The following is a 144,179-nucleotide window of genomic DNA, read 5'->3' as shown; positions in this document are numbered from 1 at the left end:
TTTTCTAGTTCTCATGGAAGCACTATAAGGATGAGAAGCCCTGCTTGGGCTGAGATTCTAAGAAACCCTGAGTGAAGCCCAGTGCTCAGCATTGATCCTAGAACCTTGCTTTCCTGAAGCACTGGAACCAGGGCACCCATGGGGGACACTGGTCTGAGGCCACAAGCTTCCCAGGAGATAAGTCAGTCCCATGTTTGTACCACCTTGCTTTATGCTCTGGGCCTTTGTCTTCTCACCTGTGAGATGTGTGGAGGTGTTGTCTAAAGTGTTTTGGTTTATAGGTTGGTGCAAACCAAGATAGAATTTCTACCACAGGGCACCCTGTCAGTGCTTATTGTCATGGTGACCAACAAGAATGGGGCAGGTGTGAATGCAAAAACAAGCTGGGCTGGGGTGGGCCAGAGTGATACCCATGACCGAAGCAGAAGGACAGTAGTAGACTGGGCCATCTTGCCTCAACCATCCTCTATCTTTTGGATATGACAACGAGATTCCTAGCTCCAGCATGCCTGTGGGCCTGGGAACAAGGCACTGTGTAGAACTCAGTTTCTTTACACATATAATGGAGAAAGACCAAATGGTCCTTCCTCTGCTCATGTGCTTCCCCCTGTATTGTCTCTAACGTAGTGTTCATCAGATATCTCACCTGTTTCCAGGAAGGGTCAACTGTGCCACCTACATGTCCTGCCTTCATAGCTTACCAGTCCCTCTGCATAAAGGATGCACAATAACCAGCATTCACCCAAATCAAAGTTTGTCTCAGCACCATTTGTGAGAAAGAACATCCTGAGTCCTGATTTTGGGTGGGGACTGAGGCTCACTATGACCTGTCCAAGGGCTCTCTGCTAATGACATACAGTCTAGTGGCAACGCCAATGAGTCTGTGCACTCCCTACCTCACCATGACACAGAGACAAACAAAAACTCTCTTGGACCACATGCCCTGCTGTCCCCCAAGGCCAGAGGACTGCCTTGGGGGACAACATTCATACCTTCTGGAGGCCCCAGCCTCTGTTGGATCTCTGTGCCCTCAGCCATGGGATCTTACAGGACCTGAAAGTTTCACCTCAGCCTGACCTTCCTGTGATCACTCCAGGGTCAGCTTTCCCACAGCAGAAATTTCTAAGCCTGGGGCCATAAGCCTTGGCAAGAGGGATGTTCTATGTACCAGGCCCCTCAATGTCAGGGCAGACTTTCAGCTGGGCCAGATGTCAGTGCCAGAGGAATAGAACCTTCCGAGAAACATCCAGCAGGCGGGGCCTTGCTGTTCCGTCTGGTGGGAGTCTGACTTTGGTGAACAGCCACCTTCCTCTGCAGCTTCCACTGTTGGCACTTGCCAGGGAGGGCAAGTCTAGGCTTTGACCGTATTTCTCCTAGAGAGTGTTCTCCCTCCTCCTCTGCCCTCAAAAGATGAGTGCTGGCTGCTGGTCACACAAAGATAGCAACAACCTCACTCCAGAAACTTGTCTGACTAGGAACTGTTGCCTAAAGGGAAGCCTTGCTTATGAGAAATTTATTTTTTCATGAGCAGGAGCCTGAGTGTGGCCTCTCTGAGACCATTGGATGGGGCCATGGAAAGAACTGGGGTGTGACCTCAGGCAGCTCTGGTAGTACTGTAGAACTTTTTGGTTCACCCCTGTATCCAGGGTCCTGGGTCCCAGGAGGCTGACCCACCCACTGGTGGGCACCTGGGCAGTGGCCCACAGGCCCCTGCTGGCAGCCATGGACAGGTAGTTCCACTTCTGCCCAGAGATCTCTGTGCAGGGGCTCTGGTCCATGCTCTGCTCACCTCTACCAGCCCATACTGGTAGGGGACCAGTATGAAGGGGCAGCAGGACTCCAGGAAAGCATGCTCAGGGAGAGGTACTGCTAGGAACTTCCCCTCACCTCCTCTCTGGGACAACAAGACCCAGGAGTGCTCAGCCCAGACTTGCCTCCTTTCCTCCCTCCCTCTACAGCTTGTGTTCCTGTATTCTATCTAGATAGAGACCTTATCTGGATAAAGGACTCTCCTCTTGTCTGCATCTTCTCCCAGGAACACAAACACAGAGAGATTTTCTCTCCTTACACACCCCCAACTCCCTTTGCAAAAGGCTGTTCTCTAACAGTCTAGCACCTCCTGGTGTCCTTTGCAGTACCAGTGTTCCTTCTTGAGCACTAGGACCTGTGTGTCCTCTCAGCTCTGCCTCCCAGGCACTTCCCCAGCTCCCAAGAACTCTCTGGGTCTGACCAGGCCCCCTCAGAAATTGTTGCCCTGTTGGCAGAGACCCAGGATACCTGTAGAGTGGACAGAGAAGGTAAGTGAGAGCCTGGCTGAGTGGAGGGAGGGCATACTGAGACATCTGGTCTGTTTGGATCTTTTAACAGCCATGGGCTCTCCAGGCCTTCCAGGTAAACATCCTCCTTTCCTGAGGTGGGTACTGAGGCACAAAAGTGAGGTGGCCCTTAGGACCTCAGCATCATGACCAAGACAGCCCCATTGGTGAGCAAGGAGTTCAGGTTGCATGAGACCTAGAGGAAGGGCTTCTCCTTACCAGGCTCTGCCATATATTTTCTTTGCAGGATGGCTAAGTTCCCTTCCAGGCACAGTAGGACACAGTGCTATGTGTCAGGGTGGCTACCAGCTGGCAGAGTGAAGGCATGCCTCTCTCCAGTCAGCTTCATCACCCTGCCAGCACTCTTCATGTCCCTGCCTGGCTTACCTTGTCCCTCAGTACTGCTGCCACTGTGTGCACAGCAGGTGGGGTAGGCCTTTGGAAGTCTAGGCTGAGGACAGGGATCTGTGCTCATATACCTGGCAATCCTGTGCTCAGCTGAGATTCTTCTCCACCTGACCTATTAGTGGGGCAGCACTGACAGGATCTAGGGGCAATGAGCAGCCACATCCCAAACAGTCTGTTACAGTTAGTCACAAACTTGGTGACACACATGCACTTAGCTACACACCCGGAGTGGGTGGACAGCTTGTCCCTTAATCTGTTACCACATCAGCAAAAAGGGGAGGCCACAGTTGAAGGACAAGTGAAGGCTGTGAGGAGAGTCCTGGGCAGGTTTGTGCCATATTGGGGGCTGTTTATTTGGACAGAGCAGTAACTTCTGCAATATGTAGGGTTAGCTATCCCCACTCTCCACCCCACACACATACCTTTACTGCAGTGATTCCTAGAATATTAGTAACTCATTTGCTTAGAATACTATTTTACAGAGTGGGGGGCTTATGAGACAGTGCTAGGGAAAGGCTCTGTATAGGTTCTCCAGTGGACATCAAGTCATGCCCAGCTCTTCCAGGTCCCTTGGGGACAAGGTCAGCAGCTGAGAGAATTTGGCACTTCCCGCCTCTCCCATGGGTGCTGGGCATAACTTCCATGGAGCTTCTGGGTGTGCTGGAGTGTGAGCACCACAGGGAGACCAGTGACCACTCTAAGAGTACTGACTGGCCCATAGGCTACCTACCTCATGTCCCAGCAGGTTCCTGACTATCACTGAGTGCAGGCAGCCCAACAACACAAACTCTGGGAATCTCAGTAAAAGAGGTAGATGTCCATGATTCAGGCTCCCAGCACCATCAGCTGTGTTACCGCCATGATCTCCAGTTAATCCAAAGCCATGTGGCACCTTCTTATGGCCCACCAGCAAGAGTCCTTTCACCCCTTTTCTTCCAGGCAAAGTCTCTCCTGCTTCCTAAGCCATGTGGCAAAAGGGACCACCCCAAAGCCACAGGGTCCCCACTCTGCCAAAGCCACGTGGTTCTCTCTTATAGGGCTGCTGCGCCTGGGTTTAAATCCCCGTGCCAATCTTCCTCTGCAGCCCTATTTCTGACTCCTCCTACAATCAGTTACACCTGCCAGCATTCCTGCATTCTTCCAGCTTTACTGGGCTTCCATTGTAAGTCTTGGAAGGTGTGTCCCCATGGCATGGAACCAGTCTTCTCCAAGCTCTCATGCAGGTGCTATAACCAGGGGGAGCTGCCTCTATTACATCTTGGGTGGAAGTCACTTCCATCCCCCTAGCTCAAAGCATGGCCACAGTTATTTAACATATCCATGAAACCAGTTATAGATATGTTAAATGACCATGCCAGAGGTTAGCTGCAAAGCTGTTGCTATACGACACAGCTCCCAATAGCCCTGCTCCATGTGTCCCATCCCCTAGCTCTGCCTTGTGGGGGAGGTGGGGTGAGGACATCGCATATATTTTTCTAATATTTCCTGGATGCCTTGAATTCTGGATCCCATTACAAATCCCTATTTGAGGCCCCTCTCTTGGCTGCACCCTGTTACATTTTGGTAGGAGTGAATAAGCACTTCTGGTGGGTCTGCACATGCTCAGCTTCCACAGGCACTGTGGGATCATCTTCCCATGAGGTTTGACCAGCTTATGTTCCCACTGTTGGCCAGGGGTTTACATTGGGTAACATTGAATGCTTTTTCTTATGTTTATCACCCTTTTGTGTATCTTTATATATACACACTTCCTTAAGTCTTTTGCCCATTTTTAAAAAATTGGATCTTTTAAATTTTGACTTGTATGAGTTCTTTGTATTCTGGCTATAAGGCCTGTGTTACATTTTTACAACTGTATCTACATCTGCACAGATATACACAGACACACATTTATTCAATAGATAGGTGTCAAGTGCTTCATGTGCAAACATGTCACAGTCACTTGTGTATAGCATGGAACAAAATGAAGGCCTTGCCTGCATGGAGCTCAGATTCTCCCTAAGGGAGATAAATAATTAAGTAGAAGGAATATGTTGACTGCAGTAACTATGCAGAGAAAAGGTCAGTGGAAGAGAAAGTGCAAGACTAGAGAGAGACACTATAAATATGTCAACTGAGAGGGTACATGTCAGTAAAGACCTAATGGGTAGAGTCTGCATACACCTGGGGAGCAGCACTGCATGTAGAGGGAGAATGGGCAGGGCCTGGGGAGGCTGGCACAGAGAGCTGGTGAGGGGGAATGAGATGGTAAGTCTCATGAGGTCAGGTCAGCAGGGCCTGGGTGGCCACTAGGACTCTGGTTTGTATTCCACTGGGGGTTCTGAGCAGAGGAACAGGACCTGACTCAGCTTTTTTTTTTTTTAATTTATTTTTATTTTTAGAGAGGGAAGGGAAGGAGAAAGAGAGAGAGAGAGAGAGAGAGAGAGAGAGAGAGAGAGAGAGAAACATCAATGTGTAGTTGCTGGGGGCTGTGGCCTGCAACCCAGGTATGTGCCCAGACTGGGAATGTGATGCTTTGGTTCATAGCCTGTGCTCAATCCACTGAGCTACGCCAGCCAGGCTGACTCAGGTTTTAAGAGGGCGCCTCTGGCTTCTGTTTTGAGGCAGCAAGGGTAGAAGCAGAGACACTAATTAGGAGCCTGTTTTAATAGGTCCTGTTATAATAGTGTCTCAGTTTCCCATCTGTCCCAGGTGTGTCCACTTGTGAGGATATCCAGGGTCACTGAATTCCTGGAATCAGGCTTCCCTGCTCTTTACTCTGCTATCCTCAGAGAGTCCTCTCATGGTCATGGCAGACATACTGTTCCTGGGCTTATCTTCAGTTCTCATCATCTGGGGCCTCCCTTCTTATGTGCCTCTTCTTTCCAGAAGTCCCCAACAGATATCCACTGGCAACACCAATGCAGCTCTATTTCCACTTTCTTTTTTTTGTCCTGCTCTGTTTTATTTTTTCCAGTTTTTAAGTTTTATTCTTGTTAACTACAGTTGTCTGCCTTTTCTCCCCTCCTCTAACTCCCACTCTAGCCATCCCCACCTCCCTCCCACGATCCCACCCCTACCTTGGTTTCGACCATGTGTCATTTATAGTTGTTCCTGAAAACCCTTCACCCTATCCCCCTCATTATCCCCTCCCATCTCCCCCTGGTTACTGTACATTTGTTCTTCATTTCAATGCCTCTGGTTATATTTTGCTTGCTTGTTTGTTTTGTTGATTAGGTTCCACTTAAAGGTGATCATATGGCATTTGTCCCTCACCACCTGGTGAATTTCACTCAGCATAATGCTCTTCAGTTCCATCCATGCTGTTGCAAAGGGTAGGAGCTCCTTTCTTTCTGCTGCATAGAATTCCATTGTGTAAATGTACCACAATTTTTTGATCCATTCGTTTACTGATGGACTCTTAGGTTGCTTCCAGCACTTGGATATTATAAATTGTGCTGCTATGAACATTGGGGTGTATAGTTCTTTTGGATTGGTGTTTCAGGGTTCTTCGGATATAATCCCAGCAGTGGAATTGCTGGGTCAAAAGGCAGATCCATTTTTAGTCTTCTGAGGAAATTCCATACTACTTTTCATAATGGCTGCACCAGTGTGCAATCCCACCAACAGTGCACTAGGGTTCCCTTTTCTCCACATCCTCTCCAACACTTGTTTTTTTTTTAGCTTTGTTTATGATGGCCGTTCTCACTGGTGTGAAGTGGTATCTCACTGTGGTTCCAATTTGCATCTCCCTGATGGCTAGTGATGCTGAGCATCTTTTCATATATCTCTGGACCCTCTGTATGTCCTTCTTGGAGAAGTGTCTGTTCAAGTCCTTTGCCCATTTTTTAATTGGGTTGCTTGTCTTCTTAGAGTGGTGTCATATGAGTTCTTTATATATTTTAGACATCAAACCCTTGTCTGAGGTATCATTGGCAAATATATTTTCCCATACAGTTGGTTCTCTTTTTATTTTAATACTGTTTTCTTTAGCTGCGTAGAAGCTTTTAATTTTGATGAGATCCCATTTGTTTATCCCTTCCTTTATGTCCCTTGCTCTGGGGGACATATCAGTGAAAATACTGCTGCATGAAATATGTGAGATTTTCCTGCCTGTGTTCTCCTCTAGAACTTTAATGGTGTCACCACTTATATTTAAGTCTTTTCTCCACCTTGAATTTATTTTTGTGGATGGTGTAAGTTGGTGCTCAAGTTTCATTTTTTTTTTTTTGCATGTAGCTGTCCAGTTCTTCCAACACCATTTGTTGAAGAGCCTATTTTTACTCCATTTTATGCTTCTTACCCCTTCATTGAAAATTAATTGACCATAGAGACTTTGAGTTTATTTCTGGGCTCTCTGTTCTGTTCCATTGGTCTATGTGTCTGTTTTTATGCCTGTACCAGGTGTTTTGATTTCAGTGGCCTTGTAATACAGTTTTATATCAGGTATTGTGAACCCTCCAACTTTGTTCTCCTTTCTCAAAATTGCAGCAGCTATTCAGAGTCATTTATGGTTCCAAATACATTTTTGAAATGTTTGTTCTATATCTGTGAAATATGCCATTGGTACTTTAATAGGTATTGTATTGCATTGAATTGGGTAGTATGGACATTTTGATGCTGTTAATTCTTCCAATTCATGAACATGGTATATGCATCCATTTGTTTGTGTCTTCCTTAATTCCTTTCTTCAGTGTTGTGTAGTTTTCTTGAGTACAGGTATTTTACCTCCTTGGTTAGGTTTTATTCCCAGTTATTTTATTTGTCTTGTTGCTATATCAAATGGGATTTTTTTTTCTGATTTCTGTTTCTGGTATTTCATTGTTGGCATACAAAAATGCCTTTGATTTTGGAATATCGACTTTGTATCCCAGTGTTTTGCTAAATTCATTTAATAGGTTGAGCAGTTTTTTGGTGGAGTCTTTGGGATTTTCTGTGTACACTATCATGTCATCTGCAAATAATGAGTTTTGTTTCCTCTTTTCCAATTTAGATGCCTTTTATTTCCTTTTCTTGTCTGATTGCTATGGCTAGGACTTCTGATACTATGTTGTATAGAAGTGGTAAAAGTGGATAACCTTGTCTTGTCCCTGATCATAGTGGAAAATATTTTAGTTTTTCCCTTTTGAGTATGATGTTGGCTGTAGTCTCTCTTATATGGCCTCTATTAGGTTAAGCAATACTCCCTCTATTCCCACTTCACTGAGTGTTTTGATCATAATAGGTGCTTACCTTATCAAATGCTTTTTCTGCATCTATTCATATAATCATGTGATTTTTGTCTTTCCTTTTGTTTATGTGATATATTACATGTGTCGATTGTGAATATTGTACTATCATTGCATCACTGGGATGAATCCCACTTGATCATTCTGTATGATATTTTTAATGTATTGCTGTATGCAGTTTGCCAATATTTTGTTAAGGATTTTAGTGTCTATGTTCATCAACGATACTGGCCTAAAGTTGTCTTTCTTTCTTGTGTCTTTATCTGGTTTTGGGATTAGGATGATTATGGCTTCATAAAGAGAGTTTGGGAGTGTTCTGCCTTCTTGGTATTTCTGGAACAGTCTGTGATGGGTAGGGGGTTAGCTCTATCTTAAACTCTTTGTAAAATTCTCCTGTGAAACTCTCTGGTCCAGGGCTTTTGTGTGTCAGAAATTTTTTGATTACTGCTGCAATTTCATCTGTTGTTATTGGTCTATTCAGGCTTTTTGTTTCTTCTTCTTCAGAAATTTGTCCACTTCACCTAGGTTTTAAAATTTCTTGACATATAGTTCTTTATATTAATTTCTTACAGTCCATTGTATTTCTGTGGTATCAGTTGTAATCTCTCCTCTTTTATTTCTGATTGTGTTTATTTGGGTCCTCTCTCTTTTTTCTCTTGATGAGTCTACTTAAAGGCTTGTCAATTGTATTTATTTTTCAAAGAACCAGCTGCTGGATTTATTGATCCTTAGAACTGTGATTTTAGTCTTTATGACATTTAATTCTACTCTGATATTAGTTATTTCCTTGCTTCTACTTGCTCTGGGCTGTCTTTGTTATTGTTCCTCCAGATTTTGTAGATGTAGGCTTTATTTGAAATGTTACTATCTTTTTTATGTAGGCCTGTATCACTAAACTTCTCTCAGGACTGCTTTCACATAAGTTTTGGGTTGTCGTGAGTTCACTTTCATTTGTTTCCAGGAACTTTTTGATTTCTTTCTTGATCTCATTATTGACTCATTCATTGTTTAATAGCACACTATTCAGTCTCTATGATTTTGATTGTTTTTGAGTTTTTTCTTTGAGGTTGGTTTCTAGTTTCAGAACCTTGTGGTTAGTGAAAATTCTTGATATAATTTCAACTTTCTTGAACTTGTTGAGGTTTTTTTCATGTCCTATCGTGTGGTCTATCTTTGAAAATGTTCCATGTGCATTTGAAAAGAATGTGTTTTTAGCTTCTTTGGGATGAAAGGCTCTCTATATATCCATTAAGTCTATTTGATCTAGGACATTATTCAACGCTGCAATATCTTTGTTTATATTTTGTTTGGATGATCTATCCATTTTTGACAGTGGGGTTAAAATCCCCTACTATAATAGTGTTTCTGTCAATATCTTTCTTGAAGTCTTCCAAGATTTTTAAAATGTATTTGTGTGCTCCTATGTTGGATGCATATATGTTTATAATGTTTATGTCTTCTTGATGAATTCTTCCCTTGAGTATTATGAAGTGTCCTTCTGGGTCTCTTTTTATGGCCCTTCTTTTGAAGTCTATTTTGTCTGATATGAGTATTGCTGTCCCAGCTTTTGTTTCCTGTCCGTTTGTTTGGAATATTTTTCCCACCCTTCACTCTCAGTCTGTGTAGGTCTTTAGTTCCGAGATGGGTCTCTTGTAGGCAGGTATATATGTGGGTCATGTTTTCTTATCCATTCAGCTACTTTATGTCTTTTGATTGGAGCATTTCATCTGTTAACATTTAAGGTTATTATTGATAGGTATTTGCTCATTTTCCCCCTTTGTACCTGTGTTACTCTCTCTTTCACTTCTTTCCTTTCTCTTCTTATAGTAGTCCCTTTAGAAAATCTTGTAGGGCTAGTTTGGTGGAGATGTATTCTTTCAACCTTATTTTGTCTGGGAAAATCCATATTTCACCTTCCATTGTAATTTAGAGCCTCGTTGGCTAGAGTAATCTTGGTTGCAGGTTTTTGTTTTTCATTAGTTGATATATCTCTTGCCATTCTCTCCTGGACTGGAGTGTTTCTGTTGGGAATTCAGCTGCTAGCCTTATCAGAGCCCCTTTGTATATTACTTCTTGTTTCTCCCTTGCTGCTTTTAAGATTCTCTCTTTGTCCTTAATACTTGGCATTTTAATTATGGTATGTCCTGGAGTTGGCCTTTGTGGGTTCATCTTGATTGAGACGCTCTGTGCTTCCTGAACTTGCATGGCATTTTTCCTCTCTAAGTTCTGAAAATTTTCTGTCATTTTTCAAACAGGTTTCTATCCCTTGTTCCTTTTCTTCTCCTTCTGGTATTCCTATGATTTGAATGTTGTTGCATTTCATGTTATCTTGGAGTTCCCTTTAAGCAATCTTCATATTTTTTTAGTATTTTTTTATGAGCAGCTGCTCTGACGGGGTGCTTTTTTTTCATCTTGTCTTCCAGCTCACTAATTCAGGTCCTCTGCTTCATCCAGCTGTTTGTAATTCCTTCTAGTGTGTTTTGGTATTTCTGAAATTTTATTGCTCATTTCTTCCTGGATTTGTTTACAGTTTCTTTTTTAAATATATTTTATTGATTATGTTATTACAGCTGTCCCATATTTCCCTGTATTCTCTCTGCCCTGCATCCCACCCTGCCACCTTAGTTCATGTCCATGGGTCCATACATAAAAGTTCTGGGCTTCAACATTTCCTATATTATTCTTAACCTCCCTCTGTCTGTTTTGTACCTACCAATTATGCTTTTTATTCCCTGTACTCGGTTTCCCCCATTTCTCCCTCCCCCTTCCCACTGATAACTCTCCATGTGAACTCCACTACTGTGCTTCTGATCCTGTCCTCCCTTGTTTTGTTTTTGTTTTTTAGGTTCAGTGTTGATAGTTGTGAGTTTGTCATCATTTTACTGTTCATAGTTGTGATCTTCTTTTTCTTAGGTAATCCCTTTAAACATTTCATATAATACAGGCTGGGTGATGATGAACTCCTTTAACTTGCTTCATCTGAGAAATATTTTATCTGCCCTTTCTTTCTAAATGATAGCTTTGCTGGATAGAGTAATCTTGGATGTAGGTCCTTGCCTTAGTGACTTCGAATACTTCTTTCTAGCTCCTTTTTCCCCGTAAGGTTTCTTTTGAGAAATCAGCTGATAGTCTAATGGGCACTCCTTTGTAGGTAACTGTCTCCTCTTCTTTTGCTGCTTTTAAGATTCTCTCCTTATCTTTCATCTTGGGTAATGTAGTTATGTGCCCTGGTGTGTGCTTCCTTGTATACAGCTTCTTTGGGACTCTTTGAGCTTCCTGGAATTCCTAGAAGTCTATTTCATTTGCCAGATTGGGGAAGTTCTCCTTCATTATTTGTTCAAATGAGTTTTCAATGTCTTTCTGTTCCTCTTCTTCTTCTGGCACCCCTACAATTCAGATGTTGGGATGTTTAAAGTTTTAGTAAGTTCCTAAGCAACTCCTCATTTTTTTTTGAATTCTTGTTTCTTCATTCTGTTCTGGTTGAATGTTTCTTTCTTCCTTGTGCTCCAAGTTATTGTTTTGAGTCCCAGTTTACTTCTTTTAATTGTTGGTTCCCTGTATATTTTCTTTTATTTCACTTTGTATAGCCTTCATTTCTTCCTTCATTTTGCACCTGAGCTCAATCAGTTCTGTGAGCATTGTAATTACCAGTGTTTTGAACTCTGCATCTGATAGGTTGGGTATCTCGTTGTCTCTTAGTTATGTTTTTTCTGGAGCTTTGATCCTTTCTTTCATATGGGCATTTTTTTGTGTGTGTCAGCATGCCTGTTAGTAGTAAGGGGCAGAGCCTTACGTATTCACCAGGGCAGGGCAACCCGGGGCACTGTGTTGTGTTGCTGTATGTGAGGGAGCAGTCCAAGAGGGAACAATGCTGCTTACTCTGCTCTTGGTCAACTTTTAGTCACTTCCTCCACTACCCACAAGCAAATTGGACCCTTCTGGTGCTGATTCCCAGATGGGTGGGTTTGTGTACATTCTAGGACCCTGCGGGTCTCGCCAATGAACTGCCCTAAAAGGCTAAGAGTTTATCCCACTGCCTTAGCCCCCACAGGTTTTTTCAGTCAGAGGTTCCGAGGCTTTATTTCCCTGCACTGGAACCCTGGGTTGCACCATCTGTCTCACTCCCCAGTTGTTCCTCCTGGTTTACCAACAGGTGAATGTGGGACCATCCACTCTGCCAGCCACTGCCTTGCCTGCCCCGGTCCTCCAGCTGTTGACTTACCGTGAGTCCTCTCCACCTGGCTGCCCATCTCTGCCCTTTCACCAGTCTGGGTGAATGTTTCTTCTTTAACTCCTTGGTTGTCAGACTTCCATACAGTTCAATTTTGTATCAGTTCTAGTTATTTTTTCTTTTTAAATTTGTTGTTGTCCTTCTTTTGGTTGTGTGAGGAGGCACAATGTGTCTACCTATGCCTCCATTTTGGCTGGAAGTCTGTTTATAGTTTCTATTTCCTTTTTCATAGTGTTATAGTTCTCGCTCAGTTCCTTGTAGTTGTCTGTGAGGCCCTTGAGCATCTTTATAACCATTATGTTGAATTTTATGTCTGATAGTTTTCTTACCTCCATTTCATTTAGCTCTTTTAGTGGGTAGGCTTCCATTTCTTTTGATTACAGGTTCTTGTTTGTCTCCTCATTTTAGGTGATAATTTTTATTTGTTTCTGATGTTTACCTAGCTGGCTGCCTTTTTGTAGGGTGAACTTCTATGGTAGGAATTCTATGGGATTCAGTGGTGTGGTCTCTTCGATCTCTTTGTCTGGATGCTTTAGGTTTGCCCTTTCTTCTGTTTGTGTGGTCTCTCCTGTTGTACTTGGATTTTTACCTTTTGTGGTTCCTTTGTTGGTGGGTTTTCTCCTGCAGGAGATATACTGATCTTCACAGCTCCCACCTATTCTTGTATGTGATCAGTGGCAGGGGGATAGGCAAAGTGGATTAAGACAGCAGGAGAGTATTGTATGGGATTTAAAGTAGCAACAAGTAGAGAAGAGATAGGAGAGTCTTTGGATAAGTATGGTAATGACTGATATTTCACCCAAATAGCCACTTTTTATAAAAGGTGAGAGATAAGACTCTTGTTAGAGGGGAGAAGGATTGTGAGCTGAATCCAGAAAATAGTGCACTTGTGCAAGGTTAGATGATGTGGTATAGTGAGAGTAAAGGATAGAATGTAGGCATAGTGTGAGAGAGAATAGAATTAACCACAATAATAATAATGCTCAGTATTCGAAGTGAAGTGGGCTAAGATGAGGGAGGGTTGCTGTGTAGTATGCACAATTATATGGAACAACAATTATTTTACAGTAGTACTGGAACAACAATAGTATGACAAGAAATATATGATTTGGATAATAAGAATGAAAGTACATGATCAAGAATAGTATATTATTACAACACAAGTGAAGTGAAAGAAGGAAAACTAAAATACAACATGAGAGAATAAGGAAAGCCAGTCAAACAATTCAATTAAACAGAGAAATAAAACAAAGAAAACCTAACAGAAATAAGAGAAATAAAAAATACCAATAAAATAAAAGAACTAAAAAAATAATAATACAAATAAACAATAAAATGCCAGTTCTATGGGATAGCAAAGTGAAATCTGTCTCAGTTTGTCAGTTTTGGGGGTTAGCCTTGTGCTCCCCCTTTGGATCTGTCTCTGGACCTTTCACAACTCCAGGTTTTATTGTCTCACTTGAGGGAAGAAAGAAAAAGAGAAAGGAAAGAAAAAAAAGCCTCCTGATGGCTTTAAACCTTTTGAGAGAGTCTGTTTGTCTTCCTAGATGCCGCAGGAACAGGAGGACCAGCTTCACTTTTCTCCCTTCCTATGGTTTTGGGAGGAGGGGGGACCAGGTCTGGGTCACAATATTCACAGTTGCCCAGCCTCTAGCCCAGGCCCTCCATGAGCTGCTGGGCCCCCACTGTCCATCTGCACCAGGTCTGCACCTTTAATCCACCAGTAGCATGGAGGTCCGTGTGGTATGCCTCCTCCTTGATCTTTGCAAGCCCACCATGGCCAGAGCCCACTGCCAGGCAAGCAGTACCTGTCAGCATCTGGGTGAGCAGTGAGAGTCAAGCTCCATTGCGCAGCTCAAATCAGCCTCAGGGTGAGTGGTACCAAGAGCAGCCAGAATCAGCCACAGGGCAGGTGGCTCCAGTCAGCCTCCAGGCAAGTTGCAGGACTCAGATGTGAGGCTGCACAGGCAAGCAGCTGGAATTAGCCTCAGGGCAAGACAGGCAAATCAGCTGCCCAGCAAGCTTCCTGAGTTGAGCACAGGTGTGCAGCTCAAATCACCCTTGGGGTGAGCCAGCCACTGCGAGTTCCTTAAAAAGTAGCTGCGAGACTTTTTTTTTTTTTAGTAAAAGCCTTTTGTTTAAGCCTGTCATTCTTAACAAGCACCCAGCTTTTGATACAGCCCAACTTTCTAACCAGTGCAAAGACTATCTGGGTCAGGGTCCAACATGACCCAACTCTTCTCCCTTCTCCAGGTGTTGCCTGGCTCCCCAATTGCTCTGGTAATGAATGACCTAGCCATAGTCCACAGTCCCAGTGGGTGTATACCGCCTCTGTCTGTTTCCCGCTTCATCTCTATTCCACCCCACCCCCGGCAACTTCAAGCATCCAGGTCCCTCCTGGTGCCAGGCTGCCCTCCCTGCTCTGGTAGGGGAGGGAGCTGGTGATCTATCCTCCAAGTATCCTACAGCAGGCACCCAGCGGGGAGCCACAGCAGCCTTGGTCCCCACGCAGATTCCAGGGACCTTATTGTCTCAGTGCAATCTCCTCACCATCTATTTTTCAATGTCCTCTACAATTTTTGGCCTCCAAACTTCATATAAGCTGGGATTCAGTTGGCTGTTCACTCTGTTCCTCAGAAGATCAGCTAGGTGTTCCAGCTTGGCACAGAGAGAACTAGGCTCCGCTCCTACCTATCTCACCACCATCTTCTGTCTCTTTATTCTCCACTTTCTAAAGCTGATTCAGGCAAGGTAATGGGTTCATTTGTGGGTCCCCACGCCCCTCCCCACAGGACCTTGCTTCTCGTACCCACCCCCACTCATAGCTTCAAGCAGGGGAACAACCCAGAAGGGGTCAGCCCTAGCACTCCTGTTTCTCTTTCTCACTGGGCACCACAGAGGATGTGTAGTCCAGGTATACACATAAATGCTGAGCTTACACCTGTGAATGAAGGATAGGGCACTATCATGGCTGCAAGGTTGCTCCTGGAAGAGACAAGGGGCAGAGGGGTCCTCCTTCCTCCTGGGGAAGTCCTTGGGGTTGCTGGTGAATTCTGTGGGTGAGCACACATAGGAAACCACTCTGTGACTATATAGAAAGACACCTTGGGGCTTCATGTCAGCCCAGTCACCTCATCTGGCTATGTGTAACATCCAGAGAGGCAGAGGAGAAGGCTTGCTCTCAGTGAAGGTGGCAGCAAGGGGTTTAACTGCCCACATGGATTCTCTGAGACAATAATGTGGACACCGTAGGTCCCAGATGTTCTGCGAGACTGTTGGACAGGGCTAAGGACAGGAGATATGTGCCTGGCAGGCTTCTCCAAGACAGGATCCTAGGGCTTATTCTTTTTGGAGCCATCTCAAGGGCTGGGGTGGCCATGCAGGCCCAGGGCCCAAGTGTTACAGAAACAATGCCCCTCCCCACTGGGTCTTTTTATTCTATGGTTCTTTTCCCACCACCATGATAGGAACTGTGGCTCTGTTAGGAACTGTGGTTCTCAAAGCCAGAGTTTGGTAAAAAGGAAAGGAACTGTTTAACTCAATGTTATGCAGGTTCAGAAAAATGGCAGAATTCTACCATTAAATCTCACTCCCTTTAGAAATGAAGATACACCCGCAAACACACAGTTGCCCTCCCCGCTTTGCCCAATCAGGCCAGTCTCAGAACATGCCCCTCCAGAAGAAAAAAAAAGCAGAAGTCTGAAGCTCACCTCTGGTTCCTGCCAGTAATCTGTGCTCAGCTGTGCAGGTCTCCTGAGGTTCCCAGCACCATCAGCTGTGTTGCCTCAATCTCTAGTCCTTAATCCAAAACAAGGTGGCACCTCCTCTGAGCCTGCCAGGGAGAGTCATTTCACCCCTTTTCTTGCCCCATGGTGTCACATTCTCCCTGTCCCACCTGGAAGCCACCTTTTTGTTTAAATCCCAACCTGGAACTTCCTCCATAACCCCATTTCTGACTCCTCCCACAATCGGCTACACCTACTAGCACTCCTGTATTCTCTGCCTTTCTTGGCTGCCATAGTTAGTTTGGGCAGGTGTGGCCCGATGGTGTGGAACAAACCATCTCCAGGCTGTCTCATAGCACTGTAATGGGAAAGCTGCTTCTCAGCTATATCACAGGTCAAAGTCATGAATATTTCCCTGGCTCCAAGCAGGCTGTGAAGCTAGCCTGCTGTTATCAATATGCAAAATAACTTTCAATCCTGGTGCTGCTGCTTTCCCCAACCCCCAAGCTAGGCTTGTGGGGGGACCCTGGGGCCTCTCAGCCTTGTCTCTTTAAGTCTATACCCCATTAAGCCTGTACTCCCTTACACAAGTACCCAGACTGGTCCTGGTGGTGTCACAAGTCATTTGCAGAGGCTGCTTGAGCTTTGTATCATCCAGCTAGCCTGAAATCAGAAGCATATGCAGCAGAAGAGAAGGACAGTTTGAAAATTTAAGGGCTGACAAGTGCTGGAAGCAACCAAAGTGCCTGTCAGTAAGTGAATGGATCAAAAAACTGTGGTACATTTACACAATGGAATACTATGCAGCAGAAAGAATGGAGGAGCTCCTACCCTTCGCAATGGCATGGGTGGAACTAGAGAGCATTATGCCAAGTGAAACAAGCCAGGCAGTGAAAGACAAATACCGTATGATTTCACCTGTAAGTGTAACCTAATCAACAAATCAAACAAGCAAGTAAAATACATCAGAGACATTGAAATAAAGAACAAACTGGCAGTAACCAGAGTGGAGGGAGGAGAGGAATAATAGGGGATGATATGGAGGGGGGCATCAAGGAACAAGTGTGAAGGACACATGGACAAAGCCAAAGGGGATGGGAGGCAGAGATGGGTGGGGCAGGGGGGCATTGTGGAGTAAAATGGAGACAATTATACTTGAAAAACAATTAAAAAAAAGAACTGAAGTGCTGATGTGCCAGCGATCTGCAGCCTGGCTGTTTCTGCCTGGTGCCTTTCTCCTCCCCCATTGCTCACCCATAGGAGCCATAAAAGGCCATGGTTAATGGTACAGGCATTGAAGCAGTGAGAGGTGAATTTCAGTTCTAGTAGAGAAAGTAGGGATGGGGACAGAGCTCCAAGAAAAAGACAGCTGTCTCCAAGCTGTCCAGCCAATGGACCCAGCAAAGCCACTAATTTGTCAAGACAGAAATACTGTCCATCAAGATTCAGCCTGGTAGTCAATCTTGTAAGTGGTAAGACAGTAGGTAAACAAGAAGAGGTAGGCAGGAGGAGAGACAGCTTTCTTATAACCTCCTGGGCAAAAGGTAAGACACTTGAAGTGTCTCCTGTGTCCCCCGGCCCTGCATTTCACTTGCCAGGCCCCAGTTGAGCAGCTCACCACCCCCAATCCTTCTTTCTTGCATCCACCTGAGGCCCTTCCTGCAGTACCTGACCCCATCCCAACTTCTTGGACCATGACCTGCCTCTACCTGGTTCCCTGACAGGCTTTACCTCCTCCCTGCTCCTACCCCCACCCTGCCCTGTTCAGCGTTTCTGGGTGTGAGCAGGCTTGGGGAAGTGGATAGTGCAAAGATCAGGCAACCAGGATGTTTCTGGAGCCTCAGGTAGGGCTGCAGTGTGTGATATGCGGGTGGCGGGTACTGGAGGTGGCAATTTGGACAATCTCCAGGGCAACCCCTTGATTATAGCAGGACCACACTGTGGGGGATTTCTGTGTCTCTGAGCTGGAGAAAGGGTGCTGACCTCCTGGGAAAGAGTGTGACCATCCCGACCATCCCGAATACCTCTGTCTGACCCAGAGGGAGCCTGCCTTTGGGAATCACTTCTGCATCGTCTCCACAGGGGCATCTGCTGGCAGATGGGCAGCTCCTAGGGCTCATAACAGTGGGGTGGCCCAGGTTGCTACTGCCCTTCCAACAGGTACTGCTGATGCCAGTGATTAGCTATGGCTAAGTGCACTAGCAAATCTGTTAGGGACACCTGTAGGTGAACATGGCTAGGGGAGACAGGAGACAGGGTGCTCAAGTGGGTGGCACCCCTGGGACTGTCAGGCTTATAAAAGCCAAGATGACTCTGGATCATTTCTCAGACTTGAAGGGCCCAGAACCACTTGTTTGCCCTGGATATGTTGCTGGGAGATGGGGGAGTCTTTGATGAAGTAGGCACTTGGGTGAGAGTGAGAGTATGTGAAACTTACAGCATGCTTATATATGGGGTATGTGTGAAATAAAGGAAGAGGCATGTATAGGGGCAGGATTCTGCCTTACAGACTCACATATGCTTGTGTATTTCAGGAGAGTGGATCTCCAGGGTAGAGTTTCAAGGAGTATGGGCTCCAGGATGAGGGGTAGCTTCCTCTGTACTGGAGGTGAGCTAAGAAACTGTCCTAGAATTAATCCTAAACATGAAGCAGTATTGCATTTTCATGACTGTTTATTAAAACCCCCCCTTTGAGATGTCCCCAGCAGTGTGATCCAGGTGCAGTGTGCTCCCACTGTTCCAATCTCCCCTAGCATGAAGCTGATATCCCAGTGCAGATGGGGACACCAGAGACCAGAGGAGTGCCTCACCAGGACTGGTAATGTCAATCCTGCTTAGCCTGGCAAGCAGGGGTCCTACAATTTGTTGCCCAGAGTACTGATTACCAATGTGGGTGAGTCATCTGTACCTTGGTTAGGGTGGTCAAGGAAGGCTTTAGCATGTGTAACCTGTGCATGAAGACCTGATGAAGGGGAGTGAGGGAAATGTGTAACAGTAGGAGCACAGGAGTACACCAAAAAAAGACTTGGCATGACTTTGAAGAGGAAGCCACCTGTGTGTCTAGAGGCCAGACTAGAGGCAGGGTGTCAAGAGCGGAGCAGGTGAGAGGACATTGGGACCAATGTAGTGACCTAGAGGCTCAGGCCAGGGAGGTAGCAGTGGAGGAGGAGAGAAGGGCCAGTTTGGAAACACTCTGAAGGTAAAGCATAAGGCCTTGCTGATAGCAGAACTGTGGTGCTACAGATGGAGAGAAGACAGGCCACTCCAGGAAGGATAGCATCTCCATCAGCAGAAGTGACAAAGAATGCAGGTGGGCAGGTGAGGGGTGGGTTGCAGGCAGTGGACAGCAAGGGGGAGCAGGCAGCCAGGATGTGTCTGGAGCCTCAGGTTGGGCTTCTGTGTGTGACATGCAGGGTGGCAGGTTCTGGAGGCAGGGATGTGGGCAAGACTACCCACCCTACTGCCAGGTGACATCACCCTGGAGAGAGTCTAAAGTTCTGGGAAAGATCTGACCTGGAATGCTAATTCAGAGCCTGAGCTTGCTCCTCCCTTCAGGCCCCTTGCCACTTCCTGACCACACTGCCTATACTTCTATAGGCTGGCTAAGGACAGACTGGCCCTGGACCCAGTTTGCCCAAGTGCTATGTCCCCATCTTGCTAGGCCTCCTGCAGTGGGAGCTCTACCTGGAGAGGGAAGGTGAACTGAAGGAGCCCCGGTATCTGGAATGACTTGGCTATTATGTGCCTTGGGCACAGAGGACAGCACCACCTGCAGGTCGCATACCCACCAAGCACAGGGACCACAATGGTGTAGTCTTCAAGGCTGAGCACTCTGGGAAGGCCCCCCACCTTGGGGGAGAGATCATACATTGGTTTTGTGATGGGTACAGATTGACTTGGACCCAAGATGAAGCTGGGGTACCTGGGGAAGCTGCCTGTACCCTCCTCCATACCTGTGGGATCCTTGGGCTTCACACTTGAGGAGAGCTGCTGAGTGACCACAGGAGGGCTGAGACAGTTTGGACTGGGGTGTCAGCTGGACCTGTGATACTGCCCTGCTTTTTCTTCTCCTAACTCACCGGAAAACTCCTGGTTGTTGTCAGCCCATCTCAAAAAATCACCTCCTCCAGAAAGCCCTCCCTCATTTCTCCTTTCAATGTTAGTTCTCCCATGTTTATGTCTCCTCAGTACCTAGCAAAACCCCTAATCACAAGTTTCTCATACTTCACTATGGTGTTACATCTGTCTCTCCTGGCCCCAAGGTCCATGAGTTCTTCTATTTCCAAGTGTGAGGCACAGGTCAGCAGGGCCTCATGGATGTTTGTTGACTGAGTAAGTGAGGGAAGGAAGGAAGAAACAATCCCATGGTCAGGAAACAGCCTGTGTAGACTGCCAAGTTCTGCTTCCTTGTTTTACACATGGGAAAACCAAGGCCCACAAGGGTCTCAGCTTGCCTGAGTTCATCTAGGAGGTCAGGGTTCAGAACTCTCTCCCAGACCAGGATGCCTCCACTGTGCCAGCTTCTATGCTGGCTGGGTGCCTGTGGGTTCCAGGACTAGGGGAAGCCCAGAGACAGACATACAGAGGGGCCCTGGGGTGAGTGGTCAGGTGAAAGCATATAATGACAGCCAGAGCCTCCACTGTGGGCCTTTGCTTCTCTGCCCTCTGCAACACCGCAGCTTCCAAGAGCTCTGGCCCTGTGGCCTCACAGTCACCAGTAGGTTTTCTCTAGACAACCCACTGTACTGTGTCTCAGCCTGTAGCAGAATAACCCCACTCTCAATGACCTGCTCACACCCACCTGCCACCTACCTGCTGGGCTGGGACCAACCCAAGGCTTTTCCAAAAGTCAGTGTAGCTGTCCTAGCAGCTGCCCCCTGCCTTTCAGTGTGAGTTAGAGGATCTGGGAGACAGATCACCTTCATGAGGTTGCTTTCCTAGGACACAAGTGGAAGCCAAGGCTTTGAGATCTAGGCTTGCAGCAGCACCAGGAGTAGAGGGAGCCCACATTCATTCTGGGACTGGCTGAGTAGCATCCTTAGAAGATGGACAGCAAGTTCTTAGAGGAGACTGGAAACCAGCAGTGTCTAGCCCAGAGGACAGAGTGGTGCAGTGTCATGGGCCAGGAGAGAGGGCTGTGGGCCAGAGGCAGGCCTGGGTGATGGAGCAGGCTCACTGGGGAAAACGTGTTTCTGGCCAATGACTGGGAGATGTGCAGAGTCAGGAGGCCCCAGGGCCCCTTGACCATGCAGGCACCTGCTCACATGTACCCCTTCCTCACTGCCACTGGACTGAGCATTTCAGTGTCTGCTCCCCATGGACAGAATGGGGTTGTCTTTGGGGATGGGGACACCTGTACTTAGGGAGATAGATAGGTAAGCTATTGATTTCTTTTTTTAAAAAATGTGTGTCAGGTCATTGACAATTGAACTCTCTTAGTATTAATAGATTTTCGGTTTGGCTTCCTGGAAAACTGAAGAAATTAATCATATTACCACATATATGTTACATTCTACCTCTCCATTTCTAATGCATCTTTTATTTATTTTCTTATACTGTGTTTCTAAAGGGTGCAAAGCCACATTTGTGGGGGAGCTTTGCCCTCAGAGTCCCCTGTCTGCCACAGATGAGAATAAGTCTACCAAGACATGACCTGCTTGGAGAGAAAAGGTAGCCATTCTCTCAAAGGAGAAAGACCAAGAGCCTTTTCATCAGTGGGCTTTTATTAGGTTCATTTTGCACAGGAATACAGGTAAAGCTCATTAATCATTGTCAGGCAGTAAGGATCAAACAATAGATAGCATACAAAGAACTATGAGGGCTTATTCTGAGTCATGCTCTGTTAGCTAAAGGGCTACAAAACTTTGGGAACAAACTCATTTCTTGCTTGGACCCTTATGATTTAATTGAGAGCATTCTTAGCAAAGCAGGTTTCACAGGATTTTATATATTCTTTCTTAGGCTTGATCACCTGGGAACCCACCCTTTGAAGCACAGGGCTACACCACCCTCTGTCATTGTTTCAGGCCTAAGTCAGGCAGGGGAAGTAAGGCAGCCAAGAGATTAGGAGACTTCTCACAGACAGAATGAGGACTCAGGCTATGTCAAAGCTGAGAGGCAAGGGTCCATCACTGCCTTTGCTATAGCCCCCCAAGTCCTTCCCTAGGGCCTCCCCACAATCGTGCCTGTCTTAGATCGTTCCTCCCTGGAGGAATCTTACCCATCGTTGGCTAATCGATCCAGCATTGGGAGCCAGGCAGGGTGAAGTAAAAGGAGCAGAAGTGGTGCGCCCTGCCAGGGAGATAAGCTTTGTCTCCTTAGTGGTTTATGGTCCAATGGTCACTCACTCAGCCGTAGCCATGGGGGGTGGGGGTTACAGCTTCTGAAACCAAGTGGTCTCCAACACACATTAAATAATAACAAATCTTGGCTTTCTTTTTCATTTTAATGGGAAAGCTTCTAATGTTTTACTGTTAAGTCTGAATTTGGCCTTAAATTTCAAGTAGATATTCTTCTTTATGAACAATACACTCCATTCCTATGTTAACTGCCAATAATATACACCAAGAATGGATATTCAGTTTCATTGAATGTTTTCCTATATTCAGCAAAATCACCAACTTTCTTTCCTCCATGGACCTATTAATGTGTTGACTTACTAGGTTTTCTGAGAGAAATAATCTCATGTTCCAGTGACTAAATCCCAGGGGTCAGACTTGATTATGTTTTAAAGTGCTGCCAGTTCATTCTAATGATATGATGCTTAGAGTATTTTTCATCTATATTCAAAGGTAAAATTTATATGTACTTTTCTTTTTATTATTATTATGATGTATTGGTTTTGGGAGTAGAGCTTAGTAGTTAGGCAATCATATACTTTACCCTCAATATTTCCAGCACCCTAATTGGCTCCACACATAGTTATCACAACAGTATTGACCATATTTCCTATGCTTTGCTTACTTCCCTGTATATATGTACTTTTCTATTAGGGGACATATTTATAATATTTATAAATCAGAGTTATGATTAGTTATGAATAGGAATTCTGTAGTTGAACTAGTTTAAATATCATATAAAATTATTATGTCTCCAAGGCTTGAAATAATTTAGTTTAGAAATTGTATCAGCTATGGCTTGCTTTTATTTTTCCTTGAGGTTTAGTTTGCTGTCAACTTACTTAATTTGTAGTATGGTTACTGGGATGTTTGGGTTCTAAACACTTTTAGTCTATTTTGGTTATTTATATTTTCTAGATAATATCACAGTTCAAAATGCTTTCAGAGCTTTCAGCACAGAGTTACATAATGTATTCTTTTAAAGTTTCTTCTCCATATCTGTGTCTACATTCCCTTTTTCATTCCTAATAATTGTATCTTTGCATTTTCTCCCCCTCTCAGCCTCCACTGTGGGGCACACTGGCCAGCAGTATCCATCCCTGCTGCGGATGCTCATCGAAACATGAGAAAAACATACACAGGGACAACCGAGTCCTGTGGGGAAATAGGGAAAAAACGGCGACTCTCTCTAGTGGAGAGCATGCCTAGTCCCTGCCTCAGTACATTTTTATTAAGAATACAGACACAGTTTGTGGATTCCAGTCTGGCAGGAAAGATCAAACAAGTAGGTAATTTTCAAAGGTACTGACAGAACTCCCGCTGGGATTCTTGGCAGAGTTTGGGGTTTTATCACTACAAGACCTAAAAGGCTAGTCTTGTTTCCTGCCTGTGTCTTCATATTCTAATTCAATAACATCCTCCAGCAAGCAGATCTCACAGGATCTTGCATAGTCTATGTCTCAGGCCTGATTACCCCGGGGGTCCACCGAGTCTGGTCAGGACTGCACCACCCCTTCATTTCCACAGCCCCGAGTCTCTTCCCTGAGGCCTCCTCATGATCATGCCTGTCTTAGGCGATCCCCCCCGCCCAACCCATGGGAAATCATACCCGTCATTGGCTAACTGACCAAGCATAGGAGGCCAAGCACTGAACAGGTAGCATTCATGCCAGGAAAATAAGTTTTGTCTCCTTAGTGGCTCCTGATTCAGAGGTCTCTCACTCAGCCTAAGTCACGGGGGGTTACAGCTTCTTGAGACCAGGCAGGGAGGGCCCCAACACTCCATCCTTCCTCCTTCCTTCCCTCTTTGCCAGTCTCCTTCCTTTCTTCCATCTTTTTGTTGATTAGAATCACCAGAGGTCTATTTTTTAATTTGCATCTTCAAACAAAATCAGTTCTTGAATTTAATTAGCAAGTTCTACTCTCTTTCTTGAATTAATTTCACTAATTTATCTCTTAGTAATTCCTTCCTCCAGTTTGCTGTACATCTGTTTTGTTTAGAAGCACTTTTTAGCTTTTTCAATCAAGAATTTAATTCATTTGTTTTTATTTTTCTTCTTTATTGAAAATATATTGAATTATATGAACTTTTCTGAGTACAGCTTTGGCCATATCAAATTTCACAAGGAGTTATAAGGGTGATTTTTCTGATGTTTCTGTAGTGGGAGTTTTGATTGCTTTCAACATGAACATAACTTGGGGAAATTTTTATCAAGTAGTGAATTTTTTTGGTTTACCATTTGTTTATTACTGTTCAGCTGTGTGGCCATATTATTCTGTCACCTGTACATTTGGTCTAGGGACTCTTTGGGGGGTTTCATTGGTGCTGTGGTATATGAATAATGTGGATGAATGCTCTGATGGAAAAGCATGCCATCCTGTGCTTAGGATTTGGTATTTATGCACCTGTCTCTCTATGTCTCTATCCCCCTTGGAGAGACACACTGCAGAATTCCATTCCTTCCCACCACTTGTCTCTTGGGTATCTCTTGGGTATCACTTGTCAAGAAATGCAGAAAGTTCTAGTTGTTCTTCTGCTGTCTCTCTGGCCCATACAGGACAGCTTCATCACCAGGCCCACCTTCTGAACACAGCAGGCACATGTTTTCAGAATGTTCCTTTTACTTTCAGTCCTTGACAAAAAGAACTAGCCTATAGGCAGGAGAACAGGGCTGGTTCCTTGGATCCCTCTGCCTGACCAATTGTGTGGCCTCAGGTTGTCCTTAGCCTCCTGGGCTGCACTTTATCTGGAAAATAGACAAGAATACTTTGGAGGATGCTGTGGGGATGTGTAAGATGGTCATGAATGTCACTCATTGGCAGTGAGAGTGCTGGGCTGTTTCAGGAAGGACCCGAATCTGCCTGCCCAGCACAGGGCCCCTCAGGGCACATGCATGGCTGGCCCTCTGACCCTGGCCAGGCATCATCCCCTTGCAGGGGTGCTATCTAGCTCCCACAAGTCTTCACCTTGCTCCTCTGCTGTTCTCCGGAGCCTGCACAGATGGTCCTGGGTTCAGATCAGGGCATGATGGTTATACTCACCAGTGTTCAGACCTAGCTACCCTGCTTTGGAGCCCTAACACCAAGGGTTGATGGCCAAAGCCCTTTGGGCCTTGTTCCTTCATCTTCCATGCCAGCAGCATGCTGTACTGTGTGAGGGTCCACTGCCCAGGAAGGGATGGAGATGGCTGTACCACTGGTACTTTTGGGGGCTGGTCAGGTTCTGGCCTCCTGGCTATAAACTTCCAGGACCAGGGGACACAGGGAGTGTATGCAGGGAGTGACACAAGAGGTGAGATATGTTTTTGTTGGAGAGTTAAGACACATGTTCTGGTCCTTTTTCTGAGAGAATCTGGCCTCTGGATAAGGCCCTGCCTCTCTTGGTCCAGCAGACAGCTTGGTGTCCCTCCCTCAACCCCTTGCTTGGGACCCAGATACTTCTGCTCCTGAAGCACAGTGGGTCCCTGGTGTACCACTCTGGGCATTTGCAAAAGGATGAAAATCATAGGAAGGAAACTGATTTTTATTTGTTTTTAATCACAAAGGAAAAATTATTACTGAGTCTAATTAGATGTTATTTAAAAGAAGAATTTGTTCTTTTTTCCATATCCCAGCACCCCCAGTCAGCCTTGGGGCAGTAGAGGCTGCCACTTACTCCTGGAAAGACCTGAGCCATGGCTATAACCTGTCCCACCTGTTCATCCAGAGGGACCCAGCCTCCCTGCCTTTCAAGAACACTCAGCTCTGACACGGTTCCTTCATGCCTTGCTTGCTCATGGCCATGCATGTCATGCCACTTCTCAGACAAAGAACTGGGAAGGTGCTCCCTCCTGGAACCTGGGGTCCTTTTACCTCACAGGTCAAGATTTCTGCGTTAGCAGCAGTCCTTAAGTGGTTGCTCCTAAAACAAAGGGGATAGTAAAGAGGAGCAGTTTACCGCTGAGGTGGGGAATACTGCATCCACGCCCCCACCACCGCCCCACTCTACCTCACACAGGTACCTCGAGGGGATCTACTACAATGACAGGAGTAGTGACTCCAAAGTTGATCTCAGTTTTTCACAACTTCTTTGTCCAAGCCCGGCCCCAGCCTCAGAGCCTCCAGAGTGTTGAGTCACCACCCCACATGGGAGTGAGGGTGACTCCTGTGGAACAGCCGATGGAATTTGGCTCCAGAAGCAAGGAAAGGCCAGAGGTGAAGAGGGATATGGAGACCCCAGGCATACCTCTCACAGGCCCTGAGGGGCCTTGAGTGGCCTGAGGGGAAGCCAGGCCTGCCAGCACTCCTGCCCTCAGGAAAGAGCAGGGATTCTCTGAAATCATACCTGCTCATATCCTCTGGCCTCCCCAGTCTCATAATGGAGTGGTTATTGGTGGACAATGACATTTTGTCCCTGAGTAGCCACAGAAGCTGACTGGACAAAAAGGGAGGAGAAGAAGAAGAAAACCCCAGACTTGGCAGAATTTGTTTACTCCACAGTGTGAAGAGGAGATGGCAAGATTCCTTTCAATAATGAAAAATAATATTTGGAAATAGGAAGGCATTCAGAAGGAAAAACATAAATCATTGTGTCAGTAATAAAGCCATAATTATTAGCATCTGTGCCTGTCCCTGGGCCAGGGCCTTTGCAGAGGAAGTGCTGCACAAGGTGTTTGCCTAGCTCCTGGTTACCATGGCAGCGGCCTCCTGGCAGAAGAAGCCTCCTAGCAGGGTCTGGCTTGCAGCCGAGAGGGCACACGGGGATAAATATGGCCATCTTCATGGCATCTGTGAACATGATTTCTTGAAGCCTGGTTTATATGAAAATTTCACCCCTTGCTCTGTAGCCCCACTGGGCTGGAAGGATGCCAAGATGGGAGCTGCAAGGAAGGGGCCAGCTGTATCTGTATCTTCCTAAGGGTGCAGAGGGAGGAGGGTAGGGACTAAAGAGGCCTCTGTACAGAGTTGTGTCATCCCTGCCATTGCCCACCTCAGGCATTGTCCAAGCAGCCACCCTTGGCCAGAGCCCACATGCCAGGACAGGGCAGTGCAACCAGGCCATGGACCTTCCTGCCTGGAAACAGGAGGCAGCTTCTCTCCATGTTTTCCCTGTTTGCAGAGGGGCACATTGGTTGTGCTAGGCATGAGAAGATGAGTGGGGCCCAGAGATGGGATCAGGAAGGGGAGCAGCTCCAAGTCTCCATAATCGGTGTCTAGTAAGGGAGTGACTAACCTTGAGGAAAAGTGCCCATCAATGTTCTATAGCTCTGGTGAACACCCACATCAGCAGGTACTAAGCATGTCCTAAGCACGGTAGCCTCATGCCTTACTCACTGCCACCTGTGAAATAGGTGCTGGAGTTGCAGAGGAAGGTACTGGCTCCCTGCTCATGGGGTTCCCAGGCCTTACTCCCAGCCTGCTGGACCCCTAGCTTATGGTTGCAGCCAGTATCTGTGTTGTGTGACCCCAGCAAGCATCACCAAGGATTCTGGAGATTAAGGGGGATACATTTCACCTCAAAGTTAGGAAGAACTGAGCTGGGTTTTGTGGAGGGGAAGGACAGTCCCCAGCAGGGAGCTTCCTGCTTATACGCTTCTGTTGTTGGGGATTGTTGATGTTCCGCCCTTCCATCCCTGTAGGTGGAGGAGCCACATGTGGACAGGTAGCAGAGCTGGGGGAAGTGGGCCCCTGTTCTAGGATCCAACCACCTGAACCGGGGGGCAGACAGGCTTGGGGCTACCCTGGGAGCAGATGCAAGGTCCAGTTTGCAGGCTCCTGGCTTCCAGAACATTTTACACCATCTAGAATCTCTGGAAATGTTGGTGAGCTAAGCAAGAAGACTCTTAAGTAGGTGTTACTTGCCTGTGCTCTGTGTGGATAACACCCAGAGGGCCTGGCCACTGGCGGGTCACTGGGCAAGTATTGCCTGGCCTCAGGTGGGGATTGGAGGCCAGCCAGGGACCGCAGTCCTAATAGTTCCAAGGAGCTTTGGGTTCCAGAGTGGGAATGGGAGGGAGGAACACTGAACTTTCAAGAACAGGGGAATTAGAGAAGTGAGTTGAGGAAAGAGGACCTGAGAAGGGAGGCAGGTTGTACTTGGAGCAGGCAGCCCTGGGCTTCTCCAGGCAGCAGATCCAATACCTGCTGCCCTTAGCAACCCTGGGGTCTTTCACAAATGGAAGTGCCCTCCCATCTCCCCCACAACATCCTTCATTGCAGGCAGGACCCCAAGAGGCCATGATGAAGTGACCCCTCTACTGCTTATCTGCCAGCTTTTGTTGCATTTTCTGGTCTGCGAACCCAGTTGGGGAATACCAGTGTTACAGAACAAATGGGCCAAGGCAGGTACACCGATACACTACTACCAAAAGGACCCCCTACTGGGTTCGTTATGTCTGCCGCCTTATAGGAAAAGTATCTCTCAATGCCAGAGATTTGTGAAAAGGAAAGGAAATGTTTATTTAATGCTATACAGACCTAAAATAGTGACCTATTGTCTTCATTAAAATATCAAAGTCCTTTAGGATACCCTCAGACACCCACAGTGCTACCTTCTCCCCCTGCCCTAATTCAGGGTACCGTAACTCAGGAAGAAGCAAATGTCCGGGATCCAGGCTCTTGATACTGTCAGCTGTGTTGCCATCCAGGCAGGATCTCTAATCCAAAGCCATGTGACACCTTCTCATGGCCTACTGGCAAGAATTCTTTCACCCTTCTTCCAGGCAAAGTCTCTCCTGCTTCCCAAGCCACGCAGTCAAAGGGAGTACCCCAAAGCCGTGTGGTCCTCTTCTACCAAAGCTGCAGGGGTCTGCACTCTGGCAAAACTGCGTGGCTCTCTCTGCAAAGCTGCAGGGGGCCGGAGGGAGCGGTTGCCACTCTGCTATGCCACATGGTGGTTCCCTCTACTAAAGCTGTGGGGATCCCCACTCTGGCAAAAACCTCATGACTCCCTCTTCAATGACTGCCGAGTCTGTGTTTAAATCCCTGCACCAATCTTCCTCTGTACCCCCATTTCCGACTTCTCCTACAATCAGTTACACCTGCCAGCATTCCTGTATTATTCCAAGTTCACTGAGCTGCCATCGTGAGTCTGGGCAGGTGTGGCCCCATGTCATGGAGCCAATCTTCTCCAAGCTCCCACACAGGTGCTGTAACTTGGGGGACCTGCCCTCCAGTTACATCTTGAGGGGAAGTTCCTTCCATCCCCCTGGCTCAGAGCATGGTCACAGTTATTTAACATATCTATGCAGCCAGTTAAAGGTTATAGATATGTTAAATGACCATGCCATGGATTAGCTTCAAAGCTGTGGCTGCACAAAACAGCTCTCCAGGTTCCTGCTCCATGTGCCCCTTCCCCCAACTCACACCTGTTGGGGGGGGGAGGGGTAAGGACATCTTATATGTCTTTCTAATATTTCCTAGACAACTTGAGCTCTGGACCCCATTCCAAATCCCTACATGGGGACCCCTTCTTGGTAGCACCCTGTTATCACCAGGATTGGAGGACAGAAGGTTAAGTGAGATGATGGGGAAACTAAGGTGGTGCAGCTGCCTCTGCTATCTGACCTGTCCTGCTGGGGTGGTGGGGGAGGGTGGTGAAGCCTGATTCTTGCCATGTGCAGTGGGAGGGAGGAGGCTCAAGACATAAGCCCATGCCTCACAGCACAGAAAATAGAGGCACAATGCACTCCAACCTTTCCCCTTTGTGTTTCTGAGCCTCTGTCCAAACTAGGTGGCCTCCCACAAACCTAACCTTTCACTCCTTCACCATGGATGGCTGAGCCAATAAGTGCTGTGGGCCCCTAGGCTCATCAGCTGAACATCGGCTTTCTATTCTCCTTCTCCCAGGCAGGCAGATTCTTAGTTATAATTTAGAGACACAGGTTCCAGAGTGTAGAGGCCACCTTTAGTATCCTGATGACTTTAACCTGGCAGGGGTAGCCCTCACCCACTCTCCCTCCTCAGGTGGTGTGACAAGAGAGGATCCAAAGGGTAGGCCCAAATCCTCACTAATGCAGAGGACCCCCTAAAGATTACTAGAAACTTTAGCATTGGCTCAAAGAATCCTGAAAATGTGGTAAGGGTGGGGACCATGCATATAAACAAGCACTTCATGTACAAATTTGCTTTGACTTGCAACTTTAGACTTAGAATTCCCTACTGTTGTAAAGTGAAGGCCCCCTCTGCTAATCCCTCTCCCTAGACTGCCCCGCTAGGGGGTCACCTGTCAGATCCTGAGGCACTTCATTTTCTGGCCTGAGGAGCCAACCTGGAGACCTCTTGCAGGCCTGGGTTGGGCTGTGCTGGAGGAGGGCAGGAAGGGCGCCCTCCATACCTCCCTGCCCAGAGTCCTGGGAGGGGACTCCATGTGACCTGACTCCAGGGGCTAGGGTAGGTTAGGGGACAGCCTGGCACAGATCCACATTTAGCAGGGATGACGCAGATAATGAGGAAATACTTATTTTGGAGTGAGTTAGCAAGTAGAAAGTATTCAACAGAGACTGCTTCCAGAAAGCAAATGAGATAAAGGATTCGTAGGTCTTGGGGACTGAGTGCTTAGGCTCCTAAGGAGCTTAGGCTCCTTAGGCCCCTGCTTCTGCTTACAGCACTCCTCCTTTTCCAGAAATGTCCTTCAAGTCTGCTCAGACCTCACCTCAGGAAGGCCAGTATCTTTTTCCTCCTCCAGAGCACTGATCCTCTTCCATCCCATAAAATCAGGGCCTTGTCTGTGTGGTCATTGTGCATGCTAGCCACAGCCTGCTCCTGTGGGGTCTCAGCAGGACAGGGGACCCTGCTTCCTTCATTGCTGTATCTGCAGTGTCTAGGTGGCCTCTTGTTAACCTTTGTGAATGAATGAATAAATGAATGAATGGGCAAGGAGTAAGTGCTCTGTGGAGCACTCTACCTCCTGCCACACACTAGTGCACATGACTTCAGAGAACCAGACAATCAATCTCTAAAAATGTGATGGAGTCCGTTTTGCAGATGGGACAGTAGGCCCAGCCTCAGCTGGCACAGGGTCCCTGGCAGAGCTGGGCTCACATGTTGCTGTCCTGGTCCAAGTATTCAGCATGGTTCTCTCCCCATTTGTGTCTTCTAACTGCCAGTGGGGCTCCTGCCCAGCTCCCATCAAGGCTGAATATTTTTTGGAACCAGGATGAAATTCAAGACAGCTCCACTGAAGCATCCATTCTGAAATCTCTGCCAAAATCTGCCCCCTTGATTAAGTGGCCCACCAGGGTCAGGGCACAAGGCTGGCACCCTGTTCTCTACAGTACTTTCTCTGTCTCTCTCTGTCCCAGCCAAGAGAAGGGAGGCTAGCAGTATGTGTAATCTTCAGTTGCTAATTGTGATGCTTTGCAGCTTGCTGAGCTTAAAAATAGTCTCCATTTTCATGTGTGTTTTTTTGAGTAAGTTAAAAAATAGAAGCCTACATGTGTGCTGCCTCAGAAAGAAGAACCCCGTGCAAAGACTGGTAGAGACAGGGGCTACTGGCACCCCTCCTTCCCCTTTGGGAAGATTCCTGGGGTCTCATGTAGGATAGACCCTATGGGCCATTTTTGCCCATTTTTCAGGAAGCTGGGATTCTTAACTTGGTGACATGGATGAGGTTCTGGGAGCCCATCCATCCCTGGAATCATATGCAGAATGCCCAGGAATGAGTGTTTTTCCATAGGTATAGGGTGAGGGCCTCTGCCTTTACCTGATGCTTAGAGGGTCATGCCAGGCCAAGGACAATGACAAGGAGAAATGACAGTCCTGAGAAGGAGCAGGGCTGTAAGATAGGCAGTTCTGGGCAGATGTATCACCACTGCTGCCTGAACAAACTTAGGCCTTCTTCATCTGAGAAATGGGCATCTCTGTACTGCCTCCTGGGCTAGAGGGATTGCATCAAGTGAGATGATATGTGTAAGACCCAGCACATACTGGGCTCCAACTTCTGATGATAAACATGTAAAAGTTAGTCAAAAGAAAGCTTGTCTCTGCTTCTATGTGTCTCAGAAATTTCCAGAATTGCAGACTGTAGGATCTGGAAGGGATCCTAAAATTCTGGCTGTGTACTAGGAGCTTGCCCCAGCCAGCTCCTCTTTTTCACAGTTGACTGGAGGCCTGGTACTGTTCCTGATCAGCTATGCAGGAGAATGTCCCCTTCCCAGGCTGTTATTCCTACTATCAGCTGGGGCAGAGTTGACTGCATCAGAAGCCATCTACTTATCACTGGTGACACCTTCCAATGTTTCCCCTTTAGTCCTCTGGGCTGGGAAATATGTTTTGTGCAGGTACTGTGGGGAAGTGGGGGGAATGCTCATTGACTCCTGCCTCCCTGCCTTCAGAATGTGCCCTAGAGGGCAAAACAGTTGTTGGGAGCAGGTAGCTAGGCATCAGAGGCCTTGAGAGCCCACTGGTGGGCAGACAGTGACCCCTCCCATGTGGCTCCTAAAGGATGGGGCCCCTGTCCCACCTGGCCACCCTGAGTCTCTTTCTGCTTTCTCCCCTCCCTACCATCCTGTTTGAGTGGGATTAAGCAGCAAATGAGAGGCCCACAGGCCTTGCTTCTGGACAGGGACCCTCACCCTTGAGGGCTGGGAGAGAAGAGATGAGGACTCCCTGTGAGAGGAGACCCTGGATGTGGGGACACTTCCAAAGACATGTGCAGGGCTGCCCCAAACAGTTGTGAACATGACAACTCTGCACACAGATACTGTAGTAACTAGATGTTTCTTTGGAGTCACCATCATTTGCATTCCTTACCCAGGTACTGTTTGTGACTTCAGTTGTAGGAGTCTTACAAGACCATTGGGCAGTGTCAGGCCTCCTTGGAGCTTATTGGGTCTTCTGGTACAGGATGCAAGAAAAGCACTAGGGAAAAGATGTAACCCTTACTCAAGCTGGACAAGTGTGAGTGCATATAAAAAGTTGTGAAGGTGTAATGACGAGTGCAGTTGATGCCCTCAGCTGTCTCTGACTGTGCACATGCTGTCATATTGAGGCCTGCAGCCTGGCCCAGAAGAATCTGGGCCTCTGCCACAGCTGTTGCTTCCTGAGACCAGGGGGTTTGTGGGATGATGGAGTGAGGTGAAGGATCTCTATAGGCCATCTCAGGCACAAACTGAGTTTGTGAGTAGGAGGACTGTGTCCCAGGTCACAAAAAGTGTACACATGTGCATGCACAGGACTACCCCTCCTAGGGCATGTGTCCAGCTTTGATATCCTCCTCTCTATTTTTCTGCCTGATGGATGAGCATGGATTCCTCCTGGCCCTAGTTTGCTGGGACCACTTTAGAAAGCACTGTAGCAGAGAGTGGCCCTCAAATCTCTAGTTAAAGTCTCCTGAGGAGGCTGCAAAAGGGAATTTTACTCATACTCTACAAAAAGTTCCTAAAACTCTTTTTTCCCCATCTCTCCCAGAATCTCTCACAGCACTGGAGCTGTCTAAGATCTCTCTTGTACTCTCCCAAAAGGCTCAGAAGTCTCTCATACTCAGACTGTCCTCATGGAGCTTCCCTCTTCTTCCCATGAACCCTCAGTCCAGGCAGCTTCCATTCTCTCAATGCTTTGTGTAATGTGTTCCTTAGCAAGTGTACATGTGTGCATTGTGTATCCAAGCATGCACTGTGTGCAGTTTGTGTGCTGTGCATGCATGTGCATTTCACAGAGAGACAAGAGATGTCTCTTGTGTGTGCTGTGTATATACTCTGTGCCTATGTGCACACACTGTGTATCCACTGCATGTGTACTGTGTGTATATATGCCATGCCACATGTTTTGTGTGTGTTCCCTGTGTGTGCATACTGTGTGGGAACACTATGTGTGTGCTGTGTATTTGTGCATTCTCTGTGCATACACTGTGAGTAGCATGTATATGTGCTATGTATATTGTTTGTGTGCATGCAATATGTTTGTGCATGCTGTATGAATATGCCATTATGCTTTGTATGTGTGTGAACTGTGAATCACACTGTTTGTCCACTTTATTTGTGTGCACTATGTGTGCATTGCATGTGCATGCCATTGTGTCTGCTGTATGTGTACTGTGTATGTATGTGCCTATGTGTGCTGTGCATGTGTTCATGTGTGTATAGTGTGGGGTAGTTGCAAATGCTCAGAAGCTAAAGTTTTTGTCTGAGTCCCCACAAAGAGCTTCTGACCTGAGCTACATTGACCCAGAGCTCCAGACTATACCCTGTGGAAAGGACCCAGAGACTGAGGACCATGTTGAAGTAGTCCCTTAGCCAGGTTGAGCAGAGCTTAGAGAATGGTGTTTCCATCTGTACTGACATGACACTGTATATACTGATGTGTAAACACTTGTTCTGGGCTGGAAGTCATACTCCTTGCCTTTTCCCCTCATGCACTCCCACGCCTGCATCATGAAGTTCAGGAGCCATTGTCCCTGTCTGACAGATGTGGCCATCAGCATGTGCCTGTTCTAGATGTGGGAAGGCATATGGAAACAAGACAATGGCCATTTTTCTCTGAGCTAGCTTTTCTAGAGATCAGAGCTTTAGGCAAATCTCATGTGTGAGCACTTTGTCAAGGAGTGTGGTCCAGGGAGGGAAGAGGGAGAGTACATAGATACAGAGGAGGTCTTCTCATAGGACTTGGGACTGTGGACTCTGTGAAGCTTTTGTCCACTGAGGATGAGGAAGCAGAATTTACTTTCCGGGTCCAGTGTCCCATAGACCCACATTTGCTCCAGATGTTACCTGGCCCTGCCCTGGCTTCAGGGTTGTGCATATGAACTGGATGGATCCATAGGGTGAGAACCTGTAGTCCAGAACAGCAGACATGTGGCCTGCTGGCAGCTGTAAGGTCTAGGTCAGAGGCCATTGGAAGCTTCCTGCTTCCAACTTCACCTGGAAAACCCTGAAAAAATGGCAATTCCCAGGCTATACCCCAATCCAGTTAAATTAGTATTATGGAGGTGGGTGCTGGCCAAAGTTGTTTTTTAAAACTCCCCAGGAGATTCTGGTGTGCAGCCACAGCTGAGAGGCACTGACAGCTGAAAGGAGAGGTCAGAAGTGGTAGCAGTGTGACTTCGCTGAGTGGTGACACTGAAGCACAGATGTGGGTGGCACAGTATAGCATCTGGTATGGCTCCCAGGAAATGGAAGCTCCTTAGCTTCCATTTTCTCATCTAATCACCACCACGGCCCTGCAAGAAAGGAGAAGCAAGAAACAGTACAGGTGAGAAAACTGAAGCTCCATAGCTCAGAGCCTTCCCCACTGTGGTCAAGACTGTGTGTGTCTCCTGACTCAACCTGGACTGTCACTGAAATCCCAGACCCAGAGCTAACAGCACAGGAAAGGTCTTGGTGGTACAGATGGATGGTCACAGGTAGAAGGGCAGAGTGTGAAAGAAATGGAGTTGTGAGAGCCCAGGGGCATCCCCTGTGCTGGACAATGGTGAGGGGAGCAGGTATGAGCCCTGAAGCAGAGGCAGATGTAGAACCCTACTGCAGCCACTTTCTTCTCTGGGGAGCAGCAGGAGATATGCCAGATGGAGTACCTTGGCTAAGTCTGGTGGGCCAGGACTGCCTGTGGTCAGGAAGAGTGGTAGGGGAGCCCAAGAAGTGGGTGAGAAGATGGAAAGGGCAAAAATGTAGCCACAAGAAGCCCCTATGCCTTATTGCTTTGACTACCTGGCCCACCCATCTGCTAGTGGCAGTTGGACACTGCTGATGGGAGCTCATCCAGAGAGGTGGCAAAGGGCTCATTAGACAGAGCCTTTGCCCAAGCAGCCCTTGCTCTGCCTATGCAGGGGCAAAAGATGTGGCTTTCTCATCTGGCACCTAGGTACCCCTTGAGGTTTGGCCAGGAGGATACAGGGAGGACTCCCTTTTCTTGGTGGTGCCCTCAGAGAGTCAGGTAAACCCAGGTATGAAACAAGCATGTGGCCACTGCCTCTGAACTCAGAGCCTGCTCTCCCCCAAGGTGACAGAAGGACCCCTCCCTCCTGCTTCTGGGTGTGTGGGTCTGACCTTGTATCCCCCTGACCCTGTGTGGGAGACGGGAAGCTTGCAAACCCTGGATTTTAGGACAGCGTGATTCACTTTCATCTGGTTGACTGTGAGCCAATTGTGCTTTAATTAGAAGGTGCTTTTCTTCCTGCCTGAACACAGGAGAGGCTTCAAGGAGTCAGAAGAAGCAGGCTGGGTGCAAGTCTCTTTCCTAACTGCCCCCCCCCCCCCAAAGTGCTGCTGCTTTGTCCAGGCCAGCCCTAGCTGACTTGGGACAGAGACACAGGTCTGTGGACTCCATCCCTGGGCCTTACAGAAGCAGGTACAGAAGGCTGGCCCACCCTAGTGCCATCCTCCCTATCCCTTGGGCCTGGGCTCAGGAGGCTTCTCAAGCTGTCCACAAAGTCAGGAGAGATGCTCCCTGTGTTTCCTGCTTCTCACTCCACCTGGAAAACCTTGAAGAAATGGCAATGCCAGACTATACCCCAGGCCAGTTAAATTAGAATCATGGAGGTGGGTGCTGGTCAAAGTGATTTTTTTTTAATTCCCCAGGAGATTCTGGTGCATGACCACAGCTGAGAGGCACTGACAGGATGAAGCTAGTTCATTTTACCTGCAGACTAAACCTCTCAAAGGAACAAGCATGTCCCAAAAAACTTTGAACTTGACCCAGTCAGCCTGGGCTGGAACTCAAGGTCCTGCATTTTAGTGATCAAGCAGGTAATGGCCCCAATTGCAGCCCCAAAGTTTGAGGAGAGAATTTAAAACTCCAGAAAACAGTTAAGGTGTTCTGACTCAGAATGTGTGCTGTGTACAAATCTCTGGTGATATTACAGCTCTGGGATGCATTTACTTTGAGCATCCTTGAAGGGCCTAGCTCTCTGGGGCCTTTGGGGGCCTATGTGTCTAGAGTAACCCAGTACTTCTATGCCCTGGGCACCCCCATGCTTTTGGGGAACACTGAGCACACATGTCTGTAGGAGTCAGCTCCTCAGGGGGAGGTAATACCAAGTCTAGGGTGCAGCATTTTCCAGACCAGCCTGGTTTAATTCTCCCAGCAAGTCTCTGAAGTAGTGGTCTCTGTGCCCATGGAACAGATGAGGAAATTAAGGCTCTGAGAGGTTGATGATTCTGATGAAGCCACAAGTAGCAGAGCCAGGCTCTGACTCAGGACTCTGTGGCTGCCTTTGCTGTCATCCTGGCACTGCTGTGGTCTAGCTATATGCCTGGGGCACTTCACCTCTCTGTGGCTGTCCTCAGCCAGTGTGTGGAGAACAATGGCTTCTCCTTTGGGGTTATTGTGAGGACTAATGAGGTGATTAAGCTCTAATATTAATGTCATTGATGGTTAGTATGAAGTATACAGAGTCTTAGCTACTGTTTTCTTACTATGACTGTTCTTGTGCGTTTCCTTCAAAAAAGGAAGCCCAGATTTTCTGGGCTCTGCTCTGAGTGACCCTTTTCTAAGCAGGGTGCCAGGTGGGGGTGATGGATACACACATGTGTGGCTAGAACCTGTAGTTCCTGCTCTTGCTGGATTGTCAGTGTAAGAACACAGGGACCACAAGGCAGGTTAGGGTGGCCAGCGAAGATGCCAGAGGGCTTAGCAGGAATAGTCCTGTCCTCATCCTCATTAACAGCTGAAGAAATTGAGGCTGGTGAGACTTGTTTGGGAACAAGGAACTGGCCTGTTACAAAGCAAGGATTCAAACCTGAGGGGCCTCTAAATTCCTGCCAATGAGACTTGCTTAGGGGACCTGCCTCCTCCTGCTTGGCACTGAGCCTGGTGCTCATAGCCAGGAGTGGATGGGCTCTCCTAGGGACTGAGGTAGGACAAGGAAGGGGTTCATGGCATCTCTGATACCCATGGTGCTCTGTGCACAAAAGAGGGGAAGAGAAGTGACATGTAGGCAGGACTCTTGGCTAGATCTTGGGAAGATCTGCTCCAGGCTCCTGTGGTTTCTGCCCATCTCCAAGGGGATTCTGGCCCTGGTCTTGAAGCCCACCCTTGCAGGTGGTCATGCTTACTCTTCTGCAGGCCCAGCCCTGGGGCTCTTGCCTCTTTAATGTGCCTACATAAAAATGCCAATTTCAAGACTGAGCCTTTTTGCACTAAAAAGCAGTTATTGAAAAAGTGATAAAAACTGATGTGCTGTTTAGAAAAGTCACTGGATAGCTTACAAATATTTAGAGCAGAAAGTGAACATCCTCTCTATACCTTGCAATACACTCTATAGTTAGTGTGGCTATGGGTAGTTAGATGTTTTCTAAGCACTTATGTACACGTCATGTACACTTATATTGATGTCATTAAAAAATGACAAATATGGAATTTTGTGCAGTTGGGGAGTCCAATTGTGGGATCCCTGGTCCAGCTGCTGCAGCAGGTGCCACTGCCTCAAGCTGAAGTGATAGGCCTCCTGGGCTGTACCCAGACAGCATGTGGGTGCAGCTGTGGGCCTGTGCCCTGCATAAAACTCAGTCCTGTGGCCTCCTGTGAGGCCCAACCACCCGTCATGGTCAGCAGAGTTGGAGGTAAGTTCAAAGTAGCATGCAGCCTCCACAGCAGGAGAGGCCAGTGGCTCAAAAAATGCCAACTCTGATGAAGAAGCCGTCATCAGGACCAGGAGGTCCAGCTGACCAAGGATACCACCTTAGGTCACTCACCTTTTGAAACCAGAACTATGTGATCTTGGGGAAGTTGCTCCACAGCACGTGGGTTTCAGGTGAAGTGCTGGGGCTCAGTGATAGCACAACAGAATAGCTGAGGGTACTGAGGTGCCTGGAGAGCCCACCTTTGTTATAGTTACTGAGCATCATGGGCCAGGATCCAGCTAGGCAGGAGGATGTGAAGGTCATTTCCAGCCTTGTGCATCAGTAGTCTAAGGATCAATCCAGAGAGGCTTCCTGGAGGTAGTGACACCTGGTCTGGACTTGGAAACCTTAGGATTTCCTCAGCCAAGATCCTTTCCTTCTGTTTCAACATCTAAAAAAAATGCAGAGTTTGCTCAAGTCAGGGGTTCTTTGTCTAAATTGCATCAGAACCCCCAGAGGGCTTGTTAGAGCTCAAACAGAGGGCCTTCCCCAAGTTTCTGATATGGCAGGGCCAAGAATGTGCATTGTGACACATGCTGAGTGGTGTGTCTGTGAATCTGAGCCCCCATCTTGGGTGAAGCAGCACTGAGTGTAGGCCATGGACGTTCCAATCCTGCCTCATCGCAGGGACTTGCCATGACCTCTTGACCTCCTTGCAAAGGACTTCCAGGGGATTTTATGGAGGCTTCTAGGTGTTTGGCCAGGAGGCTCAGTTGCTGTGCTTTGGGAAAGAGCCTGTTCTGCTTGTGCCCTCTTTGGAGGGCAACAGCACGGGCCCTCTCATGGCAGAAAAATAATCATGGCTATGGTTTGCTCTGCACAGTGGAGCAGCTGAGGCCAGAATGGTTTAGAGGCTTGCCCCAGTTGGGTCAGAGGGGCTAGGGGCAGTGGTATCAATGGCAAGGTCAGCACTGAGGGCCAAGGGAGCCCAGGGAGGGTGTGTGCACTTTCCATCTTCCTAGTCATGAGGAGGCAGCCCTGCCACCAGAGAGGGAGGATATGTGGCTGCCTGGGGAGGCAGGCAATGGGGCAGGGGCACCTGCTTGCCAGTGACTGAAGAGGACATAGCCTGGCCATGGCCCCATAAAGGCAGAAAGGCCCTGCTCCTCCACTCCAACCTCAGCCTGCCTGCCCTCCAAGGGTGGGACTATTTGAGCAAGGGGATGGGATTGGGGGTTCAGGCCACACCAGGCTAGCCTGATGGAGCACTATCTTTCAAGGCCTCAGGCTGGCAAATTCCCATAAAGCTCCTTTCAGGTGCAGCTGTCTGCCTTAGGCAGTGAGGAAAAAGAACCAGAGGGCTACGGGCTCTCCCAGGCCTCACAAGAGCTTCCAGAAGAGGCCTTACTGTAGCATGAGGTGGGAACCCTCTGTTCCATTACACAGGGCCAGGCCACAGTGGGCAGCCCCAACATGGAGACACCCAGCCCCTAGACTGTTGCCCGACATCTATGTCTAATAGGCATCTCAAATTCAAAAGGTCATGTCCAAAAGCATGTTCTAGATCTTTCCTCAAACCCCACCCTCATGCTTTCCCTATGCTGGTCAGTCACTCAGGCCAGAGCCCATTCTTTACATGTCCAAAGTCAATCCTGCTCCCCTCCTCCTCTGTCACTGTTACCAGCGGTGTTGGTGGCAAAATTGGACCTTGGTTCTTGAGTTCAGCAAAGAAAGATTTCAGAGCCAACAACTCAAATTATAAAAGAAAGCTTATTTATAAAGTTACTGAGGTAGTAGAAGGGCCCTTGGAGTTTAAGAGAGAGAAAGGCAGAGGTAATACCTCTGGGGGGAAAGGGAAAGGTGCAGGTGTGCTCCCAGTGGGAAAATGTGTGCTGGGTCTTTCATCTTGAGGGTTTTCCAAGGCTGGGAGTTTAAGGGAGGTCTTAGGGGAGATCTCAATAGCATATTCATCAACTTTACGCTGATGTGCCAACATAAGCTTTATTCCCCTGACTTTATCCATCCTTGGGTGTGGTGGGCACAAATGGCACTAACTGGATTTTTGTTACCTATCTCCCTGAGTAAAGTGGTTTAAGTTATTTGCACCCTGGTTGGGGAGAAGTGTAAACCTTTTACTTTTAAGTGTCCTTGGTTTGGGAAAATAGGATTTTGTGATTTACTAGGTGGCTATAAACTGCTTGGCTGTTTAACTATCTGTCTCAGTTTCCCTATTCTGCTTGTCCTGGCTGACTAGCTTGTCTCACTACCACCTGACCTGAGAAATCTCTCCCTGGGTTATGGCAAAACCCACCAACTGGTTTTCAGATCCCTTCACTGCTGGACCTCTACACTGTAGCCAAGGTGACCTTCACCCTGAGTCAGGTCACTCCTGTGCTCAGAGCTCCCTCAGTTTCTGTCTTACTCAGAGAAACAACACACCATAATCTGGCCCTTGAGAATGTGCATGATCTGGCTTATTCCTCTTCAGATACTCTCCCTGCTCATCCCCTCCACACACACTGGCCTCAGGATCTTGGCACCCGCTATCCATTATGCCTAGAACATTCCTTTCTTATCCTAGGGAGCTACACAGCTGATGCCCTCGGTGGGTCCCAATATCACCTTAACAAGGCTGCCCCGTCTCACCTCTTCCATGTCATATGTTCAAGTTCTCCTGGGTTGTATTTCTCCACAGTTGTTTTTTTTTTTCTCCGATTGGGGTAGAATCCTAAGAGGCTGGGTTCTATGTGTCCTGGCACCTGGAATGAGGCATGGTGTACATGAGGCAGGTGCTGAAGAAATATTTATCAGACATGCAGTGGCTGCAGGCCCTCCTACATGAGTTGATGTCTCATGAATGGTGTACCACTTACCATGAAGACCAAGAAGAGGACCTGGAGGAGGCTGTTCTGATGTCTCATGGCCTTGTTCTTCTCTCACAGAAACTATGCCCCAGACTTCCATCATCTTCTCCAGCATACTTGGGCCCAGCTGTAGTGAACAGGTGCAGCCTGTAATGGGGGAGCAAGGAGGCGGGGCCATTGGTTCCAGGGACCTCATCTTCCAGGATGGACGCCTCATCTCCGGGTCCCTGGAGGCCTTGATGGAGCACCTTGTCCCCACAGTGGATTATTACCCTGATGTGAGTGCCTGAGCCTGGAGAAAGGTGGGGTGACCTGGGTTCCAGGGGAAGCTCCTTCTGGGATGGGGAGGGAGGGCCAGGGGAGGGTCAGGGCAGGCCAGTGAGGAGTGACTTCCCTGTGGCCTCCAGGAAGGTGGAAGATGGTCCTGGTAGCATAAGCAAACAACATATTTTATGGGCAGGGCCCAAGGGGAGGAAGAGATGTCTAAAAGTCAGGCCAATTCCTCAGAGTCCAGGTGAGGCCCTTCCCTGCACTTGTCCTGTCCCTGAGTTGGGAAGTTTGCTTTGTGCATGAACCACCATAGTCCAGAATAAAGAGGGGATAGCCCTGCTACACCTGCTGGCATTTGGACCCTAGGGCACAGGTCCACACCACCTTGGCCAGGCTTCACCTACATTCCAGAGCCTTCCTCTTCAACTCAAGATGAGATGGGTATATTCCTGAAACAGAGAGAAAGAGTTCACTTGGCATGTGAGCTTCCCTTCTGCCTCTGATAGCAGTGGTGATGGAACTAGAAAAGTTGGCATTTGTGCTGCCTCTCATATCCAGAACCAATAAGTAGAGACAAGGATTGAATATTTATGGGTACTTGATTCAGATGCCGACATTCCAAGAAGATTGCAATTATATACCCTAGAAACCATTTTAAAATCTCATTTCAAAACAACAAACATTTTTATAAGAAGAAAAGGGTAGGTAAGTGGTTTTGGGAAAGGTTAATCTGATAAGAATTGTAGTCAGATGGGGATTTTCCTAATATTTCTTTATCTACTGACCAAGAATTCTTTATCTGCATCATGGACATTCCCTTCCTAGAACACAGTGGCTCAGATGTCACCTCCATTGCTTGCAGATCCTCTGGGGCACAAAAGTTGAATTGCTTGTTGACCTCCAGGAGTCACATAGGTCATGTATTCCAGTTTCTGAAACAACAGTTTTCCACATGCATTAATCAGTTAAGTCTAACAACTATAACTAAAGCTGAAATGTTTAACTCTTGTGTTCCCCTATCATCCCCCACTGTTAGTTTTAATCATCTTATTTCTAGGAAACTAGTTTTATATGGAGATAATAATTTTACTGTTGAGCATATAGGAGTAAACTCTCCTTCTACATGTTAAAAACCATCCTGCAGGCAATTTGATGTGACTGAAGGATAAAATATATTAGTGATAGTTTTGCAATTCGTCTCCAAATCTGCTGAAAACATAAAACGGTATTTTGTACAATTGACAAAGATTGTACACTCTCCAGCTGGGGCTACATTAGTGATTTTTAAAGGAAACATTTCCCTGTCCTTAGAGTTACCATAGGTCCCAATTATATTAATAATTTTGGAGGCTTTCTAGGGAAGTACAAACACCTACAAGACATGAAGTGAAAGTTTGTTCAACAAAGGTTCCTCCTGTAAGACAAAAGTGAGAGATATTTAGAAAATGTTTACTAAATACACCCAAATATTTTCATCTTGTTTGAAAGAAATAAGTTCTCCATAACATGGGAAGAGAATATGTCATTGTTTTCAAAAGATGACTTTCAGGCCTTCATGTGGATCCATTGTTCTTCTGGTGCTTTCTTTATTCTGATGTGATGAAGCCAAGGTTTTATTCCTGACAATTTCGTCATGGTTGGGGCAGTGAGGAGTACATCCCTAGGTTCAGTCCACTTTTCTTCTGTTTGGCTTTCCTGTCTTCCAAGTCTTAGGTAGCACCTTATCTCCAGGCTCAAAGGAATGTAGAGAACCTGTGGAAGAAAGGACTCTAATACAAGTGAGGTCGTTAATCACAGCTAAGGTCTGATTTAAATGTTGTACATAATTCTGCACCTTCACTTCTTGATCTAAATACATATCTCCCTCTCCAATTATAGCCTAAAATGGTCACCTGTATACAATTTCATAGGGACTCAACTGAACCCCACTTTGAGGAACCACCCTTATCCTGAGCAGAGCAATAGGCAAAGCTTAATGCCAATGGAGATGATTTTCTTGACACAGTTTGGCTATATTTTTCTTTAAGGTCTGATTCATCTCTACTTTCCCAGAATCCTGAGATCTCCATGCCATATGAAGTCTCCACCTGATTCATAAAATTTACTAACTTTCTGTGTAATTTCTGAAACAGAAGCAGGTTCATTATTGCTCTGTATGCTGCCAGTTAGACCAAAGCAAGGAATTATTTCCTTCTGTAGGGCTTTCACTATTTCTGAGGACTTATCAGGTCTAGTAGGGTATACTTCTACCCATCCTGAAAATGTATCAACAAAGACTAACAAATATTTCCATCCTCAGAACCTCAGTATCTGGTTAAAGTCTATTTGCTAGTCTTCAAATGGGCACTGTTCTTGGGATTACTTCTTTCTTTCTTCTCATGGGATCTGTCTTGGGGTATTCTTCTGGCATACAACACATCTAACTGTTGTTTTCCTTATGGCTTTAGAAATTCTAGGACCTGTGAGTCATGGTTTAATATAGGTGGTTAATGAATCTGTTCCATAGTGAGTGGAGTCGCTCACTATGCAAATGCTTCATGACTGGCTCTACGTAATGTTCAGGAAGCAATATAATCCTTTTCTTAATCTTTCTCCATTTACTATTGGAGCCTTCTTCATCAAGACCCAAGCTCTTAGCTTTCTGTAAGTTTGCAGTCAAATATTCAGGGTAAAAATGTGACAAGTCTAAAACAGATACCAAAGGCATTCATTATAAATGTACCTTTAGCAGCTTTTTTTTTTTTTTTTTTTTTTTTTTTTTTTTGCTGCTTGATTGGTCAGATTGTTTCTTCTACCCACTTCAGTATCCTCTTTCTGATGCCCCAGGTAGTGCATAACTGTCACCTGTAAAGGTACCTGAACAGCTTGTAATGATTTTAAAATTTCTATTGCATGCTTAATTTTTTTTACTGGAGGCTAATAGTCCTCTTTCCTTCCAGATGCAACCACGTGCAGGCAAAATTAGGAAAGAACACCTCAAGTCAGTATACACATTCACTTTCTTTTTATGGGACAATTTTAGTGTCTTCATCACTGCAGTCAGTTCATCTTTCTGAGCAGCAGTGAGGCCTTGGCCTCTACTGTTCCTTCCAGACTCACAACTGCATACCCAGACTTTCTGTTTCCTTTTTCCATATAACTGCTTTCATCTGCATATAGAGTACAGTCTGCCTCTTCTCAAGGATGGTCCTGTAAATCAATTATGCTAGAATACACTTCATCAATTATTTCAGTACAGTCATGCTTCAGCACAGCCAAGTCAGAGTTTGGGAGAAAAGAGGCAGGATTTAATTTACAATTTTGAGAGAGACATTGGGATGTCAAGAAGAATTGCTTGATACCTGCCCATTCTTCCAGCAGTAAGCCACAAATTTCCTTTTTGTTCTAGCAGGCTCAACAGTTGGTAGGGTGCATAAATGGTGAATGACTGTCCCAAGAAGAACTTTTCAGCTTCCTATAAAAGCTCATAGGTGGCTGCCCCAGGTCTCAAGCAAGCTGACCACCTCCGGAAAGTGTGATCTAATTTCTTTGACAAGAATTCTTCTAAGAAACTCAAAGGGGTCCTCAGAACACTTTTGTTATACCATCTGTTACATACTCAGACTTTTATGCTTAGGGATTCCTTTCTTTAGTCCCTCAAGGATGCACATCTTATAACACTCTAAGAGAAGAAGGCCATTCTCATTAGTGTTCCAGTTGAGCTCAGTTAAAAGTATTGCGTTAGTACAGTTAGTTGGGAGCCTCATCTGTATTTTCTTGGTGCAGTCTCCATGCCTCTTTATTTGCTTATCCAGTACCAATCTATGCTCATCCCTCATAAGCAAAATATTCAGTAAGGTTTATTCAGTAAGTCTACCAGTTGGGATGGTGAATGGCAAAAGTTGACATAACTCAGTCAGTCATTTTAGAAGGATCATTTCTATAACATTTTACAGTTTAACAGATCAGATGTAGAAAATGGAGTATATGCCCAATAATATACAGCAGGCTGGCCTCTGGCGCTACTCCCACTGGAAGTCTTCACATGAGATATTGCCCTGCCCCAGTAGGGGCTTGTCTTCTACCAAATTTGGTTCCCTTGTGGGCTTGGGATGGAGAGACAAGTTCAGGCTCACCTCCTTCAGCTCCCTCAGTTGGGGAAGGAGGAGGATCCCCTGGGGTTTGAGGGGCCATGGGAACCCTGACCATGCTTACAGCAACCATGACATCCTGATCTTCCTGGTTCCTCTCTTCTGAGCTTCTGCTATTTGCCACAGGTAAATTCCCTTTTTTTTCTGGGCCATCAATCTATTTCCTTTTAGTCTTGCATCTTCATCTCTATTATATAAAGTCATAAAAGCCTGTACATAAGGTATTTCATTCCATTTCCCTGATCTTTGACAAAACAACTCTAATTGCCATGTAGTATAGTAATTTAAAAACCCATTCAGTGGCCTGGACTCTCCTGAGTCCAAATTATACATAAGCCAAGCATTATTGCAATAAAAACATTCCATTTTTAGCCATAGGTTCATAAGCATAGGTTGACCAATCAGTCAGATTTAGCCTCAAAGGGCTGTTTCCAGAATGGAGGATCCCCTGCCCATTCTACCAGACAGAGCACTGTAACATCACACAAACCAAAAGGCATCTTAATTTCTGATGACCATTCTAAATTGTAACCCAAGACTGTAACCCTGAACCAGCAATTCAATTGAAAGTGAAGGCAATGAGGAATGCCCAGAATTGGAGAAGGAGAGTCCTCACTGAAATCACTTGACAGCTGCTAAGGAGTCTCCAAATCAGCACACCCAGGGCCCCCAATCCAGGCAGCCAATGGGACTCCCTGTCAAATACCCAGACTTACTGGGAGGGAGTCCTCATGGTGTTCCCCCAGAGTCACCAGAAAATGAAACTGGGAAAGTCAGCATTTGTGCTGCCTGTCACTACCAGAACGAATAATTAGAAACAAGAATTGAATCTTTATGGCCACTTTATCCAAATGCTGGTGATATGAGAAGATGGGAGGTGATGTACCCTAAACACCATCTTAACATCTCACCTCAAGCTGACCTTTTTATAAGGAGAAGAAAAGGGTAGGTAAGTGGTTTGGAAAAGGGTTAATCAGATAAGAATTGCAGTCTGGCAGCAGTTTTCCTACTATTTCTTTATCTACTGGTCAACACCTTTTTTATTTACATCACAGTCATTCTTTCCCTGGCACACAATGGCTCAGATATTATTTTATCACTTGCAGATACCCTGGGACACAAAGGTTGACTTGCTTGTTGACCTTCTGGAATCATGTAGGTCAGGGGTCCACAAAACCCAGGCTGTGGACCGGTACTAGTCCATGGCCTGTTAGGAACTGGGCCGTGTAACAGGAGGTGAGGAGCGGGCAAACAAGCAAAACTTTGTTCACATTACTGTCTGAGCTCCATCTTCTGTCACAGTGGGTGAGTGAGCAAAGCTTCACTCAAATTACCTCCTGAGCTCTGTGCTTCTGCCTCCCCACCCTACCCCATCCGAGGAAAAATTGTCTTCCATGAAACTAGTCTCTCATGCTAAAAGGTTAGGGACCACTGATGTAGGTTATATATTCTAGTTTCTGGAACAATAGCCTTACACATGCATTAGTCACTTAAGCCTATCAACTGTAACTAAAGCTGAACTCTTTAACTCTTTAAGTTCCCCTATCAGTGACATTGTGCCTGCCTGCTCCCTTTCAGGAGCCAAGCTGCACTGGCCTTTCCAGTGACAACTTTATCCACAGGGCAGAGCTGGGCTCCCTGGCCGTTTTGAGTCAGATGTGACCTAGGGAAAGTTGGAAGGAATTGCCTTCCCCCCTCGCCCCTCCGCCCCAGCATTTATCTAATGGTGCTGGAGACAACTAAGCTTCTGGGGATTTGTGGCCCACCCATAACAGAACTCCTCCCTTCTTCTTGGGGCTCTGTCTGTTCTTCCTCTGTCCTTCCGTCCATTGCATAAACCCCCCTCATGGTCTGGCTGGGGCTACCTCTGCCACTTTTCAGCTCAGATCATAAGGAATCCTCAGAATCTGCACTGCAAAGCCCAGTGAGGAGGGCACATACATGTGGAACAGGGCCATGGTGTGGCAGTTTTAGACAAGGCCCATAACAAATTAGTGATTGCACAGGTACTGAGGTCAATGAGCCCCTACCCTGCCCCATGGACAAGGCCACACCCCATCATCAAGGGCCCATAGAGCAGGCCAATAAAAACATGGAGAAGAAGCAGGCCTGGAGCCAGGCTCAGGGAGCACAGTGAAATAGGCAACAGGCTCACATAGGTTTGAAGAGTCTTGCCAACATCCAGTGCTATGTTAGCACCCATCTGGGGGGAGGACAGAGGGTGGGGAGAAGCCCATCAGAGCAAGACTGCTGGGATCTGAGCTCATCAGGGAGGCCTCCTTGAGCTGTGGCAAGGTGGGGTTGATCTGTTCCATGCAAGGTGGGCAGGATTTGGGTGACAGTGGGAGAGAAGAAGGGAATCCAAGGTGAAGTAAACCATGCAGATAATGTGGCCACTTTCATAGTGATGTTGGGTTTGGGAGGTAGCAGGGCCAAGTGGAGCAGCAGGCTTGGGGGCTCTGCCAGGCCTGACCTACACTTTGCCCTCTCTCCCTTTTCTTCCTCCCCCCCCCCCCTTTTCTTCAGGGAACATACATCTTCACATTTCTCTTGAGCTCCCGGGTCTTCATACCCCCTCATGACCTGCTGGTCCGTGTGGGGCAGATCTATCTGGAGCAGAGGCAGCAGCTGGAGGCTGGGTCTGAGAAGGTAAAGGTGTGCTTACCAGATGCTGCCTGTCTCTGTGTCCCTGGCTAACACTCCCACTCCTACTCCAAGAGAACATGCTCAGAATGAGCTGCAAGACAGGGTCTGGTTGAGCCTAGCCTGGGGTCCTCCCTGATGGCAGCACACCTGGGACATGGCTCACCTCCCAGGATGTGGAAGTAATTACTGTTGGTGGGCATTCACATCCCCTCCAAGGAAGGGCCCCGGTGAACTGTTCTGCTAGCTCTCCTGATCAGTGCTGGGACCTTCCAATGGAAGCCTGACTGCAGTTGGTGAAAAAGAAGCCAAAGGGACCTGCCTCCTCAAAAGGGTCAGGTGGCAGTACCCTCAGTCTGGTGCTTGCTCATATGAGTATTCAGTGACTCAAACAGGGATGTTTGCCACTATTGTCCCTTCTGATTGAGCCAGGCTTTTGGCAGTCAGAATGGTTAAGAAACCACAGCTCAGTTCTTAGGCCCTGGGTGTTGGGGTGAGGTCTGAGAAACCCAGGGTTTGGTGTAGAAGAGGGGGTGGTGAGCATGCTCTTAGAGCTGGCAATGCAGTCTGTGGCACAGCAGGGCCTGTCCCTGTTTCTTAATGGCATTCCCTGCTATCTTCCTACCATGAAGCTGAGCTCTGGAGGGTTTGCAGCAAAGGTCTGTGAATGCCCATGCCTTCTCAGAGTCTCCTCATCAGAGGGACTGTCTTGGAGTTCTGCAGGGCAGAGATAGGGACAGATTCTGACAAAAACCTGGCTATCAGGAAAAGTTCCTGAGGGACAGGTAGAAATAACCCAGAACAAGGTGAGTGGGGATGCTAAGGGAGAGGAGCTGGAGCTGAGCCTGCCAGACTCTGTTCATGGTGACATGCTTGGCAGGACTCTGATGGGGCTCTGGCTCCTGATAAGTGTGGATGCAGTCAGCAGTTGGAGGAAATAACAGCAAAGCTTTCTGGGATGTCTGTGCACTAGACTCTGGCCTGAGGCAGTATCTGTGGGCTCATAGGACTGGCTAATGGAGGCTCTGCCAGGTGTGGTAAATCATTACTAAGGGACTAGCTGGAGGCTTGGGGCAGCCAGAGTCAGGCAGGTTGGAGGAAGCAGAGGGGGCTCGGGAAGGTACAGGGCTGGGGAGTTGGGTCCTCTAGGACCCTGGCCCTGAGGGCAGTTGTGGGCACCCTGGAATGATCCAGGTTGGACAGGAATGGGCAGGCAACTAGGAAGGGCAAGAAAAAGTGATGGTGGCACAGGAGCTGGCAGGGGTGGTGGTGGTTGTGGGTCCATGTGGGCATTTCAGGGGGATGCTTCCACCAAGTATCTGAGACTCCCTCCTCTCCTCTCCTGGAGCCACAGCAGGACTTTCAGGACCACCTTTAATGACACAAAATGGGGAGGAGGCTGCCTCCAGGTGTCTGTGTTTCTTCTCAGCACTTGTTAACCTGCCTCTACTGAGAGGAGACAGGCAAGAGTCTCTTATTTATTGTTAACAAATTTGCTTGGTTTTCACTGCATTCTTTTTTATGAGTAATTTCTAACTACAAAAAAATTAAACTAGTTTTCTATGCCATGGTAATGATGGGGCAAGTTTTGTGAAAATGAATTTACTTAAATGAAAAAATAAAGAGCTGAATTAATGATGCCAACTTATGGTTTTGTCGTCAATTCACTGCCAACAAGAATCCCCATTTTGGGGTGTGGTGAAGAAAGAAACTTTATTCAGTGCAAAAGAGCTCAATTGTGATATAGCACAGCTGTGAAAATGCCGTGGCTATGGAACAACTCAATAGTGTTACAGCTCAATTATGAAGCAGCACAGCTATGAGGCAGCTCTGAGGCACTCTGGCCAGCCTTCTTTGGTGTTTCAGCTCCAGCCAGGGAAATGCAGCCTTCATTGGCATTGGAAAGGGAAAGTATGCCCCCTAAGAAAGAGGGGAACTCACTTGGTATAGAGAGAGTAGTTCACACTTCTCTTCCCTGATTGGTCTTTCCTTGTAAATGAGTACTCCAAATCTTTGCACGTTGATCCCCAAAAGCACTGTCCTGATCAGAATGGAGTTGCTCTGGTGGGTGAAGATGCTAATGGAGATATAGCTACAAAGCTCCAATTGGATGGGGAAAGCCTCAGTCCTGTTGATTGAAATAGGATTCCAGTAACTCCTTTAATAGGTCTGCCATCTGCTCGCATGGCAGAAATACAGTGCCCACAGGCAGTACAGTGCAAGCTTCTCCCTGAAGCATGGCTTGTGTGAGAGGCCCATTTGGAAATAGCTGCTAAGCTGTTTTTTAAAAATTTGGGCCCAGTTAGCCACCAGGAGTCCTTCTTGGTAGGTATCTTCTTTCTCAGGTTCCACAAGGGGAATATGAAACAAAGCAAGTATAGCAAAACTCCAAGAGAACGGGCTGGGGGTTGTCAGTGCCCCATCACAGGGGTCCTCAGGAGTTGGTATACCACTTGTCATCTTATTGCTCACTCTGGTGGTTTAGGACTCCCTCTGTGCCCACCCCTTCAGGCCATATTGAAGACCTTCTCAGCCAAGATCGTACAGCTGCTAAAGGAGTGGACAGAGGCCTTCCCCTGTGACTTCCAGGATGAGAAGGCCATGGCCGAACTGAAGGCCATCACCTATTGGGTCATGCAGTGTGATGAGGTGAGGTCCTCCCTCAACTCTGGTGGAGCTCCTTTGAGTGTTGTGGGGAGGAGTCCTTAGAGGCGGTTCTGAATGTGATCCCCTTCCCTGTTGCTCCCCCATGAGGACTGCTGGGTGCCTCCATTTTGTCATCTCCCCTACCTTGGTCAGCAGTGGGCCAGACTTGCCCTTGACAAGTGGGGGAACTTGAGCAGTGGGGTGGGCCTCACCCTGAGAATGTGGAATGAGCCTAGGCCCCACCCTTTCCTGGATTCTGTGTGGGTAGAGTGAGGGCCTAGTGAGAAGGGTAAGAGCCTGTCTACCTTTCCTGGCTCCCAGCCTGTCTTGCCTTCAGTGGAGACAGGAACCTGGAGAACCCAGGTGGAGCCTAGGCTGGCTGTGTCTTGACAATGAAGATGCTCCACGTGTTCAGCTGCTCCCAGAGGGCTCAGAAAGCCCAGGGAGTGCTTTGGGAAGGACCAGTGCTGCTCCCACCCAGAGAGTGAAGTCTCCTAACTGCAGAGTAAACCTTTCTAGATGCCTTCATCCCTCAGGATGACCCTGAGAAGTAGCTCAGTTGGCTGCCTTCAGCTCCAGTGAAGTTACATTTTTCAGACCCAGAAGCCTAGCTCTAGCACTGCTCTGGCAGGGGCCCTTCTTCACAGGACAGCCCACTAAGCCACCATCTCCAAAGAGGCATCAGAGGAGCCCACACTTACCTGACTCTGTCAGGCCCAAGTGCTCATGGCAGGTTTGGTTAGAGCTGTGGGCTCAGAGTCAGGAATATCCCTGGGGATGAGATGGGTCCCTGCAGAGAGGTGGTAGTCTTGCTGCCACTCCGTGCAGGTGCCTCCATTGCTTCCTGACCTCCACAGGAGAATGGCACAGTGAAGAAGGCCATTGCCCAAATGACACAGAACTTGCTGCTATCCCTGGCTGCCCGGAGCCAGTTTCAGGAGCTTCAAGAAAGGCTCTGCTCACCAACTGTAGACAAAGGGCCCATCCTGAAGGCCAAGCCAGCGACCACTCAGAAGGATATCCTGGGCGTGTGCTGTGACCCCATGGTGCTGGCGCAGCAGCTGACTCATATTGAGCTGGTCAGTGCTGCCATGTGCCTGTCCAGGGAGGGTCTGGGGTCATTCATTTATGCTCATCAAGAGCCACTAGCCCCCAGTATCTTTCTCAATATAAGCATTACAGGGCTGCCCTCACTAGGCAGACTGGGGTTTCAGGTAAACCCTGCTTGCCAGCCCTGACCATTGCCTCCAGCTAGTGTGTGGCCACCTAAACAGCAGATTTCTTTATGCTGGGTGCCTGGGTCCCCAGGAGCACAAGAGCCCTATTTTAATGGGAGGGGCTGGGGTAGTAAGGTCTGAAGTGACCCTAGGATGGAAAACTGGCCTGGGAGGAGGTAAGGGGCTTCAAGGGTGAGAGCTATTTCCTCTACTCTGTCACCTCATCCTGCCTGTGCTCTGGGCTGGGAAGTTCTCCTGTGCATGGCAGTCATTACCCTGAGGCTCCCTTCTTGCTTCCTTGAAGCCCTGTTTCCTCTCCTCTGGGGGAGGGCCTATCAAATACCTGGAGCACTTTTGGGGGTGCCTTGGCAGAGCCTGCCCACTGGCTAGTCAAGGAGGGACCATTGCACACACTTTCCAACTAGTCCTGGCTGCTGCTCTGAATATATCCTACACCTCAAATGTGGGGCTTGCCCAAGGGCAGCAGGCTTATCACCCCCTGTGCTATCTCCCCCACTGCAGGAGAGAGTCAGCAGCATTCACCCCCAGGACCTGATGAAGATCATCAGCCATGTGGACACTCCAGACAAGCACAGGGTGAGGGGCTGTGGCCAGAGGATAGGCCTGGCAGCAACATCCCATGTGGGATGGCTGGGGACCCCACTGGCATACCTGAGTACCTTTAGACTGCCTGACCTCAAACCCCCGTGGATGTGGGTCTGGCCTCCTGGCACCTGTTCCAGGTGTTTGGCGGATGGCCACATAGAGTAATACATGTTGTGAGGGGTCCAACAGTCCTAGGGCCTCAGGCAGCCAGCCTGTCCTCCAAGGCTATCCCTGGGCATCCTGGAGACTCAGGCTGTCCAAGGGGACCTGTCCAGTTGCCTCCATCCAACATCACTTTCAGTTTCTTCCTCTGGCCAAGGTTCCTGCTCCCCCATTTTGGGGCATGGCTTGGCAGCACCCTTTGGCAGCATCCTTGGTCTTCCTGTGACCTGCTGTGTTCTCCCCAGTGCCAAGGGGACCTGACCAAGACCTACAGCCTGGAGGCCTATGACAACTGGTTCAATTGCCTCAGCCTACTAGTGGCCACTGAGGTATGCCGGGTAAGCACTGCACAGAGGATATGGCAGGGTGGCACCATCTCCTCCCCAATCCCACAGTGCTGCCTGAGATACCAGATGCTCCTGCCCCCTCAGATGTTGAAACAAAGTAGAGATAAGAAGCCTCTATTGGTAGGGCCTTGAAGGTACTGAGTCCCACCCCCACCACGCCCAACAGTGATGACTTCAGTGATGACTGAGACCATCTGTGGAGTGCATGCTTTGCCCAGTACAGGGTCCCTTAGTTCTCTCAGCCTGCCCTCCTTCCTTTAGCCAGCATCAGAGATGCCACAGCTGCATTTTCTGCCTCTGCAGACTGCCAGCACCCCCCATTTGCTATCCCTGGTCTAACAGCTTTGTGGGCCCTAGGGCAGCTCCAGCCAGATGCCCTTCAGGGACTGATGGTGGAGAAGATGACCCCATTTTAGAGCTCATGCTGAGGCTGCTGGTTGCTCCCCAGGTAGTGAAGAAGAAGCACCGGACCCGCATGCTGGAGTTCTTCATCGATGTAGCCCGGGAGTGCTTCAACATTGGAAACTTCAACTCTATGATGGCCATCATCTGTGAGTGTCTGGGCCTGGGGCTTCCCACCCAGCTTCTGTATGACCCATCTTCCCATCCTGACCCTACCTGCTGTCCTCTGCAGCTGGCATGAACCTCAGTCCTGTGGCTCGGCTGAAGAAAACATGGTCCAAAGTTAAGATGGCCAAGTTCGATGTCTTAGAGGTAGGCACCCAGCCTCATCCTGTGTTGGCCTAATGAGGAGGGCCTCCCATCACATTCTACCTACCCTTTGCTCAGGACCTGCTACCTGCAGCACTGGCTGGTGTGGACTGTTGAGCCTACCTGACCTGGCCACACTGGGAAGGCCAGTAGATTGAGCTCTTCTCAACCTTGATTTCAGTCAGATCTGGCATCTCCTAAGGTGAATTTTGGGGAATAGTAAAGAGTTTGACAAAAATGATCCCATGAGACTTGTTGATTGATGCTAACTAAGCAGAGATAGGCTTTTCCTGATCTGACTTTTCACAGCACTAGATCATCTGGGTGGCCAGATGCTGACAGGTAAGCTCAGTCATAGCCTTGCCCAGATGTATTTGATCATAGAACTAATTTTCTGCAAACATGTGTCTGTGGAGCCAGTTATCAGTGCAAGCAGAGGGGCGAAGGAAGGTTTTGAAAGGAAGGAGGAGAGACCCAGGCTCAGCAGGGCAGGGAAGAGTTGTGTGTGGGCTGTGGGACTTCTCTACAGCTTTCCCAATGACACTCAGACCCAACCCTGAAGGCCTTGGCCCTATGCTCAGCTCAGCACCTCTGGGCTTCCCTCCTGGAAGAGAGGCCTTTTCTGGGTGACAGTCAAGTTGCCCAGAGGGGAAGTGCCTTCCCTATCAGCTTGTTCTCTGTTCTGCTCTGCAAAGAAGTGCAAGGGGAGCACCACCCACCATGTGTGTCCTCCCTCCTATCTACCCACAGCACCACATGGATCCATCCAGCAACTTCTGCAACTACCGCACAGCCCTCCAGGGGGCCACACAGAGGTCTCAGACAGCCAACAGCAGCCAAGAGAAGATTGTTATTCCTGTGTTCAATCTTTTTGTTAAGGACATCTACTTCCTGCACAAAATCCATACTAACCACCTGCCCAATGGGCACATTAACTTCAAGGTGAGCTCAGCCCCACTGTGGTCCAAGGGAAGGGGCTGGCTATCCCAGTAGAAGGCAGGGCAGACCTCCCAGTCTTGCCCCGAGGCAGGAAGAATCTGTGCCAGGAGAGCAGCAAAGCCATGCCCCTGTTGCAGAAGGGCCATTAAGACTGACATCTACAAGGTAGGTCACACTATTTGACATTGAGATGTGACAGCAGCACTGCCCTTCTGGGCGGATGATCTGGTTATAAGGCTTGGAGCCACAGGGAGCCTGCATTCACTCAGGATGCTGATCCCAGCACTGATTCAACCAGGGAGACAGAGAAGGGGCCACCCCTGGGGATTTGGGATTTGGGATTTGGGAAGGCTTTAGGCAAGAAGGACTCAAGCAGGGAAGAGGAGGCAGCAGAATTCCAGATGTAAGTGAACACCTGTCTGGCCAAAGGCATGAGGGTAGGACAAAGGTGCTTGGGGAGGTATAGGGGGAGCTGGGTTGTCTAGTGTTCACCCCACACAGGTAAGGGATGGGAGGGAGTTACAGATTCCCACACAGGCCCCAAAAGAGTGACATTATGACATGTGCTAGTTGTTGGTGCTATGCTAGTCATGGCTGGGATGCCTGCCTCATCTTGGAGTCACAGATGGGGACCTACTGGGCTCCCTGCTGCCAGCCTGATGGCCCAGGCAGAGGGCAGGACAGAGTGTCCTCTGAGACACCTGCTGTGCTGATGCTGCACAAAGTGCTTCAATGAAGTCAGTTGTGCAGTCACTGTTTCAACCTGCTGGGACTATAGAAGTGAGCAGCAGGCAGACCCCAGAATCTATATCCCCTGCCCTTTTAGCTTATGGTAACAAGTGAACATCCAATTTGTTCTCTTTTCATTCAGAAATTTTGGGAGATCTCCAGACAGATCCATGAGTTTATGACATGGACACAAGTAAAGTGTCCCTTTGAAAAGGACAAGAAGATTCAGAGTTATCTGCTTACAGCACCCATCTACAGTGAGGAAGGTGAGGCTGCCTCTGCATAGCAGCAGCCCCCTCCCTGCACAGGTGCATGTCCCTGTTCCCCTGACTCCCTTGGGGGCTGGCCTGATCATTACCCCCATGCTACACAGGGGAAGTTCAGCTCCCAGGGTGAGTTCATGAGGGTGGGTCATGGACAGCTGACAGATGGAGGATAAGGACAAGATGAGACCAGGCTCTAGAGGCCACATGAGAGAACCAGGATGGGTTTGGGCCAGTGCTACAGAACCGGGCAACTTCTCAGTGTCCTTGAGCAGGAAGCTGGGAGCCCTAGGCCTGATGGATCCATGGACGAGTTCAGGCCAGAGGTCACTATACCGTTTGGCCTAGGAGTTACTTCTTGGCCTAGCTACATCCCTACAATGACAGTTTGAGAAGGGATAACTGGTATAGTAGGCAGGCTGACTGCATGTGGACATGGGTTCTGAATGGCTTCCTTGTCTCCCAGCACTGTTCATCGCCTCCTTTGAAAGTGAAGGTCCTGAAAACCACATAGAAAAGGACAGCTGGAAGACCCTAAGGTAGGGAAATGAAGGGAACTATCGTATAAATCCCCGTTTGGCTCCATGCAAGGAAGGGAGAGTACTGGGGGTAGGGTGGGAGTGGGCACAACAGATGTGCCCTTCTGAAAGGCAGCTGAAGGCCCCCCCCAACACAGCCCAAGGAAAGGAAGGTGTCCCTAGTACAGCTGCCAGTCAAAAGGAGGCTGAGGATTTGGCATTTGAATGTCCCTGACTCCTCCCCTCCATGACCAGTTCCTGGAGAACAGGCCTCCACTGAAAGTATGGGTCTGCCCTCTGCTGGCTTGGGGAAAGGCCTGCCAGCACCTGACTATTGTGCTCTGTCCACCTTTAGGGCTACTCTCCTTAACAGAACCTGAAGGTGTGGATGCAGCCTGCAACAGACACAGGATGAAGCACACCTGGGAACCAAGCTTTAATCTTGATAATGGGTTGAGATGAGGTGGCCTCACTGGTTGGGGTCCATTTGTATATAACTTTTATGGGGAAAAAATGGTAATTGTTTCATCCATCAACCTTTGGCACAGTTTTGTTGTTGTTGTTGTTGATTTTAAATAACAGGGCAGTGCCCTGGTTTTGGGAGGGATGAAGAAGAGTATCATGGGAGATGGCATCCATGATAACATCTTGGTCTAATGAAATGTAGATTTTTATTTTCTACTTTTGACTATATTCACATCTTATGAAAAATATATTTAAAAAAACAACCAAAACTAATGTGAGCCCTACCTGCTTAGATGCCCTCCCAGTCAGTGTCTGTGACGTCAGGGCTAGTGCCTTAGAGGGTACTGGAGGGCTGTCTCCCACTCTGCTCTGACCGCCCCCCCTCCCCAAGCTACAAGAGGCTCTGTGAATCCTTGGCCCTAGACTGTAGGCACCTGCCCTCAAAGCCTGGGCCACTGAGGGTCCAGGTTCCAGTGGGGCCTTAGGAGGCCAGGAGGTCTCATTTGCACACTTCTGGAAGCAAACCCCCAACTACAGGCTTTCCAAAGTTTACATTTTCCTTTTCCTTTATCAGGGATTTATAGGGTTGGGAGAGGCAGAGGGACACATGGCAGCATATTTTTCTGTTGGAATATGTCTGGCAAATCTTTCTTCAACTACATTTTAGAAAAACAGAAAATCCAAAATAATGTCAGGTGTGGGGAGTTATGGAATTGTCAGTTTTCCAGGCTGTAACTGGAAGAAACACCTAGTTGTAAGGAAGAGCATACTAAGGGTATTGAAGATGGAAACACTTGGGCCATTTTCAAAACCCAAGTACCAAGTAAAAAGAAGCAACTCATAGACCAGTATTCCAGTGGACAGTGGCTCCTCCCCTCTAGGCGGGGGCTCTGCTGATGAAATCTGAAACAGAAAATTAGCCAGGCCAGCAACTTCTGGAGCCCGCTTACACACAATTGACCCAAAATTTGGAGGTGTTTTTCACTCCCAAACTCAAGGAGCACACTCATTCCTGGCTGTGGGAGGAGGATTGCCCTGTTCCCTAGAAAGTGGGAGGTGGGCAACTCATGCTGACTCATGACTTGAGTCAGCATGACTTGAGTCAGACTCAATCTTCCTTGCAGGAGGCTTTGTTTGTGAATAGTTTGGAACTGCTCCCTGGTCTCTCTTCATATGCCTGGCTTCTGCAGGAGTCTGCAGTTGGAAGCCTTGCATAATTCCCACAGCTCCTAGGAGAGCCTGGAGATACGGAGTGAGGCCTCAGGAAGGAAGTGGCTCTGAACCACTGCGGATGTCACCTTTAGCTCTGGGTGGAGCAAGAATATTTACACTGTATTGTCACAGTGTTTTTGCACTTTTTAGATGCTTTGGATAGTACATGTATATTAGTAGTACATATTGTTTTGCTTATGTATTTGAGATAAAGACTTGAAACTCAAGAGTATATATTTGGAATATAACATTAGAACATTTTCTGTACATGTGTTATGGAGCTTTCCTATCACATACACATCACTGGAGCCTTAGTTCTAATGCCCACTGGCACATCGTCTGTGTTTACCACTTTATTTTCCTAGTTGGATACATTTCCTAACTATGCTGTTTTGGTATTGTGAGATGAACTGTGAGTATAAAGCTGTACTGTAACACAGTGTGTCAGTTGTTGGTGTAACTGGACATACCTGCATCAATAAAAGGACACATTTCTCCCCTCATGTGCCTGCTCTGTGTGGGACTGGCAATGACAAACAGCTGTGCTGCAGGCACAAGGCAAGACTGCCAGGGCTCTCACAGCCTTTCATGAGCAGCAAGTAGTTCTCATCTGCACAGCATATTCTGACAATGGGCTTTCCAAATTGAAAGAAAACAAAACAAAAATTATACAGGTGGTGTATTCCAGTCCTGCTTTCCTCAAATTCAGACCCAAAAAAGATGTCAAGAGCTCCTTGTATTACATGGTCATGTAAGTTTGGGAAAGCTAAATTAAGATTGTGAAGTTTCCTGTCAGACTCATCAGAACTTTAAGTGCCCATTGGCACTGGGGGTCTCTCCCAGGTTGGGGGCACTTGGGGGACACCTGATAGCATCTTTCTGAAGAGCAGTTTGCAAAATGCAGCACAAGAAGGGTCTCTTTCTGGTGTCATGTGTCACATTCAAGAACACTATAGAAAAGGGATTTGTTAGGAGCAGGTGGAGCTTGGGGAATTGAAGAAAGAGTGATACTAGAACAGAAGCCAACTCCCACCTGCTTCTCTCTGGCCCACCCTACTGGCACATGGTTTACAATGCCTGAGCCCTATGAGGTCACTGCTCACGAAACCTCATTCTACTCCTTAGAGTTAACTCAGCCATCTTTAATGTGTTCAGTGTCTGTCATGCCCTCAAGACTAGCACTGCCCAGCAGAAAACTTTCTGCAGTGATGGGGGGGTTCTGTATCTGTACTGTCCAGTGTAGCAACTGTTACTTACACACAGGTACTGAGCACTGAAATGTAGCCAGTCTGAATGAACATGTAAATTTAAATAACTAGTGATCACTGTGTTGGACGGAAGACTATCTCTATCCCACAGTGCCTCATGGAGTGGGCAGCACCAAATAGGTGCTTAGGTGTTTGTGGAGCAAACAAGAACACCTGTGAGGATGTAACTTTTGGGTAAATGACACCATGTTTTAGGTCTTTAAATTCAATGGCATTCTTAATTGCTTAATCAAATTAATTTTAGAGGTTTCTACCTACCTCATCTGAGAAGGGGCAGCACATTTTTGGTCTGCATCTTGGACATGGAGCTTGAGCTGGAAGTGGACATCAATCTACTTGGCTAGCTGGTTCTCTCACCATCACCCATAGGGTGTAGTCCTTCCAGGGCATGCTTCTTAAGGTGTAGGTCCAAGTCCAGCAGCATTAGCACTGGAAACTTGTTTGCAATTTATGCTCGGGGCTCCACTGCACCTACTGAGTAGGATAAGGAGAGTCCTAGCAAGCTTCAGAAGCTCTTTCAGCAGGTGAGGTTCTATAGGAATTGTCTCCTGCTTACCCTAATCGCTCACCTCTCCCAGGTACCCTATCTCTCAGGCACAGTAAACTCAAAACGTGCCACACTTGTGCACCACATCTAATGTGAGTCCCCTACCATTCTCACACATACACATTCTTGGAGAGCTTCCTGTGAGAGTCACTCTGTGCTCCTCCAGGCCCTGCTCCTCTTTCCACATCATACTGTTGGTATTCATTTCATGCACTAGAGCAGGGGTGTCAAATTCATTTTCACCAGGGGCCATATCAGCCTCAAAGTTGCCTTCAAAGGGCTGAATGTAATTTTGGGACTGTATAAATGTAACTACTCCTTAACTAGAGGCAAGGAGCTCAGCATTGCCGGCAGATAGAAACAAGGCACCAGGCAAGATAAAACAAGGTGGAGGGCTGGATTCAGCCCACAGGCCTTGTGTTTGCCACCTGTGCACTAGAGTCTGGGCTATTTCTGTGTAGGAGCCAATTATATAGCTGTGTGGCTATCAACCAGCATGGTATACAGCTCCTAATAACATCATATGATGGCTGAATGCTACCTTTCACTTCACACATGTTTCAGGAACACATCTGTTACAGATCAGCTGTGACTAGAAGCTAAGCTAAGGCCATAGAGACTCCTGTGACAAAACTAAGATTATTTGTGAAATATACACCAATTATGCCTGTAAGTAAAATGTGTATCAGATTGCTTAAGCTGGGTACCCTTGGACAAGCTGTTTACATTTTCAAGTTTTTGTCTTCTCTCAATTAAATTGGAATGACAATACTCTATATCTCACAGGGTTGTTGTAATGGTATATGGCAGAAAGTGTGGTCCCTGTTCCTTAGAAGCAGTGTTAGCTGGGTACTCACAATGGCACCTCTGTTGACAATGAGTACCTTTCCTCCTACAGAGGGCAGAATCTTCTGGAAAAGTGAAACACAGGAATATAAGTGCCCTTCTCAAAGGAACAGTTGAAGTCCTGGTCAACACAAATACATTCTAAAAACATTAACAAAGAGTCACTTACATGTTGAATTTAACCAGTATATAAACTTCTCCACAAATTTGGAATTCAAAACTACTTTCTAAATGAAAAACCTACTACCCACCTACACGCTGGTAATGTTAGATTACACCAACACAATTTCTATCTTAATTCCCAATATTGGAATTCATGATATTGTGAGAAAGGTAAGAGCTTCCAGAAACCCCACAGAGATCTACCCAAACATAACCAGGAATCTCAGATCAGCAGCAACATGTGGAGGAAATGATGGTATCAAAAATATGAGTTATGCACTTGTCCATTTCTAGCAGCATGAAAGACTAAGTGCTTGCCTGATGAAATCAATTGATAAAATTATGTGAAATTTAAAAAGTCCAAGTGGACACAGGAACCCAGAAGGGTTAGGGGAGCCTTTGAAGCCAGCATTTACCCTGAGGAAAGAGACCCCAAACTTCCACTTCAAGTCCATAGGGAATAAAGTCTAGGGCCTGCTTCAGAAGAAGGGTCAAACAGGAGACCCTTGTCCATAAAAGCTGGCACCCCTATTCACAATAGTGAGTTTGAAGTAAAATACTCGACCCTCCAACCCCACCAAGAGGGTTGGTTAAAAAAAATCCCTGTTTGGAACCTCAGTATGAATGAAGATGAGGAAAATTTTACCCCCGATAGTTTGTAACCACAACTCAGTGAATTTCATTAAATTGTGCAGCATAAATCACAGTGGTCAAAAATATTTTAAGCCAAGGATTTAGTTTAATGAGGCCCTGAAATAGCACTGCCCCTAATTTACCCAGTAGAAGAAAACATTCCGACCTACGGTATATTCTAGTTCAAAAAGTGTCTCCCCCTAGCTGTGTCTAATCTGTTAAACCCATCTGTTGGATTTTAAAAATTCATTTTCATTTCTAGAAGAACAAAATAGAGGTTCTTTCCCAAATCCATTTGGTCATAATTCTGAAGAAATTACAAAAATATAACACAGACAAAAATAAGGGAAAGTGAGAGCTAGGAAGATGGTGGTGAGGTAGGTAGAAGCAGAGCCCAGTTCTCCCTGTGGCCAGCTGGAACACCTACCCAGTCTTCTGAGGAACAAGGTGAACAGCCAACAGAATCCCAGCTTATATGAAGTTTGGAGGCCAAAAATTGCAGAGGGCATTGAAAAAACAGATGGTGAGGAGATTGTGCCAGGAAGGTAAGGTCCCTGGGATCTGTGCAGGGACCAAGGCTGCTGCTGCATCCCCTGGCCCAGCGCCTGCCACAGGATATGAGGAGGATAGTTAGATCACCAGCTCCCTTCCCTACCACAGCAGGTAGGGCAGCCCAGCACCAGGAGAGACCTGGATGATGGAAGTCACTGGGGAGAATAGAGACACAGAGGTGGAACACATCTCCTGGGACCGTGGATGCCGGCACCAGAGAAATTGAGGTGCCAGGCAGTACCTGGAGAAGGGTGGAGTAGGGTCGTGTGTGACCCTAACTCAGATAGTCTCCCAACTGGTTGGAAAGTTGGGCTGTGTAAAAAGTGGGGCGCTAGTTAAGAACAGTGGGCAGCTGCTTTGTAAGGAACTCTGGAGCAGCAGCTGACTCACCCTGGGGGCAATTTCAGCTGCATACACCTAGAGACTGAATGGCTGAGCAGAACCTTAGGTGTCCAGCTTGTCTCCGGGTTCCACACAGGAGATTGACTCACTGAGTGCCCAGAGACTGAGTGGCTGATTTGAGCCTGGCAGCTCATGGGGGGCCTAAGCCAGCAGAGGCTGGGAAACTGTGAATATTGCAACCCAGACCTGCTCCAAATCCTCTCAAACCCATAGGAAGGGAGAAAAGCGAAGCCCAGCACCCCTCTTCCTGTGGCATCCAAGAAGACCAGCAGAACTCAATGAACAAGTTTAAAGTCAGCAAGAGGCTTATTTTTTCTTTGTGGATCCTTTCACTTTTTTTTTTCTTCCCACAAGTGAGACAATAAGAAGTCGAGTTACTAAGGGTCCAGAGACAGATCAAAAGGGGTGCACAAGGCTAACCACAAACACTGAGAAACTGAGACAAATGTCACTTTGCTATCCCATAGAGCTGACATTTTATTGTTAATGTGTTATCTTTTCATTATTTTTACTTTTTTATTTCTCTTTCTTATGTTTAGTTTTCCTCCTTTTATTTCTCTGTTTAATTGCATTGTTTGACTGGTTTTCCTTATTCTCTCTTTATTGTACTTTAATTTTCCTTCTTTCACTTCACCTGTTCCAATAACACACAACTCTTGATCAGGTACTTTCTATTCTGGTTATCTAAATCATACATTTCTTGTCATATTACTGTTGTTCCAGTACTACTGTGAATAATTTTTGTTCCATATAATTGTGCATACTACACAGCAACCCTCCCTCATCTTAGCTCACTTCACTTCAAATCCTGAGCATTATTATTATTGTGGTTAATTCTATTCTCTCTCACAATATGCCTACTTTTTATCCTTTACTCTCACTATATCACATCATCTAACTTTGCACAAGTACACTATTTTCTGGATTCATCTCACAATCCTCCTCTCCTCTAACAAGAGTCTTCTCTCTCTTTCACCTTTTATAAAAAGTGGCTAGTTGGGTGAAATATCACAGTTAACACTATACTTATCCAAGACTCTCCTATCTCTTCTCTACTTGCTGGTCTTTAAATCCCATGAAATACTTTCCTGCTGTCTTAATCCATTTTGCCTATTTGCCTGCCACTGATCACATACAAGAATAGGTGGGAGCTGTGAACATCATTATATCTCCTGGAGGAGAGAACCCACCAACAAAGAAACCACCAAAAGGTAAAACCCCAAGTATAACAAGAGAGTCCATGCAAACAGAAAAAAGGGCAAACCTAGAGCATCCAGACAAAGAGGTCAAAGAGACCACACCACTGAACCCCAGAGAATTCCTACCATAGAAGTTCACTAGCAAAGTGAAACATCAGAAAGCACAGAAACAAACAAAAAGAGTCATCTAAAATGGGGAGACAAAAAAAGAACATGCAATCAAAAGGAATGGAAGATGCCCCACTAAAAGAGCACAACAAAATGGAGGTGAGCAAACTATCAGATATAGAATTCAAAATAGTGGTTATAAAGATGGTCAAGGAACTGATCGAGAACTACATCAGCATGAAAAAGGAAACAGAAACTATAAACAAAAACCAGGAAAAACTGACAACAAAATCTCAGAAATAAAAAACAAATTAGAAGGAATAACAACCAGGCTGGATGAAGCAGAGGATCAAATCACCAAGCTGGAGGACAAGGTAGAAAAAAAAAAAAACACCCAGATAGAGCAAGAAAAGGAAAAGAGACTCAGAAAAAAATGAACAGGTGGTAAGGGAGCTGCAAGACAACATGAAACATAACAATATCTGTATAATAGGGATACCAGAAGGAGAAAAAGAGGAGCAAGGGATAGAAAATCTGTTTGAAAAACTAATGATGGAAAACTTCCCTAATTTGATGAGTGAAAAAGTCACACAAACCCAGGAAACACAGAGAGTCCCAATCAAGAAGAACCCAAAGAGGCCCACTTCAAGACACATCATAATTAAAATGGTAAAATTCCAAGACAAAAAGAGAATCTTAAAGGTAGCAATGGAGAAACAGGAAGTAACATACAAGGGAGCCCCAATAAGGTTAGCAGCTGACTTATCAATGGAAACCCTCCAAGCCAGAAGAAAATGGCAAGACAATCCAAGTAATGAAAATCAGACGCCCGCAACCAAGACTACTTTATCCAGCAAGGCTCTCAATTAAGATGGAAGGCCAAAAAAGGACCTTCCCAGACAAAAAAAGTCTAAAAGAATATACTTCCACCAAATCAGCTCTGCAAAAGAAGCTGAAGGGACTGCTCTAAGAAAAGGGAGAGAGAGAGAGAGAGAGAGGGAGGGAGGAACACAGGTACAAAAAAAAATGACAATGAATAAGTACCTATCAATAATAACCTTAGACATAAATGGATTAAATGCTCCAATCAAAAGACATAGAATAGCTGAATAAATAAGAAAGCATGACCCACACATATGCTGCCTACAAGAGACTCATGTCAGGAACTGTGCAGAACAAAAGACCTACACAGACTGAAAGTGAAGGGCAAGAAACAAATTTTCCAAGCAAACAGACAGGAAAAAAAAACAAAACGGTAGCAATACCCACATCAGACACAATAGACTTCAAAAAAAGGGCCATAAAAAGAGATCTAGAAGGTCACTTCATAATATTCAAGGGAAGAATCCACGAAGAAGACAAAAACGTTGTAAATATAGATACACCCAAGATTGGAGCACCCAAATACATAAAGAAAATCTTGGAGGACTGCAAGGAAGATACTGACAGCAACACAATTATAGTAGGGGATTTTAACACCCCACTGTCAAAAATGGATACATCTTATAAACAAAATATCAACAAAGATATTGCGGCATTGAATAATGTCCTAGATCAAATGAACTTAACTGATATATATAGAGAGAGCCTTTCACCCCAGAGAAGCAAAATACACATTGCTTTCAAATGCACATGGAACATTTTCAAAAGTAGACCACACACCACAGTATACAAAACAAGCATTTCAGTTTTCTCAACAATTTGAGAAACTGAAATCTAGCAAGCATTTTCTCTGACCCCAAGGCACTGAAACTAAAAACCAAGCTCAAGAAAAAACTCAAACACACTCAAATTCTTGGAGATTGAGTAGCACGCTATTCAACAATGAATGGGTTAAGAATGAGATCAAGGAAGAAATCAAGTTGTTTCTGGAAACAAATGAAAATAAACTCACAACAACCCCAAAATTATGGAACACTTTCTGGAGAGGAAAGTTCACAGCAATACAGGCCTACCTGAAAAAAGTAGAAACATTTCAAATAAACAACCCAACCTATACCTACAAGAACTCGAAGAACAACAACAAAGACAGCCAGAGCAAGTAGAAGCAAAGAAATAAGCAAGATCAGGGCGAAATTAAATGACATAGAGACTAAAATCACAATTCTAAGGATCAATGAATCCAGGAGCTGATTCTTTGAAAAGATAAACAAAATCAACAAGCCCTTAAGCAGACTCATCAAGAAAAAAAGAGAGGACTAAAATAAACACAATCAGAAATGAAAGAGGAGAGATTACAACTCATACCATAGAAATACAAAGGATTGTAAGAAATTACTACAAAGAACTATATCCAAGAAATTTGAAAACCTAGGTGCAATGGACAAATCTAGAAAAATATAATCTTCCAAAACTGGATGAAGAAGCAGCAAAAAGCCTGAGCAGGACAATAACAGCAGATTAAATTGAAGTAGTAATCAAAAAATTCCTGACACACAAAAGCCCTGACCCACAGAATGGTTTCACAGAATTTTGCAAAAAAATTTAAGGAAGAACTAATCCCTATCCTTCACAGACAGTTCCAAAAAATTCAAGATGATGGAAGACTCCCAAACTCTTTCTGAAGCTAGCGTCATCCTAATCCCAAAACCAGATAAAGACACAACAAAGAAAGAAAACTTCAGGCCAAAATCGCTGATGAACACAGACACTAAAAACCTCAACAAAATACTGGCAAATGATCCAACAATACATTAAAAAGATCATACACCATGACCCAGTGGGATTCATCCCATGGATGCAATGATGATACAATGTTTACAAATCAATAAACATAATACATCTCATAAAGAAAAGCTAAGAGAAAAGCCACATGATCATATCAATAGATGCAGAAAAAGCATTTGATAAAGTACAACACCCATTTAGGATAAAAACACTCAGCAAAGTGGGAATAAGGGGAGCATTCCTCAACCTAATAAAGGCCATATATGAGAGACCTATAGCCAACATCATACTCAATGGGCAAAAACTAAAAACTTCCCCACTAAGATCAGGTACAAGACAAGGTTGTCCACTTTCACTTCTATTAAACATAGTGTTGGAAGTCTTAGCCACAGCAATCAGGCAAGAAAAGGAAATAAAAGGCATTTTATTGGAAATAAAATTGGAAAAGAGGAAAGAAAACAGTCATTGTTTGCAGATGACATAATAGTGTACATAAAAAATCCTATAGATTCCACCAATAAACTGCTCGACCTAATAAATGAATTTGACAAAACAATGGGATACAAAGTCAATATTCAGAAATCAAAAGCATTTCTGAATACCAAAATGAAACATGAGAAACAGAAATGAGAAAAAAAAATCCCACTGGATATAGCAACAAGAAAAATAAAACACATAGGAATAAGCCTAACCAAGGAGGTAAAAGACCTGTTCTCAGAAAGCTACACAACACTGAAGAAAGAAATTAAAGAAGACACAAACTAATGGAAACATATACCATATTTACGGACTGGAAAAATTAACATCACCAAAATGTTCATACTACTCAAAGCGATTTACAGATTCAACATAATACCTATTAAAGTGCCAATGGCATATTTCACAGATATAGAACAAACATTTCACAATTTATACGGAACCACAAATGACCCCGAATATCTGGAGCAATTTTGAGAAAGAAGAGCAAAGTAGGAGGGATCACAATACCTGATACCAAACTGTAGTACAAGGCCACTGTAATCAAAACAGCCTGGTACTGGCATAAGAACAGACACATAGACCAATGGAACAAAATAGCCCAAAAAGAAACACAAGTTTGTATGGTGAATTAATATTTGACAAGGGGGAAGCAGCATAAAATGTAGTAAAAATAGCCTCTTTATCAAATGGTGCTGGGAGAGCTGGAGAGCTACATGCAAAAAAAAAAAAAAAAAAAAAAAAACCCTTGAACACCAACTTACATCATACACAAAAATAAATTCAAGGTGGATAAAAGATTTAAATATAGGTCATGGCACCATTAAAGTCCTAGAGGTGAACACAGGCAGGAAAATCTCACATATTCCACACAGCAATAGTTTTACTGACATGTCCCCTAAAGCAAGGGACATAAAGGAAAAAATAAACAAATGGGACCTCATCAAAATAAAAAGCTTCTACATGGCTAAGAAAGACAATTAAAATGAAAGAGAACCAACAGTATGGGAAAACATATTTGTCAATGATACCTCAGACAAGGGTTTGACATTCAAAATATATAAAGAACTCAGATGACTCCACTCTAGGAAGATAAAACACCCAAATTAAAAATGGGCAAAGGACTTAAACAGACACTTCTCCAAGGAGGACATACAGAGGGTCCAGAGACATATGAAAAGATGATCAGTATCACTAGCCATCAGAGATGCAAATTAAAACCACAATGAGATACCACATCATACCAGTCAGAATGGCCATCATTAACAAAGCAACAACAGTAAGTGCTGGAGAGGTTGTGGAGAAAAGGGAACCTTAGTGCAACCACTATGGAATTTCCTCAGAAAACTAAAAATGGAACTGCCTCTTGACCCAGCAATTCCACTGCTGGGACTATATTCTAAGAATCCTAAAACACCAATTCAAAAGAACCTATGCACCCCAATGTTCATAGCAGCACAATTTACAACAGCCAACCGCTGGAAGCAACCTGAGTCCATCAGTAAATGGATGGATGAAAAAACTATGGTACATTTACACAATAGAATCCTATGAAGTAGAAAGAAAGAAGGAGCTCCTACCCTTTGCAAAAGTGTGGAAGGAACTGCAGAGCATTATGCTAAGTGAAATATGTCAGGTGGTGAAAGACAAATACCATATGATCTCACCTGTAACAGGAATCTAAACAACAAAACAGACAAGCAAGCAAAATACAACCAAAGGCATTGAAATTGAGAACAGGCTGACAGTGACCAGAGGGGAGGGGATAATGGGGGAAAAATGTGAAGGGTTTACAGGAACAATTATAAAGGACATATGGACAATAACAAAAGGGGGTGGAAACAGGGGAAGGAGGTGGGGAGGGCTAGGGTGGTGGGGCGGGGTGGGAGGAAAAGGCAAAAAGCTACTTGAACAATAAAGATTACTTACAAAGGCGTATTAGCTGTTGATAGCTCACTTTACAACAGAAATAATTGAGGCTAGAGGGCAATTAAGTAACATCAATGTGTTAAAAGAAAATTTTCCAATCTAGAATTCCATATCCTTCAAAAACATTTAAAAAATTAGATAAATATATTTACAAACTAAAATGGAGTTTGCTCTTGGAAAATCTTTACTCAACAAAATTCTGAAGGATGAATTTTCTATTATACAGGGTCCAGAACAAATAATGCCCCTTTTATTACAAAATCTTTTATTACAAAATCTTTTATTACAAAATCATAAGCATGTAATTCTGTAACATAACAATATCATGCTCAAGCACACCATATGACATTTTAGGTGAAATGTTCAAATTAACACTATAAATTATTACACCCATATTATCACCCTACCAACCACACTCAAGCAAGGCCTTATTTCTCTGGGACCCTATATATAAATATTATTTCCAGATGGATCATAGATTCAAATATGAAGGACAACACAATAAAATGCCTGAAAGAAAATATAAGCATTTCTTTAGAGTACACAGGGTTTTTTTTTTTAAATGGACACCAAAATCACTAGTCATAGAAGAAAATTGATAATCTAGATCTAAAAAATTAAGCCCTTTTGTTTATTAACAGATAACAGGAGAAAGAAAATTGATAATCTAGATCTAAAAATTAAGAACTTTTGTTTATTAACAGATAACAAGAGAATCAAGAAAAGTCTCCTGCCTCGGAGAAGATATTTGTAAGACATAAATCTGACAAAAGACTCATATACAGGATACAGAAGTAACTCCTAGAAATAATTTTTTTTAAAAAGGCAACAAGAAAACAGCAAAACATTTTAATAGGCATTTCATAAAAAGATAAATGACCAATAAGCATGTGAAAATATATTTAACATCATTTCCTTGATGATAAATTAAAACCAAAATGAGGTAACTGTATACAGGGGTGGGCAAATGTAGATTTACAGTTGTAAGTTTGTGAAACAGCTTATTCTTGTGTTGTTATTATTGTATTTTTGTCTATATGAACAACTGTAAACCAACTTTTGTCCACTCCTGTATACACAACAGATATCAAAAAGTCTAAATTAAAAACACTGAAAATGCTGTGTTGGAAGGAGGAGAAGCAACTGGATCTCTCATATGTGGCTCATAGGAGCTAGTTATTTGAAAGGACCTAAAAAAAAATTGCCAACCTCTGGCAAAGCCAATTTAAAAAAAATAACAAAAAGGGCACAAGTAAACAAGATCAGGAATGAAAGAGAGGATATCATTGTAGGTCCTGTACATATTACACAGATAAGAAGATATTGCAGACAACTTTGTGTATTTCATCTACATTTTCAAATTTATCAGTATAAATTCCTAGAGAACTTCACCTTACCTCAAATAACCAAAACTGACTCTAGAAAAAATAGAAAATCTGAACAGTTCCAAAATCATTAAATAAATTGAGCCAACAATCATAAATCTTTCCATATAAAGAAGTTCATGCCCACGTGGCATTCAGGCAGTTCTGGAAAATATTCAAGAAACAATTCCAGTCTTACAAAACTTTTCGAGGAACAGAATAAGAAGTAACATCTGCAACCTATTTTATAAGCTAGAATATTTTATTTATTTTTTATAAAAGATTTTATTTATTTTTAGAGAGAGGGGAAGGAGAAAGAGAGGGGAAAAAAACATCAATGTGTGGATGCCTCTTGCATGCCCCCCTACTGGGGATGTGGCCTGCAACCCAGGCATGTGCCCTGACTGGGAATTGATCCAGTGACCCTTTGGTTCACAGGCCTGCACTCAATTCCCTGAACTACACCAGCCAGGACATAACCTAGTATATCTCTATAGAAAAACTCAACAAGGATCAGAAAGGAAAGTTGGAAGCATTCTCACTCATGAACATAAATGAAAAATACCTGAAATACATATATACATACATCCTTGCACACACAAATTCATACACAGATATGCTCATGGTGTGTGTGTGGGCATGTGTGAGTATATATGCAAATGATCTAGCAAAATGTAATAAAGATAAGACATCATAACAGATTGTAGTTTACCCCAGGAATGCAAGGTTACTTCAGAAGTTTGATTAGTTCATTTCATCAATTTAACATATTAAAGATAGAAAAAAATCATGTAATTATCTTAGTAAGTAACAGTATTTGATTAATATCTTTTTTTAAGATTTTATTTATTTATTTTTTTAGGGAGGGAAGGGAGGGAGAGGGAGAGAGAGAGAGAAACATCAATGTGTGGTTGCTGGGGTTATGGCTTGCAACCCAGGAATGTACCCTGGCTGGGAATCGAACCTGGGACACTTTGCTTCCCAGCCCGCACTCAATCCACTGAGCTACTCCAGCCAGGGCTAAAAAACTCACCAAGTAGTAACAGAAAGTAATTTTGTTAACCTGATGAAGGGTATTCACAAAAACACCTCCAGTAAATACCATACTTAGCGATAAAACACTGAGAGTGTTCCTTGTGATGTCAGAAACATAGGCAGGAAGTTCACCATTATCAGTTCCAGTCAACACTGCATAACAAATCCTAATTAACATAGTAAGACAAAAATATAAATATTGAAAAGACAGAAACAAGACTCTCACTACTCATAGATATATGTGATTATATAACAAAAAATGCAAAAGAAACTAGAAATACATTTTAGAATTAGGCGTTTTGGCAAAGTTGCTGAACACAAAAATCAATTTGTTTTCTAAACCCCACCAGTAGACAGTAAAAATACAAGATAGTTACAATGCCATAAAAATGCAACATATCCAGAAAAAATGTAAAATGATACTTGTTTAAGTCCACTGTGTGAAAAGTATAAGACTTATTTGAAGATGGATTGGGGGCTAAGATGGCATAGGAGTAGGAGAGGAGCAGAATTCAGCTTCCCTCTGCTCAGGGAAGAAAATCCTGACATATCTATGGAGTAGAGAAGCAAGCAACCAAGACACTTGAGCATTTGTGAAAACCGTGGGACCAAGGATGTGGTGGAACTGAAAACTGGACCCTAAGAAGAGTGCTGCAACAAGACAAAAAAGAATAGGTGGAGGTGGTGAACACCAGGATACTTACTGGAAGAGGAAACCCAGCAAAGGACCCACTAACAGATAACCACAGAAGAAGGTGAAGGAGGGAGTAGTAACCACACAAACCTCAATCCAGGACCTATCTGGAAATACAACTAAACAGTAAAAAATACTACCAATACAAACAACTGAACAAGAGCAAGAGAGAATTCTTTAAACCTTACACACGGAAGAACAGCTTCAAACCAACCGCCCTCACCAGCACAACAAAATACAGGAGGTGGTGGACAGAGTGACCCTCATTTAACCAGCTGGTGGGAAGGAACCACCAAAGAAAGACTCAACAACAATCAAAACCCAAAGGCAAACACAAAGCCAACATAAATGACAGCCCAAGACCAGTGAGCTTGGGACATCAAGGAAACTCCATCGCTGAAACTCACTGCTAATCTACTAAAGAAGTTCACACCACAAATCCAGGGAGCCAGAACAGATCAATTTAAGAAGCTGAGGCTAACAAGAAGAGTCTCACAAACAATGGGAAGACAAAGAAACAATCCCCAAAAGAAAGGAAAGGAGGAAGCCTCAAAAAGAATGCTAAATAAAATAGAGGAAATTCAACTATCAGATATTGAGTTCAAAGCAATGATCGTCAGGAAGCTCAATGAGCTCACAATGAGCTACCAGAAACTACAGGGAAGCTACAATGAACTCACTGAAAACTACATCAGCATGAAAAAGGACATAGAAACTCTCAACAAGGGCCAAGAGGAAATGAAGAATACAATTTCTGAACTGAAGAACACAGTAGTAGGAATGAAAAGCAGGACTGATAAAGCAGAAGATCGGATCAGTGAGCTAGAGGACAAGTAGAAGAAAACACCCAGAAAGAGCAAGAAAAGGAAAAGAGGCTCAGAAAAAATGAAGAGGGATTAAGAGAAATGCAAGACAATATGAAACGTAATAATATCCATATAATAGGGACACCAGAAGGAGAAGAAAAGGAGCAAGGGATAGAAAACCTATTTGAAAAAGTAATGAAGGAAAACTTCCCTAATTTGATGAGTGAAAAAGTCACACAAATCCAGGAAACACAGAGAGTCCCAATCAAGAGGAACCCAAGGAGACTCACCTCAAGACACACCATAATTAAAATGGCAAAATTTCAAGACAAAGAGAGAATCTTAAAGGCAGCAAGGGAGAAACAGGAAGTAACATACAAGGGGGCCCCAATAAGGTTAACAGCTGACTTCTCAATGGAAACACTCCAAGCCAAAGAGAATGGCAAGAAATAGTCCAAGTAATGAGAACCAGAGGTCTGCAACCAAGGCTACTTTACCCAGCAAGGCTCTCAATCAAGATAGAAGGCCAACTAAGAAGCTTCTCAGACAAAAGAAGTCTAAAAGAATGCACCTTGGCTAAACCAGCTCTGCAAGAGATGCTAAAGGGATCTCTTTAAGGAAAGAAAGGAAAACAGAGTGAGAGAGGAACACACGTACATAAGAGGCAATGAATAAGTGCCTATGAAAAATAACCTTAAATGTAAATGGATTAAATGCTCCAATCAAAAGACATAGAATAGCTGACTGGATAAGAAAACATGACCCACACATATGCTGTCTACAAGAGACTTACCTCAGGATAAAAGACCTGCACAGGCTGAAAGTGAAGGGCTGGAAATAAATTTTCCAAGCAAATGGACAGGAAAAAAAAAGCCAGGGTAGCAATACTCATATCTGACAAAAGAGACTTCCAAAAAATAACCACAAAGAGAGACCCAGAAGGTCATTTCATAATACTCAAGGGAAGAATCCACCAAGAAGACATAAATATTGTAAATATATATGCACCCAACATAGAAGTACCCAAACACATAAAGAAAATCTTAGAGGACTTCAAGAAAGATATTGACAGCAAAACAACTATTGTGGGGGATTTTAACACCCCACTATCAAAAATGGACAGATCTTCCAGACAAAATATCAACAAAGATATTGTGGCATTGATCAATACCCTAGATGAAATGGGCTTTACTGATATATACAGAACCCTCCATCCCAAAGAAGCTAAATATACATTCTTTTCAAATGTACATGGGACATTTTCAAAGATAGACCACATGACAGGACACAAAACAAGCCTCAACAATTGAAAAAAAATTGAAATCACACCAAGCATTTTCTTGGATCACAAAGGACTGAAGCTAGAAACCAACCCCAAGGAAAAAAACCCAAAACACTCAAAATCATGGAGATGAAATAGCATGCTATTAAACAATGAATGGGTCAAAAATACTAGGGAAGAAATAAAAAAGTTTCTGGAAACAAATGAAAACAAACTCACAACAACCCAAAACTTATGGGACACAGCCAAGGCAGTCCTGAGAGGGAAGTTCATAGCGATACAGGCCCACCTAAAGAAGTTAGAAACATTTCAAACAAACAACCTAACTCTATGTCTACAAGAACTCGAGGAACAACAACAAAAACAGCCCAGAGTAAGCAGAAGGAAGGAAATAACCAAGATCAGAGCAGAATTAAATGACATAGAGACTAAAAGCACAATTCTAAGGATCAATGAATCCAAGAGCTGGTTCTTTGAAAAGATAAACAAAATCGACAAGCCTTTAAGCAGACTCATCAAGAAAAAAAGAGAAAGGATCCAAATAAACACAGTCAGAAATGAAAGAGGAGAGATTACAACTGACACCACAGAAACACAAATGATTGTAAGAAATTACTACTATGAACTGTATGCCGAGAAATTTGAAGACCTAGATGAAATGGACAAATTTCTAGAAAAATATAATCTTCCAAATCTCAATGGAAAAGAAACAGAAAGCCTGAACAAACCAATAACAGCAAAAGAAATTGAACCAGTAATAAAAAAACTTCCAACACACAAAAGCCCTGGACCAGATGGTTTCACAGGAGAATTCTACAAAGCATTTAAGGAAGAGCTAACCCCTATCCTTCACAGACTATTTCAAAAAATCCATAACAATAGAAGACTCCCAAACTCTTTTTATGAGGCCAACATCATCGTAATTCCAAAACCAGATAAAGACACAACAAAGAAAGAAAACTTCAGGCCAATATCGCTGATGAATATTGACGCTAAAATCCTCAACAAAATACTGGCAAACGGCATCCAACAGTACATTAAAAAGATCATACACCATGATCAAGTGGGATTCATTCCAGGGATGCAAGGATGGTACAATATTCGCAAATCAGTAATAGTAATACATCACATAAACAAAAGCAAAGAGGAAAGCCACATGATCATATCAATAGATGCAGAAAAAGCATTTGATAAGGTACAGCACCCATTTATGATAAAAACACTCAGCAAAGTGGGAATAGGGGGACCATTCCTCAACATAATAAAGGCCATATATGAGAGACCTACAGCCAACATCATACTCAATGGGCAAAAATTAAAATCTTCTCCACTAAGATCAGGAACAAGACAAGGATGTCCACTTTCACCACTTGTATTCAATATAGTGCTGGAAGTTTTAGCCACAGTGACCAGACAAAAAAAGAAATAAAAGGCATCCAAATCAGAAAGGAGGAAACAAAACTGACTGTTTGCAGATGACATGATAGTGTACATAGAAAATCCTATAGACTCCACCCAAAAACTGTTGACCAAATAAGTGAATTTAGCAAAACAGCGGGATACAAAGTCAATATCCAGAAATCAAAGGCATTTCTGTATGCCAACAATGAAACAGCAGAAGCAGAAATCAAGAAAAAAAATCCCATTTGAAGTAGCAAAAAGAAAAATAAAATACCTAGGAATAAACCTAACCAAAGAGGTAAAAGACCTGTATTCAGAAAACTACATAAAACTGAGGAAAGAAATCAAGGAAGACACAAACAAATGGAAACTATATACCGTGTTCATGGATTGGAAGAATTAATATCATCAAAATGTCCATACTACCAAAAGCAATTTACACATTCAATGCAATACCTAGTAAGGTACCAATGGCTTATTTCACACACATAGAACAAACATTTCAAAAATTTTTATGGAACCATAAATGACCCCGAATAGCTGCTGCAATTTTGAGAAAGAAGAGTAAAGCAGGAGGGGTCACAATACTTGACACTAAACTCTACTACAAGGCCACTGTAATCAAAACAGCCTGGTACTGGCATAAAAACAGGCACATGGACCAATGGAACAGAACAGAGAGCCCAGAAATAAACCCAAGTCTCTGTGGTCAATTAATATTTGACAAAGGATGCAACAACATAAAATGTAATAAAAATAGCCTCTTCAACAAATGGTGTTGGGAGAACTGGACAGCTACGTGCAAAAAAATGAAACTTGAGCACCAACTTACACCTTATACAAAAATAAATTCAAGGTGGATAAAAGAGTTAAATATAAACCATGATACTATTAAAGTCCTAGAAGAGAATGTAGGTAGGAAAATCTCAGATATTTCATGCAGAAACTTTTTTTACTGACATGTCTCCAGGAGCAAGGGACATAAAGGAAAGAATAAACAAATGGGACCTCATCAAAATAAAAAGCCTTTGCACAGCTAAAGAAAACGGTATCAAAATGAAGAGAGAACCAACTGTATGGAAAAACATATTTGCCAATGATACTTCAGACAAGGGTTTAATCTCCAAAATATATAAAGAACTTACATGACTCCATTCTAAGAAGACATGTAACCTGATTAAAAAATGGGCAAAGGACTTGAACAGACACTTCTCCAAGGAGGACATACAGAAGATCCAAAGACACATGAAACAATGTTCAATATCGCTAGCTATCAGGGAGATGCAAATTAAAACCACAATGAGATACCACTTCACACCAGTCAGAATGGCCATCATAAAGAAAGCAACAAACGACAAGTATTGGAGAGGTTGTGGAGAAAAGGGGACCCTAGTGTACTGTTGGTGGGACTGCAGACTGGTACAACCACTATGAAAAGCAGTATGGAATTTTCTCAGAAAGCTAAAAATGGATCTGCCTTTTGACCCAGCAATTCCACTGCTGGGACTATATCCTAAGAACACTAAAACACCAATACAAAAAAACCTTTGCACCCCGAGGTTCATGGCAGTACAATTTACAATAGCCAAGTGTTGGAAGCAATCTAAATGCCCGTCAGTAAATGAATGGATCAAAAATCTATGGTACCTTTACAACTAAAAAGCATTATGCTAAGTGAAGTAAGCCAGGCAGTGAAAGACAAATACCATATGATCTCACCTTTAACAGGAACCTAAACAACAAAACAAAGAAACAAGCAAAATATAACCAGAGACACTGAAATAGGGGACAGACTGACAGTGACCAGAGGGGAGAGAAGAGGGAATTTCAGGGGAGAATGGGAAGGGTTTACAGGAACAAATTTAAAGGACACATGGACAAAAGCTAGGGGGAGGGTGGTAATGGGAGGGAAGTGGGAAGGGTTGGGTGGGTGGGCTGGAATTGGTGTAAAAGGGAGAAAACTGTACTTGAACAATGATTAAAATAAAATAAAAAAAAAAAGACTTATGTGAAGACAATGAAGACCTAAGTAGATGAGTCACGTTGAAAGATTGGAAGGCTCTAGCATAAAAATGTGAATTTTCTCCCAGATGACCTTATAGATTCAGTGATATTCCAACTGAATTCATAAAAGTTTTTGTGGAAATTAAGCAGCTTATTCTAAAACTTGTATGAAAGACCAAGGCTTCAAACAGACAATCTTTAAGAACTTGGCAGATAGACTTACCCTAAGAGATAATGACTTGTATAAAATTAGGGTAATTTAGACTGCGATATCTAAATTACAGCACAATGACAGATAGAAGGCCTAACTCACAGGTGGCAAACACAAGGCCCACGGGCTGAATCTGGCCCTTCACCTTATTTTATCTGGCCTGGCACCTTGTTTCTACCTGGTGGTAACCCTGAGCTCCTTGCCCCTAGTTAGGGTAGTTACATTTATACAGCCCTAAAATTACATTCAGCCCTTTGACGGCAACTGCAAGGCTGATGTGGCCTCTGGTGAAAATGAGTTTGACACACCTGGACTAACTGAACAGATGGCAGCCCAAATCAGACCTGTGAATTCATGAACATCTGACAGATGAGAGTGGTTTTGCAGATCAATGAGTAAAACGGATCTTATAAGAAGGTGATGCTGGAAAGAAGTAAAATGCAATTATTTCTCACACAAATTCACAAAAATCTCTTCTACTTAGGTTAAGGACCTAATTGGAAAAAGCAAAGCTATGTTTGAAATATTCAGAAGATAATAATATTTATTCACAAAAGTATATGCATCCCTACATTCATTGCAGCACTATTCATGGTGGCCAAGTCATGGAAACAACTAAAGTGTCCTTTAATAGAAGATTAGGTAAAGAAGATGTGGTACATATATACAATGGAATATCACTCAGCTATTAGATGAAGTACTGCCATTTGTGACGACATGGATGGATCTTGAGAATATTATGCTAAGCAAAATAAGTCAGTCAGAATAAGCTAAGAACCTTATGATTTCACTCACACGTGGGATATAAAACTGAAACTCATAGACACAGACAGCATTGTGGTGGTGACCAGAGGGAAGGGGATTGGAAGAAGGAGTAAAGGGGCAAAATACATGGTGCTGGAAGACGATGACTTTGGGTGGTGGACACACAATGCAATATACAGATTATGTATCATAGAAATGTATCTTGAAACCTATACAATCTTATTAACCCCAACACACTTAATTAAAATAAAATACATTCTGATTTGTATTTCTTCTGCACCAACTGGGTTTAACTAAGCAGGAAGTGGCAGAATCAGATGAATTTTACTTCTTTCCCATCTCCTCCCAGGGGGAGGCCTAGGTAAAGAATGAGGCAAGAGGACAGGAGGGTTGCTCTGGGAAAGCTGAGGAGTGGGAACAATGTAAAACACCCACACTGCATCATAAAGTCCAAATTCTATGGTTAAAAAATTATATATATAAAAAACAATAGCTTTAAATATCCTTCCCTTTGAGGTCAGAACTCAATAATAAAAAGTAGGATACCAAAAGAAAGTAGAATACATAAAGGAAGATTAGACACAGTAAAGTTAATTTTTATTCATCAAAAAGTGCCAAAAAGAATGGGAAAAAATATTTGCATACATGTAACCAACAAGAATTGGTATCTGGAATACATAAAAAATTCCTATGAACTGAAAAATGGGCAAAATGACTGGCAAAATGCAAATTACAATTTTTGTTCCATTGATTCATGCCTAAAACCCATTAGATTAGCAAGAATTAATAAGCCTGACAAAATTAAGTAGTGCCTAGAATGCAAAGTGAGCTCTCTCACAGTGCTGGATGTCGTCAGTCTACTTCGGAAAGTAAGTTGAATGTGCATACCACAAATGATCCAGCACCATCACTCCTGGAGAAACTCTCACATTTTTAAGAGACATGTAAAGTGGTATTTATAACAACCCTGCTTGTGATGGCCAAAAACAAATAAACAACAAAAATCTACAAATTCAAATATCTATAAAAGTAGAATACTGTAGTATACAGTTACATGCTGCTTAATGATGGGATACATTCTGAGAAATGTGTCATTAAGCAATTTCATCCCTGTGTGAACATCATAGAGTGCGCTTACACAAACCTAGATGGTGTAGCCTACTACACACCTAGGCTATATGGAATAGCCTGTTGCTTTTAGGTTACAGGCCTGTACAGCATGTTACTGTACTGAATACTGTTGGCAATGGTAACATAATGGTTAAGTATGTGTGTATTCAAACATATCTAAACATAGAAAAGGTACACTAAATATACAGTATACAAGTTAAAAAATGGTACACCTGTGTAGGGAGGGCACTTACCATGAATGGAGCTTGCAGGACTAGAGTTGCACTAGGTGAGTGAGTGAGTGAGTGAGTGATGAGTGAATGTGAAGGTCGAGGCTATTACTGTACACTACTGCACTACACTTAGGCTACACTAAATTTATCAAACACAACATTAAATCAAGCACAAGAAAATGATATAATCAAGAGGAAGCAGTAAACATGATTTGTAGGAGGCTGCTGCCAGTGTAATACCACATAATGTTTCACAGCAAACATTTTTTTGTGAGAGTACGCTCTAAAATAATGATAGATAGTATAGTAATACATAAACCAGTAACACAGTCATTTACTATTAAGTACAATGATTGTATTACTATTATTATTATTAAGTACAATAATTGTATGCTGTATAACTGGCAGCATAGGTCTGCTTATACCAGTATCACCACACACATGTGAGTAATGCATTGTGCTACAATTTACGTCTCTCCAGAAGTACATTTATTGATTAATTTTGAGAACGAGCGGGAGCAGAGACAGAGAGAAAACAGATTTTTTTTTGTTCCACTGATTATGCATTCATGGTTTATTCTTGTACATGCCCTGACTGGGGATTAAACTTGCAACTTTGGCGTGTCATCTGGGATGACACTCTAACCAACTGAGCTACCCTGACCAGGACTCTCCAGAGCTATAGTATAAACTCTACTACTCTTTTCTTTTAATCCTCACACAAGGATATGCTTTTATTGATTTTTAAAGAGAGAAACGAGAAACTTCAATTGGTTACCTCCTGTATGTGCCCTGAACTAGGACTGAACACACAACCTAGGTATGTGCCCCGACCGGGTATCAAACCTGCAACCTTTTGGTGCACAGGATAATGCTCCAACCAACTGAGCCACATGGCCAGGGCTAAGCTCCACTATTCTTGTTCACTGTGGTATACAGTGTCTAGAACAGTGCTAACTAAACATATAGTTGGGTTTCAATAAACATTCCGGAATAGTTGGTTTAAAGGCAATGGTGTACTCCTTAGTCCTCAAGACAGTAATTCTGATATTTTAACATCACAAGGTGACAGGAATTTGTCAGCTCCATTTTAACCTTATGGGACCACTGTCATATATATGGCCTGTCATTGACTAAAAGGTCATTATGCAGTGCATGACTGTATTCACAGTGGAGTACTAATCAGTAATAAAAACAAATTAATTTTGAGATTAACATGGGTGAACCTCAAAACCTGAAAGTTAAAAATATATACTGAAATAATATGTATACAAATTAGCTGGGTAGATATAAAAACGCAGTTGGGAAAACTAAGAAGAAAAATGTAAAAAATTACCTAAACATCAAGTTGGTGATTATTATGGAGAAAGAGGCTAGGTGATTAAGCAGCAGCACACAGAAGGTGTTTTACTGTTAATGCTCTGTATGTTAATCTGGGTAGCTGGTGTCCTGGTGTTTGCATTATTATCTTTAAAGTATACAATTATGTGCTATACACATCTCTGTACTTAAGATATTTTACAACAGAATGAAATTATCACATTTTTACTTAATTTTTGGTAATAAAATACTTTATTGGTATCATTTAATGTAAAAAACATGGTAATGTCTCCATGCTTAGCTTCCATCTTTAAAATAAAAGCTAGTTAAAAAAAACAGGAAAGATAAAATCATTTGATTCTGTCACAAAACAAGCTGAAACTTACCTTTGAAAATAATTAGGTTCCCTCACTTTTCACTGGTCTTCATAATACTTATACATAAAAGGAGCCAACACACTGAATAACTTTGCACAGAACATTTTACACATCTTACAACTTATAAGGGTAATTAGTAAGAGTTATCATAAAATTGAATTCATATAGCACCAAGAAATTTGGAATTCATATTTTAGATGATATGATTTACTGAGTCGAAAGAATAATGTGCTCTGTGATTTCTTCTGCAATTTCTCAGAGCTTTATATACAAACAGAGAGAATATAACACAGGTTCCTTTTTAAAAGTCAAAGGTTAAAAAATCTACGCATGCCTTTCATCATATCTAATTTCTGGATCTAGCAATTGACCCAATGGTAAAAGATCCATGTGTGATATAACATAGTATAGTCCTCGCTGAATCCCATTTCTTATTCATCTTGTCTTTTTAATATAATTATACATCAAAACATCCTACTATTTGCAAGTAATATACATCTCTAAAATATTCTGTGATTCAGATTCCATTCATACTGCTCTCCTCTCTTCCCCTTTCCTCAAATCAGTGTGATCTTATGTTACATATACCTCATTTTGCTTTTCTCCCTTCAGTGAAACTATAAACTCAAAAGTATTATAATAATGCAAATACAGATGTAGCATATATTCACATATTAGGAAAAACACACACTAAATACATATGGATCCATGCTAAATGAGACAGGTGTAAAGCAGAAACACATAGCACTATGCTATGCTCATCTATTCTGAACCACCCACCACTAGAAGGCCCTTATAAGCCCTGGCTCATGATGTTCCCAGACCACTGGTGTCCTGTGCTCCAACATAATTATGTCTGTTAAAGACATTTCCATGCTGACTGTAGTTTGTTCAAAACAGTCTACAGAAACTTTGACTTCTAATCCTGAACATGATGACAGAGTAATAAACATTATATTTTAAGCAAGTCATATATTCTAAGTATTTCCTACTATTACCTATTTCTTTAAAAACAGACATTTAGGGGACCCTAAACAACAAGAGGGGGTTGTTTGACTGGTTGGGGATTTCAGAATTGTCATTTAAGTATCCTCTTCAGTGAAAAAGGATTCTTCAAGCAACCAACCAAAGATCTTGATTGCTTGATTTAAAAACCAAGCAAGTTGACCCAGTGGTTGGCAGGTGAAAAACCTTTGTCCACACACTCCATCTGTAATTCTCCATTCCTGCAGGAACAAGATGCTTCTTACCCATCATCATCACAGATGCAACCAGGACACATAAGAACATGGGCACAGAGCAGAAACTAACTCAAAACTATTTTTGGAGCCAAACACCAAATTTTGATTTATCAATGATTCCATAGTGCAGACTTTGCATCAAAACAGTTGCTTTCTCTTTTCTATGAAGTTAAACTGCTAGAGTAAAGTAATGTCACAAAGAACACAAAACATAAGCATGTCTTCTCTGAAAGAGGCACTCCATTTGGAACTGGAATTAAGGCTAAATAAATAGTGCTGGTTTGAGGTTCAGTGCTGGCTTGTGGTTTGGAGTAATGATTACATTAACCAACAACTTCACTATTTGTCCTGTATGCTTGTTTGTGAAGATGTGTCTCTATCTCCTCCCTGAAGACCAGCATTCCCATGTGTGAGTGAGAGGCTTCATTCATAGCTTTGGACTGGATGCACATGCGGGGGTACTGCTCGGGGGGTCAACTCATCAGCACAGTGTTTCTCATGCCAGAGGTGGAAAAGCCCAGGAACCGGAGTCCGAATCACAATGAGGTCACCATGTAAGTATTTTCGATAAAGATGAACATCTTCTCCACCCCAGCCTTTAACTTCCATGTCAAATCCACCTGTGGGATCAAAATTAACACTCTAAGTAACTTCCTAGCAGCTGGAACATAGTCAAATCTTGTAAAGATTTAAACATTCTGCTTCAAATGAGATGTCATGGAATATAGCCCATAAACACCTCATGTTGAGGATTGATGTCCTGGTTTGGAAGTCCAGTTACCAGATGACATCTAGGAGTTCAGTCTGTTGTTGAGAGTAATGAAATGAAATTAAATATTTGAGACTACTTTGTAGACTTCAAAGTCTATAGAAAATTTTTAGAAAGTCAAGGAGAAAGAAATATAAATCACCCATAATCTAACCACCATTAATATTTTATTATGTTTTCTTTCTCTCCTTTGAGATGTAAGTTTTTCTGGGTTGCATAATACTTACCAGTGGGGAAATAAAAGAAATGTCTAAGCTAGAGATATAAATTTAAGAATGAGCACACAGATGATTTAGATACAAGGAATGGGTGAAATGAATGGTTTATAAAAAAATTGAGTCCAAGTCTAAATGCTAATAAATAGAGGTTAAATAGGCAGAGGAAGATAAGTCTACAAGAGAGACTGAGAAATGGCCCCAGAGGAGGGAGAAAATTCTGAAAAATGTGCTATCACAGTAGTTAAGAGAAGAAAATGTCTTGAAGTGTGCTCAACTAAGAGCATAAAAAGGAATCAAGTAGATCTGGTAACACAGATGCCATTTAGAACCTTGTGTAGAACAATTCTGAGAGAATGACATGGCAGAAGGCTAACTACAGAGGGCATATGGAATGGGAGTTGAGTTGAACAAAAAAAACTTTTTAATGAAGCATGGAGAACACAAACCATTTTCAGTTATTTTTTGAAAAGCTCCAAAAGATTCTTAAATACTAAAAACATTACTTTAAATAGTCACAGCTTTACTAAATGCCATGTCTGATGTATCTGGGCTTTTTCTCCTTTTAAGTACAAATAAATTCTTCAAATGTCAGGGATGGTGTAGATACTTAAAATAAATGGGGAACTTCAAGTTTCTGGTTCAGCATGTAAAGACCTTAGAGGTCAACACTCTGTCCTAACAACAAATTTTAAAAACTGAACAAATTAAAAAACCAAAAACTTTTCTCACCACTCAGAGAAATAAGGTCACAGTTTGGGGCAAAATGCCTCCCTGCCCCCAAGCTGGAGAGACATGATAGATGGGTAGGATTAAAATCACAATTATTAGAAGAAAAATTATGAGTAGAAATCTCCAGGGGAACCAGTGTAAGGGTAGACAAATCTCAGCTGTAATCAATGAATTGCCAGAGGCTCAACTCCAGGAGTGACTATTCATAGGAGGGCCCCTACCTTCTATGAGTTTTACTTCTAGGAGCTCTACAAGGTTATAACAGTGAAGATGGGAGAAAAAACCCTAATGTATTCAGCAGAGGAAAGGAAGTAATGGTTCTGAAACACACCAAATTTATTTTATTAATTGTTCTTTAGTATAGCTGTCCTCATTGTTTCCCCCCATTACTCTTGCCCACCCTCCCCTCCCTTATCTTCCACATTCAATCCTCTTCACCCCAGGGTATCTTTGCCCATGTGTCCCTTATACATGTTCCTGACTCTTTCCCCTTCTTTCCCCCAATTGTTCCCCTCCTGCCTCCCCTCCAGCCACTGTCAGTTTGTTCTTGGTTTCCATGTCTCTGTTCCTATTTTGAGCACGTTTGTTTTTGTTGATCAGGTTCCACTTACAAGGTGAGATCACATGGTATTTGTCTTTCATCACCTGGCTAATTTCACTTAGCATCACATTCTCCAATTCTAATCATGTTGCCACAATGGTAGGAGTTCCTTCTTCATTCTGCTGTGTAGTATACTATTGTGTAAATGTACCACAGTTTTTCATCCACACATTTAATGGTGGGCATTAGGTTACTTCCAATATTGGCTATTGTAAATGGTGTTGCTATGAATATTGGGGTGCATAGTTCTTTCGGTGTTTCAGGTTTCTTAGGGTATAATCCTAGCAGTGGAATTACTGGGTCAAAAGGCAGCTCCATTTTTAGTTTTTGAGGAAATTCCATAGAGTTTTCCACAGGGGTTGCATCAATCTGCATTCCCACCAACAGGGTACTAGGATTCCCTTTTTCTCCACATCCTCTCCAGCACTTGTTTGTCATTTGTCATGATGGCCATTCTGACTGGTGTGTAAGCCTCTTTGTGATTTTAATTTGCATCTCTCTAATTGCTAGTGATACTGAGCATCCTTTCATGTGTGTCTGGGTCCTCTGTATGACTTCCTTGGAAACGTGTCTAGTCAGGTCCTTTGCCCATCATTTCCCTGGATGTTTGTCTTCCTGTAGTGGAGTCGTGTGAGTTCTTTATATGTTTTAGAGATTGAACCCTTGTCTGAGTTATCACTGGCAATATATTTTTTTCATATGGATGTTCTCCTTTTGATTTGACTGTTTTCCTTAGGTGTGCAGAAACTCTTCAATTTGATGTAGTCCTATATGTTTATTCTTTCATTTATATCCCTTGTGCCAGGGGATATGTCAGTAAAAATACTGTTGCATGAAATATCTAAAATTTTCTTGCCTATGCTCTCCTCTAGGACTCTTATGAGGTTGCGATTTATAAGTCTTTTATCCATGGTGAATTTAGTTTTGTGTATGGTGTAAGCAGGTGGTTGAATTTTGTTTTTGTGCATGTAGGTATCCAATTCTCTCAACATCATTTGTTGAAGAGGCTATTATTCCATTTTATGTTCCTGCTACTGTGTCAACTACTAATTGACCATAGGCACTTGAGTTATTTCTGGGTTCTCTATTCTGTTCCATGACCTTGTGTTGCCAGCTGATCTGTTGTTATGCTAGTACCAGACAGTTTTAATTACTGTGGCCTTGTAATATAGTTTGGTATCAGATTTGTGATCTCTCCTTTGTTCTTTTTTTCTCAAAATTGCTGAGGATATATGGGGTCATTTATGGTTCCATAAGATTTTTGAAATCTTTTGCTCTGTATCTGTGAAATATGTCATTGGTGCTTTTAATAGGGCTTATGTTGAATCTATAAATTGCTTTTGGGTAAAATGAAATTTTGATGGTGTTAATTCTTCCAATCCATGAACAAGGGTATATGCTTCATTTATGTCATCCTTAGTTTCTTTCCTTAGTATTGTGTAGTTTTCTGAGTACAGGTCTTTTACCACCTTGGTTAGGTTTATTCCTAGGTACTCTATTTTCCTTGTTGCTATATAGCAAATGGGATTTTCCCCCTAATTTTTGTTTCTGATATTTTGTTGTTAGGTTACAGAGATGCCTTTGAATTCTGGATCTTCACTTTGTATCCCACTGTTTTGCCAAATCCACTTTTTAGGTCAAGTAATTTTTTGTTGGAGTCTATAGAGATTTCTATATACACTATCATGTCATCTTCAAACAATGACAGTTTTGCTTCCTCCTTTCTAATTTGGATACCTTTTATTTCTTTTTCTTGTCTGATTGCTGGGGCTAGAATTTCCAATACTACGTTGAATAGCAATGATGAAAGTGGACACCCTTGTCTTGTACCTGATCTTAGTGGGAAAGCTTTTAGTTTTTGTCCATTGAGTAAGATGCTGGCTGTAGGTTTCTCATATATGGCCTTTATTGTGTTGAGGTATGCTCCTTCTACTGCCACTTTACTGAGTGTTTATCATAAACAAGTACTGCACCTTATCAAATGCTTTTTCTGCATCTGTTGATATGATTATATGATTTTTGCCTTTCCTTTCATTTATGTGATGTACTATATTTATTGGTTTAAGAATATTGTAACATCCTTGCATCCCTGGGATGAATTCCACTTGATCATGGCATATGATTGTTTTAATGTATTGTGGGATGTGGTTTACCAATATTTTGCTGAGTATTTTAGCATCTATGTTCATCAGCGATATTGGCTTGTAGTTTTCTTTGTTGTGTCTTTGTCTGGTTTTGGGATTAGGACAATGCTGGCTTCATAAAGAGAGTTTGGGAGTGTTCTGTCTTCTTGGTATTTTTGGAATAGTCTGTGAAGGATATGGGTTAGCTCTTTCTTAAATGCTTTGTAAAATTCTCTTGTGAAACCATCCAGTCCAAGGATTTTGTGTGTTGGGAGTTCTTTGATTACTGCTTCAATTCACTAACTGTCATCTGTCTGGTCAGGCTTTCTGCTTCTTGGTTTAGTTTGGGAGATTATAGGTTTTCTAGGAATTTGTACACTTCATCCAGGTTTTGGAGTTTTTTGGCATATTGTTGTTTGTAGTAATTTCTTACAATCCTCTGTATTTCTGTTGTATCAATTGTAATTTCTGACTTTATTTGGGTACTCTTTCTAAATTTTAATATATTTTATTGATTTTGCTATTACAGGTGTCCAATTTTTTTCTTCCCTTTACTCCCCTCTGCCTTTTAACCTCCCTGCTACTGTCATTCACCAACCTTAGTTCATATCCATGGGTCATACATATAAGTTCTTTGACTTCTCCATTTCCCATTCTACCCCATTTCCCATACAATTCTTAATCTCTCCATCTATTTTGTCCCTATCCTTTATGCTTCTTATTCCCTACCTTTTCCCCCATTGTCCCCACTCCCTGCTGATAATGTTCCATGTGATCTCTATTTCTGTGAATCTGTGCCTGTTCTAGTTGTTTGTTTAGTTTTTTGTTCATTTTTGTTTTTATAGGTTCGGTTGTTGATAGTTGTGAGTTTGTTGTCATTTTACTGTTCATAGTTTTGATTGTCTTCTTTTTCTTAGGTAAGTCCCTCTAACATTTCATATAATAAAGGCTGGGTGATGATGAACTTCTTTAACTTGACCTTATCTGGGAAGCACTTTCTCTGTCTTTCCATTCTAAATGATAGCTTTGCTGGGTAGAATAATCTTGGATGTAGGTCCTTACCTTTCATGACTTTGAATACCTCTTTTCAGCCCCTTGTTGCCTGTAAGGTTTTCTTTAAAATATCAGCTGATAGTCTACTGGGCACTCATTTGTAGGTAACTCCTCTTCTCTTGCTGCTTTTAAGATTCTCTCATCTTAACCTTGGCTAATGTAATTTGATGTGCCTTGGTGTGTGCTTACTTGGGTCCAATTTCCTTGGGGCTTTCTGAGCTTCATGGACTTCCTGGAAGTCTATTTCCTTTGCCAGATTGGGGAAGTTATCCTTCACCATGTTTTCAAATAAGTTTTCAGTTTCTTGCTCTTCCTCTTCTCCTTTTGGCACCCCTAGGATTTGGATGTGGGAACATTTAAAGTTGTGCTGGAGGTTCCTGAGTTTCTCCTCATCTTTTTGAATTCTTGTTTCTTCATCCTGTTCTGGCTGAATGTTTATTTCTTCCTTCTGCTCCAAACCATTGATTGGAGTCCCAGTTTCCTTCTCCTCACTGTTGGTTCCTATACATTTTCCTTTATTTCACTTTAATAGTCTTGACTTTTCCCTCTATTTTTGTGACCATACTCAACCCTTTCTGTGAGCATCCTGTTACCAGTGTTTTGAACTCTGCATCTGATAGACTGGCTATTTCGTCATCACTTAGTAGTAATTTTCCTGGAGCTTTGATCTGTTCCTTCATTTGGGGCCACATTTTTTGTTTTTGTCCTGGCTCACCTGTTATGGAGTAAGGGGCAGAGCTTTAGATATTCACCAGGGTGGGGCAATCCATGTCACTGTGTTGTGGAACTGTATGTGGGGGATAGGTCCAAGAGGGAGCAAACCCACTTGCTCAGCTCTTGGCAGGCTGTCAGTTTCTCTGCTACCCACAAGCAATGTCCTTCTGGTGCTGGTTTCCAGGTGGGTGTGCTTGTGTACATTCTAGGACCCTATGAGTCTCTGCAAGGAACTCTCCTGTGAGGCTGGGAGTTTCTCCTGACAACACAGGTTGTTTCAGTGAGAGGTTTTGAGGCTTTATTTTCTGGTGCTAGATCCCTGGTTTAGGCTGTCTGTCTGGCTCACCAGTTGTTCCTCCTGGTCTATCCATACGCAAATGTGGGATGAACTGCTGTGCCAGCCACTGCCTCCCTCACCCCCATCCACCAGCGTCTGCCTTGCCCTCCATCCTGGCTGCTTGTTTCCACCCTACTGGTCTGGATGCATATTTCTTATTTAACTCCTTGGTTGTTGGTCTTCTATACAGTTCAATTTTCTGGCAATTTTGGTTATTCTTTGTTTTTAAATCTGTTGTTGTCCTTCTTTTGGTTGTGTAAGGAAGCAAAGTGTATCAACCTATGCCTGCATCTTGCTCATATGTCTCTTTTTTTCTTAATGGGCCTGGATAAAGACTTGTTCATTTTGTTTATCTCTTCAAAGAACCAGTTCCTGAATTTATCCTTTGAATTGTTCTTTTAGTCTCTAAGTTATTTAATTTTGCTCTGATATTGGTTATTTCCTTCCTTCTACTAGCTCTAGGCTTTGCTTCTTGTTGTCCCTCCAGTTTTTGTAGATGTAGGGTTGTTTTTTTTATTTGGAATGTTTCTATCTTTTTTAGGTAGGCCTGTATCACTTATAAACTTCCCTCTCAGGACTGCATTTGTGGTGTCCCACAAGTTTTAGGCTATTTTATGTTCATTTTCTCGTTTCCAGAAACTTTTTTATTTCATTCTCGATCTCATTATTGACCCATTCATTGTTTAATAGCATGCTATTTAGTCTCCATGAATTTGAGTGTTTTTGAGTTTTGGGTTTTTTTTTTTAAAGATTTTATTTATTTATTTTAGGGAGGGAAGGGAGGGAGATAGGGAGAGAGAGAGAGAGAGAAACATCAATGTGCGGTTGCTGGGGGTTATGGCCTGCAACCTAGGCATGTATCCTGGCTGGGAATGGAACCTGGGACACTTTGGTTCCCAGCCCACGCTCAATCCACTGAGCTATGCCAGCCAGTGTTTTTGAGTTTTTTAAAAATGTGTTACTTATTTATTTTTAGAGAGAGAGGAAGGGTGGAAGTAAGTGAGGGAGAGAAACATCAATGTGTGGTTGCCTCTCATGTGGCTTCCACTGGGGACTTGGCCTGCAACCCAGGCATGTGCCTGACTGGGAACTGAACTGGCCACCCTTTGGTTCTTTGCCTGTGCTCAATCCACTGAGCTACACCAGCTAGGCTGAGTTGTATTTTTTTTGTTTTGTTTGTTGTTTTAAGTTGTTTTCTAGTTTCAGCCTCTTGTAGTTTGAGAAAATGCTTGGTAAAATTTCAGTTTTCTTGACCCTTTTAAGGCTGGTTTTGTGTTCTATTATGTAGTGTATCTTTGAAAATATTCCAATGTCATTTTAAAAGAATGTGTACTTTGCTTCTTTGGGATGAAAGGTTCTATATATATATCAGTGAAGTCCATTTGGTCTAGGGCATTGTTCAATGCCTCAAGATCCTTGTTGATATTTTGTTTGAAAGATCTATCCATTTTTGACAGTGGGGCATTGAAGTCCCCTACTGTAAGTGTGTTGCTTGTCTATATCTTTCTTAAAGTCCTCCAAGATTTTCCTTACATATTTCAGTGCTCCTATGTTGGGTGCATACATGTTGACAACATTTATGTCTTCTTGATGGATTCTTCTCTTGAGTACTGTGTAGTGTCCTTCCACATTGGGAACCACCCTGCCTGGTTTCAGAGGGTGTAACCCCCTCCATGGCTAGGACTGAGTGAGCAACCTTCAAACCATAAGCCACTAATGAGACAAAGCTTATCTCCCTGGCAGGGGAGCCAATTCTGCTCCTTTTACTTCACCCTGCCTGGCTCCCAATGCTTGATCAGTTAGCCAATGATGGGTAAGGTTCCCCAAGGGGGCGACGACCTAAGACATGCACAATCATGTGGAGGCCCCAGGGAAGGACTTGCGGGACTATAGCAAAAGGGGGTGATGGACCCTTGTCCCTCAGTTTTGACATAGCCTGAGTCCTTATTCTGTCTGCAACAAGTCTCCTAATCTCTTGGCTGCCTTACTTCCCGTGCCTGACTTAAGCCTGAAACAATGCCTTAAATCTGAAACAATGCTGGTGGTGGGTGTCACCCTGTGCTGGAAAGGGTGAGTTCCCTAGGGTGATCAGACCTAAGAAATAATATGTAAAATCATGAGAAACCTGCTTTGTTTAGAATGCTCTCAGTTAAATGATAAGGGTCCAAGCAAGAAGTGAGTTTGTTCCTCAAAGTTTTATGGCTCTTTATCTATCTGACCCTGACTCAAAATAGGCCCTCAGAGTTCTTTGTATGTTTGATTCTTACTGCCTGATAATGATTAATGAGGTTTACCTGTATTCCTGTGCAAAATGAACCCAATAAAAGCCTATCAAGGCAAGAGTTGCGAGCACTCACCTCTTGAGAGAGTGGCCAGGCCACTCCAAGGCACTCTCCCCTTGAAAGGGTAGCTATGCTGTTCCTGTTCCTCCACAGGACTGGGTAGTCCATGTGAATTTGTTTCGTGTCTCATCCATAATGCCACGGACACTGCAGGCAGGTGTCTGAGTCACTTTCTTGTTTCTTTGTATGGCCTTTGTTTTGTAGTCTATTTTGTCTGATATAAGTATTGCTAACCCAGGTTTTGTTTCCTGTCCATTTACTTGGAATATTTTTTTTCCAACCCTTCACTTTCCACCTGTGTAGGTCTTTTGTTCTGATGTGAGTTTCTTGTAGGCAGAATGTGTGGATTGTTTGTTTATCCATTCTGCTTCCCTATGTCTTTTGATTGGAACATTTAATCCACTTGCATTTAAGGTTATTATTGATAGGTACTTATTCATTGCCATTTTCCCCCTTTCTACCTGTATTCCCCTCTTTGACTCTTGTTCTTTAATCTTCTAAGAATAGTCCCTTTAGCAAGTCTTGCAGTGCTGCTTTGGTAGACATGTGTTGTTTTAACCCTCGTTTGTCTTGGCAACTCCTTATTTCACTTTCCATTTCAAATGATAACCCTGTTAGGTAGAGCAGTCTTGGTTGCAGGCCATTCCTTTTCATTACTTGGAATATTTCTTGCCATTCCCTTCTGGCTTGTAGTGTTTCTGTTCAGTAGTCAGCTGCTAGCCTTATTGGAGCCCCCTGGTACGTTAGTGTTTCTGTCTTGCTACTTTTAGGATTTTCTCTGTCTTTAAAATTTGGCATTTTAATTATCATGTGTCTTAGAGTAGGCCTCTTTGGGCTCATCTTTCTCAGGACCCTTTGTGATTCCTGCACATGGCTTTTCTTCTCTCCAACTTAAGAAAATTTTCTGTCATTATTTTTTCCAACAGATTTTCTACCCCTTGCTCCTTTTCTTCTCCTCCTGGTATTCCTATGATTCAAATGTTGTTATGTTTCATGTTGTCCTGCTCTTCTAGTACTCTGAGTCTTTTTTCATGATGGTGCTCTATCTGGGTATTTTTTTCTACATGTCTTCCAGCTCACTAATTCGGTCCTGTGCTTCATCCAGCCTGCTTGTAATTCCTACTAGTATATTTTTCATTTCAGACATTGTACTCTTGATTTCTTCCTGATTCTTGTTTATAGTTTTATTTCCTTTTCATATTGTTGTATTTCCCACTCAGTTCCTTGTAGTTGTCTGAGTTCCTTGACCATCCTCATAACCATTTTTAAAAATTTTGTGTCTGATAGACTGCTTGCCTCACATTCATTTAGCTCTTTACTGGGTGTTCTTCCATTCCTTTTGATTGGGACCTCTTTCTTCGTCTCCCCATTTTAAGTGACACTTTTTGGGTATTGCTGTGGTCCAGGATGTCCTGCTTCATCAGCTGTCTTTGTGGGGTGGTCTTCTGTGGTAAAGGTTCTGTGTGCCTTAGTGGTGCAGTCTCTGTGATCTCTTTGGATGGTTGAGGGTTGCCCTTCTTCCAAATGTGGCGGCTCTCTTGTTGTACTTGCTGGTAGCTTCTATGTTGATGGATTATCCCCTCTAGCAGGATACTGGTAGTCACAACGCCCACCTTGTCTTGTACACTGTTGTGTAAGTGTTGATTAACAAAGCAGTATTACCAAAGCAACTGAATGTATCTCAGCAAATGGGACTGCCCTACCACACCAGCAATCTCACTGCACTTGAGCAAATAATGATAAAGGATAAAGGAGAAGAGAGCTTACAGATATTAAAAGATATGGCAAAGGGAATATGAGATGATCAAAGAGGGAAAATGTTAAGTGGTACGAGGGAGGAGAATTGATAAGGGTAGGGATAGAACTGAGGTTAAAATAGGGAGAGAACATTTTAAACATAGTAAAACACGTAAGGGTAAGGATGATAGGAACAATGTGGTAAGAAAAGGGAAAAGTATACTATGAGGTCTGAGGTACAATAAAAAAGGTACTAGACCAATGGGTGCAAAACTGGAGAAAAATCACAAGTAGGGTCAATAACAATGACAGCTGAAACAAGTTGTATAAAGGTGGAACTGGAATAAGAATATTGTGCTAAAACAAAAATTGAATATGAAATGTATATCTTGAAATAAATGATTTTAAGAGAATGTGGAAGCAAATTAATAAGAGTAAGAAGGTAAGAAGTAAAAGAAAAACAAAAATGAAAAAAAAAAGAAAAACAAGAATAAGAAGTAAAGCCTAGGTTGAGAAACAGGGAACCAAAACAAATAAAAATAATTAAAAAATAATGAAATAAGATTCCTGACTCTACTGATCCAGGGCATAGAGAGGTGAAATGGAGTAAGATGGGGGTGGGAGGGTTTCTATGAGGTTTCAATGAATACTGAACAACTATAAATTCCGTTGGAGCAATACAGCAGTAATCATGGTATTTTGCCTAACTATCCACTGTTTATATAAGGAAGAAAAGAAATAAGACTCTTATCAGAGGGGGAGAAAAATGTGTGCTGATTTAAGAAAGAGAAGCACTTATGCAAGGTTCGGCGAAGAAGCAATAGTGAGAGTAAGGGATAGGAAGTCAGTGTAGTGAGAGAGCAAATAAGTTTACCATAACAGTAATAAAGCTCAGGAAGATGGTGAAATGGATAAAGACGAGGGAGGGGTGCTGCATGGTCTTTGGAATAACAATATGAAAAAAAATATATAATCTGAATAAAAATAATAAAAAGTAAAAGACCAAGAGTGGAGAGTTATTTGGAATTTGAATGAAATGAAAAAAGAAAAGATACAATGACAAGGAGAAAAACAAGCCACAACAAGACAATCAGAAATAATGAACAAATAAGAATGACCTATATAATCAAAAAGAAGAAATTAAATTAAAAAACAATGCAAGTTTTAATGAAGGGCAAGGTGAGCTTTTTATCTGATGTTGATTTTTGCCTTCTGACTTCTTTCTGGAACTGTCTCTGGTTTTCTCTCAGCTCCAGGACTTACTGTTTTACTCTTGAATAAAAAACAAAAAGGAAAAAAAAAAAGAAAATGAAAAGAGAGTGCCCCCCCCCCCCCCCGCTGGTAGTTAATAAGCATGCTTGCGGGTTTTGCAGATCCTACCCGCTCCTGCAGACAGTGGAGGGTGGGCTGTTTTTACTTTGTGGTGGTTCTGTTCTGAAGTGGGCTCACTCTGGGCTGCAATAATCACAGGTGCCTAGTTTCTAGCCCACACGCTCAGAGTCCTGTGTGACCCACACTCTCCACTTTGTGCCTCTGCATGTGTATAAACTACCTCACTTCACACCCCTTCGATCAATTCATGAAGCATGTCCAGAGTCTATCACAGACATGGCCAGTTGTGGCCCTTCTCTTCTCCCAGCTCTGGGTGCAGCTAGGACCTCGACCACTCTCTGGCACCATCCCTGACTGGCCAGCGGCCACTGCCCTACTTGGGTGCATAGCCAGCTGTGTGTCTGTGCCTGCACACCCTATGCACCTTTTGTTTCTCTGAGCAGGTCTTTTTCTTACCCTAGGTGGGGAGGGAGCCACTAGTCTACTATCATGGACCAGGCTTTTTTTTCAGTATCTGAAGTCCGATACTGTCCATGCAGGAGCCATGGCTCGGGGTGCCCTGCCCAGGGACTGTCCTGGGCCAGCTGGTGACCACCACCCTGGCTCTGGTGTCCAGCTAGCTGTGTGTGCCTGCACGCCTTTTGTTTCCACCCCAGCAACTTTGCACAAACCTCTCAGGGCATGGATCCGTGTCTCACTTGCCTGTCTCTCCTCTGAAGTCCAATGTTGTCCATGTGGAAGCTGTAGCCTAAGGTGCCACACTGGGGACTTTCCCCATTTGCCTATAAAACCTCTTTACCACACAGTTTCTGAAGTGTCCTCTGCTTGCTTTGGCTTTTAAACTTTATGTCAGTTCAATTTTTGTTGTCTGTTAATTTTGTTCTCCAGAAAGACAGCTAAGTTGGGTGCTTGAATAAATGTGATCAGCTCCTACCTACTTTGCCACCACATTCGCTCCAACAGAGAACTTCCAGAGCATTTTAATAACCCACTTTAGCCCTCCTGTTCCACCTAAGGTGAGGAGCAGTGTTTGACAAACACTTGTGCAGTTCACAGTCCAGATGCACCTCTTCTCCCACAGCCCACTACCACATTACTAAAGACCTATTTATTGCAGCTTCCTTTGCCCAGTATGTCATGTCCAGCTATGAAGAAAAAACTAGGCATATTAAAAGGCAAAAAACTGCTTGAAAAGACAGAGCAAGCACCAGAACCAGACTCATATGGCAGGGATGTTAGAATTTAAAACACCTATAATTAACATGTTAAGCGCTCTAATGGAAAAAGCATGAAAGAACAGATGAGTAATGAAAGAAAGAAAGAGAAATTGTAAGAAAACATAAAAAATAAATGCTAAAGATAAAAAAGAATGAAACAAAAATGAAGAATGTCCTACTAGTAGGACAATAGGTGGAACTGGCTGAGAAAAGAATGTCTGAGATTGAGTACATGTTGACAGAAACTTCCAAAGCTGAAAAGCAAAGACAAAGAAGACAGAAAAAAAAACAAACAAACAAAAACAGAAAAAAAAATATTCAAGAACTGAAGCACAACTACAAACGCTGTAATATACATGTAATAGTATTACCAGAAGGAAAGGAAAGAGAAAGAAACAGACACTCCAAAATTTCCAAAGAAGTGCCCCTGAGGGCAGAGCCTCCCTTTCTCACCAGCCAACATAGATAGGATGGTTTCCTTTGCTGTTTAAAGACTTTTTAGTTGATGTAATCCCATTTGTTTATTTCTTCTTTTGTTTCCTTTGCCCCAGGAGATACATCAGAAAAACTATTGCTAAGAGAAATGTCAGAGTTTTTACTGCCTATGCTTCCTTCTAGGAGTTTTATAGTTTTGAGTCTTATAAAGTCTTTGATTCATTTGGAGTTTATTCTTGTATATGGTGTAAAAAGGTAGTTGTTTCATTTTTTGCATGTATCTGTCCAAATCTCCCAAAACCATTTTTTGGAGAGACTGTCTTTACCCCATTGTATGTTCTTGCCTCCTTTTTCACATATTAATTGACCATATAAGCATGGGTTTATTTCTGGGCTCTCTATGTGTCCTATTGATCTATATGTCTTTTTTATACCAGTTATAACGATGGCCTTGTAATATAGTTTCATATTAGGTAGTGTAATACCTCCAACTTTGTTCTTCTTTCCCAAGATTGCTGGGTCTGTCTATTTGAAGTCTTTTGTGCTTCCATATAAATGTTTAGAATATCTGTTCTAGTTCTGTGAAATACACCATTGGTATTTTGATAGAAACTCCATGGAATCTATCGATTGCTTTGAGTAGTATAGACATTTAATGTTAACTCTTCCCATCCATGAGCACAGTATATACTTCTATTTATTAGTATCTTCTTCAATTTCTTCCTTCAGTCTTAAAATTTTCTGAGTACAAGCTTTTTACCTTCTTGGCTAAATTTATTCCTAGGTGTTTTTTATTGTTGCAATTATAAGATTGTTTTCTTAAGTTTCCTTTCTGATAGTTCATTATTGGTATATAAAAAGCAACTGATTTCTGAGTATTTATTTTATATCCTTCTACTTCACTCCATTTATCAGGTCTAGTAGTTTTCAATGGAATCTTTAGGACTCAGAGTATACCATGTCACCTGCCAATAATGCTTATATTACTTCTTCCTTTCCCATTTATTTCTTTTTCCTGACTGATTGGTGAGGGAAGGACTTATTCTGTATTGAATAAAAGTGGTAAAAGTGGACATGCCAGTCTTGATCCTGATGTTAAGGGAAACATTTATTTTCCTTGCACTGAGTATGATGTTAGCTGTGGGTCTGTTATGGCCTTTATTATGTTTCCTCTATCCACACTATGCTGAGAGGTTTTTTGTATCATAAATTGGGGGATGAATTTTGTCAAATGCTTTTTCTGCATCTATTAATATGACTTTTATCCTTCATTTTATTTGATATATTATGTTAATTGATTTGCAGATATAGTACCAACCATGCATCCCAGGAATAAATCCCATTTGATTATGGTGTATGATCTTAATGTACTGCTAAAATTCAATTGCTGATATTTTTTTTAAATGTAACTTATTTTTTAAAGATTTTATTTATTTATTTATTTATAGAGGGAAGGGAGGGAGAGAGAGGGAGAGAAAGAGAGGGAGAGAGGGAGAGAGAGAGGTCAATGTGCGGTTGCTGGGGGTTATGGCCTGCAACCCAGGCATGTACCCTGGCTGGGAATTGAACCGGTGACACTTTGGTTCGCAGCCTGCACTCAATCCACTGAGCTATGCCAGCCAGGGCAATTGCTGATATTTTGTTGAGGATTTTTGCATCTGTGCTCAACAGGAATATTAACCTATACTTTTCCTTATTTGTCGTGTTCCTTTCTGGTTTGGGAATTAGAATAATGCTGGACTCACAAAAAGAGAGCTTGGGAGTCTTCCCTCCTCTTGAACTTTTTGGAGTAGTTTGAAAAGGATAGGTGTTAGTTCTTTGACTGTTTGGTAACAATTCACCTATGAAACCATCAGGTCTAGGACTTTTATCTGTTAGAACTTTCTTGATTGCTCTTTCAGTTTCATTAGTTGTAATCCATGTATTTAGATTTTCTGATTCTTCCTGCTTTAACTTTAGAAGATTGTATGTTTCTAGTAATTTATCCATTCTTCCCAAATTGTCCAATTTACTGGCATATGGTTGTCTGCAGTACTTCCTTGTAACCCACTGTATTTCTATGGTGTCAGTTGTTATTCTCCTCTCTCGTTTCTGATTTTATATATTTGGGTCCTCTCTCTTTCTTCTTTCTTTCTTTTTCTTAAAGATTTATTTGTTTATTTTTAGACACAGGAGAAGGGGGAGAGAAACAGAGGGAGAGAAACATCAACGTGTGGTTGCCTCTCACACATCCCCTACTGGGGACCTAGACTGCAATCCAGGCATGTGCCCTGACTGGGAATCAAACTTGCAGCCCTTTGGTTTGCAGGCCAACACTCAATCTACTGAGCCACACCAGCCAGGGCTCTTTATTTCTTTTCTTGATGAGTCTCTAAACATTTATCAGTCTTGTTTATCTTTTCCAAGAACCAGCTCTTGTTTTCATTTATTTTTTTGTATTGTTTTTTACATGCTATTTTGTTTATCTTCTCTGATTTTTATTATTTCCTTTCTGCTACTGACACTGGGCTTTGTTGTTCTTTTTCTAGTTCCTTTAAGTGTACTGATATTTTTGGAGATTTTTCTTGTTGCTTGCTGTTGACCTAGAATGCTAAGAATTTCTCTCTCAAGGCTACTTTCACTGCATCCCATAGATGTGGAATGTGTGGGATGTGTTTTGGGTTGTGTTGCTTTCATTTTTTTCAAGGTATTTTAAAATTTCTTCCTTGATCTCACTGTCAACCCATTGTTTAGTAACATGTTGTTTAGCTTCTGTGTGTTCATGCGTTTTCCAGTGTGTTTTATTTTTGTGATTTCCAGTTTAATACAACTATGGTCAGAGAAGATACTTGATATGAGTTCAGTCTTCTTAAATTAACTGAAACTTGTTTTGTGTCCAAAGGTGTGGTCTTATCCTAGAAAATGTTCCATGTGCACTTGAAAAGAACATCTAGTTTGTTTCTTTGGGGTGAAATGCTCTGAAGATTTCAGTTAAATCCTTCTGGTCTAGTGTGTCATTTAAGGCCACTGTTTTTTGTTGATTTTCTGTCTGGAAGGTCTATCCATTAATGCCAATGGGGTGTTAAAATCCCCTATACTATAACTGCATTACTAGGCATCTCTCTCTTTATATACATCAAGATTTGCTTTATATATTTAGGTGCTCCTATGTTGGGTGCATAAATGTTTACAGGAGTTAAATCCTCTTGTTGGACTAATCCCTTTATCATTATGTAGTATCCTTTGTCTCTTATTATACCTGTTCTTTTAAAGACTACTTTGTCTGACATAAGTATTGCTACTCTAGCTTTTATTTTTCACTAACATTTGCATGAAATATCTTTTGTCCATTCATTTACTTTCTGTGTGCATTGTCATTCTGAGGTGGGTCCTTTGTAGACAGCATATTTTGGGGTGTTGTTTTCTTATCCATTCAGCTAACCTATGTCTTTTTATTGAAGTATTTAAACCATTTACATTTAAAGTGATTACTGATAGGTATGTACTTATTGCCATTTTATTCTTTATAACTATGTCCCTCTGATTTTTTTCTTTCTTTTTCTTAAAGAAAACCCTTTAACTTTTTCTGTGATACTGGTTTGGTAGTAATGTCTGGAAAACTCTTTATTTCTCCTTTGATTTTAAATGACAGTCTTATTGGCCAAAGTAATCTGGTTATAGGTCCTTCCTTTTCATCACTTTCAATATTTTTTGCCAATCCCTTCTGGCCTGAAATGTTCCTATTGAGAAATCAGCTGACTGTCTTATGGGAGTTCCCTTGTAGGTAACTGTCTTATTCTTGCTGCTTTGAAGATACTCTTTTTGTCTTTAACAAAATTTTCATGATGATGTGTCTTGGTGTAGGCCTCTGTGTATTCATCTTGTTTGGGAGTCCCTATGCTTCCTGGATGTATGTGTCTTTTTCCTTCACCAGGTTAGGGAAGTTTTCAGTCATTATTTCTTCAAATAGGTTCTCAATCTCTCTGTCTCCTCTCCTTCTGACACCTCTATGATGCAGATGTTATTATGCTACATGTTGCCCCAGTGGTACTTTAAACTATCCTCATTTTTAAAAACTCTTTTTTTCTTTCTGCCATTCTAATTAGGTGATTTTTGCTATCTTGTATTTAAAATCACCAATTCAATCCTCTGCTTCATCTAATCTATTGTCTACTCCTCCTAGGGTGTTCTCATTTCAGATAATATATTCTACATTTCTCACTGGATTTTTATGGTTTCTATGTCCCTTTCCATGCTTATTATCTCTGAGTTCTCATTGATTTCATCCATTCTTTCACCAAGTTCCTTGAGCAATCTTCTAAGCATTGTTTTGAATTCTATCTGGTGGCTAATCACCTCTATTTCATTTAGATCTTTTTCTGGAATTATCCCGTTCTTTTATTTGGAACATGTATCCCTGTCTTCCAATTTTGGTTGACTCTTTCTGCTTCTGTCTACTAGGTAGATCTGCTACGTCTCCCAGTCTTTGTAGGGTGGTCTTATGTAGTAGGTGTTCTGTGGGACCCAGAGGCAATGTCTAATTGATCACCTGAGTTGGGTACTCTACAAATGTCCCTTGTGTATGTTATGTGAGCTCTCCTGTTGCAACTGAGTCTTGACTGTTACTGGCCCATTTGTGCATGGGGTCAACCCTTAGAGTGGCTGGCTATGAGGAGGCTGCTGTGTGGATGCTGACCACACAAATCAGAATTCGCCTCAGCAGGTGCTAGAGCCTGCTGAAATCTCCCTTTGGATGTGCTGCTTCTGAAGCTAATTGGATCCTGTTCTGATGTTTGAAGCCCTCAACTGGGTGTATTATTTCTAGGACTTCTTGGGACGGATTCTGGTGCAGATCAAAGTCAGATGCTATCTCTCATTGGCCCCACGCAATCCATTTGAAGTTAGAAGGCAATATACAATCTGTGGCTGTCTCTGTTAGGCCTGGGTGTGCATGTGAGGTAAGCTGCACAACCAACTTCTACCAGCACCAAGCCACAGGGCAGGTCAGTACAAGGACCAAGATACACTGGTATCTGCCTCTGCCTGCCTCCATCTGCCTCTACCTGTTAGCTGCCTATCAGCCTAGTAGCTGAAAGAGCCTCTGGCAGTACTCAAGTTGCATGGGGTATGTTCTCAGTGAGTCACCAGGTAGGGCTGGGTGGTATTCAACAGATTGATATAGGTTCAAACTCCATGTTAGTGTTGGGTCTGAAGCCACTGAGCAAAAGTCCCACAGTAGCTCTTCCACATGGTTCAGCCAGTTGGAGTATCATCCCATACACCCAAGGGTTGTGGGTTTGATCCTCGGTTGGGGTACATATGGGAGGCAAGAACTGATATTCTCTCTCTATGAAATCTCTCTCTCTCTCTCTCTCTAAAATCAATAAACATATTCTTGGGTCAGGATTAAAATAAAAGGCCCACAGTACACCAAGGCTAGCTGCCACCCCCCTGGTGACCTCAGACCTTTGTGGTATGGTGGCGTGTCAGAGAGTCATCAGTGTAAGACCAGCAGAGTTCATCAGGCCCAAACATACCAAGATTTGGCTGTATGAAGAGAGGGCTCTGTACAGTTCAGATGTGAAAGTGAAAACTGGTCCCAGTCCTAGAATCACACAACTCTATCTGTACCAGATTCTGCCTGGATCTCCTGGAGAGCCTGAGATCAGCAGAATGAGGTCACTGGAAATACACAGGACGAAGCCAGTAGATCTCCCCTGGGTGAGAGGCACAGGCCAGGCTCACAGGAAACTGGGGGCAGGCTCCACCTCAGAGCCACACAACTCAGTCACTGACACCTCAAATCTGCTTGGAAGTCCACACTCTGGGCCCAGGCGCTGACTCCTCTACAAGATGTGAGCTCTGCAGTATGGTGTGACAGGGAATCCAGAAGGTGGGACTATTGCATTCCCCCAGGCTAATGCTGTATGAGGAGGAGTGATTCACTAAAGAAAGATGGTGTCTGTGATATGGGAGGACTCAGCACAGGGCCCCTGGTGGCTGTCCCATCAGTTCTCTCTCTGGAGCCAAAAAAACCCAGTCTCTCCTCACAAGACTCTCATCCACTCTGTCCTCCCTCAGTTGGAGCACAGGGTGAATGGCTGTGAATAAGATTTTGTGCATTGACCCTTTAATATGTGCCTGGGTTTCTAGCAGACTTTTCTCTCATTGGCAGTTGAATTCCCAGATTTTCAGAGCCAGGTGTTATGTGGGTACCTCTTCCCAGCTCTGGGGCTCTGAGCTGGGGAACCCAGTGTGGGGCTGAGACCCCATACTCCTAAAGGGAAACCTCCGCAGTTGAGATATCCCTCTAGAATCTCAACCACCAATGGTAGGGTTGGGGCCAGCACCTTTTGCATCTCCACACTTCCTACCAGTCTTGATGTGGCTTCTTCTGTAAACACTTGGTTATAAGATTTCTATTCAGCCAGTCTTCAGTTGGTTATTCAGCTTGATTATTCTACATTTTAGTTGTAATTCCAATTTGGTCCTGTGAGGAGGTAATAGTCCACCTAATCCGCTGACTGGTTCGTTCCTAAGGTCTCTGTGGGAGGTCTCACTGATTCATCTATTTTTTCCCCTAAGTTCATTGAGCATTCTTATAAGGAGTGTTTTGACCTCTGTTACCTAGTATATTGCTTTTCTCCATTTCATTTAAGTTCTTTTTTCTGAAGTTTTGTCCTGTTCTTTCATTTGACACATGTTACTTTGTTTCCTTATTTTGGCTGCCTCTTTGTGTCTTTATACCTTAGGTCGATCTGTTATACTTCCCAGTCTTGGCCAGTTGGCCTTTGTAATAGGTGTCATGGCACCATCTCCCCAGTCACTTGAGACAGGTGCTCCAGGATTGTCCTTTGTGTGGGTTGTGTGTGTACTCCTGTTGTAGTTGAGCTTTGATTGCTGTTGGCACATCAGTAGGTGGGACTGACTCTCCAGCTGACTGACTGATTATAGCAGATAAGCTGTTGAGTGGAGACTGATCCCACGAAATGGGATTCACTGTAGCAGGACTCTAGTGCTTGTGGAGTCCATCCATTGGGTATGTCCTTTTTCAAGATAATTGGTTGGTGATCTAGTGTGGTCTGAAGCTAGCCTCGCTGTGTTGTTCCTGGGGCCTCTTGGGAGGAGCTCCAATGCAGGCCCAGGTCAGCCGTTACCTATACCTTACCTGAGGCTACATGGTAGGAGCTACAAAGAAATCTGCACTTGGTAGCTGCCTGTTCTGGGCTTGGAGGCACCTGGAAGTGGTTATGCTATAAATTGAAGTCTGGATACTAGTACCAGAAATATAAGGTATGCTGAGGCCAACTGATGATTATTTGGCATTTGTGGACTTTTGAGAGATTTAAGGAAATCCATAGCACAGGTTGCAACCTGCTGCTTGTGAGGAATAGCAGCTGAAAGATGTTCAGGGTGGTGCACAGGTTGGGTTGAGTGGAGTCTCAGGGCATCACTAAGGTGGTGTGAGCTGTGATAACTAGTTTCATGGAGACACAGATTGGTTGCCTGCCTGTGCCTGCAGGCTGGTGATAAGGAGAACTCAACAAAGGAAAATGATGCCTACCAGCACTTGTCTTAGACAGAGCTGCCCTTCCAGCATTCATCCCAAAGCCAGATAATCCAGTTCCCCCTTGTTTGTCCCTGGTGCTTTTCAAGCTGCTGCCCCAGAGCTGGAGCTCAGAGCAATGTGTCTATTAGCAAGTAAGCCTGTGCTCGGGCCCCTAAATAGGGATATCTGGGACTCTAGAAGCCCTCTGTCTTAACTGGACGGAATATCCAATGATTTTTACAGCTACAGGTTGTGGGGACTACTCTTCCCAGCACTGGTGGTCTGAGCTGTGGAGCACAGTGTGGGGTTGGACCCCCTTCGCTCCTCAGAGGAAACCTCTACAGCCAAGATATCCCTCCTGACTCACATGTGGATGTGAACTAGCCCATTACACATCATCCAGTTAATAGTCCTTATATAAGGAAGTCATAGACTCCTCATTTTATATTCCTTTCAACTTATTTATGGGCATTCTTTTCACCTAGTCTTCAGGTGATTCCCAAGGGTGGTTGTTTTATAAGTTAGTTATAATTTTGATGTAATGACAGGAACAGGCTAGCATAGTACCTACTCTGCCATCATGGCTAAAAGTTTCAGTCTGCTTTCTGAAACTATGCTCTGACATTTTATTTTCTGCTGCATAAGAATGGAGCTGGAGTGTGGCAGGAAGCCTCAACCAACTTCTTCATGGTCACTTGTAGTTTAGAGGAGTGATGACTAAACTAGTAACCCCAAGTCCCTCACTTCAACTTCAACCAGTCAAAGAGAGCAATTGTTTTTTCATTTGTTTTAAATACTGAAATTTTTCATAACAGTTCAATAGACAACTAATGGGGGTTTCATTTCTCAACAAAAAGTATAAAAGCCCTTGGACTAGATAACCTAACATTACTTCCTGCTATAACAATCTGTAAGTACAACACCAAAGTTATGTAAAGATCTTTTGTTAGAAAACTTAAGTCAACTGCAAAGATATTTTTAAAAACTAGTGTTCTGATTTTGAAGAAACATTACTTTTTATTTTACTTTTATGACTTACCTCGTTTTTGTTATTCACAGACAATAATCATAGACTCATTTTGCCTTTCCTATCTCCAGACTCTTCAGCTATTCTCAGACATTGACAATTTAAGAGGAAAACACTCAAATTTGAGATCTTTTAGAAAAATGACATAAGGTAGTATGTAAAGTCCTATCCTTAAATGTAAGGTGCACTCACCAATGGTCAGGAAATCTGATCGGTACTGACAAGTCATTCCAAAGCCAAAATCTCGCCAAAAGCCAGAATCCTTTTTGTGAACCTTTAGTTAGAAGGAAAAAAGTAAATTGAGTCCCTTAAAAACTAGAAAGAATTTTAATAAACAATGAAAAAAATTAGTACTTTCCAAATAGTTTCTCCTGTCATTTATATGACTGATAATGAACAATACACATTTATATTATTAAATCCTTATAAAACCAAACAACGTACAGGGTGAGGCAAAAGTAAGTTTATAGTCATTGTATGGAAAAATAATACAATAAACAATACAAAAATAAACTGTGTTTTGCATACTCACAACTGTAAACCTACTTTTACCCCACCCTGTATAGTAATCCTCATGAGCAAAGATTCTGGCCACTTTCAATTTATTTGAATTAAAGCCCTGTATAAGGTGCAAACTGAGGTTACTAACAATCAAAAAGTGTGGTGCCTGATCTCAAGGACTTTACATCCAAGCTAGTATGTACAATTGTTGAGGGCAACAATTGTATATACTGTAATACATTATGATCAGTTCTACAGAGTAAACCTTATCTGGTACCTACCCAGCTTCTATTTCCTTACTACCTTCCTAATTGTGTAGTTTTGGCCCCATGAAACTCATGACCTTCACGAAAGCTCCTTCCACTAGTAGTTTCAGACCGGGCCATGAGGACTCTATACTAATGTGACATTCTCACCCCCTTTATTATAGAAATTGATTCAATAACAGGCATCAGACAAAATTCAGGCCAGAATGCTAAAATGGGAGGGGCTGAGAACTTTGGAAATGAAAACCCCCTTGTCCTTGCGAGAGAACTAATAGAAAAGACACCTGCTTGTTGTAGATGGCGTAAGGCAGAAGTCAACAAACTACAGCATCCAGGCTAAATCAGTGTGCTATCTGATTTTCTAAGTAATTTTATTGGAATGCAGTCACACTCATTTGTTTACAAATTTTCTATGGCTGACTTCATGATACAATGGTGGAGCTGAATAACTACAGCAGGGACTATATGGCCTAAAAAGCCCCAAATATTTTCTCTGATGCTCTGTACAGAATAAGTTTGCTGACCCCAGGCGTAGGGTGTAATAACGTTTGGAATTGCTACAGTCCTTTCACCACAAGGGAAACCAGCTTTGAAGTGAAGCTGTCACCACTGAAGTCCAACTAAACAAAGAAAATCAAGGCTTTGATGATACTGAGTCCCCAGAATCAAGTAAAAGTTGAAGCCTGATAAACCTCCTTTATTTTACTCATAGATGCAACAAGTGTTTAATCTGTTGACATGGTTCTGAGAGCTGGGACACAATAGTGAGCAGAGGTGACAAGTACCTACCTCTCTCATGGCACTTGTTTCCCCAAGTGTTTGGCCAGTCTTAGTTCACTGCTGTTCACTCTTGTTAGAAAAATCAGTGTTCAAAAAACCATGGCTGTTATAGGGGCCTACCTCCAGTGATAGTGGAGGTGCTGAACATGGTCTAGGGCACAACATATCAACAGCAGCTCATCCCTGCTGTCTGAGGCTGTGCATCCTCCTTACAACTCAATATTCCCAGAACCCTGCCCCACCTTTCTGGCTCTAGCAGCCACACACACTGCCTCAACCTGCAGGCCAATCTCTGTGATGCCTGCTCCTCAGCACAACCTCAGAGAAGTAAGCATACATAGTCCTCTGTGTTCTCTTGAACAGGTCCCAGATTGTTCTCTCCTCCATCGATCCTATATCCATCCACCACTGCCATCTTACAGAAATTTCTCAAACTTTAGACTATTAATAGTAACTGCCTCACTTTCCAATACTAATATGTGTTTTTCTTAATTTTTATGAAGGATTTAGGGTGTCAGGTGAGGTAAATGTGGGTGCTTGATTTGCCATTTTTATCCCATTTGTATCAGTATACTGGCCTACAGATAAGGTAGAGGTGTGTATATGTGTCTGTGTATGCTTTGCCAGGTATTAGTATAAAGATAATGCTAGCCTCGTAAAATATATTAAGTAGATCATATGGCACTAATATTAGCTATTCATTGAAAATTTGGAAAACCTCATCAGTAAAACTGGTCATTTCTATGCAACTGTATAATACTGCTTTTGATAACTGTTCCAGTTTTTAAGCAGCAATTAGCTCTTCAGAGCTTCCATCTCTTTTATTGAGAAATACTAACATCAGCTTTTATAAAATACTAACATAAAGTTAGTTCGTATTAATGGTTTTTGAATTCTCAAATCTTTCCTTTTATTCAGAATTTTAAAAACTTATCATGTAAAACTCATTTCTCTTAATTTTCTAATTATAATTTCCAATACTAAAATTTCCGTTTTCCCTTGAATGTACCTATTTTATGACTAAAATTTTTTTTTGCACATAACCTCCTATATTTGTCAAGCTATTATTTTTGTTAATTAATTTCTGCCATTGCCTTTTTTCCTCTGAGTTATTCAATTTTTTAACATCTTAAGTTGACTTCTTGGTTAATTTGTTTCTATTTTTTCTTAATGTTAACAATAAAAAATTAGGCTAAGTACAATATAGTATTCTGGACTGGATCCTGGAACAGAGAAAAGGTATTAGTAGAAAAATTGGTGAAGTTCTAATAAAATTCCATAGTGTAGTTACCAATATTAATTTCTTATTTTTGACAAATGTACCATGATTCCCTAAAATGTTAACATTATAAAAACCTGGGTGAAGTCTAGGAACACATATGCAACCTTTCTACCTTTTCTGTAAATCTAAATTATTGTAACATAGTAAATGATTTAAAAATTTTAAAACGTTAAGTATAACTGTTAAGCTGATATAAGTACAACTCTAAGTTGTGATGTCATTTTCCCATGCAATGGCTTTCTAAGTAATTCCCTACATAGTTATCTAGTAATTTTAATTTCTAGTTAATGTTTCTAAAATTAAAATTTACTTTTAGTATTAACTACAAATATGTTGGCATAAGTAATTGTACAGTTTTCACATTCTGAAACATGAAGTTTTCTCTGTGGCCTAAACTTATTTCCCCCTCCAGAATGACATAATTCTAAAACAATAAATATGAAAGCATTTCACCAAGAGTGGGGGATAGAAGAGATTATGAAAATGTGTTTATAATAACTATAGTTTTTTATTGAAACTTTGTGTTCTACTTGTGAATAAAATATAAAAGAACATAGAAAGGATCTTTGTGGCCCTTCACAACACAGTGGGAGTCTTACCAGCTGCTGCTCCACAGGAGGGGGTACATTCTGACTGGCATAAACAATGGCAGGGTTGTAAAGACTGAACACTACAGGGTAAAACACCTTCTTGCCTATAAATTAAAATATACATTTATATCACATAAAGAAGTCATAAAATGAAGGACTGATAACAGTATCTATTAGTAGTCTGTTAAAGTCTTTCTTTAATTCCACATGATGACTTTATTTTATCAATATTGTATTTTATCAAGACTCTTGAACATCATATTGATTTGATGAATATGATAATTTTTTGATAACATATAAGTAGGTTAGGCTATGCAACTATAGCATTGCAAAACAATAGAGAAAAAAATAGACTAAAGGGTGCTCCACGCATTTATTCCTTGACTCTGGGGAGATGCACAAAGGCCTTCTCTCAGCTGTTCATTAGGTGAGCCATTTATTGGGTTGGCCAAAATGTCTGTTGGTTTTTCCCATAAGGTGGCTCTAGTAGCATTTAGTTGTCTTTAACTTCATTCAAAACAATTTTGTTAGATTGTTTTGTGACAGCTGTCACATAGTGTGCATTAAAAAAAAGCTTATAAAAATTAGTGAATTTTTGTACAGCCATTTTAATATTGAAGATGATAAAAATATACAACATTTTTAGCATATTATACTTTATTATTTCAAGAAAGGTAAAAACGCAACTGAAATGCAAAAAAAAAAAATTTGTGGAGTATATGGAGAAGGTGCTGTGTGACTGATCAAACATGTCAAAGTAGTTTGCGAAGTTTTGTGTGCTGGAGATTTCTTGCTGGATGATGATCCACAGTCGGGTCAATCAATTAAAGCTGATAGTAATCAAAGAGAGACATTGAGAACAATCAACATTATACCATGCAGGAGATAGCCGACCTATTTAAAATATCCAAATCAAGCAATGAAAATCATTTGCACCAACTTGGTTATGTTAACTGCTTTGATGTTTGGGTTCCACGTAAGTTAAGCAAAAAAAAAAAAAGAAAACTGTTCTTGATTGTATTTCCATATGCAATTCTCTACTTAAATGTAAAGAAAATGTTCCATTTTTAAAACTAATTGTGATGAGCAATGAAAAGTGGATAGTTTATAATAATGTGGAATAGAAGAGATTGTAAGGCAAGTAAAATGAACCACCACCAAGCACACCATAGGTCAGTCTTCATCCAAAGAAGGTGATGTTGTGTATATGTTGGGATTGGAAGGGAAATCCTCTATTATGAGCTCCTTCCAGAAAACCAAATGATGAATTCCAACAAGTAGTGCTCCCAATTAGACCAACTGAAAGCAGCATTCCATGAAAAGCAGCTAGAATTAGCCAACAGAAAACACATAATCTTTCATCAGGATAGCACAAGACCACATGTTTTTTAGATGACCAGGCAAAAACTGTTACAGCTTATCTGGGAACTTCTGATTCATCTGCCATAAGCACCAGACACTGCACCTTCAGGTTTCAAATTCTCTTACTGGAAAAAAATGTCAATTCCCTGGAAGACTGCAAAAAGCACCTAGAACAGTTCATTGCTCAAAATGATAAAAAGTTTTGAGAAGATGGAATTATGAAGTTGCCTGAAAGATGGCAGAAGGTAGTGGACAAAACAGTGAATATGTTGTCCAATAAGGTTATTGGTAAAAATGAAAAATGTGCCTTTTATTTTTACTTAGGAATTTAATGAACTTTTTGGCCAACCCAATACTATGCATTATTTCATCTAATTAGCAAGAGTAGATACAAGTTAACCTTGGCAATCACTAAAAAACTTAGAAACTGAAATTAAATCCATTCTTCAAAATGAACCATAGAAGCAATAAATCCAAAGATCCTGCACAATGAATAGATTAACTAGAAAATAAAACATAGAATTGCAGATAGATTTGAACAAGATTTGGGAAAGTTGGAAAGATAAGAATCAAAATGACCTGATGTAATAGCTCTTGCAGAAAGCATTATCATTATCACTCAAACTTATAGCACTGAAGGTCCTTTAAGGGCTAAGCATTCCATCTCCTCTGAATAGGGAACTCCTTGCTAAGACCGGGGTCAATCAGATAGATAACATGAAGTGCTCAGTAACTGTCAAGGACCCTGTAAGTAAGGTAGTGGCCTTTTTATTGTAACATTCTTCACTGATACTCATCTCACCTTCCTCAAAACCCAGTTAGGGATGAGGAGCTCAGTTTCCCAGAGGCAAATGTATTTCTGGATATAAAAATAGTTCTTTCACATTAAACCAATGTCTCCAACTTCCACATTTTGAACTTTATACTGTTTGGTATAACAAAAGTAAACCTAACCCTTACATGCTTACATGCATGTAAGGGTTACATGCTCTGAGAGTTCCTGACAGTTATCCCATTGAACCAATCAGTAAGAAGTAATAATTTGCATGATATAAATAGTTCTACATTAAAAAAAACTATGAGATTTTTTTAAGTACAAAAAACATTTTCACTTAAAGATTTAAATTGTTTAAAAGATTAAAAAATTAAAAATAATGTATTAAAACATCATTTGCTCATACATTTTCAAAAATATAACATAAAGCAAAATATAGTAAGACATCCCAAATGCATAGTCTTGAGACCAAGCAATCTCTGTAACAAGACTTCTCTGCCTATATAAGCCTGTGTGTGTGTTGGTGCCACTACCTGATGTAAGTGTTTATGATTCTCACACATCTTCACAGTCTACTTGGCTCTTTTTCTGATGGGTGCTAGTTCCTCCTCATCAATTTCCAGACTTTTTATTTCTTTGTCATTTGTTTAGTTGCATTGAAATGTAAACATTAGAATTTGGCCATGAGAGAACAAAGGGTATATGAACTTCAGAGGGAGAAATTTTCACTTTTCTAGTTAATATTCCAGTTATATTATGCCTAATTTAACTTTAAAAACGTAAGTTGATTCATAATATGGGACATGCTAACATTGTTCTAAATTCTACACTCTTTTACGCACCTGGCTCAGCATTTAACCGGCAGCTGTTAAGGAATTCGGCTGAGAAATATATATCAACATCACAGAAAAACATCAAGACCTCTCCCTTGTCCCAAGCTCGAGCACCCACATTTAGTCCTCGTCCACGATTAAATTCTTCATTCAATGAGACCAAGGTGTAATTGTGAAAATTAGACTCACTATGAGGAAAGCACATATAACAAATTATAAGTCCCACTTAAAGTTTAACAACTCTCTCCCTTCAATACAACTTACAAATATGTTTTATGCTTCAGATATATTATCATGTTGGTTTTACATTCATATAAGGAAATCATCAGCTTCATGTGTATGATCATCATCAGAGACATATATTCACTAAATACCCACATGTGAGGCAACATGATGGTGGTATGAGGTTTGTAAGTGTTGAGGGGCCACTGCCCTTCAGAATCTTAAAAACCTACTGGAAAAGATAAGAAATATATACATGGAAAACAGCCATAATGTTTGATAACAAATAATATATTCCACATGAATAATACAAATAGTGCTTTTCTATTGAGTTCTTCAGATCTTTGCCAAAATGTCCTCTTATCAGAGAGATACTCCTCATACCATATGTGAAGTAGCCCCTACTCCCTCTATTTAATCTGCATCCCACTTCCCAGCTTTGTTTTCCTCAGTTCCACTGGAATGTAATCTCCACTAGAGGAGGAATTCTGTTTTGTTCATTCCTCTGGACACAGTGGACCTCGCAGAGTAGGAGTTCAATAAATATTTGCTGAATAAATGAACAAACAGCAGTTCTGAGAAAAAAAAGAGTGCTTCTGCCTGGAGTAGTTAGAGAAGATGTTAGAATTGGAATTTAAGTTAGGCCTTGGTTAAAATCCTGAATTCAGTGGCCAGTGTGAAGGTCATTCCAATTAATTATCCTCAAAGGCAAAGAGGGAAGTAAGTACAAAGCATTGTAAAGAACAGGGATCAGACATATCAAATTGGCTAAGAGGGATACTAGAATGGGACCAATAAGAGAAAACCAGAAAAGGTTTTCTGGTTTTGAGTAGTACCTTCCAAGGGAAGTTAGAGATCTTGGTCAGCGTCCTAAAGGCAAGGAAGAGTCAGGGTTTTTCCATCAGAGCGTTAGTTCTCACTGTTAAGTCCCTGCATCCAGAGCATCAGCTTCCCCTGGACATGTATTAGAAATGCAAATTCTCAGGTCTCACCCCAGACTCCTATATCAAATGCTATGGGTGAAGTTGATTATCTGTGTTAGTAAGCCCTCCAGGTGACTCTGATGTCAAAGGTAGAGAACTGCTGCACTAGGGTATAGTTGGATCAAAAAAAGGAACCTTTCAGGAAGATTACTCTTATAATAATATACAAAATGGGGACCCCAAAAAGATCTGGAATTATCTTCTGGAGGGTAGGCCCCTTGTAGTACAGGCTTCCCTAGCTAGGTGAATGTTCTCAGGGCCCATCTGTATCAATGTACCAGCTGGCATTATTGTGAGTGGCTGTGTTTGGCTTCAGTGAACTTTTCTGAAGAATCTCTCAATACATTTGCCCATTTCATGATGGGTGATTTGTGTTATGAGCACATCTGCCCACACCAGGCTGTGTTCAGCAGTTTTTGACCAAAAGCAGCATAACCCCTGTGCCCCACCCTCCCTATTCACCTGATCTTGCCCTGAGCAACTTTTTTGTTTCCCAGAGGAAAAAAGTCCTCAAAGGGAAAAGTTTTGCCAATGGGGAAGAAGTGAAACAAAAAACGCCAGAAGCACTAAAAGGTATGAAAATTGACGAATTCAAAAACTGTTTGAGCAGGGGAAAAAAATCTTGATGGGTGTGTTGCATCAAGGCAAGTACTTTGAAGATGACTGAAGTTTAAACATGTAAGAATAAGAACATAAATTTTTTTATAAATAAATTCTGGGGTTTTTTGGGTCTCCCCTCGTAGAATGGGAAACGGAGAGGTGGAAGCAAAGATTCAAATAGTGTATGAAGGGGACTCCAAATGCTCTGAGTGCTCATGCTCCCCTTATTATAGAATATAAGTCTCTCCCTTCTTTTGGTGAAATTGCCATTCACCACCTCACACTCCTAGCACCAAGTAGAAGAACTAATCATAGAGCACCCCAACCACGGTAATTTCCTAAAAGCAGGCACCAGACTCAAGCTGGGCTAATTGCAATACCCCCACCTGGCCATAATAATTGGCTCAAGAGTGAGCAAAAGTTCCTCCCTGGGATTTTCTTAGCTGGATCTGAGAGAAAGATGTCTTCCTCTCCGATAGCAAAGCTCACAAGTGGAAAAAGACAATCTGCAATGGAGAATAAAGTCATGATGCAAAGAAAAACAGACAGAATCAAAATTTTGATGGTATTCAAGTCTCTGGTTCAAGTCCATAAGATATCAAAGCTGATTTGTTTTTTTTTTCTTCAAGTCTGGTTGTAATGATCCCTTTAGCTGCAAGTTACCCAAGATTCTTCAATAACACTCATTTTCCTTGCTCTCAAGACAGGTTTCCATCATTTACCACAGAGAAGTCTTGACTAATGCAGGGATGGCTTCAGATATACCAACGTGAGTGCCTGGCAATTAGTAGGTGACCTGAAAATAGTAAGGAAAGAAGAGAAGGGAAGAAATGAAGGGTTAAGGGGAAGACGTGTGGTGGCAGCTGCAAGGAAAGGACAGAGAAGAAATCCTGTGCAGTAAGCAGAAACTGACTAATGAGAGATGAAAAATAAGTGAAAGATGCTGGTTCTCAGGCATCAAGCGCAGGGGATCACGGGAATGGTCTTAATCTGAACTAAACGAGGGCCATCAGGAAGAGAAGACAATGTTTGCACATCAATGCTGTGAGAAGGCCCTTTAGAGGTAGGAGGTACAATTCCCTCTTCCATGCACAGTCCTATTCCAACCATGCCAGTCAGGCTCTAAGCAGGGTATCTCGAACATAGCTGGTGGGATTCAATGAATGTTAGTGGAATGATTCAAGAAGAATGGCCAATCAGACCCAGACTCTTCAAAAATGGCCACAACTAGCAGAAAAGGAAAGAAGCAAGTAAAGGATACAGAATTGGCATGGTCAGAAAACAAAATCAACTTAATATCTTACATTATAAAATATTTACATTTACAAAATATTTACATTTTATAAATATCAGAGGAACATTTCAAGAAGGAAGTATTTGTCAGGTATCAAATGTAAAAAAGTGATAGAAGGATGACAGAGAAAAGGCTGACTTTGGCAATTAGGTCATAACTTTGGGATAACTTAGAGATGAAAAGGCTGAGCAGCTAGGGAATTAATAATGAAGTTATTAAGGAATTACTAATTCATTCATTCAAAATTCTGAGCACCTACTATATGCCAGGTACTATATGAGCTGTCTGGTTAGAGAATTACTGTTTTGTGAGATTAAGCTATGAAAGGACAGAAACCTAACAGTACTACCTAGTGGATATTGTAGAGTCAGGTGGAAGTTTCTTAAGGGTAAGGGGACACCTAAGCATCATTTACAGAGTGAGAAAAAATGGAAAGACAAATGACAAGTAAGAGACAAACTTAAGAGATATTATCAAAGTGAAGGGATTAGATTTAGAAAAAAAGGAGAGAGTTCAACAGGAGGAATCCAAGGAATGATAAATGGAGGCAAACACAGAAAGTGGGTGGGCTCCAGAATGAGAGCACACTGACCATACTAGGCTTTCTGCTAAGAGGGTAAGTGAAAATGAGTCATTTACATTGCATGAGGGAACTTGGGGTGAAATGAAAAAAACTACCACCACTCACATGCTCAGCCAACTTTTAAACAGCAGCTATTCCAAATTAATTCATTAAATATCTGAAATTCTCACTCTTCTAATGTTATGTATCAAGGAATTCTATGTGGACAAGGCTCACCCACCTTGTGACAGATTCTAGGATGGACTTGACTTTAGACAGTCCTTCTTTACCAAAATACACCACTGTCAGATGAATCCTCTTGTCCTGATAAATACATACATCCCTAACAGAATTGAAAAATAAAGTTTATTCAGGAAATATGAAGTTCTATTTATTCAGAAAGCAATCATTGAAGAAAATGAATAAGGCATTATTAAAGACAAAATCACATGAGTTTTAAGTAAATATACAGTACTGAATTATTAAAGACATCACTGTGAATGAATAACAATGTATATGTCTAAATAAGAGCAACCCTTGGAAGGCCAAGGAAGCAGTCTAACAATGTTGCCAAATTTCAAAACATTCTGGAAACTTTTGCTTTGATATTGCCTTCAGGAGCAAATTACAAGCTACTTAAGGAAATAAGCCCAATCAGTTCAGAAGCAAATAAATAAATATTCATCTTTTGATTAGAGACTTATTTTGTCTTCAGGCTGACTAGTACTGAAACTATACTTAATATTCAAGAAATAAAATATTTGCTACTAATGAGGTTACTAACTTTAAAGAATATTGTATCTGAAGGCAATTCCAAAAAAAGCAATAAAAAATGATTTAGGAAATCAGATCTCAAGTGAGCTATTTTAGACATACAAAACTCACTTGGAAGCATGACTTCTAGATATTGTTACAGAAGAGTGTTAACTAACTTTAAATCCAATAATTTCAATATAAGAATAAAGACTGGAATTACAAAGCATTAAAAAGAGCATATTAAAGTATTTAAAACAAGGCAATTGTGCAAAAAAAGGCAAAACTTTACTCAAAGGTATTCTAATATGTAGCTGTTAATTCTTTAACACTTCAGTGTTTTTAAAATATCCAAATCTAATGACAAAAAAATCCTTTTAAAAAGTGTTAGTCTCTGCTTCCCAAGATAGAATAACTTTCTCCCATTTTTAGTTTAATGTTTATATTTCTACAATTTATTTCAATTTTAAAATTCAAATTGTTCTTAAGGGAATTTTCTGGGGAGATAGCAATGTTCCATATATTGATTAGAGAGGTGGCTACATGAGTGTACATTTGTCAAAAGTCATGAAACCCATCTCTGAAATACATGGATTTTATTGTTATGTAAATTATGCCTCAATAATGTTACTTTTAAAAATGCAACTTGTCTTTACATGAATTCACAATTATAAAGGTAATCAAAGTTAGTTTCTTATAACTGTCACCCTCAACTTACTTTACTTCATAGTTGAAATTATCAAAAACACAGTATGTTATACACGTTTTAAGAAAAAAGATAAAATTATCCTGTAATTCTAAATAATCATACTCAGTGAAGATAAGTAAATGTGTATGAAGTGTGATTTTTTTCAGGCATGCTTAGACCAATCATTAAACTCTGAGAGTTACCTGAAGTTCTGCATAAACTGTACAAATGCTTCAGTTCTTTCAGCGAGTGGGACGATTATATTAATAAGTGATCTAGTAATGTCAATCATCTCGCTCTTCACTTTCATGAGAGGTCCAAAAGGGCGGAAGAGGGTCACATGTCTATATTCCATAAGGTCTGCTTTCTTAAAAAAGAGTTCATACTGTGTGCCCTTATCTCTCTCAGTGCGGTAATAACCTGAAGGAAAGAGTTAGGGACAAAGATGTCTCCGTGTCAAAGTTTATAAATTCAATGTGAATATGGATTTTAGTCAAAGATCGAAAGTCTTAAACCAGATCTGTAGGATTTTTATCTGTTTGTGAAAATATTTATCCCTACAACTATTTCTTTATAAAACAAGAAGTTAAACAAAGTTCACTGCTCTGCTTTTTTATCTATATTATTATTCAATCCATAGCATATGCTTCAAATGACAAGGAGAATTATAAGCAGAATATAAAAATGGCATTGGTTCCTTTCTTTTCGGGCAGATGTGAACACATTTTACACATTACTTAGTTATTTCCTCAGCAGCTTTCAATTCTGCTGTAAGCCACAAACATAGAGTGAAAAGACAAAAACCTGAGCTTGCAGAAAAAATAGAATAGTTTTGAGAGAATAACCCATTGATAATGGTAGGAAATGACAGCAGAAAAAAGAGGTGGCTACAGGGAGAAGACAGTTGAAATGCCAGAAAGCACAATGTTCTCCCTGATAGCCTCTATGGGCCCAGAGGTGATGTATTATGTATAGCAAGTGACATCCATGATGACCTGGGGTCAAAAAAACTGTATGTGGTAGACAATGTATATGTAAAACAAAGAGAACCTGTAAGAAAGATTTTATCTAAAATGGTTTTACATCTGCAATTAAATATCCAGCAGAGGATATTAAGATGGGGATGGGTGGAGACCTATAATTATTCCTGTTTATATCAATCAATAATTATCTAAGACTTATAGCAGTATTCTTCAACTTTTGAGTCATGTCCCATTTGATGTATAAAAATCCCATGCTCTTGTTGCCATTTGTATTAGGAAAATACTTTTCCAAATGCCAAATATGCTTTTTAATATTATAATGCCTCCTTGATATTCTCACATGTGATGCTCTCCTCCCTCCAAAATATAGAATGACCACTAATCTACAGAATCAGGATTTTGCTTTACTTTATCAAATAGTTTTAAAATCTTGAGCCTTAGTTCATGCAGTTTTAAAATACATAAGAAAGGAACACCAAGACCAGTGAAGAGAGGAAAGCAAATACATACACATGTAAATACACGACAGCCCTAAGAGCTCTTCAACTTGGGTAGCAGTCTTCTATATAAGCTTAGATTTATTCTATTTCCCTAGTTCTTATTTTCTCCTTTATTACAATCACATTATAACTTTTCAAAAAGCCACTTCAAACTGTGGTGGAATCAAATGGGTAAACAAACATTTAATACTGCGGAAAATGACTGACATATTACCAGCATACAATAACAACATTCTGTCATACTAATATAACTATGGGCCAACACATTTTTCACATTACCTTCTATGAAATCATTTTCATTAAATATCGGTTTCTCTCCAAGGGGACCATCCTCATCTTCCTGTTCATCATCTTCATCAGGATTATTAATGACCTCCAAGCCAGCTTCAATAACTTCCACCAATTCATCTCGTTTGTCTTTTCTAACTGGCTTTTCCTCGGGATGGCGAGTGAGACCCATTTCCAGTTGAAATACTTTCATTAAGGTAAAACTTTCAAACGGAATGACGCCATACTCACTAGGTAGCTTGGCTCCTATGCTAATTTCAGCTTTGTCAATTTGGGAATGAAGAAACTCTAGAAGATCACTAGGTACTTGTTCTTTGTGACCTTGATACCCTATGCCATTAGACCCTACATTCTTTCTCTCTTGTAATGCTCTCATCTTCTCATTCATTTCTTGCAATTCTTGTTTTAGTTGTGCAATTTGGCGTTTCAGACTGGTTGCCCTGGTTTGATAATGTTCTTCTTGCTCCTGCAGTAGGGCCTGATAATACTCTTTACCATAATTTTCCCCAATGACCCCAGGAAGAGATGCATTTCCATCAGTCTGGGGAGCACATTCCAGAAGATACAAAAACAGTACCAAAATGCAAACTAAAGCAAGACCCAACAGTAGCCACTGAGTCCGGGTCTGAAGAATCAGTCCTCTCTAGGCATTCTTATTAATGTGGGACTTGCCTACTGAGGTAAGTTCTTTGCTTGTTCATACCTTTAGCAAAAGGTTATTGAAAATTTAAAAACAAAATTAAGATTTCCATAAAAGTTACCAAAATGAATTTTGCTGTAGCTTAAAAAATGTCTTCCTTTAGCAGTTAAGGCTACTTGCAGAAATGAGAAATTATGCGCACCTCCTGTATTGTTACCTTGATATCCAGAATGAAGATCTACAGAATCAGATAAAATTCCATTATATGCCTGGTGACATTTCTGAAAGAAACAGATCAGAATCAATCAGAATTTTGTTTCCTTAAATATAGGGTCCAGCACAAATAACTCCCCTCTTTTATTACAAAATCATAAGCATGTAATTCTGTAACATAACAATATCACACTCAAGCACACCATATGACATTTTATGTGAAATGTTCAAATTGCTGTCCGCCTTGTGCAAAACATTCATGTATGCTTCCAACCACACTCAGTGGTGTTACTTCTGCTGGGCCCTTTACATCAAATTATTGACAGCTTCAGTAAACTTATGTGACCACTATATGTCGAGCACCATGAGAGGTGCTGATACAATTCAGAATATTCAGTAAATTGTGGGAGAAATTATTAAGAAAAATATCTTATAAAATTAAGATATGACATGTAATACTCAACCAGAATGTCTACATATCCATAACCTCCTGAATGAATAAAAAGATTGCCCTGGCTGGCGTAGCTCGGTGGATTGAGAGCGGGCTGGGAACTAAAGTGTCCCAGGTTCGATTCCCAGCCAGGGAACATTCCTGGGTTGCAGGCCATAACCCCCAGCAACCACACATTGATATCTCTCTCTCTCTCTCTCTCTCCCCCCCTCCCTTCCCTCCCTAAAAATGGATGAATAAAATCTTAAAAAAATAATAAAATAAAATAAAAAAATAAATAAAAAATCATTAAAATTATGTTTAGAATAGTTTGTATTACATATATTCTACAGTTCTCTAATTATTTGGAAACTATATTGCTTATAGCTCTATATTAACATCATATTTTGATCAACACACCACTTTCCACCTATTGTGTATCACAATTTGGGAACTGAGTTTCTATAAATTGATTTTGTTATATTAATAATGGCTTACTAGAAGGAGAGAGAGATTCTTCCAGTAATTAATTCAAGAATTCCACTTCATTAATTTCTATGGTTCATATCTAAGAGCCTTAAAATTAAGTGAAGGAAAAAACAGTTTCAAAAGTTCAGAAACATCTGGAAAACACATTAAGAAACATTTTTGCATCCAAAATCCTCCAGCAGATTATTTCAGCATTATATCACATAATTCTTTCAGAGCAACAAATTTCCTACAAGTCTGGAAGGGCTTAGAGTCTATATAAAGAAAAAACATGAACATTTTAATGTTTTTTTTTTCAGGGAAATAATATTAAAAAACCATTTATAAATTTGCAAAATTATTCAATACATAGTACAGTTCATACCACAACCAGTTGTGTGAGCTCTCCTGTTTTCTTTATAAATTAAGGTTTCTTAACTGTAGAAATAGGGATGGTTAAACTTAGCAGACAGGAGAACAGGGGAGGCCTCTGCCCCAGAGAGAAATTCCATTCTAATGAAGTGTTTGTCAAGAACTATATGTAATACTATGGTAAGCTTTTAACAGATGTTCTCTACCAGGAGAACCTGTGGAAGATGATCACCGGGAAACATGAGCCCTAGTCACTTTTTCACTGATTAGGAAAGTCTAGACGCTTCTGCAAGAAATGGGGCAATATGTGTGTATTATGTGGTACATTATCTGTATAAAATATAGGCCAGTAGACCTAAAAGGATTTAATTACCCTTAGCCATTTATTACTTTAGTTAACCAAATGATAACTAAGTATCTTGGAAAGTTTAATTCACCACTGAAATAGCAGTGTATATCACATAAAGGTTTGTGTTACAATCATATATACATGAGGCAGAGAAAAGATGGTGGCGAAGCAGGTGGGAGTCAAGCCCACTTGCTTGTGCACCCAAGTCAGACACTTAGCTGATCTCCCAAAAAACAAAGCGAACAAGCAACAGAATCTTAACTGATACGAAATTTGAAAGCCAAAGAATAAAGACGATACTTCAAAATGGGTGGTAAGGATGTTTTATAAGTGAACGGGGAAAGTCTCCAGGCATGGCACTAGCATCTGTGGAAAGTCTGGTCAGATAGTAACTTAGCAGCTCTCTCCCCTCCCAGGGCAAGGAATCTGTAGACCCAGACAGGAGCGACTTAGAGCAAACCATGGGGGAGAAACAGGCTACACACTCCCACAGCTTGTGGCACACCTTAGCTGTGGTGTGGATGCCAACCAGGAGAGTGCCTGCACCTGGACCTGTGGGAAAATGAGGGCTCTGACTGGCATGACTGAGATAGACTCTTGACTTATTGGAGAGATGGAGTATGTAGAAAGCAGGGCACTACAGTAGGAGCACCCCAAGAGACTTTTAAAAGAGGAGCTGAAGTGTGATTGGCAGGAACCTTGCATGAGCAGCTGCCTTGCCAACAAGGATGGAAGACTGTGTGTGCAATCTGCTCCCAATTGGTACACCTGGGCAGTTTGATCAAAAGGGTGCAAAGTGATGTGGTTTCTTGGCCTCAGCCTGGTGTACAGTGGTACAGAGTTTAGAGTGTGGGGCACTAATTGCTGTGAGGACGGTGGGCTGGGAAATGTTCACCTGAAATTAAGTGAGGCCAGATTGATCCCCCTTCCTTGGTGAAACCTTTGGGAAGGGAAGATTGAGCCCAACCCCACCTCCTGCAGGAGCAGGGAAGATCTGCAAAACCAACTAGGCAGGCTAAATAACCTGCAGGGGGCATTTCCACAAGAGTAAGACAGCAAGACAAATGTCTAAAAGGGCCCATTTTGAACTCCCCACAGGGAGACAAATACACTGGGTCCTAGGGCCCTATTTCATTGAGGCCATCAAACCAGGAAGCTCAGAAAGCGTGCAGCAAGGGAGATTCAAGGTGCCTCCCAGCCTTGATTCACACACAGAGCTGCAGTCTACACCAAGCAGGAGAGAGCTGACACTCTTACACAGATTGTCCCCCACACCCTTGTGAAACGGACAGCTATTTAATCAGAAACTATACAATACTGGAAATAAACTGGGACAGACTAAGACGGGAGGTGCAGGAGCAGGGGGAACACATACACAAAATTCCTAAAAGAATGCACAGCGACTCCTAGGGGACAGAGGCCTAACCCTCTCTGTTACAACAGGAGCTGCCTCTAGAGGCAGGGGAAGGAGTTACAGGCAGTGTTACCAGAAGGTGGACAACCCACCCTGGAAGTTGAGCTAATAAAAAACCAGAGACAAACCTAATCAACAAAACAAACAAGCAAGCAAAATAGAACCAAAGACACTGAAATTGAGAACAGGCTGACAGTGACCAGAGGGGAGGGGGGAGGAATTTCAGGGGCAAAGGGGGAGGGTTTGCAGGAACAAGTATAACGGACACAGGGACAATAACAAGGCAGGGGTGGAAATGGGAGGAAGGTGGGGACAGCTGGGGGTAAAAGGCAGAAACCTGTATCTGAACAACAATTAAAACAAACAAACAATATATAACAGAGATAGACCCAGAAAGAAGTCAGAAGGCAAACTCAAAGAGCTGAGATAAATTTCACCTTGCTCTTCTTCAGAACTTGTGTTTTTTTTTTCCTTTTTTCCCCTTTCATATAGCCTTTTAATATTTCTTCTCTCACTTCAATTGGATTCCAACTAACTCACCACTCTTGGTCTTTTATTTTTTATTATTTTTATTGAGATTATATATATTTTTTCATATTATTGTTATTTCAAATCCCACATAGCCTCCGTCCCTGGTCTAACTCCATTGTGCCATCTTCTTGACCATTCTCACTGTTGTAAACTTTATTTTCTCCCATGCTATGCCATGTTCCTATTCCTTACTCTTACTATTTCTCCTCCATCTATCCTCACAAAAGCATTCTTCCTTCCTTAAGTCAGCTTACATTAATTTTCCCCTCTTGTAACAGTCTTATATCCTTTCCACCTTTATAAATTGTGACTAGCTGAGTGAGGATATCACGGTTATTGATGTTCTCCAACAGAACTCCTACTTGTTCACTATTTGTACTTTAAATCCCATAAGTACTCCCCACCTCTTACTCCATTTCACCTTCCCCCTGACCTTAATCACATGAGTTAGGAATTTTAATTTTCTTGGTCCCTTCCTTACCTTGGGCTCTACAGTGTACTCTTATTATTTTTCATTCCTCATCCACTCAAAATCATTTTTATTTCTTTTTAAAAATATTTATTTATTTATTTATTTATTTTTAGACAGAATGGAAGGGAGGGAGAAAGAGAAGGAGAGAAACATCAATGTGTGGTTGCCTCTCACATGCCCCCTATTGGGGACCTGGCCTGCAACCCAAGCATGTGCCCTGACTGGGAATCAAACCAGTGACATTATAGTTCACAGGCTGAGCTCAATCAGTGATCCACACCCACCAGGGCTAAACTCATTTTTCTTTACTGTAGACATCACATTCACTTTTCTCCTTATACAATATTCTCATTCCCTTTCCACCTTTAATAATCTTCACTCAGCTGTTGTTGCTATTGACCCTCCTATGGTTTTTCTGCAATTTTGTTCCTGTTGGTTCGGTACCTTTTCAATTTTACTTCAAACCTCATAGCATACTCTTCCTTTTTCTTACTCCATTTTTGCCATTGCCCTTACAAGTTTTACATATATTTTAAATTTTGTTCTCTCCCTGTCATTGCCTCGTTTCTATTCCCTTCTCTTATTATTTCTCCTCCCTTTTTCCTCTCAAAATCACTTTTCTTTTAGTCATCTCATATTCCCTTTGTCCTATATATAATATTCTTAATCTCTCTCCATCTTTATTATTCTTTGCTCATCGCTCTTGGTCATGCTGATGTGGTAGGATTTTTTTCTTCTAGCATGGGTTTGGATGCTGCTAATACTGCTTTGTTAACATACATATACAACAGCATACAAAATACAGCAGGACTTGTGACTACCAGTAAGCCAGCAGGAGGGGAGAACCCAACAAATGAGTCACCAATAAGCAAAGCCCAAGTACAACAAAACAGCCCATACAAACTGAATAAAGGGCAACTTTAGGTCAGCCAGATAAGAAGATCAAAGAGAATGCACCAATAAGTCCCAGAGAACTCCTACCACAGAAGTCTACTCCATGAAGACAGGCAGGCAAAGCAAAGCATCCTGAGACACAGAAAAAACAACAACAAAGAAGTCATCTAAAATGAGGAGACAAAGAAAGAATCCCCAGTCAAAAGAAATGGAGGAATCCCCAGAAAAAGAGCTAAATAAAATTGAGGCAAACAATCTATCAGACACAGAATTCAAAATAGTTTTAAGGGTGCTCAAGGAACTCAGTGGGAACTACAACAGCATGAAAAAGGAAATAAAAACTATAAACAAGAACCAAGAAGAAATGAATACAATATCTGAAAAAATACACTGGAAGAAATTACAAGCAGGCTGAATAAAACAGAGGACTGAATCACCGAGCTGGAAGACAAGGTAGAAAGAAATACTCAGGCTGAGTAACAAAATGAAAACAAGACTCAAAAAGTATGAGGGTACTTTAAAAGAACTTCAGAACAACATGAAACAGAAGAACACTCGCACCATAGGAATAAAAGAAGAAAAGGAACAAGGGATAACCTGTTTGAAAAAATGATGATGGAAAATTCCCTAAGTTGGGGAGCAGAAAAATCACACAAGTTCAGGAAGCAGAGAGCCTCCCAATCAAGATGAACCCAAAGAGGCCTATTCCAAGATATATCATAATTAAAATGCCAAATGTTATAGACAAAGAGAGAATTTTAAAGATAACAAGGGAAAAACAGATAGTAACATACAAGGAAGTTCTGATAAGGTTAGCAGCTGATTTCTCAACAGAAACACTACAAACCAGAAGGGAATGGCAAGAAATATTCTAAGTAACGAAAAGCAAAGGCCTGCAACAAAGATAACTCCACCTGCAAGGCTCTCACTTAAAAAGGAAGGCAAAATAAGGAGTTTCCCAGGTAAAAGAAGGCTAAAAGAATACACCTCCATGCTAAAGAGACTGCTTTAAGAAGATAACAGAAAAGAGTGTGAGAGAGATGAACACAGCTACAAGGGAAAAAATGGCAATGAATAAATACCTATCAATAATAACCTTAAATGTAAATGGATTAAATGCTCCAATCCAAAAAGACACAGGTATGCTGAATGGGTAAGAAAGCATGACCAACATATATGCTGGCTACAAGAAAACCACCTCAGAATAAAACAATTACACAGACCAAAAGTGAGGGTTGGAAAACAATATTCCAAGCAAATTGACAAAAAAAAGCCAGGGTAGCAATACTTGTATCAGTCAAAATAGGTGACAAAACAAAGGCCATTAAAAGAGACAAAGAAAGGCACTGCATAATACGTAAGGGAAGAATCAATCAAGAAGATACAAACATTGTAAACATATATGCACCCAATTATATAAAGAAAATCTTGTAGGAATTCAAAAAGATGTAGATAGCAGCATACTTATACTAGGAGTTTTAACACCTGACTGTCAAAAATGGATATATCTTTTGGCATTGCATAATGCCCTTGATCAAATGGATTTAACTGATATACATACAACCTTTCACCCCAAAGAAGCCAAATATACATTCTTTTCAAATGCACAATGAACATCTTCAAAGATAGACCACATGATAGGACACTAAACAAGTCTCAACAAACTCAAGAAAACTGAAATCATATTGAGCATTTTCTCAGACAACAATGGATTGAAACTAGAAACCAAATTCAAGGAAAAAAATCTCAAAAACATTCAAACACATGAAGACTGAATAACGTTATTAAACAATGAATGGGTAAACAATCAGATCAAGCAAGAAATCAAAACCTTTCTGGAAACCAATGAAAATGAACACACAACAACCCAAAACCTATGGGACACAGAAAAGGCAGTCCTGAGAGGGAAGTTCATAGCAATACAGATCTACCTAAAAAAGATAGAAACATTTCAAATATACCATCTAACCATCCAACCATGAGAACTTGAGGAACAACAACAAAGTTTGGAGCAAACAGAAGAAAGGAAATAATCAAGATCAGATCAGATTAAATTACTTAGAGACTAAAAGAACAATTCAGAGGATCAATCAATCCAGGAGCTGGTTCTTTGAAAAGATAAACAAAATCGACAAGCCTTTTACAAACTCATCAAAAAAGAGAGAGGACCCAATAAATAAAATAAGAAACGAAATAAATAAAACAAGAAAGAGGAGAAATTATAACCAACAACACAGAATACAAAGGATTATAAGAAATTACTACAAAGAACTATATACCAAGAAATGGGAAAACCTGAGAGAAAGGGACAGATTCCCAGAACCACATATTCCTCTAAAACTAAATCAAGAAAAAGCAGAAAGCTTGAATAGACCAATAACAGCCAGTGAAATTGAAACGGCAATCAAAAAAATCCCAGCACACAATAGCCCTGGACCAGATGCTTCACAGGAGAATTTTAATAAACACTTTGAGAAGGATCTGGGTTAGTGCTTTCCTAACTATTCAAAAAAATCCAAATAAGGGAAGATTCCCAAACTCTTTTTATGAGGCCAGCATTATCTTAATTCTAAAACTAGATAAAGACACAACAAAGAAAGAAAAGTACAGAACAGTATCACTGATGAACACAGACACTAAAATCTTCAACCAAGTACTGGCAAACCAGATCTGCAATACATTAAAATATGATACACCATGATCAAGTGGGATTCATCCCAGCGATGGTAGGAAGGTACATGTACGCAAATCAATAATGTAATACACATCATATAAACAAAAGACAAAAACCTCATGACCATATTAATAGATGCTTGAAAAAGCATTTGATAAAGTACAGCACCCATTTATGATAAAAATACATAGCAAAGTGGGAGTAGGGGTAGCAGGATACTTCAACATAATAAAAGGCATATATGAGAAACCTATAGCCTATATCACACTCAATGAGCAAAAACAAAACTCTTCACCAATAACATAAGGCACAAGAGAAGTCTGTCCACACTCACCACTTCTATTTAACATAGTACTGGAAGTCCTAGCCACAGCAATCAGACATGAAAAGGAAATAAAAGGTATCCAAATTGGAAAGGGGGAAGTAAAACTATCACTGCTTGCAGATGACATGATAGTGTACATAAAAAACCCTATAGACTCCACCAAAAACTACTCAACCTAATAAGTGAAACTGGTAAAAGAGTGAGATATAAAGTCAACATTCAGAAATTGAAGGCATTTTTGTACATTATCAGTGAAATACAGGAACAGAAATTAGGAAAAAAAATCTATTTACTATAACAACAAGAAAAATAATTACCTAGGAATAAACCTAACCAAGGAGGTAAAAAACCTGTACTCTGAAAACTATACAACACTGAGGAAAGAAATTAAGGACAACACAAATAAAGGGAAGCATATACCATGTTCATGGATTGAAAGTATTATCATTAAAATGTCCATACTACCCAAAGGAATCTATAGATTCCAAGCAATCCCTATCAAAATTCCAAACACATTTCTCAGATATAGAACAAATATTTCAAAAATGTATATAGAATTATAAACAACCCCGAATACACCAGAAACTTTAAGAAAGAAGAACAAAGTAGGATGGATCACAATATCTGAAATCAAACTATATTACAAGGCCACTGTAATCAAAACAGTCTGGTACTGGCATAAGAACAGACACATAGAGCAAGGAACATAATAGAGAACCCAAAAATAAATCCATGTCTCTATTGTCAATTAATATTTGACAAAGGAGGCAGCAGCATAAAATGGTGTAAAAGTAGCCTCTTCAATAAATGGTGTTGGAAGATTGGGACAAGTACATGCAAAAAAACAAAACTAGACTGCCAACTAACACCATACACTAAAATAAACTGAAGATGGATAAAAAAAAAACTTAAATATAAGTTGTGAGGAGTCCTAGAGGAGAACACCATGGACACCATGAAAGTCCTAGAGGAGAACATAGGCAGGAAAATTTCAGATATCCCACACAGTAATATTTTCACTGGTATCGTCCCTAGGGCAAGCAATATAAAGGAAAGAATAGACAAACAGGACTACATCAATTTAAAGAGTTTCTGCAGGACTAAAGAAGACATCAACAAAATGAAAATGGAACAAACTGAATGGGAAATCATATTTGCCAATAATACTTTGGACAATGGTTTGATCTCTAAAATCTATAAAGTACTCACATGACACCAGGAAGACAAATAATTCAATTAAAAAATGGGCAAAGGACCTGAACAGACACTTCTCCAAGGAGGACATACAGAGGGCCCAGAGACATATGAAAGAATGGTCAACATCACCAGCTATCAGGGGAATGTAAATTAGAACCATAATGAGATACCACTTCATGCCAGTCAGAGTGGCCATCATTTAATACATCAATGCACAACAAGTGATGGCAAGGTTGTGGAGAAAAGGGAACCCTAGTACGCTATTGGGAATACAGACTGGTGGAGTCATTGTGGAAAACAGTATGGAAGTTCTTCAAAAAACTAAAAATGGAACTGCCTTTTGTTTCAGTAATTCCACTGCTGGGATTATACCCTAAGAATCCTGATAACCAATCCAAAATAAACTGTTCACCACAATGTTCATAGCAACGTTATTTAGTGCTCCCCAGTAAGTGAGTGGATGGAAAAACTATATAGTACATTTACACAGTGGAGTACTATGCAGCAGAAAGAAAGGCACTCCTACCCTTTACAACAGTATGGATGGAACTGGAGAATAGTATGCTAAGTGAAATAAGCCAGGTGGTAAAAGACAAATACCATATTATCTCACCTGTAAGTAGAAACTAATCAATGAAACAAACAAGCAAAACAGTACCAGAGACATCGAAATAAAGAACAAATTGACACCAGAGATGAGGAGGGAGCAGGATAATGGGGAAGAAAAGGAAAGGGCAAGTCAAAGAATATGTATAGAGGGCCCACAGGCATGGACAACAGGGTTGGAATTGATTGTGTGAGCAGGCTGCGGTGGCAGAACAGGGTAGAGCAATGTGGAAAAATGTGGGACCACTTAATAACAATAAAAAAAATTATATTTATGTATATTTATGAGATCTTCACATAAATGTATTTATAAGTGGGTTGAGTTTTATTATGACAGCACCTATTTTACAAGTTGTAAATCTTCTTTTATTATAAATGATGTAGACAAAAGATAGGAAAAGTTTTGCTATGAAGAAATTATCTACAGACTTCCAGCCAAGATGGACACATAGGTAGACACACTGTGCCTTCTCATACAATGAAAAGAAGGACAACAACAAATTTAAAACGAAAAAACAACCAGAACTGACAGAAAACTGAACTGTATGGAAGTCCGACAACCAAGGAGTTAAAGAAGAAACACTCATCCAGACTGGGAGGAGGGGCAGAGATGGGGAGTGAGGCAGAGAGTGCTCTCAGCAAAGTGGCAGCTGGAGAACCAAGGTGGGCAAGGCTGAAGCTGGCAGGCAAAGTGGCGGATTGTAGACTGGACGGTCCCACATTTGTGTGCAGATACACTGGGAGGCATAACTGGGGAGCAGGACAGACTGTGCAACCCAGAGTTCCAGTAGGGGAAAATAAAGCATCAAACCTCTGACTGAAAACACCTGTGGGGGTTGAGGCACCAGCAAGAGAAACTCCCAGCCCCACAGGAAAGTTCACTGGAGAGACCCACAGGGTCCTAGAGTGTACACAAACCCACCCACCTGGGAATAAGTACCAGAAGGGCCCAATTTCCTTGTGAGTAGTTGGGAAAGTGACTGAAATCTGGCAGAGAGCAGAGCAAGTGGCATTATTCCCTCTCAGACCCCTCCCCCACATACAGCATCAGAAGGCAGCATGTGGGTTGCCCTGCCCTGGTGAACACCTAAGGCTCCACCCCTTACTACATAACAGGTGTGCAAGACAAAAAAAATATGGCCCAAATGAAAGAACAGATCAAAGCTCCAGAAAAAATATAATTAAGCAACAAAAAGGTAGCCAACCTATTAGAAGCACACAGTTCAAAACACTGGTAATCAGGATGCTCACAGAACTGGTTGAATATGGTTGCAAATTAGAGGAAAAAGGGAAGGCTATGTAAGTAAAATAAAGGAAAATGTGCAGGGAACCAACAATGACAGGAAGAAAACTGGAACTCAAATCAATGGTGTGGACCAGAAGGAAGAAAGAAACATTAGACCAGAACAAAACAGAGAAACAAGAATTTTAAAAAATGAGGAGGAGCTTAGGAACCTCCAGGACGTCTTTAAACTTTCTAACATCTGAATCATAGGGGTGCCAGAAGGAGAAGAGGAAGAGCAAAAACCTGAAAACTTATTTGAACAAATGATGAAGAAGAACTTCCCCAATCTGGCAAAGGAAATAGACTTCGAGGAAGTCCAGGAGGCTCACAGAGTCCCAAAGAAGTTGGACCCAAGGAGAAACACACTGAGGCACATCATAATTACATTAGCCAAGATTAAAGATATGAAGAGAATTTTAAAAGCAGCAACAGAAAAGGAGACAGTAACCTACAAAGGAGTTCCCATTAGATCATTGGCTGATTTCTCAAAAGAAACCTTATAGGCAAGAAGGGGCTGGTAAAGACATATTCAAAGTCATGAAAGGCAAGGACCTACAAACAAGATTGCTCTATCCAGCAAAGCTTTCATTTAGAATGGAAGGGCAGATAAAGCGCTTCCCAGATAAGGCAAGTTAAAGGAGTTCATCATCACCAAGCCCTTATTATGTGAAATGTTAAAAGGACTTATCTAAGAAAAAGAAGAAAATCAAAAATATTAACAGTAAGATGACAACAAACTCACAGTTATTAACAACCACACCAAAAACAAACTAAGCAGACAACTAGAACAGGAACAGAATCATAGAAATGGAGATCACATGGAGGGTTATTAGCAGGGGAGTGGAAGGGGGAGAGAGAGGGGAAAAGTACAGAGAAAAAGTAGCATAAATGGCAGGTAGAAAATAGACAGGGGGAGGTTAAGAATAGTATAGGAAATATAGAAGCCAAAGAATTTATGACCCAATGAATGTATGACCCATGGTCATGAACTGAAGGGGGGAATGTGGGTGGGAGGTGGTGTGCAGGGTGGAGAGGAATAAAGGAGAGAAAATGGGACAACTGTAATAGCATAATCAATAAAATATATTTAAAAAAATTAGAGAATATTTTAGATCTTACTCCCCAGTATATGTTGTTAGTTTGGTTCAAATAAACTCATAAAAATTCTCTACAGGTTTAGACATTTCTTACATCAACATTTACTTGGTGTAGTGTGGCAGTATTCTGAAGACCCCCACCCAGGACCACTCTGCAGCTCTGGACCCCTACTAAGTACAAACAAGGGCCCATTGTATGCCACAGTATTCAGAATGAAGTATTCAGAGTGAATACTGGGCCATGAGTTTATTTTAGGTGTTCTTAGAAAATCCTTGAGGTGGATAATAGTTGAGATAACCCAGAGAGAGGAAAGAAAAGGTGGGCTGCTGTTTTTAATTTTACTTTTTTAATTGGCTTGCTTACTGAGAGTCTGAATAAAATATTTGCTAATTAAATGAGAGCCTGAGCTGTCTTTAGCTCCGAAACAGAAAGTTCTTGCTTCCCCAACCTGACAACAGTTGTTTCAGACTCCCAAATCCATAGTGGCGAAGATGGGTACCAGAAGTCACCCAGTGAAGTACCACAGCCAATGCCAGAGAAGCACGAGCCCCACAAGAAGGATAAGGCACTTTGAATAAGTTCACCCTGAGAGAGAGACCTGAGAGAGGGGCCTGTGTGTTGAAAAGTGTTATAGTTTTTGCTGCATTTAGTAAGCTCCTGCTGGCCCTTGTTTGGGTATTCTTAGATGATGAAGAATCTTTGTGGGGTTTCTAGGGAAAAAATTTCTTCTAGGGTGTAAAGCAGTCTTATAGAGATACCCATTGCAATCAGCTTGTCTGGAAACATGCATGCAAGAGCTGTTTTTTCCCAGAACTTGTTCGGACTCTACAGATCTTGAAATGAACATGAGAAATCATGCCTCCCATGGTCAGCCCCCCATTTATAACTGAGATGGCCAAAATGAGGATCCTTTGATACTTCTAAATTATTATTGTGTGCATAATTAGAAAAAAAACTGGCTATAAAATTAGGCAGAATAAAAATTATATTTAATTGATTTCTTAAAGCTTCAAAAAGAGAATTTAGATAAACTGATCAATATATGATGTCAATGCAATTCTTTGTGCTATTAAAAATGGCTGCTATTATTTTAAAATGAAGGTCATTTAGAACTTGACTTGTCAAGGGCAGATATGAATTGTAAATGCCTCCTAAACATAATTTAGATCTGACTGTTCTCTTTGTGTTTGTCTGTATGTTTCTATGTATATATGTTGTAAAAGTGAGATAATTTTCTACCTCTGTATGGTACTGTTAAAATTAAAAAGTCAAGTGCTTGTAAGAATTGGGTACTCGGGTGGGGGGTAATGGGGGGAAGGGGGGAGGGTTGGGTGGAGGGGCTGGAACGGGAGTAGGGGGGAGAAAACTGTACTTGAACAATGACTGAAATAAAAATAAAATAAAATAAAATAAAATATTCAATTAAAAAAAAAAAAGAATTGGGTACTCTAAAATTCTCAGAAATATAAAAACTAACTCAGATGCTTTCCAAGTACATGTGATCTAAGATTAATCCTTAGTAAATAAAGCTTGCTTAAGTTTGTTGTTTTAGGTAAAACAGACATATCTTCATTTTGCCTGGGTTTTACAAAAATAAGTCCATGTTAATAACTGACTTTTATGTCTATGAAAAATGTTTCCAGATGCTATAAAATGTCCAAGCTAAAGAATGCTTTTCATTAGAAATCGAGGTTTTCACTAGAAATTGAGGTTTTTAAGGGTTAAAATCTAAATATATATAGTAATAATTCTGTGGTGTTCCAGAAGGGCCTCTGGAACATATCAAAATACTTGTCTTTTATGTTAAATTACATAGGAAAATAACAGATAAAAAATGAAGACTTGGGGTTATGGAAATGAAGACATGGCTGCTTGGTTCATCTCATTTTTCAGTTTTTACATTCCTTCATGCTTCACAGTACATTTAAATTGAACTTAGAAGAAATTATGGGCTGAAATTATGGAAAGAAGGATCTTACACTACTGCCAAAGTTCCATAGATTTACGTCAAGAAAATGCCAACTTGGTAACTGCTTCCTTTCACAGTGAACTTCCAGGAGATGAAGACTTTAGATTTTGATTATTAGAAAGAAGATCAAATAAAAGACACTCTCCAACTTTGTTGGAAAGGACCTTATCAGGCCTCTAACCAGAAATGGACATCCACCCTTATCTCTGACACTCATCTCCATGTATAGCGGTCATCAAAGTCTTCTAGGATAAGAGGCTGCTGACATCAGAAGTAAACAGTTATTCCAAGACATCAACAATATCTGTATACTTATGGATTGATACTGAATTTTGAATACATTTTGTTTTGATTGTCTTTACCTGTCTGCTAATAATAGTGGTCTCAATAATAGTTACATTTGTTCTTTGGGTTTTTCTATATAGTCCAACTATTTATCATTACTCTACATGTATAACTATTAATACTCTTTTCATGACTTACATAATTGTTATACTTGATGCCAAAGGCAGAAAAATAAGACAGCAAAATTTGGATCATGATAATTAATAGGACAGAAATGATCCAGAGTGTTTTTTTTCCCCACAGTGAAGGCTATAAGACTTGCATAACTTCCATTTACCTGCCCTTCTCTTTTGGGGGAAAAAATTTGACCTCAACTCAGATGCCATGGTTCCAGTACTGCCCCATTCCCAAAGGTCAACAAGATGACACTAATACTGAGACTTCCTAGGAGTGAAAACGCATTATCTGACCTAAAAGTCAGTCATCAATGCATCTGAATCTTTCATGTTGATTTATAACCAAAAGGGGGAACTTCTGAGGAAGAAAAGGGGGCTCCATGGAAAGTAACCTCATGTGGTGATCTGATCATAAATTCCTAACTGGGCAGGTCATGGTGAACAGTCGTGCTCCAAGAATAACTTATTGAAAGGGTTTCACTTCAGTGAAAGGGTTTAAGCCAGCCTGTCCATAGTTCTCATGCATCCAGGTTAACAAATTTTTAAAATACCAGAAATAATATCCCTAAAGAGGTATATTAACTCTCAAGAAAGCACATAATCTTGTTAACTAACCTGTAATCCAATCCCAATCTTGCCTTCTCCAATCTTCCTTAAGTTCCCTCCCTAATTTCAAATGCAGAGAAACTACAAACTGTTATTCTCCAAATCATTTCAGGTCTTTTCCCCTGGAATATGTCATCAGTTTGGTTCAAATAAACCCTTATAAAAAAATTTTTAAAACTATCTAATTAAAAAATAAGGATGCAAAGCTATTATCAGTTCCAGGACTTTACCATGCCTCAAAACTCTATTTCTTCACATAAGAAAACCACTCAAATTTCATTAATTAAAAATAAAATCTGTAGTATCTCTTTTAAATAGTTGTAAGTTATTGCTAACCCATTTACTATGGAAAAGAAAGACTAAAACTAAGACATAGAGACATAATCTTGTATAAATTATTAATAAAGTTATACATATTTAACTATTCTACACTAAGACTGTTTTGAAGTAAAACTTAATAAGGGAACTAACAGCATGTAATCTAAGTACCTCTATCTTTTATTAATATGGTACCTCATAGTGTTTTCTTTATATAGACAATGGATGTTAAACTATGAGATATAACCCATCAATTGGTAATTACCAAAAGTTTACTTTTCAATGAAATACAACAGAAAATATCAGTGGATATCACATATAGCAGTATTTTGTGTTGCAATTATACATATATATAATCTCCACAGAAAATGTATTTATAAGTAGGATTTGGTTCAAAAAATCTGAAAAATACATTTATACATTTTTCTGCTGTTATATAGTGATTGCTATCATTCTATGTCAAGTGGCGGTATCATAAATAAGGTTCATTCATAGCACAGATTTAATCCCAAGTAACTGTCTAAGCATAAACAGGAAATGGTTAAGTGTTCTGAGGAGAGAATGAAATATACTATGGAAATGAAAAAATGACCTATTGGAGATCTAAGATGGCAGAGGAGTAAGTAGAAGGTACACTAATATCCTCCCAGGACCAATCTAGAATTACAGCTAAATTGTAGAGAAACCATATTGATTAACCAACTGAACACTAGCTGCAGAGAAGCCTTACAACCATGGACAAACAGGAAAACACTTCAACACAACATGACTGGTAGGGAGTGCAGAGCAGATGAGAGAGGGCTGGCTGGGCTCCCACCAGCAGCAGCTTAAGTGCTGGAGGGAAATTTCAGTAACCAGGGGGGTCATCCACACAAGTGTGGGGTCTAAATCCCACACTGGGCTCCTCAGCTTGCAGCATCAAAACCAGAAAGGAACCCAGATAACATCCAGCTGTGAAAAACAGCAGTAGTTCTGTCAGCTAGAGAGAGATGGTTGGGATGCAGAGAGCCTTTTAAAGGGCAAAAGCACAAAATTTCATTTGTAGCCACTTAGCTAGGTGGCAGCAAAGGGAGGGTAGAGTGAACTGGAGACACTTGAGGACAGTCTGGAGTTGGTGGCTCTGGGAGAGAACTGAAGTAACAGCAGCCAGGATCCATGTGCTGAGTCATTCCCCATACTACAGGAGCCATCTCTCTCAGGCAGAGTACTTCTCTGAATGGCATTAGCCTGAGTGCAGCCCCACCTGCAGGAATTACTCTGCCCTGCCCATGCTGTTAAAGCCTGACTGGGGATTAGCTGACAGCCAATCAGTTTACCTCATTGGTTTAACATCTAAGGCAGAAAATACAAAGCAGCAGCCAAAAGGAAAGACAAAGAAACAGACCCCAAATGAAAGGACAAGAGAATTTTCCTGAAGAACAAGATGAAATGGAAGTAAGCAATTTATCAGATAGGGAGTTTACAGTAAAGATTATAAGGATACTCAATAACATGAAAAAGACATAAAAAACATAAAAAAAGGATCAGTCAGAAATAAAGAATTCAATATCAGAGATAAATAATACACTGGTAGGAATAAATAGTAGATTAGATGAAGCAGTGGATCAAATCAGTGTTTTTGGAAGACATGGTAGAAAAAACAAATAGGCAGAGCAGCAAAAAGAATTTTTTAAAAAATGAGGAGAGTTTAAGAAACATCTTGGACAACATAAAGCATTAACATCGGCATCACGGGAACATCAGAAGGAGAAGAGAGTGAGCAAGGGATTAAGAACCTATTTAAAGAAATAAGGACCAAGAACTTCCCTAATCTGGTGAAGGAAAAAGTCATACAAGTCCAGGAAGCTCAGAGAATTCTAAACAAGTTGGACCCAAAGAGGCCTACACTGAGACACATCATAATTAAAATGACAAGGCTTAAAGATAAGGAAAGAATACTAACAGACACAAGAGAAAAAGCAGGTAGTTAGCTATAAGGGAGTGACAGTTAGACTCTCATCTTATTACTCATCAGAAATATTTCAGGCCAGAAGGAAGTGGTGTGAAATATTCAAGGTGATGAAAAGCGAGCACCTACAACCAAGGCCACTTTACCCAGCAAAGGTATCATTTAAAATCAAAGGAGATAAGGAGCTTCCCAGACAAGATAAAGCTAAAGGAGTTTGTTAACACCAAACCAATACCACAACAAATATTAAATGGCTTGTGAAGAAGAAGAAAGAAGGAGGAGGAGAAGGACAAGAAAGGGGGAAAAAACAGAGGAAAACAGTCTAACAATAAAATGGCACTGCATATGCATCTATCAATAGTCACCTTAAATGTAAATGGCTTAAATGCTTCATCAAAAAGACAGAGGGTAATTGAATGGATAAGAAAACAAGACCCAGATATGTGCTGGCTCCAATAGACAAAAGATACACACAGGATAAAGGCAAAGGGATAGAAAAAGATATTCATGCAAAGGGAAAAGAAAAATAGCTAGAGTAGTAATACTTATATATGACAAAAGACTTTAAAACCAAGGCTACAGACAAAGTGAGAACACAACAACCCAAAATCTGTGGGACACTGGGAAAGCAATCCTAAGAGGGAAACTCACAGCATTACAGGCCTATCTAAAAAAAAAAAACAACAAACAAACAAGAAAAAGCTTAAATAAACAATCTAACTTCACACTCGAAGGAACTTGAAAAGGAACAACAAACAAAGCCCAATGTGAGTAGAAGGAAGGAAATAATTAAGATCAGAGCAGAAATAAATGCAGAAATAAATAAATACTTACAAAACTCAACACCAAAAAAAAAAAAAAAAACAACTCAGTTAAAAAATTGGCAAAGGACCTGAACAGACACTTCTCCAAAGAGGTCAATAGACATATGAAAGATGCTCAATGTCACTAATCATCAGATAAATGAAAATAAAACCGCAATGAGATGCCATCTCATACCTGTCAGAATGGCTATCATCAATAAATCAAAAACCAGCAAGTGCTGGTGAGGATGTGAAGAAAGAGGAATCCTTTTGCACTGTTCGTGGAAATACAGACTAGTGCAGCCACTGTGGAGAGCACTATGGAGATACCTCAAAAAATTAAAAATGAATCTGCCTTTTGACCCAGTAATCCCACTTTCTGGGATATATCTGAAGGAACCCAAAACACTAATTTGAAAAGAACATAAGCACCCCTATGTTCATTGCAGATTATTTACAATCACCAAGATATGGAAGCAGCCCAAGTATCCATCAATTAATGAGTGGATAAAACACACCTATGGGACATTTACAAAATGGAATTCTACTCAGCTGTAAAAAAGAAAAATTTTACCCTCTCCAACAGTATGGATGAGCCTAGGGATCATTATGCTAGTGAAATAGGCCAGTCAGAGAAGACAAATACCATATGATTCACTCATATGTGGAATCCAACAAACAAACTAAACTAACAAGCAAAGCAGAAACAGACTCAGATAGAGAACAGATGACAGCTAGTGGTGGGAAGCGGGTAGAGGGACTGAGCAAAAAGGAAAAAAGGGCTCCTGGACATGGAAAACAGTGTGGTAATAGCATGGGCCAGGGACTGTAAGGGGTATAAGGGGAATATATGTAATGGAAAAAATATAATAGAGATTATATATTTTAAAAAATTAAAAAAAGAAACAAAAATTTTGCCATTAAAATATGGAATACAAATCAAAGGTCTCAGGGTTTCAAAAAACCTTAGAAGCCTTCATTCTATTTCTAAAATGGACTAAAGAGACTTTCTCTAATGGCGAGATGGAGTAACAGGCACCAAATTAATCTTAGATTTAGAACAACCAAAAAACAACCCCACCCAAATATGAAACAATGGTTTTCCAGATACTGAACACTGATAATAAGAAACAGTGATCCCTAGTGAACACAAAAACAAAACAATTGCCTATCTTAAGGACTTAGTTTCCTGGCCATAGCACCGGTTGTAGAATCTAAACAGAGCCTAGCAGATTCCTTAAGATGATGAGAGAGATCTGACAGTCTGAGGAGACCAGGCAGCTAGGTTCAAAGGATATTCTATTAATTTGACAGGAGAGAGCTGCACAGAGAGAGAGAACTCCAGATATCTCAGAAGATACTCTTTGGGTATTCAGCAAAGCACTGATTAAATGCAGGCATATGAAGAAACTAACTGATGCTAAAGAAAGAACCACACCAAAAATTAGACACAGAACTCAGTGCTCATACGTGGCCAGGAATAGTGCATGTTCCCAAAAGACAGGCAGGAAAATCCTCAAAATTCATGTGGAAATGGGTAGAGTACTCAATAAGGTCTTGCTTCAGTAGGGAAATAATTTGCTCTACACTAAACATAACTAGGGTCCTGTCAAACAATCATTTTTAAAAAACTATTTTTGTTTTGTCAACAGTGAACATACATATTATGTAAGTTTCAGCTGTATTCCCCAGTGATTAGACATTATTGTGATGGCCAAAAGGTTTCATTTAGTTATTCTGTAAAAGAATAGACACTTTTTTTATTGCACCAATAACTTTATTGCTTTGGATATTTTGATTTGTTGGCTATCTCCCATGTGGTATGCAGTTGATTGTTCTCAATTAACATCCCAATTTAGCTGCTATCAATTTCAACTGGTCTACCCAACTGTGCAGCTCTTCCAACAAGAAATCTCCAACACAAAAACTCACAAACCACTTTTGACACAGTCGATCAATCACAGTGCCTTCTCCATACACTTCACAATCTTTTGCGCTTCAGGTGTGTTTTTACCTTTCTTGAAAATAATAAAGTATAATATGCTGAGAATGTTGTGTATTTTCTTTCATCTTCAGTATTAAAATGCTACACAAAATTCACCAGTTTTGATAAGTTTTTTTAATGCATGCTGCTATGACAGCTGTCACAATACATCTAACAAAATTATCTGGAATGAGGCTAAAGACAACTAAGAGCTACTAAAGTCATCTTACAGAAAAAAACAAATGAACTTTTTGACCAATCAATATAAGTGATGAAGTGATCATCCCAATAAATCTCACACCCGTATCTGACCCATACATAATTAATGGAATATTATTGACTATATTCCCTATGCTGTACTTTATATCCCCATGGCCTACTCTATAACAACCAATTTGTACTTAATCCCTTCAATCGTTTTCACCAAGACCCTAAACCCTTGTACTATCAGTTAACTATCAAATGCTCTATATCTATGAGTCTGTTTCTGTTCTACTTGTTCATTTATCTTGTTTTTTTAGATTCAATTGTGATTAGATATACTTGTATTTATTGCCATTTTACTGTTCATATTTTATTTTTTTCCTCTTCATAAAAAAGACCCTTTAAATTTCATATAATAGGGGTAAAGGATATAAATAAACACTTCTCCAAAGAGGACATCAGATGGCCAATACACATACGAAAAGATGCTCAGTGTCACAGTAATCATCAGAGAAATGCAAATTAAAACAATGATGTATCAGCTCACACTGGTCAAAATGACTATCATCAATAAATCAACAAACAATGAGTGCCAGTGCCAGTGAGGATATGGGGAAAGAAGGACCTTTTTGCACTGTTAGTGGGAATGCAGATTCGTGAAGCCACTGTGAAAGCATTGTGGAGATACCTCAAAAAATTAAAATGGAACTGCCTTTTTGGTTCTTAGATTCAATTATTGATAGAGATGTATTTATTTCCATTTTATCATTTATAATTTTAATCTTTTTTTCCTCTTCTTGTTCTTCAAGACTACCCTTTAACACTTCGTATAACACTGGTTTGGTGGTGATGAACTCCTTTAGCTTTTTCTGTCTGGGAAGCTCTTTAGCTGTTCTTTGATAATAAATGATAGCTTTGCTGGGTGGAGTATTGTTTGTTGTAGGTCCTTGCATTTCATCACTTGAATATTTCTGGCCAATACAATCTGGACTGCAAAGTTTCTGTTGAGAAATCAGCTGACAATCTTATGGGTGCTCCCATGTAGGTAACTTGCTTCCTCTTGCTTTTAAGATTTTTTTCTTTGTCTTTGACTTTTGGTATGGCCCCTTGGGTTCATCTTGTTGGGTCTCTGTGCTTCCTGGACTGTATGTCTATTTCCTCCCATAAGTTAGGGAAGGGTCTCCATTATTATTTCATCAAATAGTTTTCAATTTCTTTACTTTCTTCTCTTCCTCCTTCTGGCCCTCCTGTGATGTGAATGCTGGTACCCTTGAAGTTGTCCAAGAGGCTCTTTCACTATCCTCATTGCTTTTGGATTCTTTTTTCCTTTTTGCTATTCTGATTGGGTGTTTTATGCTTCCTTATATTCCAAATAGCTGATTTGATTCTCAGCTTCACCTACTCCTCCATTGATTCCCTATAAATTATTCTTCATTTCAGTCAGTGTACCCTTCATTTCTGACTGGTCCTTTTTCTGTGCTGCTGAAGTTCTCATTAGAGTTCACTGAACATCCTTATAACCACTGTTTTGAACTCTACATCTAGTAGATTGCTTGTGTCCATTTTGTTTAGTTCTTTTAATGAAGTTTTGTACAGTTCTGTTATTTGTGCCATGTTTCTTTGTCTCCTCATTTTGACAGCCTTCCTGTGTTGGTTTCTATGTATTATGTAGAGCTGCTATGTCTCCCAGGCTTGTTGAAGTAGCCTTATATACTTGGTGTTCTGTAGAGTCCAGTGGCACAGCCTCCCTGGTCACCCAAGCTGGGCACTGGAGGTGCACTCCCATGTGGGCAGAGTATACCCTCTTCTTGTAGTTGAGCCTTGATTACTGTTGGACTAGCTGTGATCACCAACCACCAACCTCTGATATCTGTGGAGATCAATGGTGCCAGAGCCCACCCCACAGAGCAGAACTTACATCAGCAGGGCTTTAGTGGCCAATGAATCTGCCTGCTGAGTATGTTATTTGTGGAGGTGACTGGGTGGTAATGCTTCAACATAGTGTGAAGCTGTCTACTGAGTGTTCTGGCTCTGTGGCTCCCTAGGAGGTACAGGCCAAGGTCCCCTGCCACCTGTGTTCTGCTAGTGGTCACAGAGCATGAGCCAGAAGGCAATCTGAAGATGGTTGCTACCTGTGCTTGGCTTGGATTACCCAAGCAAAGACAAGCTGCAAACCAAAACTGGCTACTGCTAGTGCCAGACGTGGGGTGACTTAGCGAGAGGTACAGGGCACACTGAGACCAGATGCTTCTTGTTTGAGATAGTTTAGGAAAGTCTTAAGCATGAGCCTAAGACAGGCCATTCCTATGGAAAAACCATTAGAAATAACTTAGGTGGGCCTGAAAGTTCAGTGGGGCAAGGCCTCAATAAATCACCTGAACAGGGCAATCAGTGTTAGCCAGGTTGATGGAGTTTCAAATATGGCACTCACCTACTGGTTCTGTGGGGGGAAGGCACATCAAAGTAACAATGGGTTCTGCTAGAACTTCAGTCTGAGAGGAAGCTGCCACCCCAGCTTTCTCCCTGATATTGAACCTCCCCATATGTCTTTGGTGCCTTTCAAGCTGCTGCCCCAGCACTGGAGCTCAGAGGGGTGACTCTGAGTAAGCCCATGTATTGGCCCTTTAAGAAAAACTGCCTGGTACCCCAGGAGCACTCAGTTACTATCAACCTCAACCCTTGCTAGTTTTTACAGCCAGAAGTTACAGGGATTTCTCTTCCTAGCACTGAAACCTTGGGCTGAAGGGGGGACCTCTGTGGCCAAGATAGCCCTCCTGATTTTTATCTGCCAGACATGGGTATGGACAATCCAGTTCAGCATCTCTGACCCTCCTGCCATTCTTGATATGGCTTCTTCTTTGATTCCCTGGTTGTATGAATTCCATGATGGTCACTCTGTAGTTTAGTTGTAATTTTGATGTGGTTGGGAGAGGAGGTAAGGACTGTTTACCTACACCACCATCTTGACTGGAAGCACCTGCCTACCAAATTTTACAAACAGCACCAAGTTGACTGAAATTGGCCAAAGATCTAAATGTAAAAGTGGAAACTGTTGACATCAAAACGCCAAAGACAAAATTAATAAAATGGACTTCATCAAAATGAAAAACTTTTGTGCTGCAAAGGATATCATCAAGACCAAGATGAGCAAGATGGTAGTGGAGTAGGAAAGTTTATCTTGCACCACCTCCCAGAGATAAGCTAAACATAAAACTAAAGAGGGGAACATTCACCCAAAATTAACAACTGAGGACTACCTGAGAAGAAGATACTTAACTCAGGACATGCAGTAACCACCTCATGACTGGTAGAAAGGGCAGGGAAGCGAAAGGGGCTAGCATCACTCTCACTGGCAGTAGCCAGCACCAATTTCATGGGCAGCTGAGAAAGCTTACCCCAGAGAGGAGTGAGGCCTTTGCCTTAGGCCGGGTTTCCAAGCACAGAGCACCAGTGTTGGCATCAACTGCCCATGCAGCATCCAGCAATGAAAGGCCATGGGTTTTTTTGCGTTGTTGTTTTTTTCTTTTTTGCCTGCCAGAGAAAGACCAATAGAAACAAAGCTACCTTTCCCCCCCTTCTTCTGTTCTCAGGAGCCAATACACAGTTTCACATTCCCAGCCACTCACCTTTGGCTTGGGTGAGAGAGGTCAGTGAATTGGAGGTTGGGGAAGAGGTGTGGAGAAGCCGCTGATGTGTTCCCAGTGCTGGGATATAACACCATTCAGCAGCAGCCATTTCTGTTGAGAAAAAGCAAGCTCCTCCCAGGGGAAAAGAATGACCCTCCCACCCTGTGGGAAAACCACAAGTCTCAGTCTCAGAAAGCTTTCTAGCTCCATCCTCTGGAATCCTGCTTATGCCACCTAGCATCTTTCTTACTTCCCCCCAACCTTCACCTTATCCCCTGCTGAGGAGATAGTAACATAGCCTAATTCAAGGGTGTTAGAGAATGGCTCTAAGGCACAGCCATTCCATATGTTTTCCCAGGAACCAGACTGGCACTTCTCCCTCACAGGACATCCTAGGAACACTGTTAGACCCAAACTCTGGGCTCTGAAGGCCCCACTTGCTCCCCTACTAGGGTCATCACTCTACTGAGTTCAGGAAAGTAATCTTGGGACAGGCTCAGGCTGGTGAACACACCCACCATCTTCCCTGAAGTCTGAATAGCACCTCCCACAGGAGATGCAGGGGTCCCATCCTTCTGATTCCACCAGAAGCCCTCTCAGAAACAGAAGGGTCAGCAACTAGACTAATACTAATGCCAAAACCACAGGCAGAGGCAGGAGGAGGCAGTACCTTTGGTGCTTTTAGTCATCAGCTGACACACCCTTGGGCCTTGCGCTGACAAAAAGTCAGCAGTGCAGAGCAGCAAGGACCACCCCTGACACAGCCAGGCCTGAAGGGAACAGCCACAGACTGTGGATGGCTTGTAGCTTTGAAC

At 42.1% G+C, this 144,179-nt stretch overlaps 2 protein-coding genes across 2 annotated transcripts; one reads left to right on the top strand and one right to left on the bottom strand.

Moving 5' to 3' along the window:
- Window positions 1-41,645: 41,645 nt before the first annotated feature.
- RASGEF1A (RasGEF domain family member 1A) lies at window positions 41,646-58,280 on the top strand. Its single transcript, XM_036026670.1, has 12 exons — window positions 41,646-41,840; window positions 48,489-48,617; window positions 51,117-51,254; window positions 52,109-52,330; window positions 52,991-53,065; window positions 53,482-53,574; window positions 54,032-54,134; window positions 54,218-54,297; window positions 55,045-55,236; window positions 56,105-56,228; window positions 56,692-56,764; window positions 57,099-58,280. The coding sequence occupies exons 1-12, from the start codon at window positions 41,646-41,648 to the stop codon at window positions 57,121-57,123; spliced, it is 1,449 nt and encodes a 482-aa protein (XP_035882563.1). The 3' UTR covers window positions 57,124-58,280.
- A 24,376-nt stretch (window positions 58,281-82,656) lies between these two features.
- Window positions 82,657-119,808, bottom strand: CSGALNACT2 (chondroitin sulfate N-acetylgalactosaminyltransferase 2). The gene is given in 8 exon segments (XM_028512749.2): window positions 82,657-83,523; window positions 83,525-83,673; window positions 105,408-105,489; window positions 108,644-108,738; window positions 111,614-111,792; window positions 115,507-115,608; window positions 116,910-117,126; window positions 118,469-119,808. Coding segments are annotated over 8 exon segments (1,368 nt in total). The 5' UTR covers window positions 118,866-119,808; the 3' UTR covers window positions 82,657-83,376.
- Window positions 119,809-144,179: the final 24,371 nt, after the last annotated feature.

This window comes from Phyllostomus discolor, chromosome 5, assembly GCF_004126475.2.
Source record: "Phyllostomus discolor isolate MPI-MPIP mPhyDis1 chromosome 5, mPhyDis1.pri.v3, whole genome shotgun sequence".
NCBI lineage: Eukaryota > Metazoa > Chordata > Mammalia > Chiroptera > Phyllostomidae > Phyllostomus > Phyllostomus discolor.
Note: the sequence above shows the minus strand (reverse complement) of the source record. Positions and strands in the feature narration are given on the sequence as shown.

Excerpts from the sequence above, each read along its gene's own strand:
- RASGEF1A (XM_036026670.1), top strand. The coding sequence starts at position 41,646 with ATGCCCCAGACTTCCATCATCTTCTCCAGCATACTTGGGCCCAGCTGT. Across the intron at positions 48,618-51,116 it reads CTGGGTCTGAGAAGGTAAAG|GCCATATTGAAGACCTTCTC; the intron begins GTGTGCTTACCA and ends CCACCCCTTCAG. Across the intron at positions 52,331-52,990 it reads AGCTGACTCATATTGAGCTG|GAGAGAGTCAGCAGCATTCA; the intron begins GTCAGTGCTGCC and ends CCCCCACTGCAG.